Here is a 144179-nt window from a genome sequence, read left to right on the forward strand (position 1 = left end):
GCACGTTATTATCTTCTGTATGTATCTGGGTACCATGATTAACTCATTTAGACTGCTACCTCTGACAACCTTAGGTTTCAGATGGTTTAATCAGAATGGCTGTCAAAGGCAGGAAAGGTGTTAATCTAATGTTAAGTGCTAACATAGAGGTTTTGCATGTTTTCAAACTTTTAAATCACAGGTCTTCAACTTTGAAAAGCTCACAGGCAACTTGAAACTATGTAACATACAAACAGTGACTGATACGTTTGTATGAAAATACTGTTTAACATCTATGATGCTTTACAAATGAAGACAGTCTTTTCATACATATTAAATACCAAACTGCACTTCTCCATTTTTTTTTTTTACTTTTCCATTTAAATGTATGTGACGAGTGTTTTTAAAAAGTGTCTATTACTTCATTTAAAGGTAGAGCTGATCAACGGTGGATAAGAAACCTCAGCTTACCCAATCTCACAGGGTAACTCAGGAAAAATGAAAAATGCTGCCACTATCAGGTAGACAATCTCCTATTGTCCCTGCTTATGTTACCTTTTAAAAAACAAATCACTAGACATATACAGCTCTAACTGCTCATCCTGTGGTGCCCTGTTCCAATTCGGGTGTTTCTGACTCCCGCCTGTCAGAAGCACTATACTAAACAAGCTGATTCTTGAATCAGGCAACCCAGAGCTCTAACTTCACCTGTTATTAGAAGTAGCCGAGTCACTGGGAAGGGCCTTCTGGAAAACTTTTTAGAGGGACAAAAACAAATGATGTGTGCTTTTTTCCTTTTCTCTTCTACCTGACTAGAACATGGACATGATGCTAGAAGTGGCATAACTAGTAAAAGGATAGAGGCCACATATAAAGTATGAAAGAGCAGAAAGCTAGAAGAAATCCGGGTCCACCATGAGGGTACTGACCAGCTTTGGATCACTGATCTTCAAACTTTTCAGCATAAGAAAAAAAACTAGTCACTTGTTATTTAATCTGATTTTAGGGTCGATTTTTTTTTTACAGTTTAGTATTGATTCATAAATTCACAACATTATTTTAATATTAAAAGAAAAAACTATGTGAAGAGTGTAGCACAGTTCCTGGCATACAGGGGTGACCAGTGAATGGCTATTATTGGGAGAGATTAGTTGACTGCCAGCAGAAAACAAAAATCAAACACAGGATAAACAGTCTGGGAAGGGAGGAGAAGTGCTGAATAGAAGCTATGATAGAGCTGTTTAAAAAAAGAACTAAGATCACATTCAGAGCCAAACAATGTACAAAGAGGGTCTAACATATAAGTAGATACTAAACATAAGTGATTTCTTATCCTGTGAAAACATAAAACTGATGTCATTTAATTCACGTGAAAACCCTGATTAATGAGGAAGATGAGGCTAGAATATTATGATCAGAGGATGTTAATCTGTAATACATGGCAAAGGAAAGAAAAATTATCTGTAGTCACTTTGAAAGGAATTCACTACAGAATAGTGTGTGCATGCATGCTATATTTCTTTAGTCGTGTCTGACTCTGCAACCCTATAAACTGTAGCCCACCAGGTTCTTCTGTCCATGGGATTCTCCAGGCAAGAATACTGGAGTGAGTTGCCATTTCCTTCTCCAACAGAATAGTACTTCAAGTTAATGAACGAAAGAAGCTGTAAAGTTAAAGGAGTATTTAGCATTTTTAAAAAGACTTGAAAGTTGGGCATTAGAATAATTTACATAGGAGAATAAAAATCTGTAACGTTAACATGAAGTCACTGCTGAATGTGAATAGCAAGGGAAGATGGAGTAAAAAGAGAGGGAACAAATCAGACTACAACAACTGTATTTTCAAAATTGTAATTAGGTATTACCAAATAAAGTAATAAACTCTTAATTTAGAGTGCAAAATAAAAGCACCTTGTTATTTTCAAGGTGCAAAAGCAAGAAAATACAACATAAACTTATCCACATTTTTAAATAGTTGTCTGTGTGATGAGTAAATGTCATTTAAAAACACTTTCAATAGAAAAATGATTTATAAACCAGTTTACAGAAGATCAAAAAAAAAATCAATGTTTAACACCAACTTTAACTATAAATAACTAAAAAGAGAACTGTCCTCTCTTCTGTTTTTGGTTCAACATTTATGTCTTCTGCTCTTTGCCTTTTGGAGAAAACATTGCATTGTAAGGCTGCCGTCTTTTTGGACGAGGACAAGGATCAAGGTCTTCTTTAATATAACCTTAAAAATAAATCACAAATTTAGAAGACTATATTTGCAACATATATATCCAGTCAACGTCTGTCTGTCATGCCTTTTAAGTTCACATGGTTTTTGTACTAAAAATAACAGCAGACATTTATCAAGTATGCTGTATACAACATTGTCTGGGATAACTCACAGTCCTCTGCAGTAGCTTCCACTACGCCTATTTCACAGCTGAGCTTATGGAGACCCAGGGAAGTCCAGTAACTTGCTCAAGTTCCTAGAGCTGGGAAGGAAGTGAGTGGGGACTCTGCCAAAATCTGACTCTAGAACTGGGGCTCTTAAGCACTTTCCTATTCTTCCTCCCATTGGGTGCAAATGGGGACAAGTGTTAAACATGATCTTTCGATTATTAGGACAAATTTCGGTGCTAATCAAGAAGACTTTTTTTCAGTAGCTATTAGATAAGATGAAATGGTCCCTATACTCTTCAGACTATTTGATTCTCCCAAGGGTGTCTCCTCCATGATGTAGTTTTCAGGGAGGTTTGTGTCTGCCATATCCTGAGACCATATCAGGGGTATAAACACAGGCTCTATCCAGACTAATTCTATCTGATGAGCAAGCAGAGACATCATGTCAAAGAGGACCTGCTAATAGGGAAAGTGGAAGTATGGTAACAGCTGTAATAGACTTTGCATCTTTTGCAAAAGCTTCTTATGGCTAAAAAATCTGCAGCTTTAAAGCTGCATATGTTCTTCAGTTCTATTAAATGTAAGTGCTGTATTTGAAGGAGTGAGTTGTATGTTAACAGTTTCCCAAACAAGTTGTTTTTACTCAAATATGGTTTATAAATAACTAGCATTCTTGATAAGTAAAGTTTTAACATCTAAATTCACAGCAGCCTCTTAAAAAAAAAGATGCTTTTCAACAATGTAACTTTGGCAACTTTTGTAAAGTTACTTTGAGGGAAGATAAAGGGAGGAGGGAGGTGGGAGGGGGGTTCAGGAGGGGGAACTCAGGTACACCCAGGGCTGATTCATGTCAATGTATGGCAAAACCAACCAATATAATATTGTAAAATAATTAGCCTCCAGTAAAAATAAAATAAAGTTACAATCTTAAAAAAATAAATAAATAAAAGCCATTTCGATGACTAGACAGAAGAGAAATTACTTTCTGAAATTTGAATGATAAAAAAAGCAGGGAAACACATACACAATTCATCAACATGCTTGTAAACAATGATTCCAATGAAGTTATTTGAAGAGTTAAACGTAAGCCTTTTATCTTTAGGAAACTGTATTTGTGCCACAAAACTGGCTCTCAACTTACAGCAGAAGGTAGAGAACCATGAAGAAAAAGTTTAATGTTTAGACTTGGGTATATATATTATACACAGTATTTTTTTTTAAAAGTTCCAAAATGTCATAAGCTATACTCTCACCTCTCTCCATACAAGTTTGAGTAGAAGGAAAACCAACTTCCCAGAAATTCTCTGGTGTGTTGGGTGGAATGTAGCGAAATCGGTGTCTTGAGCAGGAAGCCAACTTCTTTTCTCTTTCTTCTGCTGGAAAATCTGCATAATACTGATAATAAAACTGGTTAGGTTTTCCACTGAGGAATAATAAATGGAGTGTTACTGGTTAAAAACCAGAAGCTAAACAAACTACTATTCAGCATGCTAAGGAAAATGAATTCTTATGGATAATATTAGTAAGTTATACCATCTACCAGTAAATTACTACCTAAAAATCACTGATAATAATTAGTGATCTGTGAAATGTTTGCTCCACAAAGAAGAGGGCTTGTATCACAGTGTAAGGCAACATACTGTTTCCTTCATCAACAGTATTACAACTAAAAAAAAAAAGCCAGCTGAACTTTACAGTGAGTGTGCTCAGTGGTATAGTTGATTTACATACATACAATTAATTTTTCTCAGACCAGTAACAAAAAAGCCAAGGCCTGTGCTCTGAACAGCACATTTCTCAACTGTTATTTGGATATAGTGTGTGTTTTGAAGTAATTTTCTTTTCACTACAATTTTTAAAAATAAAAGTTTAGCTTTGAAGGCTGTAGGCTTCATGACTTTGCCCTTTTAAACTAGATCTTTAATTAGGATCAAAGGCATATTATTTTTTGCAACGGTGACCATAAAGAACCTAAACTTCATGCAAAGAAAGATAAAACTTATATGTGAAAACTATACAGATCTTCAAGCTCTAGATCCAAAGAAAACAAAGCAATGGTGTAAAGTTTGATAAAACACAGATGACTGGATCACACAATCCAGCTAATTCTATTTTACTCTTGAGGAACTGAAAATCAAAGTGATATTTTACCAAAGGTATCACCTATTGAAAGTGGCAGACTAGGATCAGAATTTTTTTTTGAAGTGAGGGTTTTTAATACATTTTTCTTTCACACAGACAAAACAACAGGAGGTGAGGGTGGCTGTAACGCAGCGAACAGGTGGGAGAGTGCTAGATGAAGTCAGAGAGGAAGTGGGGTGCGAGTTTGCTGTCCTTGATAAGGGCTTTGATTTCATTTTGTAGAGAAGACAACATTTAAGGGCTCTGGGTAGAAGACTGACATGATTTAACTTTTATTCTAAGAAGATCATTTGGAAGAAGAGACTATTTATTACTGTGTTAAAGATACAATCAATAGGACTTGCTGATAGATCCATTACTGAGATATAAGAGATGAAAGAAGATACCTAAAAGATCTCTGGTTTAAACAACTAGGAGAATGGACACATAGAATGCTCAGAGGTAAAGTCTGAGAACTGGAGTTAGAAAGTGTATGCTCGCTTTATGATGTGAAATTTGAGGTGACTATTACACAGCTACATGTGTATTGCATGTTCACTGAATATTTCACATGGAATATGAAATAGGCAATATTTCAGAACTGTAAGCAGACAGACAGTATTTAGATACATGTGACTGGCACTTTCACTCCTGGTCATGAAGGAATAACAGGGAACAGATTTACCCTCTATCTTAAAAAACTAAAAAAAAAGAAAGGAATAAAATGCATGAAACAATGTTTTCAGAGACTGGATAATAGCACAAAAAAATGATTTCTGAGAAGGAAAGTAAATTAAGAGTTTCCAGTGAAAGAGTTTTTTTCTAATTGGTAATTTTAGTTCAGTTATAACTAAAAACTGGAGGTTCAGTTAGTACAGATCACATTCCTTAGTTAAGAAATCATGATATATTCAATTTATATTATGAAAACTCATGATACATTGATACTCAAGATATACTTGCCTGTTATCTCCAAACTGCTTTCCAAATTAGTGATCTCAATTTACACTCTGTTAGTTTATGAGAGCATTTGACTCACCAAATGCTTACCTGCACTGTAACCTATTCACACATAACTTTAATGTGCTTGTGTGTGCGTGTATGTGTGTGCATGCACACAAAATCACTTCAGTCATGCGTGACTGTGTGTGATCCTACGGACTGCAGCCCGCTAGGCTCCTCTGTCCATGGGATTTTCTCGCTATAGTTTTTAAAAAGAAAATTTAAGGGGGAAATAAATACATTGCTGGAAACAAGTATCCAACAGCTAAAGGACAGCAAGAGAAGAAACAAAAACAGCAAGTTTTGGAAAAACAGAGAACCTGCCTAGGACTCTCCAGTAAGAGGACAATTAGTATAATCTACTTCAAGATACCCACCTAGTCCAAGACACCCAAAGTAAAAAAGGGAAATGCAGGTGGGTTCTAAGGATGGAGTAGAATCTGTTCATTGTATTTTTAGAAAGGAAAATGCTTATCAGAAAAAAAAAAAGAGCTTATGGTTGTACTGGTTATTTAGAAAAAAACAAGTATGAGTATACCTCATTTCCTAAGAGTGCTGGTGTTTAAGTAAAAAATATTACAGCAAAGTGTCTGACTGAAATATTGAAATTTTCCCTAACAGTATATACATTAAAGTCTCCACTATAACACAAAGGGAAAAAATTAAAAGAAATACAAATAAATATAGAAAAAACAAATGGCATAAATGTCTCAAGCTGGAAGTAAGAACTAGTACTGAGGCTCTACATTCACTTAAAGAGAATCTAGTGATGGACAGGGAGGCCTGGCGTGCTGTGATTCATGGGGTCGCGGAGAGTCGGACACGACTGAGCGACTGAACTGAACTGAACTGAACTGAAGAGAAATGGAGGGCTTTCCTTTTCATCCGTTTCTCTCTCTCAGGTCCCAGCCAGTCTGTATACCCTATGTACTTATTCTGTTATTCTTGGCTCAAACTTGTTTCTAGATACAAATATGGTTTATATCTATGATTTTTAAATCATGCACATGAAATCATAACTTCAAAAAAACCCCAAATGACAGTGCTTACATTTCTACTTACAATTTCACATTCCTTACATGTGTGTCCAAGCAATTTTCTTCTCTCTTCTTTTTTCCGAACCACCTCAATATGAGGGAAATTTTGTAATTCAGTCTCTCTGGGGAAAAAATAAATTTATCTGTTACTATGGAGACCTTTGGTTAACATTTTAAATTAGCAAACGTGAGCATCCAGAGGAAAAATAATCCCCATTCATTCATTTTATTTGAAATGCTTCCTCAGTATGTGAGAGACAAAAGCATTTCTTCATTCTCTCTTCACTAAAATATTAAGTGCCTACTACATATCAGGTATTTTACAGATACTTTTCTCTAACTGAAAAAGATAACTATTACTTCCTATTTTTGCCTCTGGCTGGCTGAAATTAGTTATTAGGTTGTATGGTAAAATATAAAAAACCTAATTAAAAAGGAATGTTGTATTATTACACTCAGTAACTGGTATTCAATAACATAACTGAGAGAGACTACTGCCTCTGTTAACTCAGTTTCTAGTACTATGAAACCATGTATCAGGGCTAACCTGCTTCTCCCCAAAGAACAGATTCATTTGTCTGCATGTAATTTGCTATTTTCTCTAACAATTTCTTTTGTTGCTTCTGTCCACTTTAAATTCTTCAAAATATTAGGCACCACTATCATTTGTGCTTGGGTGGCTCAGATGGTAAACAATCTGCCTGTAGTGCAGGGTACCCAGGTTTGATCCCTGGGGTCTGAAAGAGTCCCCAGAGAAGGGAATGGCTACCCACTCCAATATTATTGCCATGGAGAATTCCATGGACAGAGGAACCTCGTGGGCTACAGTCCATGGAGTTGCAAAGAGTTGGACTGAGTGACTAACACTTTCACTTTAAATGGATCAGATCCTACTGTGAACCTCTGGAAACCTAGGAAGGGTCAAAGCTACTGAGGTATTATGGATTAATGAGGTATGCAGTACTTTGGTCAGAAAAAGCAATCAGGAATCTTTATTAATATACTTGTATCCTGCTTTAAGAAGCCCAATATAGAAAACTCCAAACTTATAAGTAAGCGAAGACTTATGTAACATCATAATTTGTTTATAACAGAAACAACCCCAGTGAATTTAAACAGTCTGATCCAAAAAACCTGATATTTTAAAATGACATGTGGGTACCACATCTACTCTTTTAAGGTATTTTGATAGTCGGCAGTGCTGTTCTTCAAAGGAAACCTTTAAATGCTCTATTTCAAAAAGTGTAAGATTCTAGGTCCTTACTGTGCTTAAATCCAACAACTCTCAATTATGGATCCACAGTGAACTTAAAAAGGAAGACTAAGAAAGAAGAGAGAAAACAATATTGCTACGACTATATTTTCTTCCAAACAGTTTCTGGACTCTAAGTTTATACAGAATTTAGTCATGTCCTTTGCTCAGAATCTCATCTGTTTCTGTTTAAATTTTTTTTAAGATTAAAAAATTCTCCTAAAATAACTCTGAAGCACAAACCTAAGGTTTGCCACCTAGTTAGTGAGTGAAAGTCACTTAGTCGTGTCCGACTCTTTGCAACCCCATGGACTATACACAGTCCATGGAATTCTCCAGGCCAGAATTCTGGAGTGGGTGGACATTCCCTTCTCCAGGGGATCTTCCCAACCAGGAACCGAACCCAGGTCTCCCACATTGCAGGCGGATTCTTTACTAGCTGAGTCACCAGGGAAGCCCAAATTACAGTATTCAACAAATTCCTGAAGTTCAAATAAAGTTCACAATAAAATAGGATAAGAATAAAGTATGCTATAATAAAGCAGAAAAAATAACTCACCACCATCCAAAAAAGAATGTGATGGTAAAAAAAAAAAAACTTATTTAAAAAATTTGTCATTTTTTATACCCAAGTTCCATTTTTGTTATGGTCGGAAGGTAAATGATATGCATTCTATTTTAACCAAAGTAGCAATTTTCACCAGAGAAGGCAATGGCACCCCACTCCAGTACTCTTGCTTGGAAAATCCCATGGACGGAGGAGCCTGGTAGGCTATAGTCCATGGGGTCTCAAAGAGTCAGACATGAGTGAGCGACTTCACTTTCACTTTTCACTTTCATGCATTGGAGAAGGAAATGGCAACCACTCCAGTGTTCTTGCCTGGAGAATCCCAGGGATGGGGGAGCCTGGTGGGCTGCCGTCTATAGGGTCACACAGAGTCAGACACGACTGAAGAGACTTAGCAGCAGCAGTAGCAGCAGCAATTTTCACGGTTCAGAGATGCTCTGACAAAGATAGTTCTGTTGTACTTCCAATCATATTGCTGGTATTAACCAAGGCCAACATACCTTTCATCACCTTTAAAATATGGCTCCACAAATGCTTTCTGTTTGACTTTATCTTGTTTATCACCAGGAGCTATAAACAAAACAAGCATACCACAAACTTAATGTAGAACTTACTTAAAAGTAATTTGGTTTTTTTTTTTGGGGAAAAAAAAAGACATACTCCAAAACATCTATTTTTATTGGATTTCATACTCTAGGCCCTAGGCAATTAGTTTAAGTTCTCTGTAATGAACTATTTCCTTTCTTTTTCGTCTGCCTAATAAGGAGAGAGTGCTGATTATCTCACCTCAGAATTACTGAAGAGATAAAAATCATAACCACAAAAGTATTTTAGACTTTAAAAGAACTACTCAGATGTCTGTTATCATTTGGCACCAAATGACAGTAACAAGATAGGTTTTAATCTGTACACTTATTAGTACTGTTGATTTTTATAATGTGACTTTAAGGTAGTTGATAAATAGGAAATAAAAAGATTTAAAAATTTTATTAGGAAACTGGTGACAGAATAAGAATGAAAGCCCATGGACCTGAATTTCAAGTTGTCTAGACTCAAATAGCTATCATCTGTTCTAATTATGAAAATTTATTGAGTACTGTGCTAATGTAGAACAGGAGAGGCCAGGTCTCCTATCCTCATGGAATTTACACTGCAGTGAGGGAAACAGACATTAAGCAAGCAGACAGCTAAGGCTACCTGAATATCTCAGGTAATAACTGATGATTAAAGAGAAGTCAGTCATGACAAGAGTACAAATGGTGAATGTTCTAGGTAAAGGTCCTCAAGGGCAAAAAGTTTGGTATATTATATGACATAAAAAGAAGACAATGTGATTAATTTGCCAAAAAAGGAAAGTGTTGAAAAAGACGGGGGCAGGGTTAGATGTTGGGTGGGCAGATACCAGACCATGATGGGCCTTGGGAGCCAAGAGAAGGAGTTTGAATTTTAAGTGCACTGGGAAGCCACTGAAGACTTTAAAACCATCTACTTTATTGAGGCATAATTTACATATACTGATTTTAAGTGCACTAAGATGAATTTTGACTAGTGTATATTCCAGTGTAACTGCTACCCAAATCAAGATAGTGAACATGTCTATGCAAGTTACCTATTCTGTTGTCTCTCACACACAAGAACATTCTCTTATGTTTCTTCCCTCCCCTACAGTCACTCATTTAATTTCTATCACTGTAGCTTAGTTATGTCTGTTTTAGAACTTCCTATCAATGAGATGATATACCATATAGTCTTCTCCATCTTTTGCATTTGTCTAGCTCAACAAATTCTGGAGACTAATCCATGTTGCTGAGTCTAGTAGTTACCTCCTTTTCATTGTGAAGTAGTATAAACATGTTTTCATTTTTTGTGGGTATATACCAAGCAGTGGAATTGCTAGGTCACAACACAGGTATATGCTTCAGTTCAGTTCAGTTCAGTCGCTCAGTCGTGTCCGACTCTCCGCGACCCCATGAATCACAGCACGCCAGGCCTCCCTGTCCATCACCAACTCCCGGAGTACACTCAAACTCATGTCCACAGAGTCGGTGATGCCATCCAGCCATCTCATTCTCCGTCGTCCCCTTCTCCTCGCGCCCCCAACCCTTCCCAGCATCAGAGACTTTTCCAGTGAGTCAACTCGTCGCATGAGGTGGCCAAAGTATTGGAGTTTCAGCTTTAGCATCAGTCCTTCCAATGAACATCCAGGATTGATCTCCTTTAGAATGGACTGGTTGGATCTCCTTGCAGTATAAGGGACTCTCAAGAGTCTTCTCCAACACCACAGTTCAAAAGCATCGATTCTTCGGCGATCAGCTTTCTTCACAGTCCAACTCTCACATCCATACATGACCACGGGAAAAACCATTGCCTTGACTAGACGGACCTTGGTTGGCAAAGTAATGTCTCTGCTTTTTAATATATTATCAAGGTTGGTCATAACTTTCCTTCCAAGGAGCAAGCGTCTTTTAATTTCATGGCTGCAATCAGCATCTGCAGTGATTTTGGAGACCAAAAAAACAAAGTCTGACACTGTTTCCACTGTTTTTCCATCTATTTCCCATGAAGTGATGGGACCAGATGCCATGATCTTTGTTTTCTGAATGTTGAGCTTCAAGCCAACCTTTTCACTCTCCTCTTTCACTTTCATCAAGAGGCTTTTGAGTTCCTCTTCACTTTCTGCCATAAGGGTAGTGTCATCTGCATATCTGAGGTTATTGATATTTCTCCCAGCAATCTTGATTCCAGCTTGTGCTTCTTCCAGCGCAGCGTTCCTCATGATGTACTCTGCATATAAGTTAAATAAGCAGGGTGACAATATACAACCTTGACGTACACCTTTTCCTATTTGGAACCAGTCTGTTGTTCCATGTCCAGTTCTAACTGTTGCTTCCTGACCTGCATACAGGTTTCTCAAGAGGCAGGTCAGGTGGTCTGGGATTCCCATCTCTTTCAGAATGTTCCACAGTTTATTGTGATCCACACAGTCAAACGCTTTGGCATAGTCAATGAAGCAGAAATAGATGTTTTTCTGAAACTCTCTTGCTTTCTCCATGATCCAGCGGATGTTGGCAATTTGATCTCTGGTGCCTCTGCCTTTTCTAAAATCTGCTTGAACATCTGGGAGTTCACGGTTCACATACTGCTGAAGCCTGGCTTGGAGAATTTTGAGCATGACTTTACTAGTGTGTGAGATGAGTGCAATTGTGCGGTAGTTTGAGCATTCTTTGGCATTGCCTTTCTTTGGGATTGGAATGAAGACTGACCTCTTCCAGTCCTGTGGCCACTGCTGAGTTTTCCAAATCTGCTGGCATACTGAGTGCAGCACTTTCACAGCATCATCTTTCAAGACTTGAAATAGCTCAACTGGAATTCCATCACCTCCACTAGCTTTGTTCGTAGTGATGCTTTCTAAGGCCCACTTGACTTCACATTCCAAGATGTCTGGCTCTAGGTCAGTGATCACATTATCGTGACTATCTTGGTCGTGAAGATCTTTTTTGTACAGTTCTTCTGTGTATTCCTGCCACCTCTTCTTAATATCTTCTGCTTCTGTTAGGTCCATACCATTTCTGTCCTTTATCGAGCCCATCTTTGCATGAAATGTTCCCTTGGAATCTCTAATTTTCTTGAAGAGGTCTCTTGTTTTTCCTATTCTGTTGTTTTCCTCTATTTCTTAAGTATAAGTATATGTATAAGTATAAGTATAAGTATATGCTTAACTATTCTGTTGTTTTCCTCTATTTCTTAAGTATAAGTATATGTATAAGTATAAGTATATGCTTAACTTTACAAAAAACTGACTGACCTCAATAAAGCTGTTTAAAAAGCCCCCTGCTGAACTGGTTTCCAAAGTATAACCAATTTTCTACTCCATCAGCAATGTGAGAGTTCCAAATGCTCTTCACCGTTGCTAGAGATACATGTTATCCAACCATTTCTGTGGGTGTGAAATATTGTCACCATCCCTGATGTTCAAGAGCACTGACCAGCTTTTCATGTGCTTACTGGCCATTCAAATATCTTCTTTTCATTGAAGCATAACCCTCTGAACTATTTTTGGTAACTCTTCTATTAATCTGAAATTATCTTTAAAAAAAAAAAACTGAAAAAAAAATTTATTCAATAAACATCAAGTTTTAATTGTTAAGATACCTCATTCAGTTCAGTTCAGTCGCTCAATCGTGTCCGACTCTCCGCGACCCCATGAATTACAGCATGCCAGGCCTCCCTGTCCATCACCAACTCCCGGAGTACACTCAAACTCATGTCCACAGAGTCGGTGATGCCATCCAGCCATCTCATTCTCCGTCGTCCCCTTCTCCTCCCGCCCCCAACCTTTCCCAGCATCAGAGTCTTTTCCAGTGAGTCAACTCGTCACATGAGGTGGCCAAAGTATTGCAGTTTCAGCTTTAGCATCAGTCCCTCCAATGAACATCCAGGATTGATCTCCTTTAGAATGGACTGGTTGGATCTCCTTGCCGTAGGCCTCCGTTAATAAGACTGATAACTTACTTTACTAAACTCAGTGTAATGGAAAAAAACCACAATCTGAAAGAAAATTGCCTTACCGTTTGGTTTTTTTGTAGTAGTTGACAATTCCTTCTCTTCATCTGCTACCTGGGGGAAGCTCTCCGCCAAACAGGACTCATATTCTTCATGTGTCGTGCGATCAAACATATCTTCCAAGCTATCATTCATCTTTCTTTCTCCATCTATGTGAAAGAGCACTGGCTTAGGCCACAAATAAGTGTTTTGCTTTCTAGGTAGACTAATATACAGAAACTTGTAAGAACTGCCGCAAAATAATTTAGATGTGTATTAGGCAAGAATAAACCCCAAGTCTGGTTAATTACTGTACATTTACAAAGGTTTTTAATGTTATGCCTTCAACTGTCCTTTATTTATGTGATGAGAATGCTGGTTTTTTGTTACTGTTATTATAAATGTTAAAACATCTTTTTCTATCAGCTCATGTATCATCTTTTTCTATCAGCTCATGATCATCTATCATCTTTTTCTATCAGCTCATAGTAAACCAAAAGGAACTACCAAAGGAACTGTGAGGAAGAGAAAATACAGCATAATAAATGGTGAAAAATATGAATTTTAAATAAACTGTGTATACATAACTGACATAAAAATCTCTATAGAGTTTTATTTCTTTTTCTAATGTAGCAAAAAGTATTTTCTTGCATTATTATGAACACTTGGTAGTTCAGTGTTATAGAAATAATGAATTCAATTCCATATTTGATATGCAATGCTAATTTCATCTTCAGAGTATTGTTGCTGTTGTTGCTGCTGCTGCTGCTGCTAAGTCACTTCAGTCGTGTCCGACTCTGTGCGACCCCACAGACGGCAGCCCACCAGGCTCCGCCGTCCCTGGGATTCTCCAGGCAAGAACACCGGAGTTCCCATTTCCTTCTCCAGTGTGTGAAAGTGAAGTCACTCAGTCGTGTCCGACTAGTAGGGACCCCATGGACTGCAGCTCACCAGGCTCCTCTGTCCATGGGATTTTCTAGGCAAGAGTACTGGAGTGGCTTGCCATTGCCTTCTCCATCAGAGTATTGTTAGGTGGGCCAAAAAATTTGTTTGGGTTTTTCTGTAAGATGGTATGGAAAAACCTGAATGAACTTTTGGGCCAACCTAATACATTTGCACTGTATAATCACATTTTTTAAAATACCAGTTTACAAAAAATAGAAAGAAATTCAGATGCCTAACAACTGTGACAAAACTGGAATCTGCCAAGATTATTCTATATAATCACTACCAACCACCTCCCCCAGTGCAGATGCTCTAGCACCTCACCCTGTTTTATCTTTCTCTAGCACACAATACTTGTTTCTCCCTATTACAATGTAAATTCCATGAGAGGCAGGTACTTTTGTTTACTATTTGCTCCAGTTCCTGATATAGAATTGTGTCTCCTTAATTACTGAATGATGAAACATCTGTTCATTTTTCATTCTGAGGATCAAATTTGTAAGTAAAAATAATTCCTGTGCACTAGGCATTCTCAAAGCATTCTATATATGCTGTCAGTAAATCATAGTATGTTAATGATTTAATGATTTCTTTTTGTTGCTGACTTCTGACTGTAAAATGCTTGAGGACAGACTACATCCTTTATTGATATATAAGGATATATATCATAACATCTACTAAGTTGAACACAGATATAAAAAATTTTTTTGAGTTGAATATTAGCAGTACCATTTAATGGTCGGTTTCATCTTTAAGTTTATATTTCATCAGTTCTAAGTATGAAAAAGATCTACCTTATGGGTAAAATGGGCGACTGTTTTTTCCTAAGTATGGGCTCAACAATATCTCCTATCCCACCTGCTGTTCTTATAAATGTGACAGTGGCACTCCTCCTACTGAGCAACTACTGAGTCCAGATCATAAAAATGCTGTGCACTTCTACCTAGCTCTTTGGGGATGCTTACTCTGGAAACCTAGTCTCTGTGTGGTAAGGAAGCTCAAACTAGCCCACATGGAAAGACTATATGGTGAAACCCTGAGACTGAATGATGAGAGAGGAGCCAAGAGTCTCCCATCTGTCTAGTCCTCTGCTGTTCCAGCTCCAGCCACCATCTGTATGAGACCCTGAGACAGAACCACCCAGTCCAGCCCTTCCTGAATTCCTGAGGCATAGAAACTATGAAAGACAAAAAAAAAAAAATCGTCATTGTTCTAATCCTCTGATTTACTGGAGTGACTCACTGTGCAGCAACAGTATTCACTATGCCTTATTTAGCCAAAATTATCTCCACTCATTAGTTTAAGTTCTAATTTTACCTCCATAAGTTACTTGTTTCAAATATATTTGGGAAGCTATCATCTTCTTAGATTAACTAGATAAATCAGAAGCCAAAGCTGCCATACTTTAGTTTTGCCCTTTTCTACAAAACTGAGGAAAATATCAGGAACTGGTACCAGGAACAAAATAATCTTAAAAGCAAAGTCATCTTCTTAAGAAGAAAGTTATGTAAGTGTCATTCACTATAAAAAGACAATAAATCACTGTTAAGGTTTTCCTTTTAATAACTACTGTCCTTTTCACTGTAGGCAGCCAGCTATTTGATTGTATGGATAGTTATTCATTACTAAAGAAAAAAGAATTAAGGGAAAGGCTGTTAAAATTTTCTCTCACTTACTGCATTTACTGCAGTGAGAAATAAGGTGTTTTATAAGAAGCAAGAACAAGACCTGGGACTCTGAGCAGGTAGACTGGAGAATACTCAGCAGAATACAGGAAATGCACACACAGTCTGAGTGTCCTCAGTTTCTAACAGAGGAGCTTTGGAAAATGCCTTTGCTTTTAGCCTTGCACCCTGATGTGGCAGGTCCTAACTCTTCAACACGTGAGGGTGATGAATGACAACTATTCACAGTCTAGTTGACCTCGTGTCACATGCCTCTAGTCAGAAACATTGCTAAGGTGGTGCCAACCCAAATCCTTCCACCGTTGCCACCTCTCTCAGAAAATCAAGACTTTAGATGAAGAATTATCAGTTTCTTACTACAAAGGGCTGTAGACCCCTAGTTGAGCCAAATCTCCTTTTCTATCAAAAAAGAAAATGGCAGAGTCACTCATCATATACACCATTAGTCTGAGTTTACTGCTCATTTGCAAATCTGTACTAATACTTTTCAAAAGAGTCGGACAAGACTTAGCAACTGAACAACAACAACCAATACTTCTCAGTAGAATCCCCCCTTTTTCTCTTTATCAAATTGCTTTGGAAAGTAATCTTAAACAGGACTCTCAAGATTCCCTTTACACCTTTTATGAAAAAATTATCTTAACAAGGGATCAGGAAACTTTTTCTTAAAGGGTCAGGCAGTAAATACTTTAGGCCTGTGGGGCCATAAGGTCTCTGCAGAAACTACTCAATTCTGCTGCCATGTCACACAAGCAGCCGACGGCAATAAATTAAACAAGTGAGTGAGGCTGGGTTCCAGTAAAAGTTTACTGAAAAAACTGGCTGCTGGTTGAAGTTTGCTGACCTCTGGACACAACTTGAATTCTTTTGGAAATAAAAATTATTTTTACTCAAGTTTTTTTTTTTGCTGAAATATGAAAACTAAGCTTTACACTAAAGAGAAGCCTACTATTAGTAGAACGGGGGAAAAATGGTTTATGGTGAAAAGGTTATTTATGCTCTTCAGTGCAATGGTATGACTATAAACTTCCTTCCACTTTGTATCAAAATTAAAAAACAAAAACAAAAAAACAAATCTTACTTGGACTCTCTTCTCCCTTCTGCTCTTGCTTCTTCAGTTTTAATAGCATGGTTTCACTAACCAACGTACAGTCCATGTCCACTGTCTCTCCTGCTAATCTTGACTGACTGCCATCCTGAATAAATATTTAAAAATGCAAAATTTTAACTGTTATCCCTTTACGACCTTATAGTTACTTTTTGGGGGGGTGGTGGTAAAAATATACATAACGTAAATGTTACCATTTTAACCATTTTTTAAGTGTACACTTACACTTTAGTAGCATTAAGTAATATTTACTTTTACCCAAAGGAATATAGATATATTATATTTTACAGGCATTTAAACCTAATGTATTAGCTTTGATATACAAGTATCATCTCTCAGGTCCAGGAAAAGGACTGCTGCCAAGGAAGAGAGAACTATATATTACCAAAATCCCTGGAGCTTCCTTTCTTCCCTAATCTGCTTCACAGAAATGAACATCAATGTACACTGAAAAGTTCGTAAGTCCAATCTGACTTCTTGATGGCTATGGATTACTCTAGCAACTGTTAAATATTTTATTAATATGCTACCATGTGCAAGAGAATTCTCAAACTATGTAGAACCTAAATACAAGCCAAAAAAGTAATTTCTGCTATGAATTTTAACTAAAAAGAAAATACACCGCATTTAAAGAAACAGCCAACTAGGAAAAATGAAATTTTTTTCTTGAAGGTATGTTAACTTAATCAATGCATACGATAGACTATTTTGATAAAAAATAGAATTATTTAATATGTAATTAGCATTTGACATTATTTTAAAACTATATATTTCAGCAAACGTCTCTAAAAAGTCAGAAAGTATTATTACCCTTTCAAAAATACCATAAAATTGGAAAATAAATGTTATTACTTTGTAGTTTTCTGAATAAACATATGAAGGTTTTAAGAGGTGTGTGGCGATCTCAAGGTCACAGAATAAATCAGGGGAGCAGGGTGACTAACAATACACTAGAATGGCTGCATGTGCTCTGCTTCTACTTTCTAACTTACCTTTGCATCATCTACAGTAACATCCATTTTATACTGAGAAAGGTCTGCTCCTGGATCTATACTCCACTGGATATTTTCAAAGGATCCATCTTAGATAAGGAGAAAAAAATACACAATTAAAAACAGATTTTTAAAGTTCTCATCACTTTAAAACATTATAGGACTCATAGAATGAGAAAAATATTTCCAAATCATGTGTCTAATAAAGGACTTGCACTGAGGATACATAAAGAACTCTTACAACTTAATAATAAGACAATTACTCCAACTGAGAATAAGCAAAGGACCTGAATAGACAATTCTTCAAAGAAAATGAAAATGGCCAGTAAGCACATGAAAAGAAGCTCAACATCATTAGCCATCAAAGAAAAGGCAAGCCAAAAGCACAGTCGAGACATGTTAATAACTTCACACCCATAGGATGGCTAGAATCAAAAAGACGAACAATGAAAACAAGTGTTGGTGAGAATATGGAGAAACAGGAACTCTAACATGCTGCTGGTGGGCATATAAACTGATGTAGCTCCTTTGGAAAAAGAAGTTAGCGTGCACGTGCTGTGCTTAGTTGTTCAGTCCTATCTGACTCTTTGCAACCCTGTGAACTGTAGTCTACCAGACTCCTCTGTCCATGGGGATTCTCCAGGCAAAAATACTTGAATGGGTTGCCATGCCCTCCTCCAGGGCATCTTCCTAACCCAGGGCTTGAACCCAGGTCTCCCACATTGCAGGCAGATTCTCTACTGTTGGAGCCACCAGGGAAGCCCCAGAGTTAGCATGTGGCCCACCAATTCTACTTCTAGGTATAACTCAAGAAAAATGAAACTTACATCCACACAAAATTGTATATCAATGTTCAACCAGCATTACTTGTAACAGTGAAAAAACTGAAATAGTGAAAGAAGTCATGAAATATCATATATTGTACAATTCCATTTATATGAATACTTCAGAATATGCAAATCTATAGCGACAGAAAGTAGATTAAGTGGCTGCTTAGGACTGGGGAAGACGAGCAAAATGGAGGGTGACTGCTAGCAGATACTGTTCTTTGTATGGTGATGAGTACAGTGATGGTGACACAATTTTGACTATATCAAAACCACCGAATTGTACACTTTAATGATTGATTTTTATTTCAATAAAAAAAAAATTTAAGTTAAAACTGTAACACTGGAGGAGGTTTCAATGTACGTTAATATACATGACAACTACATAAGGTACAGTTATAGAGCAAAAAGTGGTACAGTATTAACTCAAAGTAGATTGTGAAAGGTTAAGTAAGTATACCACAATCCCTAGAGCAACCATGGAAAAAATAAAAATAAAAACAAAAAGATTTTTAAAAAAAATCAGGAATAAGAGTTAAAAAAATGTTTTCATATAGAGACTGAAACCCTCACTGGAAGAATTACTAAAGAATGAGCTTCAGGAAAAAAGGAAAATAAAAGCAGATGAAGGAATAAGTTTCCAGTAAGGAATAAATACTGCATATGAAGTATAGAAATATTTGGGGGCTAAAAAAACCAAAAAGACTTTAAAACACGGCAAAATTATGAAAGGGCAAACAATGTTTTCGAACAAGAAATTAAAAAACCCATACAAATTTGTATGTACAAATAGTTAAGAGATATATATATATGTGTAAATACAAAAAAAGGACTGGCTATCTATACGGGGAGGAACAAGGTTTGGATGATAAATTTCTACTTTTTATATTTTAAAAATCTGTATAGTTTAAATTTTTAAAGCTTTCTTTTTGTAAAGAAAATAAGAAACAACTACATGAAAGAATTAAATCTATAAAATCACCTATAAAAGTAGGTATTAAAGATGTCAATTTATTTTTTCAAAAAGTAGAAGAGAAGGAAAATTTTAAGGTGAAACCGGTAAGAATTGTACTATAAACACAGAAACACACGGGGATAAACTATTTTTTCCAGAAACAATGAAATCTATCCAAAGAATGTAAATAATAAAATTACAATACCCAATATAAATTCATTAAAGAGAGAGTGGAAATGCTATTTATAGTTTGCATACCTTGGTTGTTTTGTAGAGATTTTGTTTTAGCAATTCTGCATGGATTTAACTGAAGAACTGATGCAACTTCACATGCTCCACGGACTGATCTGGTTTTTATCTTTATAGGTTCATGAGAACCAGCACCCTAAAACAGAAAAAATTATTAGCAGCTAGGAAAAATCACAAACTGCCATTTTAATCAAAATCCTTGAATACTGAACACATACCTTTGTGTCATCAAAAAGATTCTCTGTCTCCAAACTTTCACGTGGACGAAGAGGAATTTTAAATACTGGGTTTTCTTCCTTTATTTGTAACAGTGTTTTATTATCTGGAGATTTACTCAAGGACTGGAAAAGGGACTCCTGTAAACAGGGCTCTTCTGGGGAGTCTTTGGTTAGCCCACAGCTCCCACTCAAGGCCTTGCGGCTTGAGGAAGAATCCCTTGGAATGGGCTTCAGAGCTTCATAGAGAGTCACTTGCCTAAATCTGATTTTAGAGTTCTCACTTCCTTGGCTTTTCTCTTGACGTTGGATAGCTGAAAATCGATCAGACAGATCCAGAGGTTTATCCATCACATAGTCTCCATTCATGGAAGAATGACTATCCAGTGGAAAAGGAAAAGCATTTTCTTTATCAAAGGAGGCTTGGGGGCAGATTACTTCATCTTCACTTTCTTCCTCAATTTTCTTCCTTTTGGTTCTGCCTCCGAGTGACTTCAGGGGTACCACATGTTTATCAGTATCTTTAATGTGATCAATACTATCCTGCTCACTTAGAGGTTCACTTGTATTTTTATTTATAAGCATCTGCTTATTAGAAGATGACTGATTAGGGATCTTGTTCACTTCAGTCCCAAGAAGATGATGTGTAATAAGGGCTCCGTCTTCAGACTTTGATCTAGGTTTCTCTGGTCCAGAAGCAGAAGTATTGCTGAGGGACACTGTTTTCAGATGGATTTTTTTCCCAGTCTCTAAAAGAGAAGGGGACAAACTTGTATTCAAACCTAAACTACTTTTCACGTTAGAGGTAGCTCCAAATACAGGAGATGATACCCGAGTAGTCAATTCTTCTTGAAGAGGAGTCTTTGAATCTGAAAACCTAAAAAAATAAAGAGTGGTAAAACTTTTTTTCCAGTTAAAGAAACAGGGTAAAATTTAAAAGATAAGCATAATGAGAAAACTTTTGCTAATACAGAATTATTAACAGTAAGGTTTTATCCACATATTAGAAGCAGATCATTGACCAAAATTTAAGAAATGATACAGTTGCTGGCTTCTCCTTATTTGGCTGACAGAAAGCAGAGGGAAATGATTCAGCAAACCTATCTCAATAACCATGATATTCCTATCTATAAATATTTTTCCAAAGTAACTTAAATAAATTCACTATATAAGAAAATATTTGAACAAATCCCAAATTCTTTTGTTGTTATGAAATCTTATCAAGAGTAACTCCAAGAAACAAAATTCTTATACTACAGAATAGAACATAACTCATGACCCAGCCTGCCTGTAGCAGAGGAGACAGCTGGGGGAGTAGAAAGATCATTAGGGTGAAGTTTGAAGAAGTGGAATGGCTAAGAGCTCCGACTCTTACTTAATAGATGTGCGTGCAGGCTAAGTCTCTTCAGGCATGTCCGGTTCTTTGTGACCCTATGGACTGTAGCCCACCAGGCTCCTTTGTCCATGGGACTCTCCAGGGAAGAATACTGAATACTGGAGTGGGTTGCCATGCCCTTCTCCAGGGAAAAATCTTCCTGACTTAGGGATTAAACCCATATCTCTTACATCTCCTGCAATAGCAGGCAGGTTCTTTATAACTAACATCACCCGGAAAGCCCACTTAATAGTTGTGTGGTCTTAAAAAGACATTTAACTTCTGTGGGGTTGCATTTTTGTTGACTGTAAAATATGGGGGTAATAAAACCTACTTTAATGACAGTATAATGACAATTAAATGTGATGTATGTATTTAAAAAAGAAGCAAGATGCTACATAAATATAGTATTGTTAGTTAATGGATGTTCTAAAATTAGTAAAAGCAACAGTGTATCCCAATCTTGAACGCTCATGGGAGCTAATGATGGATTTCATACAACATTCAGTTTTAGAAAATACAAATCCAGGAGGGATGACTGGATCCTAAAAAGAGATGAGGCTGGGATCTCTGAAGCACTGCTTGATAGAAGTACAGAAAGAACCTGATAGTAACATCCCGATCTCTACAGTAACGCAAAAAGCCCTCAACAGGTCATAAACTGGGAGAAATATTTTTTTTAATAAAAATTAATATAACCAGAATAACAAGCTGAGGGAGAGAAATAGTTTAAATCTGTGGAACTTGCTGCAACGGAATTTCATTAACAGTTTATAAGTTTTTACCAAAGTGCCCCAAATTACCTTAAATTATCTTCACTATTTCTTCTACATTCCTCAAAAGCTTGTTTTTTGTGATCTCCTTCCAGACAGCGGTAGAGCTCATCACCAAGAGGGCTCTGAGGACCTCGCGATTCCTTCAATAATAAAATATAAAGTACATAAATACAATGGAGGATTATTCTTAAAAAGGAATGAAATACTGATACATGTTGTGATGCAGATGAACTCGAAAACAGGCTAAGTGAAAGATGCCAGACCCAAGAGACATGTATAATTCCATTTAAATAAGTTATCCAGAATACGTAAATTCTTAAGGACAGAAAGCAGACTGACAGTTGCTAATTCTAAAAAACCAGATTAGTTAAATGAGAGGAAGGGAACAGAGATGATTATTTATACTTACAGGAGATGAATTTAAAAGGACCTTTAAAGAGCAGTGCTTCCCCAACTTTTGCATACACACAGATCAACTGAGGGTACTATGAAAATATAAGTTCTCTTTCAGTACGTCTGCTGCTGCTGCTAAGTCACTTCAGTCGTGTCCGACTCTGTGTGACCCCATAGAAGGCAGCCCACCAGGCTCCCCCGTCCCTGGGATTCTCCAGGCAAGAACACTGGAGTGGGTTGCCATTTCCTTCTCCAATGCATGAAAGTGAAAAGTGAAAGTTAAGTCGCTCAGTCATGTCTGACTCGTAGTGACCCCATGGACTGCAGCCTACCAGGATCCTACGTCCATGGGATTTTCTAGGCAAGAGTACTAGAGTGGCTTGCCACTGCCTTCTCCGTCAGTACATCTGGGCTGGGTTTAAGATTTTCTATGTCTCACAAACTTCCAGGGATGAAGATGCTGTTGGCCTGTGGATCACACTTTGAGCAGCAAATCTTTAGAGATCAGTTCCCTCAATAGATTTGGTGTCTAAACTACTGACATGCCAAATTTATTGGTAGGAGGGGATTTAAAAAAGTTAAAACATGTTTAGACTTCAAAGGGTAAAAACTAACCACCATCACTTGAAGTCAGTTTTAAAACTAGAAAGAACCCCACCCCCTCATACACAAAATTTCAAATGTAGTCAAGTCAATTCAATTTTGGAAATTCAACAGCAAGAAAACTTTATAAGAGCCTATATACATTTACTGACTAAAGCAAAGGGATATGTTTCAAAGCTGTATCAAAATGAAGCTTCCTTAAGATTGACAAATTCAAAGCTTCCATTTTTTAGAGATTGGTTAAGAAAAATAGTAAATGTATCTGATATAAGGAAGCACTAAATAATGAAAAGAAAATCATGGGGTCAATTTCTGACTCAATCCCTAAGGATGTGACTTAACTGGATTGGCATTTGTAAGGACAAAGATGAATTAAAGCATCTGTAGTAGACCCAAGAATTTAGTCTGTTTTCCAAATCAAAGCCCAGTTTAAAGGATGTCAAAAAGATCCAATAAATTCTGAACTCAATCTAAAGGTTTAAATCTTCTCTTTAAGTTGGAACAGGGTAGGGAGGAGAGGGGACAGGGAAGAGGTTTGGCTAAACCCTCTACCTTTTTTTTCATTATTTAACTTTTTATTGGAGTATAGCCGATTAACAACGTTGTAATTGTTTCAGATGGAGAGCAAAGGGAGCCATATACATACACATGTATCCATTCTCCCCCAAACTCCCCTCCCATCCAGGTTGCCACATAACACTGAGCAGAGTTCCCTATTCAGTTCAGTTCAGTTCAGTCGCGTCCGACTCTTTGCGACCCCATGAATCACAGCACGCCAGGCCTCCCTGTCCATCACCAACTCCCGGAGTTCACTCAAACTCACGTCCATAGAGTCGGTGATGACATCCAGCCATCTCATTCTCTGTCGTCCCCTTCTCCTCCCGCCCCCAATCCTTCCCAGCATCAGTCTTTTCCAGTGAGTCAATTAAGCCATCTAAATTCTGACTCAACCCATAACCTATATCCCAAGAATTCTAAAGACTTGATAGAGTTTTCTGCAACTGCCTGGAGTGAACAGGCCTTTTCTAGTGACATCAATTTTGTTCTAGGCCTTTATCTAATAATCTTTGGATAAAAAATTTTTTCTCTTGCTGACCTCAAAGGACCCTAATTCATATTTATTACCAAACTAAACAATTACTTACAGATTCTTCTTGAACACAAAGTCCAAGTGTTTCAGCAACTACTGTAGCTAAATTATCAGGAGGATAACTGCTTTTTCCATGTGGTTCTAAGTTTAAGGAAAAAAACACAATTATACAATTGTAGAAACTAGCCATATGAAAACATACAAGAAAGCAAAGAAAAAGCTCAAAGGACCATTTTACAAAATGGCACTAAACAATTTTAAAAATTCTGTTTTATAAAGCCCAAAATATCTACTATAAATTGCAATATGTTGCAGGCTTATTGCCACTGAAAAAATTATCATTAAAAATAATTAAATGGGGGCGGCGGTAGTGAGACCAGAGCTGCGTTCCAGCCCCCTTTTCCCTCCATGGTTTCTCTCCACTCTCGCGAGTAACTTGGCTCCGGGGGCTCCGCTCGCCTGCCCGCACGCCGCCCGCCGCCCAGGACCGCGCCGTCGGCTTCTGCCTCTGCCTCGAGCCGACCCCTTCCGACGGCCCTCGCTGCGCAGGTTGGGACGCCTCTCCCCCCTCTGCCCCCGCCGCGGAAAGTTAAGTTTGAAGAGGGGGGAAGAGAGAGAAACATGGACATGAAGAGGAGGATCCACCTGGAGCTGAGGAACCGGACCCCGGCAGCTGTTCGAGAACTTGTCCTGGACAATTGCAAATCAAATGATGGGAAAATTGAGGGCTTAACAGCTGAATTTGTGAACTTAGAGTTCCTCAGTTTAATAAATGTAGGCTTGATTTCAGTTTTAAATCTTCCCAAACTACCTAAATTGAAAAAGCTTGAGCTCAGTGACAAGACAATCTGTGGAGGTCTGGATATGTTAGCAGAAAAACTTCCAAATCTTACACATCTAAACTTAAGTGGAAGTAAACTGAAAGATATCAGCACCCTGGAACCTTTGAAAAAGTTGGAATGTCTGAAGAGCCTGGATCTGTTTAACTGTGAGGTTACTAACCTGAATGACTACCAAGAGAGTGTCTTCAAGCTCCTGCCCCAGCTGACCTATCTGGATGGCTATGACCGAGAGGATCGTGAAGCCCCAGATTCAGATGCCGAGGTGGATGGTGTGGATGAAGAAGAGGATGATGAAGAAGGAGAAGATGAGGATAAGGAGGAGGATGAAGATGGTGAGGAAGAAGAATTTGATGATGAAGAGGATGACGATGAAGACGAAGATGTAGAAGGGGAGGAAGATGAAGATGAAGTCAGTGGGGAGGAAGAAGAATTTGGACATGATGGAGAAGTTGATGAAGATGAGGATGAAGACGAAGATGAGGATGAAGAAGAGGAAGAAAGCGGGAAAGTGAGAAGAGGAAGAGAGAAACAGATGATGAAGGAGGAGATGATTAATAAGACCCCAATAACCTGCAAAAAAAGAACTGTTCAGTGTTGGTTGGACTGCTGACATGGATTTGGTAGCTGTTTTTTTTTTTAAGGGAAAAAAAAAAAAAGGTAGCTGTGATACAAACCCCAGGACACCCACCCACCCAAAGAGCCAAAGAATAGTTCCTGTGACATTCCACCTTCCTCCATTTAGTCCCTCTTGGAAATCCACCACCGAGCTTGGGGACTTCACCCCAACAAAATTGTAAGCGTTGTTAGGTTTTTGTGTAAGACTTGCTGTAGCGTGGATAGCTGTGATTGGTGAGTCAACTGTCCGTGGCTACCAGTTACACCAAGATTGTAACAGCATTTTTACTTTCTGTACAACAAAGAAGCTTTGTAAATAAAATCTTAACATTTAAAAAAAAATAATTAAATGGATTTCTTGTGCTATGTTAAAATTCCACGGAGAAAGTAATTGGAGGGAGGAAAAAAGTCTAGATGGGAGTGACAATACAATACAGTTGAGAATCACTCCTTTCCATGATGGACAGCCTTGTGTCTAAGTATTGGAACTACTTCTCCCATCATCATTCACCTGCTTGGCAATCTCACCCAGTCTCATGGCTTCAGATCTCTCCTACATGCTAACAACCTCTATCCTAGACTCATCTATATTCACATTCACCTACCTATCAAAATCTTTACCTGAATGTCTACTCAGTATCTGAAACAATATATTTCCAAAAACAAACTCCTGATTTCTAACCACCCCTCAGCTCCATCCTGCAACCCTCAGCTCCATCCTGCAAACCTCCAGCTACCAGTCTCTTTCCTCTTAGAGTTTCCCAAAACAATCTCCTATTCACTCACTCTGCCCTGCCCACAAAGGGCTCCTTAATGTTCTTCAAACAAATCAAAGAGCACCCTCACCTCAAGGCCTCTGTGCCCACTCATGTCTCCACCTGGGATGCCCTTTGCCCTGAAATCCACATGACTCACCTGCTTCCCTCAGTCTCTGCTCAAATGTTACTTTTTTTAAGGTAAGACTTTCTAAAATCTCTTCTTACCGTGCTTTATTTTTCTTTAGAGCTCCTGCTTCATCTAACATATATTTACTTTCTTTCTCCCCCAACAAGATTGTAAGCTCTATGAAGTTAAACATTTTGTTTAGTGCCTGGTATACAGTAGGCACTCAAATATTTGTTGAATGAATGAGTAAACCACAGTAAAGCCTTATTTACATAAAATTACTAACAATTTGTATTAAAATGGATAAGGCTTCTCAGTCCACTGAATTTTCCAGGCAAGAATATTGGAGTGGGGGAGCCATTCCCCTCTCCAGGAGATCTTCTTGACCCAGGGATCAAACCTGGGTCTCCTGCACTGTTGGCAGATTCTTTACCATCTAAGCCACCAAGGAAGCCCACGGATATTAATATGAACTAATAACAGGATACACTACTTTCCAACATGAAAAAGACTATTAAGTAATACAAACAAAATTATATGGAAAATATTTTAAAATATTGTCTAAATTCACATGGTTGGCCACTCTTGCCCACCAATTTATAATCTTAGTATCTTGCTTACTAGCCATTGGAGCTTGACTCTGATCACAAGTGTCAGCCACTAGAATTTCACTTTCCTTAGGTTTATGTTGTGGATGAGCTGAAGACTTTGGTACTTTTCTCAATTCTAAGGGAAAAAAACAGGAGAGATTACAAATAAACAAACAATCATGATAAAATTAACATGCCAATACAAATCTATCTTTAAATGCACTGGAAGTCTATTTTACTGACATAACTTTAACAGTCTAATAAAGCGGTTATTCCTTTAGTTTCACTAAGAAAAAAAGTTGGAAGATAAGACAGTGGGGGAGAAGAGGACTGGAACAGATAAACTTCTTCTGACCTAAGCCTTCTAGAGTTGTAATATTTTAAGGTGACCCTTTCCTTGTGGAAATCAGTGGGTTCACCTGCAATAAATACTGCATCATATCGCTTTTCAGTCTTTATTTCAGAGTTTTCATTTTCTGGAAGGAAATCTGAAACATGCTTTATCCGAAATCATTCCACTATTTAAGGATTTAATTCAAAGAAAACCAAAAGAAGGAAAAAGTAAAGGGGAATAGATTTTTACTAATTATAATTGGAAATTATCATTAAAAAGCACTCAATGGCAACCTACTCCAGTATTCTTGCCCAGAGAATTCCATGGACAGAGGAGCCTGGTGGGCTACAGCCCATGGAGCCACAAAGAGTCGGACACAACTGAGTGGTTAACACACACACCCACATTTTAAAATAAACAAGCATGGATGTTAGAAAAAGAAAAGGAATAACTAGTCACTAAATTAGTTTTAAAATAATTTGTATGGCTCAAAAGTGATATTTTAAAACCAAAATTTCATAGTCCAAGTAAAAATGATCAGAACAAGATTAAAACTGACAAGGTTTTAAACAGTTACAAGTTATTCTCGTACAACAAAGAGATAAACCAAGAGCATTTGTATAAGATGACTTTCCTGAAAAAGAAAACTGCTGAGATTTGTTTTTCTGGATATTCTTTTAAGATAGATTTAAACATGATCTAAACTATGCTGATGCTTATCTGAGGTTATTCATGTCCTATAGGATACCAGACTAAAAGGCCCACAAATGTTCATTCTAGATCCAAGATGTTACATTTTACTTTAGCTCCTAATTACATATAAGATTTTTAACAATTCTTTTGTTTTCCACTAGATGGTGATGCAAGCTCATATAAAATGGGGAAAAACTATCAATTTTCCAATATCAAAAATTAAGAATACTATTTTTTTAAAATAAAATTGTCAACAATTTATCTGTATTATAAAAATATCTCTAGGACTAGATATACTCCTTCCTCTCAAATGCTTTCCTTGTTACAAACAGTTTAGGTTAAAGACGGAAGTTCTAAATACTGATTTACTTTTAGATCAATATTAAAAGGGATGAGCACTGTGACATACCACAAGATAAATTTCAGGACTACATGAAAATGTAGTTTCAAAGCTTTTACCAGAAATGGTGCCTGGAATTAAGAAATATGCCACTGATAAGCCACAAACTAGAAAAATATAAAAACCATTTCCTGATTTACCACCAAGTGCTACACATTAGAAAAATTAAAAATAGCTAGTTAAAGCCTTGGTGGGAGTAGCTATGGATAATACTTCCAAAGTACAAAAATTTAGAGGCAGAAGATCTATATTTGAATTTTGACTCATCCAATTGACAGGCTATTTAACTCCTCTTAGGAACAAATCTTTTCTCATCTATAAAACGAAGGTGCTAGAAGCCACCCCACAAACCTGTTCTGAGAATTAAAATACAGTAATGTATTCAAATCACTCAGCATAATAACCAGCATATAGGAGGTGGGACTCAATGTTAGCCTACCTTCCTCTTTCACTGTATCCCACTCAGATAAACACATAGGGATATTTTTTAAATAAAAAGGAAAAAACATTTACATTTGTAAAATGTTTACATATTCAGATGAGCAGATCATGTCTATATATAACACAGGCAGAAGATACCTTCCCAGTTACTTCACTGATGGAAGTTAAGGTTATAGTTGTAATGTACGTTGCCCTGAACAGTGACTATCTTCCTAACAATAGATGAAAACTATTTTTTTTTTTTTTACAGAACTAGGTAACTAAGCTACAACTCTAATCCTCACCATGTGCACAGCCAGAGCGCTCCAGTTTAGCATGTGTTTGCTCTATATATCGGACACGGAGGTTCTCCTTTCTTCGTAGACGATTAGTGCCAGAAAATGAAAAGGTTGTTATTGGTGAATCTGGAATAACATCTTCCTCAGATTCAAGATCAGTTGCTTTATGTGGTTGATCATTCCTAGAGGCAAATAAGGACAATTAAAAGAAAATTAGTTCAATAAATATTTATTAAAACATCTACCATATGGTATGAGTTATAGCAGAATACACTCAGGAAGATCCCCTGAAGGAGGAAATGGCACCCCACTCCAGTATCCTTGCCTAGAGAATCCCATGGACAGAGGAGCCTGGTGGGCTGCAGTCCACAGGACTGCAAAAGAGCAGGACATGAAGACTGAGTGAATAAACAACAGCAGCCAAACACGGGTATGAAGTTGGAAGAGAAATAATTCCTTGCATCTAAAATTCCTAAATACAAGGATCAGAGATATACTCAAATGACTAGAATAACAGGTGGAAAATATTATTGTGAGAGGTGAAGTAGAAAGTGTAGTTGGTGGTACTTTAGGCGAAAATTAAATGAATTTTAAACGGCAGAGAAAATACACAGAGGATCCTTCAAGTTTGAGAAAGGCAACCTGTGTACTCGTGTTAGAGAGGGACATGCTAGAACTACATGAAGGAGAGCCTCGAGTTAAGTATGCACATCATTCAGAAAGCAAGAGGAAAGGAATTAAGGTTTTAGAGATGGCAGTAATGTGACAATCTAGCAGCAGGACTGTGAAAGATTGGCTGGGACAGAAAGAAAGGAGGCAGTGGCTGTAACAGTCTAGGCAGGAGCATCTGGAGGTTTGAGCTGGAATTCTGAAGATAGGTATGGAAAGGAAGGGACCAGTGTTAAACATTGTGACAATAGAATCAGTAAGTTTTCATTTCAGTTCAGTTTAGTCCCTCAGTCGTGTCCGACTCTTTGCAACCCCACGACTGCAGCACGCCAGGCCTCAATGTCCATCACCAACTCCTGGAGTCTACCCAAACTCACATCCATTGAGTCGGTGATGCCATCCAACCATCTCATCCTCTGTCATCCCCTTCTCCGCCTGCCCTCAATCTTTCCCAGCATCACATCTTTTCAAAGGAGTCAGCTCTCCGCATCAGGTGGCCAAAGTATTGGAGTTTCAGCTTCAACATCAATCCTTCCAATGAACACCCAGGACTGATCTCCTTTAGGATGGACTGGTTGGATCTCCTTGCAGTCCAAGGGACTCTCAAGAGTCTTCTCCAGCACCACAGTTCAAAAGCATCAAGTCTTCAGCACTCAGCTCTCTTCATAGTCCAACTCTCACATCCATACATGACTACTGGAAAAACCATAGCCTTGACTAGATGGACCTTTGTTGGCAAAGTTATGTCTCTGCTTTTTAATATGCTGTCTAGGTTGTCTAGGTCATAACTTTCCTTCCAAGGAGTAAATGCCTTTTAATTTCATGGCTGCAGTCACTATCTGCAGTGATTTTGGAGCTCAAAAAAATAAAGTCAGCCACTGTTTCCCCATCTGTTTGCCAGGAAGTGATGGGACCAGATGCCATGATCTTAGTTTTCTGAATGTTGAACTTTAAGCCAACTTTTTCACTCTCCTCTTTCACTTTCATCAAGAGGCTCTTTAGTTCTCCTTCACTTTCTGCCATAAGTGTGTTGTCATCTGCACATCTGAGGTTATTGATATTTCTCCCGGCAATCTTGATTCCAGCTTGGGCTTCTTCCAGCCCAGCATTCCTCATGATGTACTCTGCATATAAGTTAAATAAGCAGGGTGACAATATACAGCCTTGACGTACTCCTTTTCCTATTTAGAACCAGTCTGTTGTTCCATGTCCAGTTCTAACTGTTGCTTCCTGACCTGCATACATCAATAAGATTGGCAAATGACAAATTCAGTGTCTTAAATAATATGAGGCTGTATACTGTCACTCTGCTTATTTAACGAATATGCAGAGTACATCATGAGAAATGCTGGACTGGATGAAGCACAAGCTGGAATCAAGATTGCCGGGAGAAGTATCAACAACCTCAGATATGCAAATGACACCACACTTATGGCAGAAAGCGAAGGAGAACTAAAGAGCTTCTTGATGAAAGTGAAAGAGGAGAGTGAAAAAGTTGGCTTAAAACTCAACACTCAAAAAACTAAGACCATGGCATCTGGTCGCATCACTTCATGGAAAATAGATGGGGGAAACAATGGAAACAGTGACAGACTTCACTTTTTTTTGGACTCCAAAATCACTGCAGATGATGACTAGAGCCATGAAATTAAAAGACATTTGCTCCTTGTAAGAAAAGTTATGACCAACCTAGGCAGCATATTAAAAAGAAGAGATATTACTTTGCCAACAAAGGTCCATCTAGTCAAAGCTGTGGTTTTTCCAGTAGTCATGTATGGATGTGAGAGTTGGACTACAAAAAAAGCTGAGTGCTGAAGAACTGATGCTTTTGAACTGTGGTGTTGGAGAAGACTCTTGAGAGTCCCTTGGACTGCAAGGAAATCCAACCAGTCCATCCTAAAGGAAAACAGTACTGAATATTCATTGAAAGCTCAAACTCCAATATTTTGGCTACCAGATGAGAAGAACTGACTCATTTGAAAAGACCCTGATTCCTGGAAAGATTGAAGGTGGGAGGAGAAGGGAATGACAGAGGATGAGATGTTTGGATGGCATCACTGACTCAATGGACATAAGTTTGAGTAAGCTCTGGGAGTTGGTGATGGACAGGGAGGCCTGGTGTGCTGCAGTCGACGGAGTTGCAAAGAGTTGGACATGACTGAGTGACTGAACTGAACTGAAGTAATACGAACACCAATAGCACCAATGTTAGTTGCAGGTTTGCAATGGCAGGCACTCTTCAAAGTGCTACATGTATCAGTTTAAGCATAAGGTATTATTCTCAATTTACAAAGGGAAAAATTAAGATATAGAGATTAAGTGACTTACTAAAAGTAAGTAACAGAAACAGGATCTAAATCCTGGCAGCCAGACTCCCAAAGAGAATACTGTTATCCTTGGTATAGACCATGGGACTAATGACTGACTACAAGTAGGACTCAAACAGTTCCATTAAAACAAGTCATACTATGTCACTCTTCTGATTAAAACCTGCCACATCTTCCCACTTAACTGAAAACACAAGCCAAAGTCCTTACAATGATTGATTTATCTCCCTCCCCTTATTACCTATCAGACCCCTTTCAAATTATATTCTTCTACTCCAGCCACCCTCGCTTCCCCGAGGCTCCTCAGACACACCAAGCACATTCCTACTTTATGTTCTTTGCTCCAGCTGTCCCATCTGCTTGGAATGCTCACCCCCAGATATCACAAGACTAATTACCTCATCTTTTCCAAGTGTTTAAGGAAAACCCCCTTCCCACACCCTAGTACTCCCGTTCCTTATTATTATTCCACTGTTACTTTATCCATAGCAGTAACTGCTTTCTAACCGAGTACATAATTGATTTGTCTACTGGCCAATTGATTTGTCATTGACCAGAATTGTGAGCTCCAAAAGGCTAAGGCTCTTTTTGGCTCACTGATACATCACGAGTATCTCCAACAGTGGGTACCTGGTACATGCTCAATAAGTATTTGTTGAATGAATGAATATGGAAGATTCCCGATTCCACTAGAAAAATAAATTCATGCTGATCTAGGCATACGTTCTTGCCCAATTCAATTCAAGACTGAAGGTACATAAAGATTGGGTTATGAATGATTTGTGGGTATTGAGTAAAATAAATTCATTTTAACTGACTTTCTCATGTCAAACCATTTTTTACCTTATCTGCCAACAATTTTTATTAATCTGTCAGGCATTTAAGTTTTACATGACAAAACCAGTCTTTTCTAATATAGCCCTATCAATTTGTACAACTATGTATTTCTAAAGAATGAGATTTTTATAAACTATGATCAACATATTTTTTAATTGAGATTAATTTTTCCTAACAGATTTATATCTTAATTTTCTAGATAATATCAGTATTATTGTGGTCTATAATCCTATGCTCCATTTCAAGGAAAATCTTTAGAGCTAATATCTACCTACAATTACCATTTTATTCTGGAAAAAACAAGGTAAGCTAAAGTCATATGAGAAACTCTTACAAATTAATGGAGTGTGAAATCTATCTGACTTTGCTTTAACTAATCACATCACAGGCTACCTGCCTATTAGTCATAAAAATTCAACCTGAAACATGAATGAGTCACAAGAAGAAATTGATTTCCTGGCAGTCAGTCTAGAAGTAGCTGGGATCAAAAGGGAACCCCCCCAAAAAAAACCAGCTTTAACTAGAGGTGTCTAAACTGAGTAAACAAGTGCTGGCTTTGTCCTCCTTTGTCCTTTGTCATAAAAGAAAAAGGGAAAAATACAGCTTTCCATGTCTTACCTAAATTTCTTCTTTAAAGCATTTTGTCTCATTCTGATTTTCTGAGAAAAGTTAAAAGTTTATGCTACACCTTTTGGTTAATTAGGGATTGAACACAGGTCTCCTGTATTGTAGGAGAATTCTTTACCATCTGAGCCACACGTACTAGTCATGTTGGGTAAGTTAGTTAACCTTTCTGAGTCTCAGTTACCTCATCTATTAAAGTAGACACAGTACTGTACTTTCCTACCTAATTTTTCTGGAAAAGGTGAAAGAAATGATATGTGTAAAAACATAATGAAATGCCCAGAAAATAGTAATCAACATTGCACTTATTTTACAATGAAGACTCCTTTGATGTAAGGTTTCCGCAACAACTACTACAAAGTCATGACTCTAAAGTCCTGTATTTTTATATTTTTATACCACCACAAAAAGCCTACAAGTAGAGGATAGGGGAAGACTTTGACTTGAAGGTTCTAGTTAGCAGTAAACCCAGTACGGTCAAAATATACCTATCTTGACCACATTAATATTAGGGCTTCCCAGGTGGGTCAGTGGTGAAGAATCTGCCTTTCAATGCAGGAAATGTAGGAGATGCGGGTTTGATCTCTACATCAGGAAGATCCCCTAGAGGAGGAAAACGCAACCCACTCCAGCATTCTTGTCTGGGTTTGATCTCTACATCAGGAAGATCCCCTAGAGGAGGAAAAAGCAACCCACTCCAGCATTCTTGTCTGGAGAATCCCATAGGCAGAGGAGCCTGGTAGGCTACAGTCCATGGGATTGCAGAGTTGGACATGACTGAACAACTAAGCATGCAAGCACATACAATGTAAGTAAAAAGATACAGAAAAATGGAGTGGGCAGTACTACTCTACTGGTCAGACTATACCTAGAGGATTGACTTAATTAAAATATTGACAAACTGAAACATTAAAGAGAAATAATTTGAAGAGTCTTCAAGTAATATCTCATGAGGAATAGTTAATGAACAGAAAATATTTACTCTGCATATTTACCTACTTATGATGAAGACTCAGGAAGGCCCCATACCTATCTTTAATGCACAGAAAGGGCCATCAAGTAGGAGGGGTAAACTTGTTCCAGATGGTCCCAGAAGTTAAAATCAGAATCAACAAGTAGCACTCCGTACAGTGATCTCTACACAGACTTCCAACTTTCTAACAGTATCATCTCACTAAAGTTAAATACACTTGGGAGACAGTGAACCTATATAAAAGGTATTTAAACAATGGCGATTTAAATTATACAAGGAATTCAGTTTAAAGGAGAACACTGAGGGAATTTCCCTGGCCCAGTGATTAGGACTCTGCACTTTCAATGCCGAGGGTGAGGGTTAAAAAAAAAAAAAAAGATGACTCCTTTGACTTTCACTCACCCAGGACATTTATTTCCCAAAACAAAGTGAGTCATGTCCTCAAAACTTACTTAATTACTTTCTTTCTGTGACTGGTGCAGTTGAGTATATATTTTTAACTTCATAACAGCAAAACTTTTTCTGAATAATCTACTATAGTGTCACTGGACAACTGTGCTACCTTAAAAGGTATCTGTAACATCTAACGTATATTAGGTCAATCAGAATTACCTCATTTAGCAAGAAAAAGTATAAATAAAATAATGCTTTTTTTAAAGTTCAGAGAAAATTCAGACAAGATAATACTTGCTTTTTTTCTGATTGAAAGCAAAAGAGAATATGTTTGAGGAGAATAAGCTGGCTTCTGTGAACAACTGTATTAAATTTCAGGAAAGAACTGAAAGACACAACAGATTATCCCCTATACTGTCCTGAGGGAGGCATGCACTACATAAAAGATACATGCCCTAAGCTCACTGATATGATTGGGGTGACCTTTACTTCACAGAACATAAATTAATGTAGGTCAACCACCACTCATCTGAAATCTCTGAACCAGATGCAATTCAGAACTCAAGTTTTTTTTTTTAAATGAAGGGTAATATAGAGAAAATACAGTTTGTTACAAAACACTTTCAGTGGAGGCTGAGGTATCACCCTGCAGTCAAGCACACTGATATTATCACAGTAAAGCACAGGAATGCTCACAGGAAGTGGGACAAATAAGGAAGACGATCATAAAAACTGGGCTTTCCCTAGTGGCTCAATGGTAAAGAATCTGCCTGCCAATGCAGGAGATGTGGGTTTGATCCCTGGGTCAGGAAGATCCCCTGGAGAAGGAAATGGAAACCCACTCCTGTATTCTTCCCTGCTAAATCCCAAGGATAGAGAAGCCTGGTGGGCTACATTTCATGGGTCACAAAGAGTTAGATGCGTCTTAGCAACTGAACAACAATAATAAAAAGTATCTTGTCAGGTGAGGTGAGGATATGTTGTAATGTTTCAAAAAAACCATTTGAGGCTTTGGAATCATATAGAAATGATTGTGAATTTGTGTTCTAGCCTCACTTCAATATTCAGCGTAAGTAAAATCAGGAAGTGCTGATGGCTTCATACACATTTGTTTAATAACCTCAGTCTGGTCCCAAATCCTTCTTTCCTCATTTGTTATCCCCCTTCAAAATTCTCCTTGGCTACCAATAATCAGTGGACTGCTAACATGGCAGAAATATCAAAATCTTCTTGGACACCAACTACTTAAAAAAGCAATGATATGATAAAGATGCTAATTCCACTTGTGAGATGTGTTTATACGTAAGACAATAACTGATGCAAAATCATGTTATGCCTACACAGTTTAGCAAAGTTTTTGCAGATGTTCACTTAAATTCAACAGTCTTTAAAAACCTTGGAAACCATTAAAACTATCCTGAATTGTAACTCTTAAAAGATATTACATAAACTTGACATAAATGGGAACTAAGAACTGGCCATATCTCTTGCTCTGTATCAGACTGGACCCAGAAAAACAGATTCTTTCTTTGAGACACTGTCAAATAATGGAGAGAACAGAGTCTTCGAAGTCAGAAGATGGGGTTTTGAGTGATGTCTCGTTATCTACTAGTTGTGAGACCACAGCAAGTTATTTGACTTCTGTAAGATGTGGATTCTTGTCCATAAAGTAGAGATAGTAAAACTACCTTGAAGAATCACAGTGAGGATTAGAAATAATAAACACAGAACACCAAGAAGAGTAACTGGTATACAGGATAAAAGTGATTATTTTTATTAACAAAAAATGGGGGAGAAGGGGAGAGGGAAAGGAGGAAGTTCTCCAGGCCTGAGAAATGTATAAGAGGAAATAATCATTCATATTACTTTTACTAAGTTTCTAGGACAGAGCTGGAAAGGTGGTAACAAAACTCAAGTATTTATTTAGAACAAAATGCTTTAAATTTAAATGTTTTGATAATTTATACATTCACATGTATACTCTTATACTTTATACTCTTTAGAGTATATACTCTTTAAAGTATATACTTTATACTCTTCTAAGAGTATAAGATACGAAATGCATACAGTGTCTTCATATTTACTTCCAATACAGTGATTTTCCTTGTATTTTCAACTGCAGAATACTTTATAATTTATAAAAAAGAAATCTTTGATTCTTAATATACCTTTACAGTTTGCATAGCTAAGTAAAATGAAGAAAGAGAAGGTAGGGGAAAATACTTAATTTTCGCCACAATTAAAAAATACTTACTCAATTTTCTGCTGCAGCTGTTCAGAAAGCTTTTTATTTTCTTCCTGTAGAGTGTTCTTTTCATTCACTTAAATATAATGTGAAAAGAAAGCATAAATTATAGCTATATTAGGATGCATGTCAGGCTCTTTCAATTGTGTCCACAGTCATGGAGAAATTAGGATCTCAAACTCTAAGTCATACGTTAGTCAGGGTTAATGCTACTATTCAAAACTAATTTGTTACTAGGCAGTGATTACTACACCTCACACTGTGCCAGTTTCACATAAATGATTAACTGATAATTTTATGTAATGCTTGTGGGCCAAAAAGAAAGAGGACCTCATGTACTGGGCAGTATAGTTTAATTATTCATACTGAGGACAAGAAAGCATTCCATCTGGTTACTCAGTCCTACTGATTTCAAATACCATTTTAGTGAGTCATTTATCTCAAAATAAATCTAATCATAAAATATAAAAGTGAATATCAGTGAAATTTTTTAATAACAGAAGCACACTTAAGTAGATTTCCTTTCTTAGTCATACTCTATGTTGTATGAATAATTATGGTATCAGTAACTGAATATACCACTGAAGTAGCATCTCATGTTTGACTCTACCTTGACTAAATTTTCCTAGCCATCCTTATTTATAAAGCAAAAACTCAGTTTGGGGCTATAATTCCTATGGCTGCCAGAACAAAATTTTTATTAATCCTTGATATTATGTCACTGATTAAGCATGTGTTTTACTAGGAGGGATATATCAAAGAGATCAAGTCAGAATAAGTATAATTAACCTCTAATAAAGAAAGTTAATCACACTCCAAAAATCTGTTAATAATTTAGTGGTTTACAGATCTCAACATATTTTTTTTACATTGAGTAAATAAAAATTTGTTGACTATATACAGTATGTGAGGGCTACTAAACTGCCTCCTTTGGAGGATCGGGAAAAAAACTCCACAAAAACCTTAAGATATGACAGTGACCTAAAGGAAAGTATAGTCTAATAAGACACAAGATATTATGTAAACTTTTTTTTTTTAACTGCTGAAAGTAACAAAGGTGTTAAGAGAAGCACAGATAAAATACTAAATGAAATTCCAAGGAAAAAAAGGTTTACTTTGGGCTGTTGAGAAAATCAGGAAAGGATTTGAGAGGACAACTGAGCCAGACACAGAAAGTGACATCCAAGAGACTCCCACACCGCTGCCACAATCACCAACAAAAACAAACTGTGAGATCCAAGCAGAGTGAGCAAGCAGTTGTTGGTATCAGCATTGATAGAGGAACTGAACTCAAAATTTCCAGTTCAAGCCTGAACTCCTGGAATGGAGCCAGAGTGATCCTAATTCAATGACCACTAGTCAGTAGCAAATGACTCATATATAGATTCCCAAGTATTTCAGGTAACAGCATTATCTTACATAATAATGAAATGTTTAAAGATTTAAAAGATGGAAGGCCTTGAACTAACATGATAGAAGTGATTACAAAAAGAGAGTAGGCAGACAAGACTGAGGTAATCAGTATCAATAAAATAATTAATATAACTGACACACTAAATACATAAAATTCCATGTGTCTATTATGCTCTAAACAGAGAAAGCCCCACTCATCTACAAAGCAAAATGAAACATAACATACACAACACCTCATTTGTCACCACTGTAGGTAACTAATATATAAGATCTAATTCTGAAAACTGGAAATTAAAGAGAAAATATTAAGATATATCACGCCTTTCAAGTAGGAACTACACCCTACTGTAATTAATAGCCCTAACTGATGAGGGAGAATTCTTGTTTACAGAAGAATGCCAGCTGATAAATTTAAGAAGAATAACAAATGGAAAATTATCATTTTGTAATCTGTAATTAAATAATTGATTCAGGCCAGAATCACCAATGGATACTAAAATTATTAAAGAAAGATTGAGGGAGAATTGTATTTTTGCAAGATTTCAAAATATCACACATCCATCCTTCCAACTCAGACTACGTGGTACCAGGGGAAGATTCAACTGTATAATGGAGAAATCTAACAATCAACCCCCAAAGGGTGGAAGAACCTGACAATACCTATATCCTGATAGGATGCAATATAAAGTAGACAATTTTACCTATGAAGTACAGTTGTCAAAAAGGTTTAATCTGGACCTATCAAGCTTTCAGATCCAATTTCTATTTTATAGGAAATAAAGAAACAAGGTAAAGAAAATGATGAGGATTATTCAGAGGGTGGTGTAATTTTAGGAAAACAGTCCTACTTCTTCAAGAAGTCAATGTCATAAATGAAAATGTAATAGTTTTCTACTCACTGATAACCTTATATTCCTAAATAAATGCATGCATACAAGTATTCATACACACCACAAAATCTATGCGTCTAAACCTGCCTCTTGAGAAACCTGTATACAGCTCAGGAAGCAACAGTTAGAACTGGACATGGAACAACAGACTGGTTCCAAATATGAAAAGGAGTAGGTCAAGGCTGTATATTGTCACCCTGTTTATTTAACTTACACGCAGAGTACATCATGAGAAATCCTGGGCTGGAAGAAGCACAAGCTGGAATCAAGATTGCCGGGAGAAATATCAATAACCTCAGATGTGCAGATGACAACACACTTATGGCAGAAAGCGGAGGAGAACTAAAGAGCCTCTTGATGAAAGTGAAAGAGGAGAGTGAAAAAGTTGGCTTAAAGCTCAACATTCAGAAAACTAAGATCATGGCATCTGGTCCCATCACTTTATGGCAAACAGATGGGGAAACAGTGGCTGACTTTATTTTTTGGGCTTCAAAATCACTGCAGATGGTGACTGCGGCCATGAAATTAAAAGACACTTACTCCTTGGAAAGACAGTTATGACCAACCTAGACAGCATATTAAAAAGCAGAGACATAACTTTGCCAACAAAGGTCTGTCTAGTCAAGGCTATGGTTTTTCCAGTAGTCATGTATGGATGTGAGAATTGGACTATAAGGAAAGTTGAGCACCGAAGAATCGATGCTTTTGAACTGTGGTGCTGGAGAAGACTCTTGAGAGTCCCTTGGACTGAAAGGAGATCCAACCAATCTATCCTAAAGGAGATCAGTCCTGGGTGTTCACTGGAAGGACTGATGTTGAAACTGAAACTCCAATACTTTGGCCACCGGATGCGAAGAGCTGACTCATTTGAAAAGACCCTGATGCTGGGAAAGATTGAGGGCAGGAGGAGAAGGGGATGACAGAGGATGAGATGGTTGGATGGCATCACCGACTCAATGGACATGAGTTCAGGTAAACTCCGGGAGTTGGTGATGGACAGGGAGGCCTGGCGTGCTGCAGTTCATGAGGTCACAAAGAGTCAGACACGACTGAGTGACTGAACTGAACTACATAAACATGTAAAGATTTCTTACAGTCCAAAACAACATATGTCAGAACAAGAATATTTTGGAGATAATCCTATTAAAATTAAAAAAAGAAGAGAGAGGAGGGGTTAAGTGAGGGACAGAGGTAAACAAAAGATAGATAAACTAGGACCTGGAAAGAGTCGGACACGACTGAGCGACTGAACTGAACTGAACAGTAGTTATCTCTGGAAGCAAAAAAAACAAAACTATGTTTTTTCTATCTCATTTTATAATAATGAGCATATATTCATATATTCTGCTTAAGTAACCAAAGGACAGCAATATAATTAATAGTTTTTTCTTTATTTTTTTATAAAGTCAATATATGGAATTAGTTTGGAAAGGAAGATAAACGGTAAGAAAATTCTACATGAAATGGGTAAGTAGACTAATATGAAAATTATGCACTTGTAACAGTGTGTAAAAAATAGTGAAAATCAGGAAAGTATACATCTTTGTAGAATTTTACATTGTCTGCTTAGTGTCTATACTTACTAAATATAAATAATCAAATTACATGAAATAAAACCAAAGAAGCAAATATAGATATATCCAAAGAAAATATGCTTCTTGTCTTACAGCTGGTAAGACTTTAAGGCCAACATGGACAGTATTTGTACAACCTTTGCTGCTGCTGCTGCTAAGTCACTTCAGTCATGTCCGACTCTGTGTGACCCCATAGACGGCAGCCCACCAGGCTCCCCCTTCCCTGGGATTCTCCAGGCAAGAACACTGGAGTGGGTTGCCATTTCCTTCTCCAATGTGTGAAAGTGAAAAGTGAAGTCGCTCAGTTGTATCCGACCCTTAGTGACCCCACGGACTGCAGCCTACCAGGCTCCTCCATCCATGGGATTTTCTAGGCAAGAGTACTGGAGTGGCTTGCCATTGCCTTTCTACACCCTCAAAAAATTCCATGGACAGAGGAGTCTGGTGAGCTACAGTCCATGGGATCACAAAACAACAAACTATCTATACCCTATTTCTTACTAAAATATGCATGAGATCAAATCTATAAAAAGGGAAAAAAATGACATCTGACCTTGTGTCTAAATGAAGAAAACATGTAAACAACCCATCTGGTTGTAACCAATTTAATAATAGGTGTTTAACAATAGCATACTATGTTTTAAATACTTAGTAAGGGAAGAAAGGAAACTCACTAAGCTCGGTGATAAGTTTAAGATTCTGCTGACGAATATTTTCAAACTCTTGTTGCTTCTTCCGCATATGTTCTTCAGTTACTGCACAGCGATCACATAATCCTGCTCTTAATCTATGAAACAAAAACAAAGTGTTTTTAGAGTAGAACTAAAATGTTCTCATCAAAAAATAAACATAAAAAATATGTGAGGTGATGGATGTATTAATTCACCAGATGGTAGGGATCCTTTCACAATGTATACATTTATCAAATCACCATGATAAACATTTTAAAAAAATGTATCAATTATGCCTCAATTAAACTGAAATAAAAAACATGTTTCAACTACTAAAAAAATACTGCTCCATATAATCTCAGGATTTTTATACTTTAGGAATAATTAAAGAATTGACTTGGAAAATACAGAGAAAATTAATTAGTTTATAATGCCTTTCTCATATTCCCATATAGGCTGAAATCATGCTGTATCATTTTCTACAGGCTGCAATTCTGAGTGCAATTCTATAAAAATCTGCTAATTTTAAACTCTATTCGAGGGAAACTTATTTATTGAAAAAAACTGACCTTGTTTTTTATTAGACTCCCAAAATTGAACCCAGTCCAGTACCAATGGACTGGATGCAAAGTTGCATCTGCTTTGCCTAGCACAGCATATCACACATAATGAGTGTTCCACAATTTTTTTAGTTGAATGAATACTAAAGGTCAAAGAATACAAAGTTTAAAAAAAAATTATGTTCTTTCAGTTAAAAAAAAAAAGACTCCAGGAAGCAACCGAGATGTCCATCAGCAGATGAATGGATAAGAAAGCTGTGGTACATATATACAATGGAGTACTACTCAGCCATTAAAAAGAATACATTTGGATCAGTTCTAATGAGGTGGCTGAAACTGGAGCCTATTATACAGAGTGAAGTAAGCCAGAAAGAAAAACACCAACACTGTATAATAACGCATATATATGGAATTTAGAAAGATGGTAACAATAACCCTGTATGCGGGACAGCAAAAGAGACACAGATGTATAGAACAGTCTTTTGGACTCTGTGGGAGAGGGCGAGGGTGGGATGATTTGGGAGAATGGCATTGAAACATGTATATTATCATATGTGAAACGAACTGCCAGTCCAGGTTCAATGCACGATACAGGATGCTCGGGGCTGGTGCACTGGGATGACCCAGAGGGATGGGATGGGGAGGGAGGTGGGAGGGGGGTTCAGGATGGGGAACACATGTACATCTGAGGTGGATTCATGTCAGTGTATGGCAAAACCAATACAATATTGTAAAGTAATTAGCCTCCAATTAAAATAAATAAATTTATATTAAAAATAAATAAATAAAGACTCCAGTGTTAGATTACAAAATAGATTTTACTAATTATTTTGAGGGCTGAAGGGAAGAGGGAATACATACATGAAAGGGTGGGTGATGAAAAGAAAGGTGTTTTCCAAAATGTTTCTAATAGTTATCTCATAAATACCAATAATACAGAAGATTTTCTTCTTAGTATTTTGCTTATTTTTCAAAATTTCTCTAATTTCATTATTTATATAACCAGGAAAAAATATGATTGAAAAAAAAGACACATATCCCACTTTAGGAATTTAGCAAATATAAGTTCTACATAATAATTTTAACTCAATAACTTAATAAGATACTAAGTATACACAAATGTCTATGGAAGTAATAGCAAGGTAGGACATGCCATGAATTTTGAAACAAGGAGATAAAAACATGAAAACTATACAACCGAAACAAAAGGAACCTAGAGATTTTTATGTAAAAGTAAAACTCATATCAACAAGTGTTGATATGGATATAAAAAATAAAGATTAGAGATCATAGGTTGCATTAATAGGACTAAAATGTCTAGAAGAAAGGATAAAGAACTGGGCATCATGGTTTAATTGGAGTAGATTCTAAGACAGGAATTAGGACAATCAAGATCTAAGAAAAGATGACAAAGTGAACATCTGCATCTATTATGGCTTCCTCCCCAAATCCCACAAAGCTACCGTAAAGATATATATATATATACACACACACACACAAACATATATATTTTTAAAGACACAAGACTATGAAGACGGAAAGTGGGAAAGAAAGCAAGCAAACAAATTGAAAGCAATGAGCTGGTAGACAAACAGAAACTAACCTGAGAATGCTGAATCCTAAGTCAGTACTGGGAAAAGTCTAGAACTCTGGTTCAAAATGGTAGCCACAAGGCACACGAAGCTATTTCAACTTAAATAAATTATACTAATAAAAGAGAAGATAAAAACAGAGGATTAGGTCCTCTAGTTGTTATCCTGTACTTAACAGCTGCTGCTACTGTTGTTCTTGCTATTTGCCTTTAAAATTCCAAAGGAAAATAAAGTTCTCTCTAAACTATTCCAAACCAAGACATTATTAAACTGTTACAAGAAGAAACTTAATTTTAACTATTAAAAAAAATACTTCACATTTCATATTTCTCTTTCAACATCTATTCAAATTAATAGCTTGGGCTTCATGTAATAACATTCAAACAGTTCTGATTGTAGGTAAATAATTTATTCACTTTAAACTATTAAACTCGAGAACTATTAAATCTAGAGGCCAAAAAGAGCACTGACATTGAAAGGTCAGTGAAAAACACTGAAGGAGCTAAGTGGCATTAATCAATTCTAACGAAGTATTTTTTAAACATCACCCTACCATTTTCCTTACTGTTTCCAAGAATTCAACTCTGATATATTAAAATGTCATAAGATATCATGGAACACAACCTCTTGAAAACCTTAGTTTCCAAGCTTAAAAATGTCACTGGTATAGGCAGTTATAAAATGAAGCAATATTCCCCAGCTTGTTTATTACTTCTAGTTTTCTCCAGTTTACGGCCACTTTTAATATTAAAGTATCTGTAAAGAGTCAACTCCTGATTGTTCACTGATCCTAGCTTGAATTTAAATAAATGTGAGAAAATAGGATAGTTCCTATTTCCATCAGTAGGATTCCACTTCTTTCCTCTTGTCTGTCTACCTTTAACTGCTGCTTCAGAGAAAGAAAAAACAGCCTCAATTTCACAGGAGAATGCAATTTCAGTAGCTATAAGCAGGTTAAAAGGGAAAGAAGAATAATTCTACTTTAACAGCCGAAAAGCATTAGGCATTCTGAGTTATATTCCAGCTTGTTCATAGAGATGAAGAAATAAAAGCGTTCACTTTGCAGTAAAACTTACCATATAAACAAGTACGTTCAATTGTTTGCTATACCCTAAAAAGACTTCCTCAGATTTATTCATTTTCATTCAAAAGGGTTTCACGAAACACTAAGCAAAGGAGGAAAGGAAAGATATAAGCATCTGAATGAAGAGTTCCAAAGAATAGCAAGGAGAGATAAGAAAGCCTTCCTCAGCAATCAATGCAAAGAAATAGAGGAAAACAACAGAATAGGAAAAACAAGGGATCTTTTCAAGAAAATTAGAGATATCAAGGGAACATTTCATGCAAAGATGGGCTCGATAAAGGACAGAAATGGTATGGACCTAACAGAAGCAGAAGATATTAAGAAGAGGTGGCAAGAATACACAGAAGAACTGTACAAAAAGATCTTCACGACGAAGATAATCACAATGGCGTGATCACTCACCTGGAACCAGACATCTTGGAATGTGAAGTCAAGTGGGCCTTAGAGAGCATCACTACGAACAAAGCTAGTGGAGGTGATGGAATTCCAGTTGAGCTATTTCAAATCTTGAAAGATGATGCTATGAAAGTGCTGTACTTAATATGCCAGCAAATTTGGAAAACTCAGCAATGGCCACAGGACTGGAAAAGGTCAGTCTTCATTCCAATCCCAAAGAAAGGGAATGCCAAAGAATGCTCAAACTACCGCACGATTGCACTCATTTCACATGCTAGTAAAGTCATGCTCAAAATTCTCCAAGCTAGGCCTCAGCAGTATGTGAACCGTGAACTTCCAGATGTTCAAGCAGGTTTTAGAAAAGGCAGAGGCACCAGAGATCAAATTGCCAACATCCGCTGGATCATGGAGAAAGCAAGAGAGTTCCAGAAAAACATCTATTTCTGCTTCATTGACTATGCCAAAGCCTTTGACTGTGTGGATCACAATAAAGTGTGGAACATTCTGAAAAAGATGGGACTACCAGACCACCTGACCTGCCTCTTGAGAAACCTGTATGCAGGTCAGGAAGCAAGTTAGAACTGGACATGGAACAACAGACTGGTTCCAAATAGGAAAAGGAATACGTCAAGGTTGTATATTGTCACCCTGATTATTTAACTTATATGCAGAGTACATCATGAGGAACGCTGGGCTGGAAGAAGCACAAGCTGGAATCAAGATTGCTGGGAGAAATATCAATAACCTCAGATATGCAGATGACACCACCCTTATGGCAGAAAGTGAAGAGGAACTCAAAGGCCTCTTGATGAAAGTGAAAAGGAGAGTGAAAAGGTTGGCTTGAAGCTCAACATTCAGAAAACGAAGATCATGGCATCTGGTCCCATCACTTCATGGGAAACAGACAGGGAAACAGTGGAAACAGTGTCAGACTTTATTTTTTTGGGCTCCAAAATCACTGCGGATGCTGACTGAAGCCATGAAATTAAAAGACACTTACTCCTTGGAAGGAAAGTTATGACCAACCTAGATAGCACATGAAAAAGCAGAGACATTACTTTGCCAACCAAGGTCTGTCTAGTCAAGGCTATGGTTTTTCCCGTGGTCATGTATGGATGTGAGAGTTGGACTGTGAAGAAAGCTGATCACCGAAGAATTGATGCTTTTGAATTGTGGTGCTGGAGAAGACTCTTGAGAGTCCCTTGGACTGCAAGGAAATCCAACCAGTCCATTCTAGAGAAGATCAATCCTGGGTGTTCATTGGAAGGACTGATGCTTAAGCTGAAGCTCCAATACTTTGGCCACCTCATGTGACGAGTTGACTCACTGGAAAAGAGTGTGATGCTGGGAGGGATTGGGGGTAGGAGGAGACGGGGACGACAGAGAATGAGATGGCTGGATGGCATCACCGACTCTGTGGACATGAGTTTGAGTGAACTCCGGGAGTTGGTGATGGACAGGGAGGCCTGGCGTGCTGTGGTTCATGGGATTGCAAAGAGTCGGACATGACTGAGCGACTGAACTAACTAACTAAACACCTATAATGAGTACTGTCCGTGCTAAAATACAACAGTGACCAAGATAATGTCACTTCTTTTAAAGGGTTTACAGTCTACTAGAAGAAGACAGGCAATAATAAGTATTTAAAATAAAGCATGACCAGGTGGCACAGCAGTAAAGAATCCACCTGTCAATGCAAGAGACGCAAGAGATGTGGGTTCAATTCCTAAGTCAGGATGACCCCCTGGTGCAGGAAATGGCAACATACTCCAGTATTCTTGCCTAGAAAACCACAGGAGCCTGGTGGGCTACAGTTCATGGTGTCACACCGAACTGGACACGACTGAGCAGACACACGCCTACATAGGATTCACATTAAAGTGGAAATACAGGATACTATGAAAGCACACAGCAGAACTAAACCTAGTCTAGGAAGTCAGGGAAGGTCTCCTAGAGAATACATTTAAATTCAAATCTATGAGTAAGAAGACTCAGCAAGACAAAAGAAGACATTTGGTTCAGTATTTGAGAACTAGAGAACCACAAATCCTCCGATTATGAGTACCGATTTTCCCTTTTAACAACAGTTGAAACATAAGTTTCCTATGACTGCCAAAAGAGCTTTTAAAGATATAAAATCTATCAGACAACTATGGTTTAACTGCTTAGTTCAGATTTTTTTAAAAATGCCTTCTATCTACTTCTTTAGTACAGTGACTCTTCCTTAGATTAAGAGAAATACTTTTCTTCCGTGAAGGAAAGTATATAAATTTAATATAATAACAGTAGTAGTAAAACACAAACAAGCAAGCCACATTAAATTAGAACATTTTATTATCTAATTTATCTTTATTGCATTAATTCCTTTCATCTAAACATCTCCTCATGTTTTCACAATATTAGGCTAAGAAGTAAGAATCATTTCATCTTATGAAGAGTAAACAGCAAGTTGCAGAATTACCACTAAGAAATTTTAATGAAATACATGTTATTTTTTAGAGGTCTCAGAAAAACTTGCTCTAGACTATCATTCATTCTTACATATAACATAAAATTAAAGTAAAATTTTAAGTAAGTAGAACTTTACTAAATGGTACCTACTTTGACATTTAAAGGTAGCATTTAATTAGTAGCAATTTAAAAGGAAAATAACCAAAAACAAACCAACCTTCCAATAAAACAAGACTATGATAATAGGCAATGTTGAAGAAGTAATATTTCAGAGTACCTGTTTTAGTAACTTGATAGCAAACATAAATACTCAGATAATCAGTTAAGTTGTAATTTATTTATACAACATTTATAAAATTAAGACAACACATATCAAACCATAGAAATCGGGAAGTTTGGGGATCAAATTTAACCTAATTATTCATTAGCTATGTGATCTTGGGAAAGTTTAACTCTTTGTCAGCATTGTTTCCTCATTTGTAAAACTGATTTATCATCTACCTCACAGGGTTAAGGTGAAGATCAAGTGCTGGATACCTGGATATAACATCAGCCCTCAAACCTATCAGATCCTACATTTAAAAAATAATGGTCAGATATAGATCATTCTGTTTCATTAAATGAAACTTCATAAAATGAGGGACAAACCTTAAAGTAATCCCAGAAGGAAATTTTAGAGTTGAAGAAAGGAGAGAAAAAGCTGTGAATAAAGGAATGGGCTACCCTCCTTGTCCCTCCCCCAAATTAACACTATGTAGTGGAGAATCCCAGGGATGGGGGAGCCTGGTGGGCTGCCGTCTATGGGGTCGCACAGAGTCGGACACGACTGAAGCGACTTAGCAGCAGCAGCAGCAGTGAATTTTAGGCTCACCTGCCTAAAAATGTAACAGTGAACAGAATGAAAGGCAACGAGAACATGTGGAATAAGAAACAGTGGAGAAGTGTAACACCCACATGAAATCAGTTACCACAACCAATAAATAGAGAAGAATCATTTTTAAAAACTGCAGAATAAAAATGGTAATTTTAACAATTAAATGTATTCACTAAATAAAGGACAGTAATTTAGAAAATACTTCTACGGGAAAGGGGCACTCATCCACTGTCATTTCTTCTCAGAACGAGCCCGGAGAAGAACAACTCGCTTAAGAAAAGAAGCACAAGATGCAAAGAATAACAGAACAGCAAAAACTTTAAATCACAAAGTGAAGAAATGTTCTGAATATGTTACAAAGGAATATCCTCAAAAGCTAAAATGGAAGATGACTATAGCTTAGGGATGAAATGTATTAAGCCAATTCAAGCAAAACATAATGAAAACTTTATCTTGTGATTTTTTCTTTAGTGTACTAACCTTGAGCCCTAAGCAATTTGTGAATGATCAACTAAACAGAAAGAGTGCTGGAAATAAATACAATCGGTCTTTGAGTGTGGCAACCACAAAAACATATCTCCTATTGTAGGAAGTAAAATCACTGGCTCCAACTGTTGTGCTCTGAAATCCTTCACCTGTTCAGACAGGTGACCACACCAAGCATCTCAGTCAGAAGCCAGCCAATGAATGAGCAGAGCAGAACCTCCCACTGGCCTTGTCAAACCTTTCCTAAAATACAATGCAGCCTAAGACCTTCCTTTTTCCCTTTTTTTTTCAAAAGGGTTAGATGTATGGATATTTGACAGGTCTGTGGTATACCTAGAGGGATGGTATTATTCCTAGCCCATAGAGCAACACCTAGAACATGGTACAGGGCTCAACTATTTATTGTTAAATTTAATTAAGGCTACAGTGTGAAATTGGAATTCAAATTCGTATTTCTGATTCTAAAGCATATGGAGCTTTATATATTCCAGAACAGGCTGCTTATTTCAGTAAGTGTACATCCACAGTGATAGTAGTCGTGGATAACAGAGAACTCAACTTCAGTTTGCCTGCATACGGAGGAATATCAGATTATTCCACCAGTAAAGGCACAGCAGCAAAATTAAACCACCAGCCCTCTTGTAACATATACAGAAATAATAATAAAGGAAAAATATTAACTATAAATAAAGCAAGAAGAGACACTGTTGGTTGTAAGTAGTTCAAGGTCCTAAAAAGCACTTACAGTTCAGACAAGGGAAAACAGCAAAATCTGTCTTTTCTAATGTAGTGTTAACTTCATAGAAGTGGGAAAAAACAAAGTTAATAGGTGGAGGTGAACAGCATTATCTTGGGAATTCTCAGTAAAAAGAATCCCTGGAATGCCTGAAAGTGGAGAAATATGCAAGGAAGAAAAGAGAATGGCAGGACAGGAGTTAGGACAGAACTGTGAAGCAGTTGCCACCTATTCAGAAGTAAAAATGGAATTAAATTATCAAATGCGTTAGAACACTGATAACCTTGAGCTTGTCCTACATCAAACACCAGATAAAGAAACATCATTTAAAGGATAAACTGATGTGGTTGCTATAATTAATGAAAAAACAAACCTGTAAGAGAATATCCTTAATTTCATAAGCTATTTATCCAAAGTTGACCTAAAGTTGGAAAAAAGATCACTTTAATTAAGCCCCAGAACTGATTACAAATGAACACCAATGCATATTCTCTATTGGAGGGAAACCACCTCTTACTCAAGAGGACCCAAAGAACCAGACTCACCGATCTTCTAACACTTTAATGGTTTCATGAAGGACTTTCTGTTGCTCTCTCAGCTGTTGATTTTTGGTGAAGAATTCTTCTAGTCTTTGTGCATCTCTGAAAGTCAAGCAGTAAGTTGTTTTTTTCCTTTTTAAGGGAAAAACACTCTTAACAAGGCTATTCTGTCATTAAGAACTCCAAAGCATGATCTCACCATTTACATATTATGAATCTGTTGTATCAAAACAAACACAAAAGGTGAGATTTGACTATTTTGTTAATCAGAGATCAAATTATACTAGAATTTGCTCTGCAGTATTTTATTTTCTATAGAAGTATCTTCCTAAGCACCAGGTATTCATTACACAATGCTGGAACACAGTGAATTCTGATGCCACCACTGACTCAACATGGTCAAAATAGCTATTAAACTGTACACTTACTGCTTATTTTTATTATTTTATATACATTTATCAGAGAAAGAAATGGCAACCCACTCCAGTATTCTTGCCTGGAAAATCCCACGGATGGAGGAGCCTGGTAGGCTACAGTCCATGGGGTTGCAAAGAGTTGGACACGACTGAGCGACTTCACTTCACTTCATCAACATAAATAGCAGGTAACTCTACTCATATTGCTTCTATTCCAACTATGAGGGATTTATACTTTGTGTTTTTACAAAGTTTTGTGTTGCTTAAACTTTTACCTGGTATTACTTTTAAGCCAGGGTATGCAAACCAACCCTATTCTGATGTCTCCTAGGTTTGAATCTCAGCTGCCAGGTACCAACTGTGTGACCTGGTGCAAGTAACCTAAACTCTCTGTGCCCCCCAAAATGTGGATACATTAGTATCTACCTCATAAGGCGTTTGCAAGGACTAAGTAAGTACTAATGAATATAAAGCATGCAGAACAGTGCTGGCAAATAGTAAGCTCTATTTAAGTATTTACCATTTTGATTATGGCCAGGAAAGAACAGAGACATCTGAAATGTTCTTCTGGTAGAGTATCTAGTTAAGGCTGTGCCATATTTTACCCCTCTGTCATTACATTTCAGGAAAAAAAACCCACATATATAAAATATGCATTTATTTTATGAAAACCCATTAGAAACTGAATTGGGATTCTCTGTGTGATGTGGAAGCTGAAAATACAAGATAACAGAGTGGTTCAAACACCTTCCCCAAGACCTCTCAAGGGTCAAAAACATCAAATCAAATAAAGGTGGCAAAAAAGGAGATGTCCATATGATGGTATCAAAATTGCTAATGAATGTAGTATGAGCAAAAAACAGGTGAGCAAAACAACTAAGTCAAAATGTCAGATACCAATGAGGGTATGTCTTAAATATTGGTTGAATATTTGATACTGAATGACAAACTAATACAGCTAAGAGTGGTCTCCTGCTATACAACAAACATTGTTCTGGTAACATATGTATAGAAACTAAATTTTGGAAGCAACAGCTGAAACTAGTAATTAAAAAACTTCCAATACTTCTTGAAAATATATTTAATTCAGAAGCAGCACTAGGTTTTCACTGATCCTATTTTGGAAGCATTCAACAAAAATTCAACAGTCAACATTTCTACATGTACAATTTTATACATGAATTTGTGTAAAAGAGAAGCATTAGCTATGTACAGAGACAACTTAACATCAGAACACAGGCATAAAGCAATTACATGATAGACAAATATAGTATAGTTATTGATTTTTTTCTAACTGCTTCTTCCAGGTGGGAATTCCTAAGGACTGAGATATTTTACAAATATAGCTGTTCTAACAACATGGAGACCAGAGATCTTATTACTGTACCATGGTGGTCTATTGTAAAATATACTTGGAAAGGGGGGTTATGGTAACACAGGCAAATCCAAGTTCCTGGTCCCACAAAGCAATGACCTAGTCTTCTGAAAAATGAAGCATCCTTTTACTTCTCTGATTACTCACAGGGATTTACTTACTTACTCATGCTTCCAAAATGTGTAACCCCAAGCTACCTAAGGTAGGCAAGGCACAGAGTAATCACAACATATATTAAAAGGCTGCTAAGAAGATCAAATGACTGTGCACCATACACTGAAGTAAAGCATAGATTTAGAAATGTTATAGGTGACTTTTGAGAAAGTAATATTCAACAGTCATTTACAAATTAAAGGTTTTTCATGTGGTTGTTTGGTTACACATGTGGAGAAACACCTCTTGTATAAAAAAAATATCCTCACTAATAAGATACACATCCTGAAATTTAGATGTTTAAAATGACATCTTTAAAGTAGGAACATGCTGACTTTCAACATGCAAAGTATTTAAAAGTACCACTAATTAAGAAGAATCATAAAATTATTCTTAAAAAAAAAACTTTTAAAAATGTATGATTTCATATATCTGTATCTAAGCCATCTTTCAAACATCACTTTCTAGTTGTAATGGAAAACTTCACAATTTCCGATTTCAGATTTTAATAGAAAAAATAGTGAGGCGGTTGGTAATTCCAGATTCAGGAATATGAAAGAAGTGAGACCTACTAGTATATATACTGTAAAGCAAGTACAATATTATTAGTCACAATGATGTTAAATTTTGTTGTGAATAATAATATTCTACTAGGCCATCTGTTTCAGATTTCTGAATGTAGAAGTTCTAAAAAACCATGAGTAAAATCTGCTCCTGACTTAGAAAATCAGATCTGATTCTGGGGTTAATAACCAAAACAATTCAGGGGAACTGCTGGGAATTTCAAGCTAGTTAAAAGGGGGTCTCAGAATATCCATTTAGTTTTCATTTCTTATGAGTTAGAAATCCCACAATTATTCTGCTCCCCATCTTGGAGTATCTTAAATTCCAGGTATTAACCATAGGTGAGAAAAAAATGCCGTTAACAAATCAAAATGATATATAGATCAGTTTCCATCTTAATAAGTATAAGGAAAAAGATTATATATATATTAAAATTATATTAAAATATAAATATATTCAAGTAATACCTAAGAATATACTCTTATTATTTATAATTATTGATAAATTATTATTCTTTTTCCTTTAGAATTTTGAGTAACTTGCTGTCAACTATACAAGGTTCACACTAAGTAGGTCAAATAGGACATCAATATCAATTACCTTATAAATAAGACACCAGTATTATATATACTGATACTTACAAAATTCGTTCCTTTTTCAGTTTGGTTACTTTCACTTGTAAACCTGAAAAAGAAAAACAAAAAAAACCCACCGTATTTTATTTATACATTTTATCACTTCTAAAGCAGTTAATCTAAGTTTCTTTATGCCTCTAATGCTTCACTATTAAATCACTTGATTCTGGCCTCTGAACAGTGAGCCAAGTCCCATTAGTTTGAAGAATATACTTCCCTTACTCACACCCTTAAGTCACAAAATATCTGCAACATTGTTGCTCCGAGTCTATTGTATGACAGCCAAATAGAATGAAATTTTCTCTACCTAAAGTTACTTCCTAATAGCATGAGCAAGCATATAATTAGATGTTCACTATGAATGAAGGTTTATGTTCTGGCATAGCCTATGTATTTTGCTAACAGCAATACTGCTTATATAGGCTCAAATCTTCTGGGATTAAAACAGATTGTGTCAGGAAGTCCTGGACTAGGAACACAACTGCTGACAAGGTACTTAACAAAAGGCACCACTGTATCTAGTTCAAGATATGCATTACATGTGTTATATGTATTTTTAATTTTGAGTCAGATAACAAAATATAAAACTACTCCCTATGCTACTGTGCTGTGTTCAGTCGTGTCTGACTCTTTGCCATCTCATGGACTGTAGCCTGCCAGGCTCCTCTGTCCAAGGGACTTTCCAGGCAAGATACTGGAGCAGGTTGCCATTTCCTACTCCAGGGGATCTTCCTGACCCAGGGATGGAACCACATCTCTTGCGTCTCCTGTACTGCAGATGGACTCTTTACCACTGAGCCACACAGGAAGCCTATACAAGATGTTATTACCACTGGGATAAACTGGGTAAAGAGTATACATACAGTGTGAATCTATAATAAGTTCAAAATAAAGAAAATTTATGGAAAAGTATTGAGAGAGTTGGAACACTGTGAAAATGTAAAGCATTATAATAAAAGGAAAAATTTGTTAATGTTAAAAATAAAAACTGGTATGATCTTTTGATTTTCAAGAAGTCTTTTCCATCTGTTCAGTTAGTTCCCTAGCTGGGGAAGATTATTTCTTTTTCAGGTGATGATGACAACTCAGAAGACCTTTAAAGTACTTAATAAAGCATTAACTCATTTTTGAAGAATTAAGAAAAGAACTTGTGACCCTACTAGGCCAAAGACTAGAGTCAGCAGTTTTCCATTCTCTTCTACCCTCCCCAAAGTGTGTGAAAATTTAATTTTGGCTGACTTCTAAAACTCAGGTCTGCCTTTAGAAGTGAAAAGGAGCACCCAAGATGAAATGGATTATTGCTATGAACCATTTTAAGAAAAGGAACAATGAGATATAAAATCCTTAAAAACTTCAAAAGAAAATTCTTGGGAAACATGGAAAGACTACTCTTTTATCTTGTAAGCGTTCAACACCTGCGAGGCATTTGTTCTGTCATGCAGACTAGCCCTGAAGCAGGTTTATGTTTGTATGTGTATGTATGTGTGTTTAAATTTTAGCATTTGCTATTCATCAAGTCAATTAGGCATCCACAATTAGAACCCCTATAAAGTGTGCTTTAATCCTGCTCCACACCCATCGGAAGGAATGAGGCTATACGACAATGCAGCTCCTGTATGAACAGGCAGTCTGTTCAAAAAAGTATTTGGGATTGTTAACACTGGAAACCTGAGATACCCAATGAGAAAACAGTGCTCAAAAGACCAAAAGCACTGTACACCCAACACCACGTGTACATGAACTTTGGACAAAATGAAACAATTAAGGGCCCACATGTGTACTCACATAACAGAAGAAACAAATTTAAGAATTCAGAAATAAGACAAGAATTCAACTTGTCATAAACAAAATCATTGCTATGTTAATTTATACTCATTTTCATTCGCTACCCAGAACAAATCATTTATGTATATACTGTCACTGTAAAACAAATTATTTACAGTTTTGAATGATAAATTGTAAGTCTAATAACATTTTTCTTGACAAATAGTGGCTTTACATATAGCTTAAATAACTAAACTTCTACCAAAAACATTACTATTAGTATTCGGTAACTGCCTAATCAATTTTAACTCCAAAGTAAAGACATTTGTCTTTATAAAATGCAGCCACTTTTAAGGTGGGTTTAGTTTACTTTTAAGATTTAATTATATCAAAATGGGTAAATTAACTTTTTGTAGATTTTATTGAATTTATGTTAATACAAATGGAAAATAATACATGTGACAGTTAATGACAGTATTCTTTTTTAAACTGAATTATAGTTGATGTACAATATTATGTTCTTTGTTGTTGTTACAGGTGTATAATTAGTGATTCCCAATTTTTAAAGATTATACTCCATTTATAGTTACTATAAAATATTGGCTGTATTTCATGTGTTGTACAGTATACACGTGTAGCTTATTTTATACCTAATAGTTTATACCTCTTAATCCCTTATCTTAATTTGACCCCCACTTACTTCTCCCCACTGGTAACCACTAATTTGTTCTTTATATCTGTGGGTCTGCATCTTTTTTTGTAATATTCATTCGTTTAATTTCTTAGATTCCACATAGAAGTGATACCATACAGTATTTGCTTTCCCGTCTGATTTCTTTCACTTGGCGTAATACCCTCTAAGCACATCAAATTTACTGCAAATGGCAACGTTTCATTCTTTTCATGGCTGAGCAATATTCCACTGTGTGTGTGTGTGTGTGTGTGTGTATTTACACACATCTTTATCCATTCATCTGTTGATGGATACTTACATTGTTTCCGTATCTTGGCAATGGTAAATAACACTGGTGTGTATTTACCTTTTCAAATCAGTGTTTTTATTTTCAAATATATACCCAGGAGTGAAATGTCTGGGTCATATGGTAGTTCTACTTTCAGATTTTTGAGACACCTTCATACTGTTTTCCACCGTAGCTGCACTGATTTATATTCCCACTGACAGTGTATAACAGCTCCCTTTTCTCTACGTCCTCACCAACACTTGTTATTTGTGTTCTTTATAATAAGTCATTCTGACATGTATGTAGTGATGTCTCATTGCCCTTTTGATTTGCATTTTCCTGATGACTAACTTTTCATAATAATGAACAGGACACTGATGTTATGGACCAAAATTACTTGTCATTCCTTTCACTGCTAATCTGTGTAGTCTTAATATGAATTTTATCTTTTTGGAATTTTTGATGAAACATGGGAAAATAAATGGAGCAATCCAAAAGTGAATCAAGACATATTTATCCTGTCATATTAGAGCCTCCGTACTTTCCGTTTCTTCAAAGGGGTCCAATTCTGTCCTCACAAATCTGCCTCACTTTCTATGAAGCTGATTACCATATTTACCAGATATAGAAAATATTATGAGATGTTGATGACAGAATGTAGCATGGACAAAAAACTATTATTAAAATGGTAGCACTCTGAAAAATATTCTAAATTCCATCTTATAACTTGTGCTTTTAAAATAATAAACCAGATACTGACAGGGATTTTAAAACATAAAAAAAAAAACCAACCCCAAAACCCCCTTCATTCAAATGAATTCAAATGTATTTAAGTTTGTATGCATATCTAAGAAAAACTATGTAACTCAAGTATTACATTAATAACTTTTCCATTTTTTTTAACCTGGACATGAAGGTTTAGAAGTAATGAGTCAATTTTGATTCCTGTATATACTTCAAAACCTGCAAAGTCTGGACAAGTCCATGTTTGATGTCTTTCAAGTGGCCTCTTACACTGGTTTCTCCAAATGGATCCTCTACTTTCAAACAAAAAAAAATAAAGTATCCTTCAGGCATGTCTTTGATGTTATAATAAGAGTCACAGGACCTGATTTACACAGAACTATGTGGAACACACTGACAAGGGACTGTCAAGAGTCTTCCTTGCAGCAAATCTGCCAGGACCCAGCAAAATATTTTTAAATAACACATGTGTGCTTAGTCACTCAGTTGCGTCCGACTCTTTGTGACCCCATGGACTGCAGCCCACCAGGGTCCTCTGTCCATGGGATTCTCCAGGCAAGAATACTGGAGTGGGGTGCCATGTCCTTTTCCAGGGGATCTTCCTAACCCAGGGATCGAACCCAGGTCTCCCACATTGCAGGTGGATTCTTTGCTGTCTGAGACACCAGGGAAGCCCAAATACTAATTTTTTAAAAATAGTGCTAGATCATTTAAAATCTTTAAGAATCCATAAGTAATTTTGAAATTGGTAAAAGCTGCCTAATCAATAAATTAAAATGTGCCAGAAGTTATCTTCTCTCATCTCAAACATATATCCAATGTTAGATATGTTTGATATATCATGTATATCAAATGATTCATAAAGTACAGATATCAATAGAGTTTCCGGAAGAACCTGAAACACCAAGAAACATGAAGAAATCTAACAAATATTTTATCCCTGTTATGAGCCTAAAAAATAAAACTGTCCCAGTTTTAAATGGGTATGTATAAAAATTCTAAAATGGTGATTATATGCCATATGAAAAACAAGCAGTTTGGTTAATAATAACAGCAAAAATAAGTCACACATAAAACAGTATGTACATGGATCACAACAATACAATAAGCTACATGCATTTCTCTTAAAACTAGAAAAGAATAGACAACTTTCATTCTTATAAAATGATGCTTTTACAGTATCACTGAAAAATAGAAAATTTAAAGTAAATGGGTAGTAAAGTTTTTCAGTGTTTCAGAGACAAAAATTTTTGATATTTTCATATCTTATGGAAAATTTTTTTGGCCATGCCACATGCTTGTGGAATCTTAGTTCCCTGACCAGGGACTAAACCCAGGCCACGGCAGTGAAAGCTCTCAGTCTCAACCATTGGACTGCCAAGGAACTCTCTTATGGGATTTTGAAAACTTATGTTCAAGAAAATGCTCCACTGATGCAGATATAAACTATGCAATTCATTCAGATACCATTTACTAATTTCTTACTACGTGCCAAGCACTTTTACCTATGGAAATGCAAGTAGAAAGATGAGTAAGATATGGACTCTGTATGATAAAATTTTAATGATCTTAAAAAGCAGTTATAAAACAGAAAGTCATTATTTGAAGGATAAAGAATTTAACCTTATGCTTGAAGATGGCAGAATGCTGATTCTCTTTCAAACGTTTAATAAAAACTCAAGTATGTTTGGTCCTATTTAAATCATTTGGAGATATTATGTTTGTTTTACCTCCAGGTCACAAAGAATAAGCTTTTACATAGTGTATTGCTCCTATAATAGTTTAAACTTCAAGTTGTTCCTACAGATAAACTTGCAAGGTGGGGTCAGAGTATTATAAATCAAGAGGAAGATAAGGCTGCTCTTCAACAGAAGTTGGGAGATGTTATTATTCCTTTGCAGATTTAAAAGCTCATGCAGCTGATTACATTGTTAATATCAGTGTAACCAAGACAGACTGTCTTGTATTTGGCTTATTTTTGTTATCACTTCATTATATAATTATACTGTATTAGCATTTCCTAAAGAGAAATGAATACAATGCTCCCCAAACCCACTGTATCTTCTTCACAGTTATACTGTCAGCAACTGCTATGATTCCCAGTATATAATTCAGTAACTATTCACTGAATGAATAGCAAGTCAGTACTAAAATTCAGAATCCTTCCTCAATGTTTCACACTATATTTTCTGGGGGAAAATCGTGTAGTCAAGTGAAGAGTAGAATTAATGTAAAATACTCATATTTGTCCCTGGACATATGACCACAAGCATAGTCACATTAAAATCACATCTTTATCATTAACAACAAATTTGAATTTCTAAATTTTTAAATACTTGAAGTCAATAACATGTCTCAGATATAAACAGCTCCTATCAATTGATAGGGAAAAGGCCAATAACCCAATAATCAGGTATATAAACAGTTCTTGAAATGCAAACCACCCTCAAACATAAGCAAAGATGCTTAATTTCACTCATAAGGGAAGTATAAATTAAAACTACACTTTTCAGTAGATATGTTAATAAAATACAACATGGAGATATGTTTTAGATACAGAGTAGAAAAAACTAACTATAAACAGACATTTTAGGTAACTGGGTAAAGTTGAACATGACCACCTATTAGGTATGAGATTACATTAAAGAATTTATTTAGTGTGATAATGGTATTTTCTGGTTTAAAAAGATTCCTGGAATATACTGAAATGTTTATATATGAAATTATGTCAGAAACTTCATAATAATTGAGTGGAAGAGGGATAAAGATGCAAACGGAATATGAGAAAAGACTGGCCATGTTGGCTGAAGCTAAGTGATGGGTAAGTAGGAGTTCTTTATACAATTTTCTTTATTTCTGTAAGTGGGTAATATTTCCTAAAATTAGTCTTAAACTTCAAATTAAAAAAAAAATAGAAAACAACACAAAAGGTAATAAAAAGTGGTTACCTTTAGTGTGTGGGGAGGAGAGGGATAAATTTTTACTGTTTATTTTGTACTTTGACAATTTTAGAAAAAAAGTTTAAATAATAATAAAAAGTACAATAAAACAATAATAACTCCACTGATACCTGAACTTCTAAATGAACACTAATGTACCTAGACTACATCAGCAATCCTAATATGCTGAAAGAGAGCTTTAAAGGAAACACAGATCAGAATAATTTATCAAAGAATGAGCATAACAGAGAAGTATGGAAGTGAAGTGGGAGATGTACTGAAACAGCAACCTTTCATAATAAAGAGTTTTTAATGTTTATCTCAGCCACGAATTTAAAAACTACAATTAAGAAATAGTTTCAGTAAAGTTGTAGGATACAAAGTCAACACACAAAAATCAATGGTGTTTCTTTGTATTAACAATGAGCAACCCGAAAAGGGAATCAAGAAAATCTCATTTACAGTAGCATCCAAAAGCATCCAATACAAAATTAAGGAATAAGCTTAACAACCAAGGAGATGAGACTTGTATGATGAAAACTACAAAACATTGCTGGAGGAAATTTTAAAAAGGTAAGATATCTCATGTTCATGGAACGGAAGACTTAACATTGTTAAGATGTCAAGGCTACTCAATGTGATCTACAGATACAATGTAATCTGTATTGAAATCCCAATGATATCTTTTGCAGAACTAGAAAAATCTGTCCTAAAATTCCTATGAAATCTCAAGGGACTCCAAATAACCACAACACTCTTGAAAAAGAACAAGGTTGGACACCACATATTTCTTGACTTCAAAATAAAAAGCTACAATAATCAGAACAATGTGGTACTGGCATAAGGATAGACATATAGACCAATTAGAATAGAGCCCAGAAATAAACTCTGGCAGATATGATGAAATGGTTTTTGAGAAGGGTTCCAAGACCATTCAAAGAGGAAAGGACAGTCTTTTCAACATGTGGTACTGGGCAAGTGAAATATTCACAAGCAAAAGAACGAAGCTAGACTCTTACATTACACTAAATACAAACTTGAACTCAAATGGATCAAGGACCTAGACATAAAAGCTAAAACTGTAAAACTCTTAGAAGAAAACACAAGGGAAAAGCTTAATGGCAATGGATTTGGCAATGATTTCTTGGAACAAAAAAGGACTATCGGCAACAAATGAAAAAAGTAGATAATTTAGACTCTACCAAAATTTAAAACTTCTATGCATCAAAGGACACAATTGACCTTGAAGAAGACTCACAGAATGGCAGAAAATACTTGCAAATCATGTATCAGATAAGAGGTTAATATCTAAAATATACAAAGAACTTCTACAACTCAACTACAACAAAAACCAATCTGATTAAAAAATAGGCAAAGAATTTGAACACACATTTCTTCAAAGATACATAAATAGCCAATAAACAGGAAAAGATAATACAGCCAATAAGCATGAAAAGATAACATTACTAATCATTAGGGAAATAAAAAGAGTATGGAGTTTTCTTAAAAAATTAAAAAAAGAGTTATAGCAGGAGAAAACTAATTTGAAAAGATACATACATCCCAATGTTCACAGCAGCACTATTTACAATACTCAAGATACGGAAGCATCTAGTGTTCACTGACAGATGAATGGTTAAAGAAGATGTGGTGCAGATATACAATGGAATAAAAGTTACAAAAAAGAATGAAACAGTGCCATTTGCAGCAACGTGGATGGACCTAGAGAGTATCACATTAAGTGAAACAAGTCAGAGAAAGACAAATATCATATCACTTATACAGAGAATCTAAAAAAAATGATACAAAACAGAAAAAGAGTCACAGACACAAATAACAACCTTATGATTACCAAAGGGGATGGATGGGGTGAGATAAATTAACAGTTCAGGATTAACATATACACATTACTATACATACTATAAACAGGTAAACAACACAGACCTACTGTATAGCACAGGTGACTGACATTTTGTAACAAACTATAATGGGAAAGAATCTGAAAAAGAATACATATTTACGTATAACTGAATCACTGTGCTGTACACTTAAAACCAACACAATTGTAAATTAAATATACTTCAATTAAAAAAAGAAAAAGCTATGTGACTTACAAAGCACTGTATCAGCAAACCTATGGTGGCAACACGTAATCAAGAAATACATGTAAAACAAAGCATTTCCACACAAGGAGAAATGTATTAAAGTCACAGAACCAGATAGGTATACGAAGGGGACGACAGAGAATGAGATGGCTCCATGGCATCACCGACTCGATGGACACGAGTTTGAGTGAACTCGGGGAGTTGGTGATGGACAGGGAGGCCTGGCGTGCTGTGATTTATGGGGTCGCAAAGAGTCGGACACAACTGAGCGACTAAACTGAACTGAAGGTTTAATATCAAACTTGAGATCAGCTTTCATAGTACATTTTAACAATCACATATAATATTTATATACTTATCCAACCACAACAGCTCAATCGTCTGTATGCTCACTACATTTCATATAAATGTTTTAGATCTTATTACATTGTAATTATCTGCTCATATGACTTTATCTCTACCAAAATGCAGGCTCTCTGAAGGCAAACTGCTATTTATTTTTGGATCACAGGGCTTGGTGGCAAACCCAAGCACTTAGAAACAAATTCTCAAGGTTTGTTGAACTTAAGAAGTATATAAAAAAATCCTGTAAATAAATTCACAGAAGAAAATTAAGTGTAGCGGTTATATAACTTGGCTGAGATCACAGAGCGTGTAGATAAATGAAATCAGAATTCAAATCCAGATCTTCAGTCAACAATTTCTATGCCCCTTCCACCACACCACACACATTACAAGTAACTACAAGTTGTGCAACAGCTACATCCTGTGGTAGTTGTCTGTAGTCAAAAAGCAGCAACTCAACCATAAATATGAATCCCCCAAAATTAGAACAGTAAAGGTCCCTTAAGAAGGAGATCTTTGAACTGTCACACAGACTAGTTATTACTACTATGTCTCAGCAGAACCATGCTATAGGTATTTAAGAAAAAAATTACCTTGTACTTCCTTATCATGACACTCCTTCAGTTTTGTCCAAAGATCCTTGAAATCATTAGATACATCTGCAGAACTAGGGCTTCCACAACTGCTTCCTGAGAGGTTCATCTTGCTTAATATGCTCCAGGCTTCTACTGGTTAATGTTTCCTGACCTTTTCTGTTACATTATATACATCTGAAGTTGCCCTTAGCCAGCTGAAATACCTGAAACAACAGATTACAACATAAATGAATTCTACATTTATTTTATGTAATTTGAAATCAGCATGACTTCAAGCCCAGCCAGCTATACTCAAGTTTTCCTTCTTAACCTATGATCAATCACTTTAGAATTTGAGGAGGTAGAAGTGAGGAAAAAAAGATGATTATGGGGAGAAAAGTCTCAATTTCAGTTATCTGGCCTTAAGTCATACAAATTTTTTTCAGGTGAATTTTTTCTTATTCTGCCAAAAAGGAAGCAATTACCTACATTGTGTTATGTTGACAGGACTCTTACATAGAGAGGTTTGTAATCATTCATGGTCAGAACCAATTCACCATTCTTAAAGAATTTATTGCTTTTAAACTTCTGAGCTGATATGGAATACAACATTTTCAACCAAAAACTGAAAAGCATTCTGAAATATTCTTGACTTAGGCATTCACATCTAGACACACACACACACTGTAAAAGAGCAAGAAAGATGACTGACATAACACAAGTATCTGAACAGCTTTTTCATAAGAGAAATCTGTGAGCAAGAAACACACAGCAAAGATCTATGGATACAGAAACAACTCATAATAAAGCAACTAGGGAAGTTATTTTGTGCCTCTCAGAGTAAAGGTGAATGATTAAGTTTATTATTTGTGTAACCCCTGAAGGAAGCAAGAGGCTAATAGGAAGTTCAAGTGAATTAATAAATATTTTAATATGTGTTCTTAAACTGAAACCATTAACTAGTTACTACTAAAAAAAATTAAATGATTAATAAGTCTACTAAACCTCACATTGGGCTCCTTAGCCAATGCCTTACCATTGCCAACAATTGCCCAAATAGATGTAAGTGTCTCTTGCTAACTATTTCTTGAGGTCTTTGATGAAGAGGCTAAGATAAGCAATGGCCATTTCCAAAGGGAGCAATATATGTGCAGAGTCACTTGGTAAACTATAAAGCACTAAAGAAATAAAAATACATTTATTAAGCCTTTCCAAAATTGTGACTACACTTTTTGAAGATGGTGAAAACTGAACAAGTACTAGATTTTAGATGTTAGGAAGTTAATTTTTTGATTTTCTTGTATATGATAATAAAATAATCATGTTGAAAAGAAAGCCCTTTCTTTATCTATTAAAGTGATAAATACTGTGGTCTCTATAGGTAAACTGAAGGTTCACTGAGACTTGCGTTAAAATACTCTAGTGAAAATAAATAAATGTTAGGTGGACAGATAAATCAAGAAGGGTTGAACTATCACAATTATTGAAGCTGGGCAACCAGATAGGTATATGAAGGTTTCATAATTCTAGTGTTTCTCTCAGTCAGTTCAGTCCAGTCGCTCAGTCGTGTCCGACTCTCTGCGACCCCATGAATCACAACACGCCAGGCCTCCCTGTCCATCACCAACTCCCGGAGTTCACTCAACTCGTGTCCATTGAGTCGGTGATGCCATCCAGCCATCTCATTCTCTGTCGTCTTAGTGTGTATTATATTATCATTTACATAATGTACATCTAATTATTATATATATTATTACTATAATATAGTAATGCATTACTGTATTATTTATATAATAAAGTTTTTTAAAGTGGGTGCATTGAATTAATACAGCTTTATCTTCAAAGAGGACTGTTCTAAAAGATAAAGCAATGGGTCTCTTCTACCGTCAATAAAAGCCACCATTTATTAAGTGTTCAGTATATACCATGGAGTGTGCCATTTTCTATTCTCTTTTAATCGTCAGAGCAACTGCATAAAACAGCCACTATTACTGATTTCATTTTAGAGTTGAAGAAAGCAGGCTTAAGAGATTAAATGACCTGCCCAAGGTCACACTATGAGGCAACATCACGGCTGGAACTCAAGTTGTGATGTCAGTGAACTCCAAAATACTTCTAAGAAGCTCCTCCCCCCCAAAGTAAGTTAATAACTTCTTTTTTTTTTAAATTATTTTTATTTGGCTGCGCTGGGTCTTAGATGCAGTATGTGGGATCTAGTTCCCTGGTCAAGGATCGAACCCGGGCCCCCTGCACTGGGAGCCACCGGACCACCAGAGAAATCCCAATTACTTCTATTAATCAAAAATTTCAAAGCAATATCTGTTACTTTAATGAACAATTTAAAATTGTATATTTTAGTATTAAATGGTTTAAAGCCAATAGTGTAAAATAAACTTCCTTTACTAAATATATCTATCTTCAGAGATAGTAAAAAGGTTGTTTTTTTTTTCCCCCGCACATAACAATGTATCAATACTAAACTTGCAAAGTCTGGATCACAAAACCCTCTCCACTCTAGTTTGCAAGCTTAGCACTTATTGCTGGCAGCTCTTTTGATATTGAACCGTTATTTATTGGCACGACGCTGCCCTTCAATTTCTCAGAAACGTGCATCTTTCCTCTCAAGTTGCATTCTGGGCTGAAAGGTCGGCAATCATTTAACACATTTCTACGCATCCTGCTGAGTGTAAATCATAAACCACCACACTGAACGTGCTCAAGAGATTTCTTTCCTGTCACACCAGGCATATGCTTACACAGGTGAGGTAAGAGCGGCGCCTAGGGTCACACAAGGGTTCCGAACACACTGAACAGAGACTCTGAGTCGTCCTCTCGCGGGCAGAGCAGAGGTCCAGAGGCTCCCATCCCAGCACCCTCAGCAGTCAGCCGCTTCTCCCGCGGCCTCATTGAAGCGACCCACAGGACTGGCGCCGAGACCGCGCGGGGCGACCCCGGGCGCAGGTCGACGCATGCGCGGGGCGGGCTCGGCGCCGGCAGCCAAGCTCTCAGCTGGTGAGGAGACCCAGGAACTGCACCGAGCGGTACCCCGTGAGCGCTCAGGCCCACCTCCCGCTGAGTTTAGGCCTGCCCCAGCCCGCTCCTCGACTCAGACCGAGGACCAAGCAGCCATCCTCACCCCCGGGCCAAACGCCTTCGGTCAGCCCGCCGCTGCGGACCGGAAGTAGTCGCTAGGACCCAGCGCTCTGGTTCGGGGGAAAGCGATTCCTTCTACTCACAGCTTACAAGACGGCCTCGAGAGTCTCCAAAGCCCCCAGCTGGGAAGCAGGCACGCTCTGAGACTGGAAAGTCCGAGACGGCCGTTTGCTTTTCTCCTCGCTCCCTGACTAACCTACCAAACTGGCGGCGGCCAAGCCGCCCCCTCGGGGCAGCCCGCGCTTTCCCGGGCTGGGGGCGGGCCCGAGGGCTGCCAACCCCGCGCGCCCCGCCCGGGCCCCGCGTGACGTCACGCAACGTCGCGTGGGAGTTCCCGCGACGTCACGCCCCTTCCTCCTCCTCCCGCGGCGGTGTGAGGCGTCGCTCCCAGGGGAGGAGCGGGTCGGCGCGCAGTCCCACCACGGTGGGCGGTGACTGGCGAGGAGGGGCGCCGCCTCCGAGCGGTCCGAAGGGGCTTCGAGAGCTGCCGGGCGCCACAGCGATTTTGAGATACCCCGAAGAAAGCTCAGGCTGTTGAGACTGCGGAGCTTCGAGTTCTCCTGAGGCGTTTTCAGATGTGTCGGACTTAAGCCCGTTTCTGGGGAGGCATGTTTGAGTGGCCTGTACCAGATGGAAAGTTAAAGATAATTGAGGAGTTAAGGGACACGTATCAGTCTAACGTCGCTCTCCGCCACATAGGTCTTACCGACAGTCTAGTGATGCGACGTGACAGGACTGGCTGGCGAGGCCGTGTAGCAAAATAAACGCTGTGTATATTGTGCTCAGGTTCAAGACGGTTTCTGACGAACCTGGAATGAGACGGAATCAGAAGTTCCGCGTTGTTTATTGGAACAACATGCTGTTAGATAATCTTTTTAGGTCGACGTTTTCTGTCGGTGCTTGTTTGTAAACATTGAAATTGTTAGTATGTTTTCCTATTTATTTTGGTTTCCAAAAGAAGAATTTTTAGTATCAGAAATTCTGTAAATGTGAATAAAATAAACAGAATAGACAAGAATTACAATATCTTTTAAAATAGTTAAATATTTTAATACTTATAAGACCTGGGAGGAAGACAGAGGATAACATCATAAACTTTAAAAAATTAAGTTAAAAAAAAAGGTTGTATTTAGGAAATCATAGATATAAAATGTAAAGGTAATTTTCCCATTCTTTCCCGGTCTTAAGGGATGAGTATCGCAGCTTACTCCTTGCGAGTGAGCATAACGGGACGATTCTGTACCATGCTAGCAAATGCTGTTGGGGCTGCTGAACATTCATTACCCTGTTAAAGCATCTCTCATTCACTTCCAAATTTTATCTTGTTTTAATCTTTTTTATTAGATCCTCTTACAGCACCCTGTACTACTGACACTTACTACAGTTTTCATTATTTAATTCTGTCTCTCCACTAGACTCTTAACCTTTCTAAGATGAAAACCACATCCTGTTCACTTTTTTTTTATCACCAGAAACTAACTCAGTACCTGCCAGAGAGGCCATCTCCGTGTAAATATGAATGAATTGGGCATCCGTTGAGGGATTCCTGTTTTTATTTAAGCAGAGAGTATCTTTGAATCCATTCAAAATTCTTAGATTCTCATTGTGGAATTTTAGGATAATCATTTTAACGAAACTGGGCATACTCTAGATCTTTGCCTCCAATAAGGAGCTTTAGAGCTTCCCTGGTGGCTCAGATGGTAAAGCGTCTACCCACAATGTGGGAGACCCGGGTTCGATCCCTGGGTTGGGAAGAGCTCCTGGAGAAGGAAATGGCAACTCACTCCAGTACTCTTGCCTGGAGAATCCCACGGACGTAGGAGCCTGATAAGCTACAGTCCATGGGGTCGCAATGAGTCGGACACGACTGAGTGGCTTAAGCTAAGGAGCTTTTTAAAACTCACATGGTGGAATAAATTACGAAATCCTGAAGATCTCTTAGAAAACTTCTTTAACAGGGAAGCAGATATTTGAACTCTTTGTAATATTTGCATTTCACAAATGTTGTGGCTTAGAACAGTGCTTTCCAAGCTTACTGGGTACCTGGGAAATGAAAATTCGTATTACCTATCAGACTGCTTCCACCCAGAGCAACAGAAATTAGGATTCTAGCGACCTCACGCCCAGCACTGCCCCCTTGAGGTCTGGGAGTTTTACGTCCTGGACTGTGAAGAAAGCTGATCGCCGAAGAATTGATGCTTTTGAACTGTGGTGTTGGAGAAGACTCTTGAGAGTCCCTTGGACTGCAAGGAGATCCAACCAGTCCATTCTAAGGGAGATCGATCCTGGGTGTTCATTGGAAGGACTGATGCTAAAGCTGAAACTGCAATACTTTGGCCACCTCATGCGACGAGTTGACTCACTGGAAAAGACTCATGCTGGGAAGGGTTGGGGGCGGGAGGAGAAGGGGACGACCGAGAATGAGATGGCTGGATGGCATCACCGACTCTGTGGACATGAGTTTGAGTGAACTCCGGGAGTTGGTGATGGACAGGGAGGCCTGGGGTGCTGTGATTCATGGGGTCGCGGAGAGTCGGACACGACTGAGCGACTGAACTGAACTGAACTGAACTTAGCATCAGTCCCTCCAATGAACATCCAGGATTGATCTCCTTTAGAATGGACTGGTTGGATCTCCTTGCAGTATAAGGGACTCTCAAGAGTCTTCTCCAACACCACAGTTCAAAAGCATCGATTCTTCGGCGATCAGCTTTCTTCACAGTCCAACTCTCACATCCATACATGACCACGGGAAAAACCATTGCCTTGACTAGACGGACCTTGGTCGGCAAAGTAATGTCTCTGCTTTTTAATATACTATCAAGGTTGGTCATAACTTTCCTTCCAAGGAGCAAGCGTCTTTTAATTTCATGGCTGCAATCATGTGGCTAGGGGCTACCATATTGGACAGCCCAAGACTATCATATATAATGAACAAATGAGGTTCCATGGTTTACCTGATGAATCAGGATGGAGCTGATTCATAGTCTATTTCTGCTATTTGTGCTGGCTATGTCCCATCTCTTCTCCCTCTCTATACATCATGTTCTCCTCTCTTCCCAGCATACTGAGGCCTGTATTCCCCAGGCAAAAAATTTAGTAATTAAACCCATTATGGCAGGGGCTGGCCCGGATGACTGCCACAGCAAACTCCGCAGCTCATGGGTCCTGGGTTCCCTGCCTTGGGACCTGGGGATAAGTTTGGCTACGGACAGGGAAAAAAAAATAAATGAATAAATAAACCCATTATGATTGTTTACAATAAAGTTTGGCACTTCTAATGTGAACACACATACTAGGGTGAGCTGTATCCCTACAGTCAGAACTATTTTAAGAGCAAAACAAAGGAGATAATAAGACACAGAGAGATAAAAATAATGAGTTAAGTATAATAAGAGAGATAAGAGGGGAGAGAAGTATTAACATAATAGAAAATTATGTTAACTGTCAAAATTTATGTCAACCTAAATGAACACTTGATTTAATTTTTAAAAAGTTGTTTACAGTAATTATTAAGTGTTGTTTGGGGGTAGGGGTATACATCAATTAGTGATCTTGCCCCAAGTGCCAAAATGTTTTATGATTTGAATGGATGGTGCCAAGATTCCAGTTAGGTTGAGCAGTTTTATAATTGTTTTAAAGATATATTTAACATTCATGGAGGATGTCAGTATCACAGTTTTTATTTTGATAGTCTTAGGTGGTCATTAAAGTGCTTATAACAGACATTAAAGATTATACATTGCTTTCTAATTAGAAAAATTAGCTTCATTAGTCTAGCCAACTTCCAACTTTATTTTGATAAAGAAGCTTTATTTATTTAGATTATCACTATGGCTACATAGAGCATCTTCATTTCCCATTATAAGCTATTAAAGTTGTTTGTGTTTTTTTTGTTTGTTTGTGTTTTTAAGTACTTAGCTACTTCATTTCACATCAGCAATAGGTAAAGTTTTATTAGATACATAATTTTCCCAATTTCGGACCTATCTCTTTATACTTAATAGTCTTATACAGTACACCATGTGCTTGCCTGTTGGCATAGGTTTAAATGATGGTGGGCTGATCAAGAATGTTTATGATCTGGTATTGCAAAGTAATTTATTGTCAATAGAAAGGGGCGTCTTTTTCTTCCAGATCATCTGTTTTTATATAGTGGCTACTTGGGCAATATTTTATATCTCTGCATACGGATTTTTAAGCCCAGAAATTTTGTTGGATAGGCCTTAGACCCTTTTTGTAACACTGACATTTGTAAGAACCTCAGACCTCAACTGCTACAGAGATGATAAAATAATTTAAGAGTGATCACTAAGACTGTAGGGTGATCTGTAGAGATCAAAATACAAATGGATTGTATTTTCGAAAACTTGAAAAACTAACATTTTAATTCAGCAGATGTCGTTCTATACAATATTGCCCTGTGTGTGTGTGTGTGTGTGTGTGTACACACACATATATGTATAATGTATATACATGTATTTATGAAAAGTTTATGATGATAAAAATACAAATATATATATATAACATATATATGTATAATGCTACCACAATGGCAGCTGTGGGAACAATATTTATTTACAGTCGTGTAAGTGGAAAATAATATGAACTGTAGGAACAAATCACTGACACTTGGAGTCTATTAATTAAAACATTCCTTGATAGGTTCACAAGAGCAAGCACATTTAATAGTCATTGCTTTGTCCACTTAAAAATATAATGATTTACATCTTAAATAATGGTTTTTCCATCAGTAAACTGGTGAATCTATTCACGGATGGCAAATAGTTGTGACCTTTAATGTATTCATGCCTCACAAATTACAGATATGTCTTCAAACACACTGGCTGACTCCCCCCTCCATATTCTTCCTATTCTAACTATGTTTGAGAAAAATAGACTTTTTAAAAAATAATGACTTTTTCCTTTCCTAATCCATGTGTTAGGTTAAGGAAGCTTTGATTGTTACCATTCCAAAATGTTTTATGTTAAAAATTCAGCTCTTAGAGACTTTCAGTTTTAGCCAATACTTTTCAATTTTACTTAAGTTATAATCTGAACTATTATAAATGAGAAGTGAAATTAAATTCTGTTTTAATTCACTTCTCACCCTTTAGGACAATTTGTTTTTGCAGGCTATTTAGGATAGATAGAATTCCTCTTCCCAAATCTAGTTCACTTCTTATATACAATGCTCATATGCCTGGCTTACCATCAACAGTTCTGGTTAATGTCTATTCTTCTGGCTTAGCTATTAACAGGGCTCCCATTTACTCTAAAAAATATCCTGGTTTGAGTGATAAGTCAAATGGTCAGAGGTTTAGGGAATTTGAAATATAGCATAATAAAAAAGGGAAGATTCAAATGACCCTTTGTTGGCAGGAATATTTCCTTCTCAACTATATACAGATCTATCTAAACTTGTTTTAAAGAATATTGTGATATAGATAATGTAAGCCATAAAAGAATTACACTTTTAGATTTATTGATAGTACTTTGAAATTCCCATTAGTTGAGAAGTGGTTTATTCTGTTAGAAAATGGATTTAAGAAAAGTTTATGATGATAAAAATTCAAAGTACTGTTCCTACTTATCTTCTCTTTTGAACCTAAAAATAATTATATCATAAAGGTAGAACAGGTGCAGTTTTCATCTTTTCAGAGAAGTTGATAAATTAGGTGGCGTGACTAGCACTATATGTACAAACTGGCAGATAAGTTGACCCAAGATTCCAAACCGAGTTTTTTGGACTCGAGTCCTGCATCTATGATCTTTTCAGCACACTGTGCTGTTTTTGAATAATAGACTTTATATGAAGCTTATTCTATGCTTTTCTGTTTTTAATTTAGAAAATATTTTTGAGAAAATGACCAAATAAAGTTTCTGAAAAATTATTCAGAAATGCTAATTTACAGCTCCAGTGCATTTTTCTATTTACTTCAGAAAGATTTACATTATACGACTTTACTAAAAGGACTTTTAGATTTGAGCAATTTAAGTCTCATTGAGAAAAAGGAAAGTAAATGGGGTTCTCTTGGTCAGGGTTGGAGTGAAGCACTTTTATCTCAGTTTTTAGACTGTTTTGCAAAAACAATTTTATTTCTTGGTAACTTTGGCACATGTGTTCTTTCACTTGGCCTACAATAGACATGGACATTTGAAAGAGGAATATAAATTGATTTCTAATGGAATTAGTGAAAGTGTTTATTCTAGATTTCCTAGCTAGATTTTTCGTGTAGTAAGATTTTTCAATCTGTTTGAAAACTAAATAGATTGAAGGGACTTGAATTATGTTGTAACCTCAGAAGGGACAGAGTAGGACGTGCTCCAAAAAGCCGTAACCTTGTTCTACAGTCATTGGTGGCATATGGCCATATTCCCAGCCTGTGGTGCTGTGCGAGTCCTGAGCTGAGAGGTAACCAGGATTTGTGCTCTCGCCCTGCCTTGGGTTATTTGTATGTTTCCTAGTCAAGTCTTACTTCCTCAACTGGAAAATTAGAATACTCATCCTTACTGTGTCCAAAAGTTAGTTAGTGTTAGTCGCTCAGTTGTACCCGAAAGGGTTGTTATAAAACTGAGATATTATTTGTGAAACTTCTTAGAGGACACATCACAGAAGTTTGAAGCAGCTTGCCTATTGGGAACAGAGTGGTAGAAGGCTTTCTAGGCAGAAGGCATGTGCAAATGTTCTGCTATGGGAAATAGCTGTGAGTTCTGGAAACTGTAAGTGTACCGTAATGTAGTTATGTGGGCTTCCCAGGTGACGCTAGTGGTAAAGAACTTGCCTGCCAATGCCAGATATATGAGGGACATAAGTTTGATCCCTGGGTTGGGAAGATACCCTGGAGGAAGACATGGCAACCCACTCCAGTATTCTTGCCTGGAGAATCCCCCCGACAGAGGAGCCGGGTGGGCTATGTCCACAGGGTCACAAAGAGTCGGACCTGACTGAAACAACTTAGCACGCATGGGTGCAATGTATTTGTATAGGTTGATAGTGGGGAATCAGCAGCAGCTCCACCTAATTTTTTGAATGAATTATAATTTTTAATTATAATCCTCTTTAAAGCAAGTAATTTAACCTATCTGTGCCTCAGTTGTTTATCAAGGATATGAAGATAATAATATATACCTTTGATATTTCACAGGATTGTTAAAGACTGAATGGCTATATGTGTTGTGCTGTGCTTCAGCCATGTCCAACTTTTGAAGACCCCATGGACTATAGCCTGCCAGGCTCCTCTGTCCATGGGGATTCTCCAGGCAACAATACTGGAGTGGGTTGCCATGCCTTCCTCCAAGGGATTTTCCCAACCCAGGGATCGAACCCAGGTCTCCCACACGGCAGACTCTTTACTGACTGAGCCATCAGGGAAGCCTGAATGGTTGTATATATGTATTTAAATAGTATAAGAAGCTGTTAATAATAGATAAATTTAAGAGCTATAGCTAATTGAAAAGATATTTCCAATTGCTGCTGCTGCTAGTCGCTTCAGTCGTGTCCGACTCTGTGCGACCCCATAGACAGCAGCCCACCAGGCTCCCGCATCACTGGGATTCTCCAGGTAAGAACACTGGAGTGGGTTGCCATTTCCTTCTCCAATGCATGAAAGTGAAAAGTGAAAGTGAAGTTGCTCAGTCGTATCTGACCCTTAGTGACCCCATGGACTGCAATGTTGTGTAATTGTAGTGAAATTGTTGCGTTGGTATGCAAATTGTGAGAGATTTATAACTATCAGTTCAGTTCAGTCACTCAGTCGTGTCCGACTCTTTGCGACCCCATGAATCACAGCACCTGTGTCCATCACCTCCCTGTCCATCACCAGCTCCCGGAGTTCACTCAAACTCATGTCCATTGAGTCGGTGATGCTATCTATAGAAGGGATTAAATAATAATTTGTTAAGTGGTATTACATATCTTACTTGATTCAAATGATTAAGTTTAAATAAGTCAGGGAGTTATTATATTATTATTTCTGTTATATTCTAGATGTTAAAGTGTTAGTCACTCGGTCGTGACCGACTCTTTGAGACCACATGGACTGTAGCCCACCAGACTCTTCTGTCCATGGAATTCTCCAGGCAAGAATACTGAAACGAGTAGCCATTCTCTTCTCTGCTGCTGCTGCTGCTGCTAAGTCACTTCAGTCGTGTCCGACTCTGTGTGACCCCACAGACGGAAGCCCACCAGGCTCCCCCGTCCCTGGGATTCTCCAGGCAAGAACACTGGAGTGGGTTGCCATTTCCCTCTCCAATGTGAAAGTGAAAAGTGAAAGTGAAGTCGCTCAGTCGTGTCCGACCCTTAGCGACCCCACGGACTGCAGCCTACCAGGCTCCTCCATCCATGGGATTTTCTAGGCAAGAGTACTGGAGTGGCTTGCCATTGCCTTCTCCGATTCTCTTCTCTAGGGGGTTTTTAAGAACTACCCAACTGCAGAATTGTAAGGAAAGGGGAAACTAATTTATTCATTTATTTAAGAAATTGATTGTTGTAAGGAATCATTTATTTAACAGAGATTTATGATCTATTCAACTTCTTGGGAAAGGGAACATTGGTATCAAGTTGATTGTGATCTGAGCTAATTTAGTGAAGATCTGAGTATGTTTGATAACTCCTTTTGAAAATAGTATCTGTTATTATTGGACTTTGTTCAGCAGTTTATGTTCCCACTTTTTCTTATTTCAATGCCTTCTTCAGTCTAGTTTTCCTTTTTCAGTTCATTAGCTAATTTAACCACTTTCTAAGAATGTTATTTTTTAAAAATTCAGATAATTATTCTATTCTGACATAGTTCAAATTAAAGAAGATATTATTTTAATCAGATTTCTTTTTCAATTGTACCTATTTCTTCCTCGTTTTCTCTAAGCTAAGTTTCTATCATTATGCAGACAAATGTGGTATTTACTCAATTAGAGCACATAAGTAGCCATTCAGTTTTCTATTTTTAATCAACTTGATTAGAGCCTTCATCCAGCATATTCTTCAGAGCCATGCTCCAGGATCACATTAAATGTTATAATGAATTAGTTCTTGTAACCAGACCCTATTGGAAATAGTCCAAGACAAACTTGTAGTATTCAAAATTCTGTGTTTTACTATAGTGATAAGTGTTATTTGAGGATGCAAGGTAGTCAATCTGTTTTTGCTTACGGTTTTACCAATGTGGACTTAAACAATAAAGTCTTCAGATCAATGCTGGACATAAAAGTATTTATAGAGTACATACTAATTGTTCCTTCTGTAACTGTTTGGCTCTTTAAAAACTGGCAGCCAAATTCAGGAAATGAAGTTTATTAGAAAATACCTTTCTCACAGAAGATCAAGTTTCCGTGCATCTCAGGTTTTGTGGGAATGGATCAAATACATCAGACAAAAATAAGCTAAAGTTCCTCACTTTCCATTTGAAATTGCTATACTCATTTCTCAAACAATCCATTTTAGTTGTACAGTGTATTAGTTAAACATATATTGTTAAACTAATGAAAAAATAGTTTTACCATATTTATTCTGTAATGTAGCTGGACTCCTCTTGGGCCCAGGATGCGCCAGTCATTGCAGTGCCCACCAGTTTCCTGTCAGGTCAAACCTGACAGCCCTCATCTGACTTCTGGTTTTAATAGTGTTAACATGTGGTTTGTTGTGGTACCAAAGGAACTGCTGAGAATTTAATTTACACTAATGTGTTTAATTTACACTTACTGGTGGAACTAGAATGACATGTCATTCATCTTAGCAAGTAAAACTGTGGGAAAAGAGGTTGGTATTGTTGTGCTGAAATGGACTGAACAGCTTTTCTTGCTGAATGGCCTATTGCCAGTTTCCAGGTCCGGGGTTCAGGTTCCTGGTCAATAGTCAGGTTCCAGTGGTTGGTTCTATATTATAGTTAAAAGACAGTATACTTGTTCCTGAGCAAGGAACATTTATCTCTTTTAACTTTCGTCAAACGAGTTCTTGGACAGTGACTAGAGCAGAAGATAAGGGCTCACTGAACTTCTATGTAGATGGATATTTACCACTCAGTACTTATTTGGGGTGCTTCCTGGTGGTGCTGTGGTAAAGAATCCACCTGCCATTGCAGGAGATGCAAGAGATGGACGTTCGATCCTTAGGTGGGGAAGATCCCCTGGAGAAAGAATTGGCAACCCACTTTGTTATTCTTACCTGGGAAATCCCATGAACAGAGGAGCCTGATGGGCTACAGTCCATGGGGTCGCAAAGAGTTGGACACAGTTGAGGGCTGAGCACACATGCACACTTACTATATGACTGAAAATTGATCACAATATTAATATTTTTAAAAATGCAAATAATCCTTTTATCTCAGAGTGCATTTCATCTACTTTCAGTTAGGAGACCTCCAAATGTAGACTTGTATGGATGGTCCTTGACTTAAGATGATTTGACTTCATTATTTTTTTTTATTGGAGGCAAATTACTTTACATTAATATATTGGTTGGTTTTGCCATACATTGACACCAATCTGCCCCAGGATGATTTGACTTTAATAATGTTTTTGACTTTACAATGGTGTGAAAGCCATATGCATTCAGTATAAACCATAATTTTAATTCTGAATTTTGATCTTTTCCTGGGCTAGCAATATGCAGCATGATGTTGTGTCATGATGCTGGGCAGCTGCCTTGAGCTGCAGCTCCCATTCAACCATGTAATCACAAGGGTAAACAGTCAGTGGCCTTAAACCATTCCATAACCAGACCAACATACTGTTTTTCTCTTTCAGTACAGTAGTCAAAAAATTATTTAAGATATTCAACACTATTATAAAGTAGGCTTTGTGGTAGATGGTTTTGCACACCTGTAGGCTATTTTAAGTATTCTGAGCATATTCAAGGTAGACTAGGCTAAGCAATGATGTGTAGCAGGTTAAGTGTATTAAATGCGTTCAAAAATTTTTTTAAAAATTATTTTCTGGCCACACAATGTAGCATGAAGGATCTTTGTTCCCCAACCAGGAATTGAACTTGTGTAGTGGAAGCAGGGTCTCAACCACTGGACTGCCAGGGAAGTCCTAAACACATTTTTGACTTGTGATATTTTCAGTTTACAGTGGATTCATGGAGACTTAAGTTGACGAATCATCATAAGTTGAGGAAAATCCATATATGTTAAATGTAAATTTTTTCCTCATCACGGAACTCTGTAATATTGCTCTATGTCTATGAATATTATACTGCAAGCTACAGAAAGTTATCAATCATTATTTCTTAATGTTATTTGAAGTTATCAAAACCTTATTTCTTAATGTTTCAAGATTCATTTATTCATTTCAAGAAATTCATTCGGTTTAAAATATTTTCATGTTGGAAGTGTTTCTCACTCCTAATTTAAATCATTGTAGAGACAGACTCAGAACCTTCAAGAGAATAGACTTACGAGATAGAACTTTGAAAAAAAAATTTCCATATAAGCTGTATTTCCACTTTGTCAATAATATATAATTTCTAAGTTAATAGTTTTCTGATTATTTTTAAAACTATATGTCTTTAACATAATGAGCTGTACCATTCTTTAATTCCCAGTTAGTTTTTGATGCATAGCAAGTTTGGTTTTTAGTCCTGTAGTATTCAAATTAGCTATTTATAGAGAAAAATTTAAAAATTACATGTGTGCTTTTCAATTGTTTATAGTAATATCCACTTTGAATGTATGAAAATTAAATGGAAATTAAATGCTAATTTAATGAATAATCATATAAGGTTAAATTGCTTATGGATGTAATAGTTTTAGTAAGAATGTATAGTCAGTGGGCTAAATTGGTGAAGTGGTTTTTTTGTTTTTAGGTATACACATGAGTTGTTCAGTTTAATGCATTTACCATGGATATAAATTCAAATTATATTGTTCCCATAAAGCTTATTTGTATAGCAGCTAAACATCTTTCAGGAAGTTAAAATTGATTGCAAAGGTCCAGTAAGATCAGTTTGTGTTATAAAGTGGATCTATTTGTTGACTTTAATATCAAGCCATAATCTCTTTCCTGTTCCTTCTTCACACATTGGAAGATGTGTCAGTTGACCCAACTTCCATTAGATAAGCTTTTTATCATACTATTCTGAACTCCCTTCTGACTAATGAAATGAGATATCTCATTAGTGAACTTTGTTCATTGGCTCCATTTCCTCAGTTTATCAATCTGTGGCTAATTTAATATTATTTTTAGAACATGTTGAATCCTATTGTATCTTCTTACATCCAATTTTGGACACACTCTTCCTATCATTATCTACTATCAAGGGAATGCAATATAATTTCATATTAACCTACAGTAAATTAATTCATCAGATAATCTTTTGGAGGAAAAAACATACTCTATAGTCCTGGAGAAATAATTCAGTCAGTAGTAGAAAGCACAGTCCTTAGAGCACACACAAGTCCTTGGCCAACTAATCTGATGTCATGTGAAATGATATATATAAATAGATGTAAAATGCCTTTGAAGAACAGATACTAGGTATGAGTAAGGCATAATTTGCACTATCTTTGTCACATCCTTCCTTTGGTAGAGATGACTGAATTTTAAAAAATTATCCAAGCCTTTTAATCACATCGGTATATTGCTCTCAAAGGAGAAGGCAATGGCACCCCACTCCAGTACTCTTGCCTGGAAAATCCCATGGACGGAGGAGCCTGGAAGGCTGCAGTCCATGGGGTCGCTGAGGGTCAGACACGACTGAGCGACTTCACTTTCACTTTTCACTTTCATGCAATGGATAAGGAAATGGCAACCCACTCCAGTGTTTTTGCCTGGAGAATCCCGGGGATGGGGGAGCCTGGTGGGCTTCCGTCTATGGGGTCACACAGAGTCGGACACGACTGAAGTGACTTAGCAAGCAATTGGTCTCAAAATACATTTAACAAAGGTGTCTTTGAAATGATTCTTTAATTGGGTTCAATTATATGGGTTTCTAATTTTTCTAATTTAACAAGATTAAAATATTAAATCTTAATGCTTGCCAAGATTGCTGATTAAATTTTATCTCTGACAAAAATGTATATTCTAAGTTAAAGCTTTGACTTCTCTTACTCAAGCTATTTGTTGAAATTGATTATATATTCTATTAAAAATGTGGGAAGAATATTGACTGCTATACCTACTATGTTCTAGGAATTGTCCTAGGTATTTGCATACAATATCTCATTTGATTCTTCCAACTACTCTTACAGAATGATTTCCATTTCCTTCATTTACAGATGGAGAAAAGAGAACTCAGCATTAAATAATTCCCAAGGATAAACTAGTTTGTAGTAGAGTGAATATTCAAATCCATCCCAATTTGGGCCAAAAACCCATATGTTTTTCAATATACTACCTTTTCTCTTGAGTATCAAGATAAGAAACAAATTATTTTCCAGAGTCCACTTGGACTGAACTAAATTTACCAAATTTAGAAACATCCCCTTGGTAAGATTTTACCTGTGAAAAGATAAAGAGCTTAGGAGAATTAACTTTTAGCTTGAAGAATCAGAATTGAAAAGCCTTTTTTCTCAAGCTTTCTGTGGTCCTATTACCTCTGAATTCCTCAAGTTAAAAACACTTAAAGCATTTTTGAGTGCTGTGTACAAAGCGCTGTATTAAGATAGTGCCCTTTATATAACAGGTTCTTATCCCCTCTAAGATGGGTTTTGAGTCCTGTAATCCTGGTCTTCATCTACGTTTTGAAATGTTTTTGTCAGTTCTAACCAAATTTTAGAAGTACAATCTTCTTAGGCAAATTCTAAACTGTATCCATGTAAGAATGACTAAAACAATACAAAAATACATATATACTTACACACATACTAAGAAAACAGTTGAGACAGTATAAAGTAATAATAAGTTAAAAAATGACAGCAGTATCCACAAATAATCTGGATAAAGATGGAGTAATGTGAGATACTCATCAGTTTGATACAACATTTTGTGATGGCCTTATGAGATTAGGGTTTGAAGAGGTAGTCATCTTCCTTACCAACGGCAATCCCATAAATTTGGCCACTATACCAAAAAAAGTTCAGGGCAATAATTAAATAGACTAAAATAAAAAAGCAAAGAGTTTCTTGGTTCAGCAGATAATCCTTAACATAACTTATACAATTTTACCTTTTTAGGAATCTTTTAGAACACAGAGTAGATTTTATGTAGCATTCAGAAGAATCAATGTAGAGGGGTGAAAAAATATTAGTCTGGGCTGATATCAGGAAGCTGGGGTGGTCTAGTACCACCTCTCCCCTTAGACTGTGTGATTCAGCTACATTTTGGGGCTTTTCATTCAACTAAAAAGTGAATTCATCAGTCATTAAAGAGTCCTTCTAGCTGAGAAATATCATGGTTCTAAGGGCTTTTGATAGGAAACCCATGAATACATTCAGGAAAGAAGGTTATAGGTGTTAAGAAAGCTAGCATGGTTGACAAGAAGAGTCATTGTGTGAGACTGTGTGGCTAGCAATAAAGATAAAGGAATGCATCCCCAGCTAGACTTAGAGAGTAAAAAGGTTATTAAATGACTAGAACAGTTTTTGACCTAGGCCCTCAGATAATGCAGGGCTATATAGAATATATATGCATACACAGATTCCTAATTTGATTGATAAATCTGTATATCCTTAATTTTAATCAAAGTATCACAATGTATCAGTATTTTAAAGGAATCAATTTATGGAAAATATATAAAAGTCATATTGAATAGGAAATCTTATATTTGAAACTAAAAATTCCATTAAGTGAAAACTGCAGACTCCCTCTCCAAAATGTAGCATTAGACTTGAAATTTTACCCACAAATTTTATGTGAAATATATATCTAGTTCCTAAATAGCTTTGCTCAAAACCATAAACATAAAAAATGCCTACTAAATAAGCTGGAATCCCAAATTAAGTCTATCTTTAAAGAATAAGCTCTGTATTATAAATATAGTAAGATTTAAAAATTTTAAGTTACTAGGTATAATATATTTACCAGAAACAGTGTAAGTATACACTATTGATGTACATCTATATTTAGCCTGAAAACTAATTTAAAAGAGAAAAATTCAATCAACTGAAATTTTTGATCCATATTTTCTTCAAAAATTGTCATACTACAGTTTATGCTGAATAAAATTAATTTTTTGCTTTGCTGAATCAGCACATTCCTTTTGCAGATTCAACATTACATAGCTTTTCATAAATTCAGCTGAATATCAGAAGCTTTATGCAGAATTGCCTTGGAGTAGGCAAGCATCTAAAAGGTTTCCCAGCAAAAACTGAATCTCATCTGAACATTTACTCACTTAAAAAAATAAATTCTTTATTATCATCCTGAAGAAACTATTATAGCCTTTGAATTTGAAAATAATGACAAAGTGAAGACTCTAAAGGGACAATGAAAAGAATGCATCAGTTTTGCTCAGTTCAAGGTGACTCATATGATGATCTGCAGATAGTCTTTGAAAGGAAAGTATTTAGTATAAATCTATTTTTAAAAGTAATTTTTAATTCCATGATAAAGTTCATATGTCAGCTGTTATATTAACATTCAGTTCAGTCTAATACTAATAACTAAGGAGTAGGTTTGTATGCCAACATAAACCTAAAGGGATTGGTAACTTTCATTTTAAATGACGCAAATTACTAAAATAAATTAATTGGATCTATGAAAAAGAGAGGTAAAATAATTATTTTAAAATATAAACTAAAAGAAGATCCAAATATTCTTTAACCTAAAAAGGTTTTCAGACCTAATAGGCATGACAAAACCTGTCTTCATTCCTTTCTATTCAGCTCAGCAAGTGCTTTTGAGCTCCAATAGTTAATCAGTTACCAGATTCCACAATCTTTGTTTTTCGCACTCCTCACTTCTTGCTGTGAATTGTTCTTTTAATGTGCTGAGGATCACCAAGAAAAATAGCACTGTTTTTTTTTTAATGCCTTAAAAAGGCAGTTATTTTATCCACAATTAGATTTGCCATATAAAATGTTACCATATAGCAACAGCCTGTAAAACATAATAGTATATTATCAAAGGAGTAGATGGCTTAAGATGAATCATTACATTAATAGGTGAAATATATTTAGCAAAATTATTCAACCCAGCTTTCTTAATGACCATAGCCATGCATGACTTACCAAAAAAGTACAGAAAAGTATATTATATGCCAAGTAACCTTTATTCAAACAAATCAATGAAAATATATGTATGCAAGTACTATAAAACAATGTTTAAGCAAATTTATATAAAAGATACAATGCAGGTATTACCATGTTAAAAAGATATCATCTTAAACTTAATTTCTTAACCTTCTAAAAGTGCATAGAAAATTGAGAAAGATAAAAAAATATATTAACTTACCCTTCAATTTATTTAGAAAACTTCTGCTCTTGGTTAAAAGCAGGTGTTTCACTGCGGACTTTCCCTGAAGCTATGAACTTACACAGTAATCAGTGGGAGACACCTCTCTGGACCATGCTAGAGTTTGCTAGACACCACTGCTGTGTGGAAGAGTTCTGCTGCATCTAAGCTATATAAGGTGTGCAATGGATAACCTAATATGCCTTTCATTTAACTGGCTGGGCAGGTTTCTACCGTCTGTGGAACATGGAATCAAACCAGAATATGTTGGCACAACAGGCCAGTCAGACCGGTTCTTCTGTAGATCCAGAACCCGTCCAACCAGTCTGCATCAAAGGCTAGCCCAACAAGCTGCAGCGGCTCAGCTCTGCTAAGCTTGTACAGGTGAGTTATCCCCACCTCCCGTCAACTCCCAACATACTGCTCAGAATGTTGTAGCCTGCAGCAAAATAATTCAGAGTTCCAGTGGGAGGGGAAGATCTGTGTCAGGTACAGCAAGAGTCCATTGTTACAAACCTCTCGTTGTAGATAACTTGAGTATATCTCATCCTCAGAGGTAGGTAATCCTTTTTAAAAATTTACTTCAAGGCTCTTCAGACTAAAGCCTCTAGAAAGAGATTACAATGAAGAAGAATCCATAATGCCTGACCTGTCCACCAGTCCACTTGGTCTAATTCAGCCTTGAGGGGGTGTTTATATTCCCCACGAGGGCAGTGGCTCTGAGAGTCTGAAGGAAACATTTCTAGAGGGAGGAAAACAAGATGTGGGTGGACCAAACATTTGCTTGGGGGTGTTATCTTCCTTGTACTCAAAGATCCTCATACCATTCCAGTCTAAAATTGGAAAAAGTCCTATTCTACATACTAGGACAACTTAGAGAGGTTTTACTTTGGATAGTCAACAGCTGAATGCAAATTCTTGGTAACTACTATGTGCCAGACTGTGCCAGGTACAGGGTTACAACAGTCAAAAAAGGACAAATTTGGTAAGAGATGGGGAAAATGTCCAGGTTCCCATTTAAGCTTGTCTATTAGTCTTTTGGATGAAGGAAGTGAGCAACACTAACTTCCAAGATCACAAGATCACATGTTTTTAAACTTTTCATGGACTTCCCCAGTGGCTCAGTGGTAAATCTGCTTGCAGTGCAGGAGATGCGGGTTCAATCCGTGGGTCAAGAAGATCCCCTAGAAAAGGAAATGGCAATCAACTCTAATATTCTTGCCAGGAAAATTTCATGGATAGAGGAGCCTGGCAGGCTACAGTCCATGGGGTCACAAAGAATCAGACACAACTTAGTGACTAAACAATAACAACATTACCAGTCAACAATGTGATAGTTTCAGGTGGACAGCAGTGTGACTCAGCCATACATATACATGTATCCATTCTCCCCCAAACTCCCCTCCCATCCAAGCTGCCACAGAATGTTGAGCAGAATTCCCTGCCCCATACAGTAGGTCTTTGTTAGTTATCCATTTAAAATACAGCAGTGTGTACATGTCCATCCCAAACTCCCTAGCTATCCTATCCCCTCACTCTTCCACCCTGGTAACTGTAAGTTTGTTCTGAGTCTGTTTTTATTTTGTAATTAAGTTCATTTGTACATGAGATCACGTTTTGACAGAAATTAGTTTGTATTAAGGGAGAACATGTGAGATTTGTTCTTACTCTTTCATAATACCTGCATATTTAGAAACAGTCTTTCCTATCTACTGATGGAGTGATTCTACAACATTCCTGCTAAACTATAATCTGAAGATTATACTGGACCTTACCACCACTTACTTACTTACCTCTTCTCTGGTGGCTCAGACAGTAAAGAATCTGCCTGTGATGCAGGAGACCTGGGTGTGATTCCTGGGTTGGGAAGATCCCCTGGAGAAGGGAATGGCAACCTACTCTAGTATTCTCGCCTGGAGAATCCCGTGGACAGAGGATCCTGGCAGGCTACAGCCCATGGGGTTGCAAAGAATGGGACACGACTGAGCAACTAACACTTACTTACACCTCCAGGGATTCTGATGAGTAGAGATTTACCAAAGTACTTACAGTGATCCTGCTGCAGTTGTTGTAGAGACATAGGCTCAGCCTCCATTGCTCAGCTTCTTTATATTGTTGTACCTAATTAAATAGACTAGATATTAATCACAAGTTGCCATATTCATCTTTATATTTCTGGTGTCTAGCACAGATGCTTAGAAGGTGTTTAATAAATGCTTGTTGAGTAAATATGTACTCAGGGGCAACATTGCTAGATCCTAGGGGGAATCACAATTAGTGTTATGTGAATCAAGCTGCATTAAGTAGAATAATTAGAATAATTGAGATAGGAACAAAGAAAAGGGAGCCAGTGTGACTGAGTATGGGAAAGACTTCACAAAGGAGATTGGTTTAGAGACTTTCCTTTTTAATCATGACCAAAGATTGCTATCTGCAGAATAACCAAAGGTTGAAGGAACAATAAAAAGAATGCCTTTGATATAGCAACAAAAGTTGTAGATACCTGAGTACACCATGACCTCAAAACTTAGTAATAAGGTTATTTTCTGTTGCAGGGGTCAGCAAATTTTTCCATAAAGGATTAGAGATGAAATATTTTGGGGTTTGTGGGACAGATTGTGTCTGTTTTAGCTATTCAAATCTAACATTGTAGGTCAAAAGCAGATATAAAGGGTAGTCAATGAATGAGGATGGCTGTGTTCCAATAAAATGTTATAAACAAACAGCAGGCTGGATCTGACCCCTGCTCTGGAGTGTAACTTGTGAAAATTAGCAAGATTGCATAATTGTTTAGGAAAATAGGCTTGTAAGTCAAAAAGACTTGGATTCCATCCCAATTCTTTTCCATATTAGCTTTGTCACCTAAACCAGGAAACTCTTTTACTTATAATATGTGAATGAAAGTGGCAGTAACTAGCCCTTAGGGTCACTGTGAAATTGAAATAATATAATTCATGTGAGGCTTTATCCAGAAATTTAGGACACTGTGTGTGAGTGCACATGTGCGTGCTCAGTCATGTCCAACTCTTTGTTGCTTAGTATACAGTGAGGGTCCAATAAAAGTCGGCTAAAGTCGGCTTAAAAATAAGACTGGTTAGACATGGTAGTTGAACATGGATGTTTATTTCCATTATTTCATAAAATTTTATAAAATGATAGTAAAGAATCAAAACAGCATGAACTCAGACTTCCCTGGTGGTGCAGTGGATAAGTATCTTCCAGCCAATGCAGGGGACACAGGTTTGAGCCCTGGTATGGGAAGATTCCACATGCCACAGAGAAACTAAGCGTAGGCACCTCAACTACTGAGCCCTTATACTGCAACTACTGAAGCCCTCACGCCTAGAACCTGTGCTCCACAACAAGAGAAGCCACCGCAATGAGAAGCCTGCACGCTGCAGTGAAGAGTAGCCCCTGCTCTCCTCAACTAGAGAAATCCTGTGCAAATATCCCAACAAAAAAGACCCAGTGCAGTAAAACAAACAAAAAACCACACATAGAAAAGCAGCATGAACTCTTAAGGATCAAGAAGAATGAGAGAAGTAACAGGAAAGAAGTGTCCATAAATTTTGAAAGAAGGAATGAAGATGAGTGGTCATTGATACAGCAGAATAGAGAAAGAGGAATTCTGCTTGCAATAATAAAAGCAAGACTGTCTCCTCTGCAAAGTCTTGGAAACCTTCAGGAATTGGAGGTACGGGTACTTCTAAACAGTTTTGGGGTATAGGTGGGGGGGACGCTCAAAATGGAGGATTAGTTGAAAACATAAAGAGCAGTTTCCTCCCTAGATCCCTTCCCCAACCTGAAGCCTGGAGACTGCCCCTCTTCAACCTTGATGAACAATAGGTGGCATTTGTTGAATCATGCTGGAAGAGATTGTCTCAGGTTGGTTTTGGACTTGAGAATAGCAGACAGAGCTGAGGGTGAATGGTAATGAGATTGTATCTGTTTCCTATGGCTGCTGTAACAAACTGCCAGAAATTTTGTGGTTTAAATGGACCCAAATTTATTATCATACAATGCTGGGGGTTGGAAGCCCACAATGGGTCTCACTGGGCTGAAGTCAGCAGGATTGACATTCTAGGGTATAGTGAGTCAGCGAGGTTGAGTACTTTTCTGGAGGCTCCAGGGGAGAATCTGTTTTCTTGTCTTCTCCAACTCTAAAGGCTGCCTGTGCTTTTGGTTCATGGCCTTTTTCTATCTTCAAAGTTAGCAATGGCCAGTCCAGTCTTTCTTACATTGCATCATTCTGACATTTCTTCTGCTGCCTTCCTCTTTCATATTTAAATCCGATTGTTTATTCTGGTGTAATCTCCCTATTTTAAGGTAAACTGATTATCAATCTTAATTTTATCTGCAATCTTAATTCTCCTCTACTGTGTGATAGAACACATTCACAGGTTCCAGGATGAGGATGTGGACATCTTTGAGAGACCATTTTTCTGCCTCCCTTAGAGATTAGGTCAAAGTTTCTCTATTGAGTGGTAAGATGCTCAGGTCCATTCCTCTGCTTGGCTTCTGAATGCTGAGGGCCAGGTTCATGTTCCTCACTCCGAAAGCAGAAAACTGGAGAATTTCCCTCCAAAAATCAAAACTCTCATCACCCTAAGTCAGGGGTTATTAACCAGGGGCGATCTTGCCCCCAGGTGCCATCTGGCAATATCGGGAGAAATTTGTTATTGTCAACAACAGGGGAAGTAGGGGAAGTGTATGGTACTGGCATCTATCAGATGGGGGCCAGGGATGCTACTATACATCTTTCAATGCACCGGATAGCATATCCTCCACCTCCCTCACTACCTCCTCACATGATTATCTGATCCAAAATGTCAGTGGTGCCAAAGGTGAGAAACTCTACTCTAATGTTAAGCCTACCAGTCAGCACCACCCTAATATAAACAAGTAAGTCCCGCCTTGGCACACAAATTTGCAAATCAGCATTTTTGTGCCTCATTCTAAGATATACAGAATATCTAACATGAAGGAGACAAAAAGAAACCTGTAGATAAAAAGAGCTTACAGAAAATAGTCAATGTAGGGAATAGAATAGTAATAATTTTAAGTATCTACTATATTAATTTCTTCAAAGAAATAAGAGGAGATATTGATTATATGAAATAAGAACAGAATCTTATCTAAAAGTAGAACTTCTGGAGGGTAAGAAAGAGATATTGGATGACCTAGAGGAGTCAGTTGATGGGGGTGGGAGGGAGGCTCACGGAGGAGGGGATATATAAACATATAGCTGGCTCACATTGTTGTACAACAGAAACGAACACAACATCGTAAAGCAATTATGATCCAATTAAAAAAATAATAGACTGCTAAAAAAGAGAGAGATATTGGAAAGTAAAAATATGATGGCAGAAATTAAGTCAACATGAGTTGGAAGATACAGTTAAGGAAATCTACCAGAAAGTAAAATTAAGAAAGTACTGAAAGATGTGTCACAAAATAAGAATAAATCGGAAAAGATGAAAACATGGAATCTGGAAGTAGCTCCATTTCTTCTCTTTGCCTGCAGTTCAACATGGCCAACCACCAGTTCTAAGACCACAGCACACCAGTAAGTTTGAAGTGTGAAGATTCCATGGCTTTTACTTCAAATTCACATTGCCTATGATTGAGGGAAGAAAAGGGAAGGGGGCCAGAGGGAGGGAGAAGAGGGAGAAGAGAGAAAGAGATCTGAGGATTAGTGTTTGGTTATAGATTTAAATGTAAAAGATTTCCTTAAATGCAAGTAGTCACTTACTTTACAGTTGACGAAGGGTTAATATTCACAGATCATAAAATGAGGAAAGCAGATGAACTGGTACAAGCACAAACCTGCACCTGCAGAAAAAGTTTGCACAAACATTCAGATCTGCCAATATTCATAAGTAAAGATTTGCAACATACTATCCAACAGCTAGTAAAACCTGATCACAGTGAAATTAAGAGCATGTTTTACCTGTATACGGCCCAGTCAGGAAACCCGATTTTGAAACTTGCCTCAATTGTCCTTAGCGTATGGAAACATGGGTTAGTTATTTATTTCACATCCTGAGCCTCAATTGCTTCATTTATTAAAATAGCAAGTTTGATTGGATATATTCTAGATATCTATTAAACTCAACACTTTTATTCTAAAATTCTTTGGGGCAAGTGAACAATTCAAAAAATGTGAGAGCAAAAGCAAGATAGACCAATCAAGGAGACATTTTACAGAAGAGAAATTTAAAAATGCAATTTAATTTTAGGATATATTTTCCAAAGGTTTTCACTGAAATATGTATTCATGTAGAAGTGATTTACTAGAAGTGTGCTCCAATATGAAACTAGTTAGGGAGACAGGAAGGCAGGACCAGAAAGGAGAATAAGAAAAGCTAGGGTATGATTTCAGCATCAGCCTGGTCCCAGGGAATTCTGGAGCATAAATTGTAAAGAAAGAGTTTATCTCACCTGGAGGCAAAGGAACAGGCTTTCATACCCTTGAACCAGTCACTGGGTCCTGGCTGCTCCAGAAATTTGTAGACTTCCAGGCACTTTCATTTCTCCACTAGAAGTGGTTCTAGTAACCTGAGAATATTCCTTTGAAGAAGGTTGTAGGTGCTATAACATTAAAAGTGAAGGATTATGATTTCTGCTTCCAACCAAGATGGAGTTATAGGAATCAGATTTACCCTTCAGTTCAGTTCAGTTCAGTTCAGTCGCTCAGTCGTGTCTGATTGTTTGCAACCCCATGAATTACAGCACGCCAGGCATCCCTGTCCATCACCAACTCCTGGAGTTCACTCCTTACCACCTTAAAAAAAAAAAAAAAGAAGAAGTAAAATGTATAAAACAATGGTTTTTCAAGACATTGTACATCAGTCAACAGAGAACAGCTGTCTCTAGAGAGAGAGTAAACAAATGAGTCCCACAATCACTCCAGCTCAAAGAATAACTCAAAAGGGAACTTATAAAATCATAAAGCAAATGAAAATGGAAACATAGAACACCAAAATTTACAGGATGTGGCAAAAGGAGTTCTACGGGGGAAGTTAATAGGGACGAACACTTATATTAAGGGAAAAGAAAAGGCTCAAATAAAACAACCTAACTTTATTTATTAAGGAACTATAAAAAGCCCAAAGTTAACAAAAGGAAGAAAATAACAAATATCAAAGCAGGAATAAAGAAAATAGAAACTAAAAGGGCAAAATGTAAAAGATCAATGAAACTAAGAGCTGTTTTTTCTAAAGATTAAAAAAAATTGACCGACCCTTAGCTAGACTAAGAAAAGAAGAGACCACTCAAAGTCAGAAATGAAAAAGGAAACATTAAAACTAACAAATACTAAGGATCATTAAGAAACTATTATGGGACTTCCTGGTGGTCCAGTGGTTAAGAATCCACCTTGCAATTCAGGGTACGCTGGTTTGATCCCTGGTCTGGGAAGATCCCACATTCCCTGGAGAAGGAAGGAAATGGCAACCCACTCCAGTATTCTTGCCTTTAGAATCCCATGGACAGAGGAGCGTGGCCTGCTGCAGTCCATTGGGTCACAAAGAGTCGACCACGACTTAGTAACTGAATAACAACAAAGTATCAGTCCTCCAACTTTGTTCTCCTTTGATGTTGTATTGGGACTATAAATTTTTCATAATAATAACTAATATTTTAGGATGTTTGTCACTTCTAAGCAATTTTTATATAGTGACTCAGTAATTATCGTAAAGCATTTTAACTTAGTCATTATTTGGAGTGCCTCACTGGTGGCTCAGATAGTAAAGAATCTGCCTGCAATGCAGGAGACCTGGGTTTGATACCTGGATCGGGACGATCCCCTGGAGAAGGGAATGGCAACCAACTCCAATATTCTTACCTGGGAAATCCCATAGATAGAGGAACCTGGCAGGCTACAGTCCACAGGGTCACAAAGAGTCGGACACAACAGAACCGATTTAGCATGCAAGCATGTTGCTTAGAGTGAGGAAACAGAGAAATTTTGGCAGCTTATCGCTAGAACGCATGTGTTTAATCGTTACAATTTACTGCCTTAGAGGTGAACTAGATTTTGGTCCTCAAATTGATTTTTCTATTATTTAGCTACTTTTATTTATATTTGTTATTGTTAAGGAGATAATTACTTTTAAAGTTCCTTTCAATAACATAACTTCTTTTTTCTTTTTTTCTGCCACTCAGTGAGTAGGAAAGAAAGGTTGTATATTCACCCGCTTCCAAAAAAAAGAAAAGTCTCCTCTACTGTTTATATGCTACTTATCCTGTGTTAGTATTTCTCAAACGTATTTGACCTCAGAATACTTTTTTTTTATAGCATACTGTCATACTTGTTCACCTCCTACCCACCACCATGTGAAGTAGTCTGTGGGACACTAGTTTGGAAAAACTAGACAGCACTATTACTCATTGTATTGCTGTAATATCAAATATTCTCCCTGGAATAGCAGCAGGCATGATTTAAATCTCCCATGATTACCTACCTGGTTTTGCTGTTTATTTTTCATGGCTCTAAGATTTTACAAATCTTAGTTAAAATTCTTTTGTTATACGTGAAACTAACTAGAGATACTTTAAGCCAAAAAAATGCAGAGGTTTATTTTGAGGTTGTAAAGGTATCCTAAGAAGAATAATGTATGTATGGATGTGAGATTTGGACTGTGAAGAAAGCTGATCGCCGAAGAATCGATGCTTTTGAACTGTGGTGTTGGAGAAGACTCTTGAGAGTCCCTTATACTGCAAGGAGATCCAACCAGTCCATTCTAAAGGAGATCAATCCTGGGTGTTCATTGGAGGGACTGATGCTAAAGCTGAAACTGCAATACTTTGGCCACCTCATGCGACGAGTTGACTCACTGGAAAAGACTCTGATGCTGGGAAAGGTTGGGGGCGGGAGGAGAAGGGGACGACGGAGAATGAGATGGCTGGATGGCATCACCGACTCTGTGGACATGAGTTTGAGTGTACTCCGGGAGTTGGTGATGGACAGGGAGGCCTGGCGTGCTGTGATTCATGGGGTCGCGGAGAGTCGGACACGACTGAGCGACTGAACTGAACTGAACTGAACTGAAGAAGAATAAAGAAACGTAGGTATTTCAAAAGCAGGGAGTCAGTCTGGTCAAATGAGGAATTTGAACCAGGAAATAGAAAGCCTCATGACTCTCATTTTCTCCCGCTTTGGAGCACATGATCTTTCATTTCTTCACTTATCTGCTTCATTTTTCTTTCTTCGCAGATCCAAATGTCAGCTAGAGTATCCCAGGATCTGAGATTTAGATACTGTTGGCATGAACCACATTCCATATCACTGGAGACTCTGGAGGCCTCCGTGTGATTTCTACAGATTTCTGAGTGAGGGGCAGTGAGATAAGGGGCTGGGGAATGTCAGACTGATGCTCTCCTGGTGACCGCTGGCTCTGGGCCCCTGTTTCTACATGTCAGAGACTCTGTTGAAGACTGAGGGGCTTACATCACAGCAATATCATCAGTACTGTTTGCTGAGAACACCTACCTTGAACCACTCCTGCATAAATTTCTTTTGGCCCTTCACTCACCATAGTCCTTCCACTTCAAACTTCCCCTGCTGAATTCTTTCTCCGTCTCTTTTCAGGAGGGAGTAATTTTTTCTGATGTCAGGCCAAGTCGCTTTACCATTTCCTTTGTTTCTGTCTCTTCTGATACTGATGCCCTCAGGGTTATTTATTTGTTTGGCTGTGTCGGGTCCCAGTTGCAGCCGACACATTGAGTCATGCAGGATCTTTGGTTGTGGACTGTCTAGTTGAGGCGCCTGGGTTCAGTAGTGTGATGTGTGGGCTTAGTTGCTCTGGGGGCACATAGCATCTTAGTGCCTCAACCAGGGATCCCCTACACTGCAAGGTGGATTCTTAACCAATGGACCACCAGGAGAGTTCCAGGGTTTTATGCTCTGTCCTAAGCAACTCAAACAAAGACACATCCCTTTATGGTTTTATTAGTTTGCTCAGATGAGATGGTGAGAGAGCATCACCGACTCAATGGGCATGAATCTGAGAAAACTCCAGGAGATAGTGAAGGACAGGGAAGCCTGGTGGGCTAAAGTCCATGGGGTCTCAAAGAGTTGGATACAGCTTAGTGACTGAACAACAAAGGCTGCCATAATAGATAGCACAGACTAGGTGAGTTAAAAAACAGACATTTCTATTCTCAGTCTGTAGGTTAGAACTCTAAAATCAAGGTGTTAGCAGGCTTGGTTTCTTCTGGGGGCCATAAGGGAAGAATCTGTTCCAGGACTCTCTCCTTTGCTTGTAGGTGGATATCTTCTCCCCACACCTTCCTTTTGCATGTATCTGTTTCCATATTTTGTGGTTTTATGAAGACACCCATCATATTGGATTAGGGCCCACCCTAATGACTTCATTTTCACTTAACTGCTTTTTTAAAGATCTGTCTCCAAATACAGTTACATTTTGAGGTACAGAGAATTATGATTTCAACACACAAATTTGAGCAGGGGTGGGGGACTCATAAATCAGCTCATAGCACTGGTATTTGTCTCTAAAACAGTATAAGTTCTACTTTTGTTACTTTTGCTTCTAAGTGTTTATTGGGGGGGGGGGCAAAAGTCCTGCCTATAGGAAGTCAGTTTAAACAACAGATTTATCTGATTGAAATTGGGTTCCAATTCCAAATCCCGAGGATCAGATTGACAGAATTGAGATTATGAACATATCCACCCATGATCAGTCAGCATTGACCAGCATGAGATTATTTGGTACAAATTAGGCTGATGGGGCCCATCGTGGTTGACCAGAGACCATTTCCAGTGAAGTGAGAATAGTTAGGAGCTGGTCAGTCTCCATAAGCATTATCTACCATTAAACCAGTCAATCCTAAAGGAAATCAACCCTGGATATTCATGGGAAGGACTGATGTTGAAGCTGCAATACTTTAGCCACCTGATGCGAAGAGCCGACTCATTGGAAAAGACTATGATGCTGGGGAAGATTGAAGGCAAGGGAGACTTCCCTGGTGGTTCAAAATCTGCCTTCCAATGCAGGGGGGTATGGGTTCTATCTCTGGTTGGTAAGCTAAGATTTCACACGCCTTGCAGCCAAAAAAACCAAAACACAGAACAGAAGCAATATTGCAATACATTCAATAAAGTCTTACAAATTAAAAAAACACAAGATATAAGAGATGTGAAAACCTCGCCTACCCGAATGACTGTGGTTTGTGGCAAAGACTGAAGGCCAAAGGAGAAGGAGGTGGCAGAGGATAAAATGGTTCGATAGCATCATGGACTTAATGGACGTGAATTTGAACAAACTCCAGGAGACAGTGGAGGAGAGAGGAACCTGGTGTGCTTCTGTCCACGGGGTTGCAAAGAGTCAGACATGATTTAGAGACTGAACAACAACAAAACCATTAAAAACCAGCATAAATAGTGTAAATTAAAATGTACTTAGAATTGAAAAGGGCAATATTGTGTACGTTCCAATTTTTATGACTAAAACTAACTTAAATAATAGAATAAACCCTTGAGAATTTATTAGTGAGAACATTTTATGATTGATCAACACTTAAAACAGAAAGAATGTGAACTGGGTATTTTATGTCTGTATTTAATGTTGATGTAATTGGTGTACTTAAACTTCTAATGTGAAGTCATGGAACTACAAAGCAAATGAACTTATGGCTAAATATTGCAACTTGCTTTGTGCAAAATTACCTAAGTACTACATAGGTGCTAATGACTTCTCCAACTTGAGGAGACATGCAATGAAAATTGCATCACTCTGGTTCTAAATGCTGCTGTAAGCAGTGATTTTTTTTTTCCACCCATAGTTTTTTCCCTTTAAATTGCTACCTTGTGCCAAATTAAGAGATATGAATTTGCAAATAGCTTCACTTTACGTGCCAGCAGTAATTACTAGACTCACCAAGGAAAGGTAACCTCAGCCACCTTCATAAAAGTTCATATACCATTTTTTTTTTTACTTTATGCCTGTGTAGTTTTTGCTGTGACACATATTAGAAAGAGATTTCCAACGTCTGAGAGTATAATGACCAAGTGTCTTTAGTGCCAGAGAAGTTATAATTAGCTTGAAAACATGGCTGGAGGTAACATTTTCTAAGTAGCACCATGCTTTTATTTCTGGCTTAGAAGGCAGTGGCAAACTTCTCTCTTCCTGCCATTCCAGGTCTTTCCTCCTTGGCATTAGAGTGTAGTTGTTAGGAATCTGGGCTTCAAAATGAGAAAGGCTTGGGTTCAAATCCCTGTTCAACCCTGTGTTAGTTTTTAAATTCTTAGGTAAATTACTGGGCTTCTGAGATTAGTCACATCATCCATGAAGAGGGATAATAAGATTATTAAAAGGATTAAATGGGATATTTGCAATGTGTTTAGCAAGAGTCTGGCATGAGGTCAATGTTTTAAAAGTAGTAGCAAGAGTTACAAATAATGCTAATTATTATTTTCAGTGCTAGACCTGGGGAAACAAAGATGCATGAAGCACAGTCCCTGTCTTGAAGGAACACAGACCAACAGAGTTTGAGGCTCTGAAAATGTATCTTTATATAGGGAAGGCGTTTGGTACTTGAGAGTTGGTTCTTGGTTTTTCCATTAAGGCTACATGATTACTTTTAAAAGCACCTGTAAATAAAGTTTATTCTTATCTTTGGATTTTAAGAACCTTATCCCAAGAGCAAATTATTGTAAATGACTCATTAGAACTATAGGTGTTGTCCTTCTTGGCCTGGTTCTGTGATCTGTCCCAGCGACACAGACTGCCAGGCTCTTTACTAGGTACCAGGGAGAGGATGGCCAGGTGGGTATCAAAATAATGAACCATATAAACCTAGAAGATTGGCTCTGGCCCCAGCTTTTGAAGTTGAGCTAGAATGTGAGAAGGAAACTCAGGCAACCTATCCAGAATTGAGGCAAAGACAAACAGGTGTCAGATTGTTCAGTTGGTACCCAAGGCCAGACTTCCTCCAGGCCCCTTGTGGGAAGAGGGAATAGAGAAACAGGAAATCACGGGATCTTGCTGAGACTGAAGCTCCAATACTTCTGCCACCTGAGGTGAAGAGCTGACTCATTGGAGAGGACCCTGATCTGGGAAAGACTGAAGGCAGGAGAAGGGGATGACATTGGTTGGAGCACCAACTCAATGGACATGAGTTTGAACAAACTCGGGGAGATGGTGAAGGACAGGGTGTGCTGCAATCCATGGGGTCACAAAGAGTCGGACGTGACTGAGCAACTCAACAACAACAAAGGATTTTTGAAGGCTTCTAATGAATCTAATGTGGGAGTAGGGTAGGGTAAGAGAGGAGGAGAGAACAGTGCTAGCACAGTGGTCTCTGAACCTTTCTGATTGTTGATCTTTGTTGTTGTTCAGCCACTGAGTTGCCTGACTCTTTGCGACCGCATAGATTGCAGGACGCCAGACTTCCCTGTCCTTTACCATCTCCCAGAGCCTGCTCAAGTTCATGGCCATCGAGTCAGTGAGGCCATCCAACCATCTCATCCTCTGTTGCCCCCTTCTCCTCTTGCCTTCAATTTTTTCCACCATCAGAGTCTTTATTTATTCATAAATTATATACATGTAGCTGTATTACTAGTAAAATCTCAGTGCATAATAAAATTCATTGTTAATGATAATTGGAATTATTTAAATAATTGAAGAAGTAATTTAAAAATGATTTTGGCTGGCTTATTACCAGATTTGATTATACTGTTTCTGTTTTAAAATGAAGGTAGGCTGATGAAGAAGAGACTTACCTGCTTCCTTGTTTGGTTTTGTGTTTGCTTTGTTAGTGTTGTCTTCATTTTGCCTTTCCTTTGCCCTTCAGTTCAGTTCAGTCGCTCAGTCGTGTCCGACTCTCCGCGACCCCATGAATCACAGCACGCAGGCATCCCTGTCCATCACCAACTCCCGGAGTTCACCCAAACTCATGTCCATCGAGTCGGTGATGCCATCCAGCCATCTCATTCTCTGTCGTCCTCGTCTCCTCCCGCCCCCAACCTTTCCCAGCATCAGAGTCTTTTCCAGTGAGTCAACTCGTCGCATGAGGTGGCCAAAGTATTGCAGTTTCAGCTTTAGCATCAGTCCTTCCAATGAACACCCAGGATCGATCTCCTCTAGAATGGACTGGTTGGATCTCCTTGCAGTATAAGGGACTCTCAAGAGTCTTCTCCAACACCACAGTTCAAAAGCATCAATTCTTCGGCGATCAGCTTTCTTCACAGTCCAACTCTCACATCCATACATGACCACGGGAAAAACCATAGCCTTGACTAGACAGACCTTTGTTGGCAAAGTAATGTCTCTGCTTTTTAATATACTATCAAGGTTGGTCATAACTTTCCTTCCAAGGAGTGAGTGTCTTTTAATTTCATGGCTGCAATCAGCATCCGCAGTGATTTTGGAGCCCCCAAAAATAAAGTCTGACACTGTTTCCACTGTTTCCCCATCTATTTCCCATGAAGTGATGGGACCAGATGCCATGATCTTTGTTTTCTGAATGTTGAGCTTCAAGCCAACCTTTTCACTCTCCTCTTTCACTTTCATCAAGAGGCTTTTGAGTTCCTCTTCACTTTCTGCCATAAGGATAGTGTCATCTGCATATCTGAGGTTATTGATATTTCTCCCAGAAATCTTGATTTCTGCTTGTGCTTCCTCCAGCCCAGCGTTCCTCATGATGTACTCTGCATATAAGTTAAATAAGCAAGGTGACAATATACAGCCTTGACGTACTCCTTTTCCTATTTGGAACCAGTCTGTTGTTCCATGTCCAGTTCTGACTGTTGCTTCCTGACCTGCATACAGGTTTCTCAAGAGGCAGGTCAGGTGGTCTGGTATTCCCATCTCTTTCAGAATGTTCCACAGTTTATTGTGATCGACACAGTCAAAGGCTTTGGCATAGTCAATGAAGCAGAAATAGATGTTTTTCTGGAACTCTCCTGCTTTCTCCATGATCCAGCGGATGTTGGCATTTGATCTCTGATGCCTCTGCCTTTTCTAAAACCTGCTTGAACATCTGGGAGTTCACGGTTCACATATTGCTGAAGCCTGGCTTGGAGAATTTTGAGCATGACTTTACTAGCGTGTGAGATGAATGCAATTGTGCAGTAGTTTGAGTATTCTTTGGCATTCCCTTTCTTTGGGATTGGAATGAAGACTGACCTTTTCCAGTCCTGTGGCCATTGCTGAGTTTTCCAAATTTGCTCGCATATTGAGTGTAGTACTTTCACAGCATCCTCTTTCAAGATTTGAAATAGCTCAACTGGAATTCCATCACCTCCACCAGCTTTGTTCGTAGTGATGCTTTCTAAGGCCCGCTTGACCTCACATTCCAAGATGTCTGGCTCTAGGTCAGTGATCATGTTATTATGACTATCTTGCTTGTGAAGAGCTTTTTTGTACAGTTCTTCTGTGTATTCTTGCCACCTCTTCTTAATATCTTCTGCTTCTGTTAGGTCCATACCATTTCTGTCCTTTATCGAGCCCATCTTTGCATGAAATGTTCCCTTGGAATCTCTAATTTTCTTGAGATCTCTTGTTTTTCCTATTCTGTTGTTTTCCTCTATTTCTTTGCATTGATCGCTGAGGAAGGCTTTCTTATCTCTCCTTGCTATTCTTTGGAACTCTGCATTCAGATGCTTATATCTTTCCTTTTCTCCTTTGCTTTTCGCTTCTCTTCTTTTCACAGCTATTTGTAAGGCCTCCTCAGACAGCCATTTTGCTTTTTTGCATTTCTTTTCCATGGGGATGGTCTTGGTCCCTGTCTCCTGTACAATGTCACGAACCTCCGTCCAGAGTTCATCAGGCAATCTATCAATCAGATCTAGTCCCTTAAATCTATTTCTCACTTCCACTGTATAATCATAAGGGATTTGATTGAGGTCATATCTGAATGGTCTAGTGGTTTTCCCTACTTTCTTCAATTTAAGTCTGAATTTGGCAATAAGGAGTTCACGATCTGAGCCACAGTCAGCTCTTGGTCTTGTTTTTGCTAACTGTACAAGCTTCTCCATCTTTGGCTGCAAAGAATATAATCAATCTGATTTCGGTGTTGACCATCTGGTGATGTCCATGTGTAGAGTCTTCTCTTGTGTTGTTGGAAGAGGGTGTTTGCTATGACCAGTGTGTTCTCTTGACAAAACTCTATTAGCCTTTGCCCTGCTTCATTCCGTGCTCCAAGGCCAAATTTGCCTGTTACTCCAGGTGTTTCTTGTCTTCCTACTTATGCATTCCAGTCCCCTATGATGAAAAGGACATCTTTTTTGGGTGTTAGTTCTAAAAGGTCTTGTAGCTCTTCATAGACCCGTTCAACTTCGACTTCTTCAGCGTTACTGGTTGGGATATAGGCCTGGATTACTGTAATATTGAATGGTTTGCCTTGGAAATGAACAGAAATCATTCTGTCGTTTTTAAGATTGCATCCAAGTACTGCATTTCGAACTCTTTTGTTGACCATGATGGCTACTCCATTTTTTCTAAGGGATTCCTGCCCACAGTAGTAGTAGATAATATGGTCATCCGAGTTAAATTCACCCATTCCAGTCCATTTTAATTCACTGATTCCTAGAATGTCTATGTTCACTCTTGCCATCTCCTGTTTGACCACTACCAATTTGCCTTGATTCATGGACCTAACATTCCAGGTTCCTATGCAATATTGCTCTTTACAGCACCGGACCTTGCTTCTATCACCAGTCACATCCACAACTGGGTATTGGTTTTGCTTTTGCTCCATCCCTTTATTCCTTCTAGAGTTATTTCTCCACTGATCCTTTGCCCTTAAAAGCCATCATTTGAGGGTTATGTTTAGTAATCCATAAATGCACTTAATTAGGCACGTATAGATGGAAATATGGAGAAGACAATGGCAACCCACTCCAGTACTCTTGCCTGGAAAATCCCATGGACGGAGGGGCCTGGTAGGCTGCAGTCCATGGGGTCATGAAGAGTCGGACACGACCGAGCGACTTCACTTTCTCTTTTCACTTTCATGCATTGGAGAAGGAAATGGCAACCCACTCCAGTGTTCTTGCCTGGAGAATCCCAGGGACGGGGGAGCCTGGTGGGCTGCCATCTCTGGGGTCGCACAGAGTTGGACACGACTGAAGCAACTTAGCAGCAGCAGCAGAGAAGTAACACTCTCCTTTTTATAAAGGAGAAGAGAGACTGATGTGTAAGGGCTGCAGAGAATAAGAGAAGGAGTAGAGCTTGAAAAGATATGGCAATTACTAGAGGGAGTGAGTTTTGGGAGAAATAGATTAATAAAGGATCTTTTCAAGGGGGTTTTTTATGTGAAATTTGTGTGGCCTGTCCTTCATATCTCCTGATCTTTTACTCTGGTTATACAGTTTTTACTAAGAAGCTGCATTCCTTAAAATTTCTTTGTTCTTTTCCTTTTTTCTCCTTAAAATTTCTTAATGATAGAGTACATACAACACTATACGCTCAAAACGCTTTTCCTTGCTACTTGCCTGTCCAAATCTTGTCCAGCTCAATATCCACCTTGTGTTTACCCAGCTAAACATATATTTAACATGTAACCCAGCAGACACACTCCTGGCATTTATCCCAGAGAAATGAAAGCTTTTGTTCACACAAAAAACTTTACATAAATGTTCACAGTGGCTTTATCTGTAAGAGCTCCAACCAATCAAAATGTCCTACAGTAGGTGATGAGTTAGCAAATGGTGGTGTATCCATACCAGGGAATACTACCTAGCAATAAAAAAGAATGAATTATTGACACATACAATAGCTTGGATGGATTTCAAGTGCATTATGCTGAGTGAAAAAACATCAGTCTTAAAAGGCCACATACTATAGAATTTCAGCGGTATAAAATTCTGGAAATGACAAAATTGTGAGACAGAGATAACAAATTAGTGGTTTAGGGATGGTGGGAGAGGGGTAGCACAAGACACTTATTTGTGGGTGATGGTTCAGTTATTAACGTGGTGATGGCCCTATGAATATATATGTGATCAAATGTACACACAAGAATATATACATGAGACAATGTCACTATCTTGATTTTGAGATTTCCTGGTTTGGGGAAACTATATACAGTTAGTTACTAGGGGATGCCCTGGAGGCTAAGAGAGTAAAGAATTTGCCTGAAATGCAAGAGACCAGGGTTCAGTCCCTGGGTTGGGAAGATCCCCGGGAGAAGGGAGTGGCTACCCACTCCAGTATTCTTGCCTGGAGAATTCCATGGACAGAGGACCCTGGCAGGCTATAGTTCATGGGGTTGCAAAGAGTCAGACACAACTGAGCAACTAACACATCCAGTTACTAAGATGAAACTATCGGAGGGAATTGAGTGGAGGGTAGATGATACTTCTATGTTCTACCTTTGCAACTTTTCGTGAGTCTGTGATTGTTTAAAAGAACGCCAAAGATAGTTTAGATTAGACCCTCATCAGCATGTCTCTAGTCTTTCCGTGCCCCTGGAAAAAGCAGCAGAAGGCTGTCACAGAGCACACCAGAAATGTTTTAAATTTACCTTGTGAATTTTTTCTTTGACTTTAATATTACATAAAGTTGTGTTATTTAATTGACAAATGTTTGTGGGTCTCCTGGATATCTTATTATAGTTAGTTTCTAATTTAATTGTGTAAGATTTTAAACTTTTGAAAAATGTTGAGGATATATTTATAGCCTACTGTATATCTTACCTTGAGCTTCCCTGGTGGCTCAGATGGTAAAGCGTCTGCCTACAATGCAGGAGACCCGGGTTCGATCCCTGGGTTGGGCAGATCTCCTGGAGAAGGAAATGGCAACCCACTCCAGTATTCTTGCCTGGAGAATCCCATGGACAGAGGAGCCTGGTAGGCTACAGTCTGTGGGGTCGCAGAGTTGGACATGACTAAGTGACTTCACTTTCACTTTCATATATCTTACCTTACTGTACTTTCCATGTACTCTTGAGTAAAATGTGCATTCTGTAGTTATTGACTAGAGTGTTTATCAACATTAAGTCAATATGATTTATCAGTTACTTCCTTTTGTGTTTTTTGTCTACTTGTCTAATCAGTTACTGAGAGAAGGTTATTAAAAAAGTCCAACACTGTGGATTTGTCTATTTCTTAAAAATTTTTTTGTTAATTTCTGTTAATTTTTGTTAATGAATTTTGAAGCTCTCAGTAGGTATGTGCTTATTTAGATTGATAGGTCTTCCTAACAAATTGTCCTTTTATTTTGGCTGCACCACATGGCTTGTGAAATCTTAGTTCCTTGACCAGTGATTAAACCTGGGCCCTTAGTGGTGAGAGCAGAGTCCTGACCACCGGACAGCCAGGAAAGTCCCCCTGAACTGTCCTTTTATCATCAGGAAATTTCCCACTTTATCCCTTGGAACAGTCTTTGAATCTTACTTTGTTTAACATTAATATAGCTATACCAGCTTTCTTATATTTCCTATTTGCATAGCATATATTTTTCTATTCTTACACTTTCAACCACTTTGTGTATTTACATCATTTTTATATTTGTTCTTCTCAGTGTATAATTTCTATTGATTTGTCTTTATGTTCACTGACTCTTTCAATTGTCATGTCCACTTTGCTGTTACACTCCTTTTGTGAACTTTTTATTTAATCCATTAAAAAATAATAGCTTTATTGAGAAATAATTCACAAAATGCAATTCACTCATTTAAAGTGTACAATTCAATGGATTTTAATTTTGTTTATTTATTTATATTTGACTGCGCTGGGCCTTCGTTGCTTTGCACAGGCTTTTTCTAGTTGCGGCTAGAGTGGGCTGCGCTTCATTGTGGTGCACAGGCTTCTCACTGTGATGGCTTCTCTGGTTACAGAAAATAGTCTGTAGGTGTGTGGGCTTCAGTAGTTGCAGCCCCGGGCCTAGCTGCTCCGAGGCACGTGGAATCTTTCAGGACCAGGAATCAAACCTGTGTCCCCTACATTGCCAGGCAGATTCTTATCCATTGTGCACCAGGGAAGTCTCTCAATCGATTTTAGATATGACACCAAAACTATGTGCATCAATCACCACAATCATTTTTGAAACCTCAAAAAGAAGTCCTGTATCCTTTAACTATCACCCCTAGCACCCCTCCCCCTAAGGCCTAGACCGTTAAGTTACTTTCTGTCTCTATGGATTTGCCTGTTCTGGACATTTCACATAAATTGAAACACAAAATGGTTTTTTGTTTCTTTTTTTAAGGTCGGACCATAGTGCAGTGTTTATCAGAACTTCATTCCTCTATATTGCCAAATAATATTCCAGTATACAAATATCATGGCATCTGTTCCCATCCCTTCATGGGAAATAGATGGAAAAACAGTGGAAACAGTGTCAGACTTTATTTTTTTGGGCTCCAAAATCACTGCAGATGCTGATTGCAGCCATGAAATTAAAAGACGCTTGCTCCTTGGAAGGAAAGTTATGACCAACCTTGATAGTATATTAAAAAGCAGAGACATTACTTTGCCAACCAAGGTCCATCTAGTCAAGGCAATGGTTTTTCCCGTGGTCATGTATGGATGTGAGAGTTGGACTGTGAAGAAAGCTGATCGCTGAAGAATCGATGCTTTTGAACTGTGGTGTTGGAGAAGACTCTTGAGAGTCCCTTATACTGCAAGGAGATCCAACCAGTCCATTCTAAAGGAGATCAATCCTGGATGTTCATTGGAGGGACTGATGCTAAAGCTGAAACTGCAATACTTTGGCCACCTCATGCGACGAGTTGACTCACTGGAAAAGACTCTGATGCTGGGAAAGGTTGGGGGCGGGAGGAGAAGGGGACGACGGAGAATGAGATGGCTGGATGGCATCACCGACTCTGTGGACATGAGTTTGAGTGTACTCCGGGAGTTGGTGATGGACAGGGAGGCCTGGCGTGCTGTGATTCATGGGGTCGCGGAGAGTCGGACACGACTGAGCGACTGAACTGAACTGATACAAATATACCACATTTTGTGTGCTCATTTGTTTGCTGATGGACATTTGAATTGTTTCTACCTTTTGGCTATTAAGAATATATTGCTAAAACATTTGTGGACAAGTTTTTGGTGAATATATATTTTCATTTCTATTGTGTAGAAACCTAGGAGTGGAATTACTAGGTCATATGCTAACTCTATGTTTACCCTTTTGAGGAAGTATGTTTTCCAAGGCAGGTACATTATAGTAGCATGGGAGGGTTCAGATTTCTCCACATTCTCACCAACACTTGTAGTAATTATTTGACTTTTTGATTCAAGTCATCCTAGTGGATGTGTAGTGATATCTCATTGTGGTTTTGATTTCCATTTGCCTGATGGCTAACGACATTGAGCATCTTTTTAAATGCTTCTTGGTTTTTCGTTTATCTTCTGTTCTGATCCTTGCCCATTTTTTACTTGGGATATTTGTCATTACTATTGAGTTGTAAGACATTTATATATTCTAGATATAAATCCTTTATCAGATACATGATTTGTACAGGTAACTATTCTCAATATTCTGTACTTACACAGGAAAAGAATAGATGGATGTATATGAATAACTGAATCACTTTGCTCTACACCTGAAACTAATGCAGAGCTGTAAATCAACCATATTCCAACATAAAATAAAAAACTTTAAAAGTGATATGTGGTTCATAAATCCTATACTTTGCTGTTCTGCAGATGATCTTTTTATTTTCTTAATAGGGTCCTTTGAAGCACAAACATTTTTTATTTTTTATTATTCCTAGTTTGTCTAATATTTTGTTGCTCATGATTTTGGTGCCATGTCTAAAAATAGATTTTATTTTTTTATAGCTTACGTTTTCTTCTAAGATTTATTATATATTCACATATTAAGTCCATATTCCCTTTGAATATATTTTCCTCTACATCACTGAATATGTTTATAATAGCTTCTGAAAATCTTCATTAAATCCAACACCTAGACCATCTCAAAATTGAGTTATATTAAAAAAAATTGATTTATATTGACTGTTTAGTTTTGTTCTTGTCTATAGGCCACATTCTCTTGTTTGTTCTTTTACTCAAGGCCTTACAAGTTTAAAGATCCAGGTATTGGCTGGACTATCTGTTCATCCAGAGCTGAGATCCTTTTTCAAGCTCATATGGCTGTGGCAGAATTCAGTCTCTTGTGGTTGTATGACTGAAATCCCCATTTCCTTGCTTGCTGTCCAAGTATCTCATGGAAGTGAAATCATAGAGCATTTGTCCTTTTGTGACTGGCTCTTTTCACTTGGTGTAATGCCTCCAAAGTTCATCCATGTTGTAGCATATTGCAGAATTTCCTTCCTCTTTTAGGTTGAATAGCATTCCATTGTACACTTATCCACTTTTGCTTACCTCTTCATCTGTCAGTGGACATTTGGATTGCTTCTGTGTCTTAGCATGAATAATACTGCTATGAATTTGTTCACAGTACTCTCTTATAATCTTTTTTATTTCTGTGGAATTGGTAATAATATCCTCATTTTCATTTCTCATTTTATTAATTGAATTTTAGTCTATCTAGCTAAAAGATTGTCAGTCATGTTGATTGTTCTGAAGAACCAACTTCAAGTTTCATTGATTTCCTGTATTGTGTTTCTAGTCTCGATTTTATTTATATTTGCTCTAATCTTTATTATTTTGTTCATTCTTCTAGCTTTGGATTTAGTTTGTTTTTTTTCTAGTTCAGTAAGTTGTAAACAGGTTGTTGATTAGAGACCTCTCTTGTTTTTATTAAAAAAATTTTTGACATCAAGTTGAGACTTAGACATCCATCACATTTCTTTCTAGACAGTCCTCTGCAAGTATTATTCAGTGAGTGAGGTTAACTCTAGCAAGTTATTTTTCTCATAGTATTAGCAATTCTATACTTGATGAGAACTTGGCAGAGGTTTGTTGATTAGATTTAAGTTTTTTCATTCAGCAAATATTTTATTGAGCATCTTTTGTGAACCATGTACTGCTATTTTTTTTTAATTGGAGTATAATTGACATATAACATTATATGACCTTCAGGTATACAATATGGTGATTTGATATTTGTATATATTGCAAAATGATCGCCATAATGTCTAGTTAACATCCATCATCATATATAGTAACAGATCATTTTTAAAAATGTTATCAACTGTCACAGATCAGGTGGACCCCAACTGGTCCTTCTCTTGCCTGGTGTCAGTTGAGCCAATTGAACAAGACCAGGTTTGGCAAAGCAGAGCAGAAGCTTTATTCATTGATCAAGGAATGGAGAAGGGAGAGCTAATGCTCTAAAGACCCCTTTCTCCCAGAAGGGAGAAAAGTGGGGAATTTTATGGGGTAAAAGGCAGATGTGTCGTAAGAAATTGAGGGAGAGAGTAGAGATTTCCAGAAATAGCTGGGCCACGTGCAGTCCCTCAGGCTCCCTTGCATATGGTACTAATGTGCAAGGAAGATATTGAGCCTAGCAAGATACAGGGCCTTGGGCAGAGATCTTAGCATGGTAATGAAGCAAAGGCAACTTTTGGACATTTCTAGGATTCCTCTGCACTGAGGCTGCTCTTGCAAGTTAGGCTAGAACTGGTTCGGGGCAGTTGACTGTGTTTCCTTTAGAGTTGTAATTGAAACACATCTTTGACAAATATCAGGTGGTTTGGAACAAGAATAGGACTAGGTTAAAACAGAGATCTTTCAGTACCATGGGACATGTATCGGTGACAGAAGAACATTGAGCGATGTACTTCAGTCAGAAGAAAATTGAATGCAGAAGAAAAGAGTGAAATAAATTGGTAAACTTTTATAAGTGCTAACCATAAAAATATAATACTAAGAATACTCCTGTATGATAGTTGGCTCTCCATTTTTACAGATGGAGAAAGGAAGGGAGGAGTGGTGAAGTATCAAACTTGCATGAAGTCACACAGCATGAAGACTAGAGCCCAGAAGAACACTCCTTTGTTCAGAAATAGCATGAGATCTAAAAAACAATGCTAGCAATCTGTGTTCAGTCTTTGAGTTAAGTTGTGACTCAGAGGTTCTTGTGTCTATGAGCTCCAGAATGTATAAGACAAATTCACTCAGGTGTTATCCTTTGAATTAAGCAGATCATGGAGCAAGAAGAGCCACTAGGACTTCTCCGGTGATCCAGTGGTTAAGAATCTGCCTGCCATTGTAGGGGACACAGGTTTGATCCCTGGTCTGGGAAGATTCCATATGCTTCCGGGCGATTAAACTCCGTGCATTACAGCTGTTGAGCTGCGTGCCACAGCTACTGAGGCCCGCATGCCCTGTAGCTCGTGCTTTGCAACAAGCAAAGCCACCACAGTGAGAAGTTGCCACTCGCCGCAATGAAAGTCTGCAAGCAGCAGCGAAGACCCAGCGCAGCCAGGAAAAAATAATAATAAATTTAAAAAAGACTCACTCAAGATAAATTGTGAAAGCTTATCTTACTTGAAATCACAATCGTGTAGAATGATTCTTTTAGTCACTTAGCATGATTAATAAACTTGCAGAAATACGGAATAACTGATGGCAATATGACCATATTAAGAAACCAAAGGCAGAGAGAAAAACCAGACTGAATCAACAAAATTACTGTATTAATAAAATTAGTAATAGCAAAACGTAAGAGTTCCTCTGTATTTGGGGATAAATTCTAGACAATAAACACATATGAAGTATTTTTAAGAAAACATCACCTGATTTGTTCTTTAACCAGGCTTACAAGCTGCAATGTAATCTTTGAAAATTACAGGTAATTACAAGAAGGCACCTTAAACCTCAGTTAATCACAGTTGTTTCAAAAATATGTCCCTTCTCTTAACAAAGCAGTAACCCAGCCAAAGCTTGGATAAACTGGCATTTCCCTAGATCACATGTTTCATTCCTAAACACAATGCTCCTTGTGTTTCTTTCAGGTGTCCACACTTTCTCTGAAGAATGGATCCCCCCTTCGAAAGCTTGAGCATTATCTGCTCTTTGTTTGAAAATAAATGCATTGTTCGTGTGTGGACTAGTAGCGCAGGTGTTTTACCTCTCTTTTTCCAGCCAGGCTGATTCTTAAGCCTCTCATGAAATCAGTGAAGTTAAATCTCTGACATCCACTTCTCATTGCCATTTCTCGTTATGGCCGTAAGATAAGCCCCACATACAACCAGCTTGTCTTTCATTCCATTATATTTACATTTTTATTATCTCTGAAATTGCCGACGTTCCACGTCTTTCTCAGTTCTTGAAGGCTAATTCCAGGACAAGGCCAAAGTTCTCATCAAGCATTAGCATTCTGGGTTGCTTTCGTTTTTTTCTAAACTTCCAACTGCTGCCTAATAATACTGTGTTTGCTCCTATCACTGGAAAGCACTATCTGAAAGCTTTGCATGAAATTAAACTCCCTGAGGTGTAACCAAACTGAATGAAACCACAGAAGCGTGTACTGAAACAACTCTTTTTCCTGAGCAGGGCATGTGAAACACTGACATTCTTAACACAGTGAAGACTGGGATCAAATGGCAGGTAACTGATTCTGTCTTCTGAAGTATGAGGTTTCAAACCCTCATTTTATTTTCAAACAATCACTTTCATGTTATTCCTTGGAGAATGAGGATGGTATGCATATCAGATCACTGGGCAAGCTATAGCTGAGAAGGAGAAAAGGAGGACAGGACTACTTAAAGACTTCATCCCTTCAGTGCAAAAGACAGTAACTGATATTGCTAATCAAAGTTTCTATTTTCTAGCTGTGTAATTTGAAGGTTCAAGCAGTTTCTTACTCTCATTCATATCTCTAGATTTTTTTTGCATAATCCCCCTTTTCTGTCATTTACCGAGGTGTACTTCAGTAAAGTTGTATATTGTCACCCTACTTATTTAACTTATACGTAGAGTACATCATGAGGAACGCTGGGCTGGAAGAAGCACCAGCTAGAATCAAAATTGCCGGGAGAAATATCAATAACCTCAGATATGCAGATGACACCACCCTTATGGCAGAAAGTGAAGAGGAACTAAAAAGCCTCTTGATAAAAGTCAAAGAGGAGAGTGAAAAGTTTGGCTTGAAGCTCAACATTCAGAAAACGAAGATCATGGCATCTGGTCCCATCACTTCATGGGAAATAGATGGGGAAACAGTGGAAACAGTGTCAGACTTTATTTTTTTGGGCTCCAAAATCACCGTGGATGCTGATTGCAGCCACGAAATTAAAAGACGCTTACTCCTTGGAAAGAAAGTTATGACCAACCTAGATAGCATATTAAAAAGCAGAGACATTACTTTGCCAACCAAGGTCCGTCTAGTCAAGGCTATGGTTTTTCCCGTGGTCATGTATGGATGTGAGAGTTGGACTGTGAAGAAAGCTGATCGCTGAAGAATTGATGATTTTGAACTGTGGTGCTGGAGAAGACTCTTGAGAGTCCCTTGAACTGCAGGGATACCCAACCAGTACATTCTAGAGGAGATCGATCCTGGGTGTTCATTGGAAGGACTGATGCTAAAGCTGAAACTGCAAAACTTTGGCCACCTCATGTGACAAGTTGACTCACTGTAAAAGAGTCTGATGCTAGGAGGGATTGGGGATGGGAGGAGACGAGGACGACAGAGAATGAGATGGCTGTATGACATCAGCGACTCTGTGGACATGAGTTTGAGTGAACTCCGGGAGTTGGTGATGGACAGGGAGGCCTGGCGTGCTGTGATTCATGGGGTCGCAAAGAGTCGGACACGACTAAGCGACTGAACTGAACTGAACTGAACTTCAGTAAATACAGGGTGTATTTTACGATTTCATTATTCCCTATTCCTTTCACGTCTAAAGGTATAAAAATTTCATCTTCCATTGTAAATGTTAGAAACTCTATATAAAAATAGTGAATAATCAGCTAGCCTCTTTACTCTGATTCCAGTGTTTTTAATACAAAGTACTCAATTCTTTGCTGGTTAAAAAGAGGACTGTACCACAGTGGGGGATATGTATTATTGCCTCTTTGTTCAATTTACCAAATGTAACTGATCTGAACTTAATTGTGAAACACATTATTCTGTTGTGTCTGTAGACTTTCTCTATGATGCTGCAACTTCAATTTAAAAAATAAGTGCACATATCTTCAGTTGTGTGAAAAAGCTGTTTTTGGAGGAATTAACAATTTCTAAATCAGTTTTAGTTGAAATTTTAGGATTGATAATCCTGTAGCTTTTAGACCAGAGTTTGGTATTCATGTTACTACTAGCAGTCCTCTGTAACATGGTGGCTACAGTGTTGACATGGACTATAGAATGGAACCTACATGCAAGCAGAATTTCTCTTTTTATAGTTGTGCTTGAGCAAAGGTTCCTGATTTCTGCTTGAGCTGACTGATTTAAAAACTCCTATTTAATATCCGCTAAGTAAAGTTTTACATACTAGATACATTGGGAATAGCACTCTGAACTCCTTGAGATAGAAAAAGGTAAAGTCTATTTTTCCAATATCCTGGGGTTAATATTTGAATATATAATTTACACAAACTGTCTAAAGAATTTTACTTAGACTGTAAACACTACTAGTAAATTGACTCAGCGATTACTTTTTCCTTTTCAACTTCATTGAGGAAAAATTTATGCACAATATGTACAATTTGTCTTGTGTCCCCATTCACTGTGTTTATGTAACCATTTATGTATGTTAGTAGTGACTCATGCATATTTATATAGTTTGGGATTATAGTCCAACATGGGTTATTTATTTTGGTGCTCAAATAGTTCCAGCTTTGACCTCTTTCAGGTTGGTTCCTGTGTTGCTTTGACGTTCCCCAGTCTTTTGTTTTTTGTCAGCTTCCTTACTTTCTGTTACTACAAGGTACTCCAGACTTCTCTTTTATTTTCTTTTCCTGCTTCCACTGTAGAAGTAACCATTTTCCCAAGGATCCCTAGTTCCTTTTATTGGAAAATGGTATTTGGAAACCAAGAAGTGGGTTTGCATTCGCTCTTTGCTGCTGAAGTGTGATTGTTTCCCGGTCCTCTTAATAGACTGAGCTGGGTAATATATTAATATGTATGCATACTAACCCATGTATGCACATACACTTGTAATTGGTCTGTATCTATCTCTCTGTATATAAATTAATTGAAACATGAGTTCCTACTGATGTCTCAGACTCTGATCCAGCACCACAGGGTTCATTCCATCCTTCCCTTCTTGTTTATCTGCCTCTTTCATCTCCGACAGTGAGAAACCTGGCTCATCCACATTCTGTTCGCTTAGTTGTTCAACTTCAGTATACATGTAAAGAGGCTGCTATCAACATCTTAAATGCGGTTCTGTGCCTAAGAATTTATACTACCATATATTCACACTGGTATGCAAACATATATAGACAAAAACTCTTCAATGGAGCATTTAATTCTCCCTTTTTCTGTCTATTCCTTTTCTTTTAAACTGCATTAAATTATCTCTGATTAAAAAAAAACCACCTTTTAAATTGTGGACATTTTCAAATATATACAATAGTAGAGAGAAAAATATTCTGAATCCTATGTTATCAAAGTTCAACTCTAACAATTTTTTGCATTTTGCTGTTTTCACTTATTTCTTATTCTTTTAGAATGCATTTTATTGCAAATATCAGATATCATGTTATCTCATTTATAAATAATTCAGTAAGCATCTCCAACAGATTGTTTACACTAAATCATAACCAAAATGCCATGATCATACATAAGAATTAACAGTTCCTATATATGGTATCACCGACTCTGTGGACATGAGTTTGAGTGTACTCCGGGAGTTGGTGATGGATAGGGAGGCCTGGCGTGCTGTGATTCATGGGGTCGCGGACAGTCGGACACGACTGAGCGACCGAACTGAACTGAACTGAACTGAATATATGGTACCCGACCTATGGTCATATTTTCCAATTCTGTGAAAAGTGTCTTTTTAAACAGTTTCTTTGTTTGAATCAGAATCTGTGGTAGACAGAATACTGCTCTTTTATTCCCACCTGCCCCATCAAATGTCCACATCCTAAACCCCAGAACCTGTGTTACATGGCAGTAGGGGCTTTGTAGATATGATTAACTTAAGAATCTTGAGAACATTACCCTGGATTATCTGGGTGCTCAGTGTAATCACAGGGTCCTTATTGAGAGAGGTAAGAGGTCAGAGTCACAGAAGGGGATGATGGCAGAAGTAAATGTTGGGGTGATGTCATCGCTGGAAGGGGATCACTGAGCAGAGAATGTAGACAGCCCTCAGAAGCTAGAAAAGGCAAAGTACTGGTTCTCTGCTGAAGTCTTCAGAAGGAACACAGTCCCAACACTGATTTTTTACCATGAGAGGCCCATGTTTGGCCTTCTGACCTTCAGAAGATAATAAATGTATAAGATAATTGGTTGTTGTTATTGTTCAGTCGCTAAATCATGTCCAACTCTTTTGTGACACTATGGACTGTAGCCTGCTAGACACCTCTGTCCATGGGATTTCCCAAGCAAGAATACTGGAGTGGGTTGCCATTTCCTTCTCCAGGGGATCTTCCTGACCCAGGGATTGAAACTGCATCTCCTGCATTGGCAGGCAAATTCTTTACCACTGAGTCACCTGGGAAGCCCAATCTAATCAGTTTGTGTTGTTTTAAAAACACTAAATTTCTGTTAATTTGTTACAGCAGCAGTAGGAAAACAAGATCCAAAGTCTATATATTGTGTCAGGTGGTTATATTTCCCAAGTTTCTTTTAATCTGTAATCGTCCTACTTCTTTGTCTTTTCTGATTAGTCGGACAACTGGTTCATTCCTCCATAGAATCTTCTGCATTTGGCACATTTTTACCTCCTGGTGTCATTTAACTTGTTCTTCTATACCCTGCACTTCCTAAACACTGGTATTAAGTTATAGAGACTTGTTTATAATCAGGTTTGACTTGGGCAGGGGCAGGATGTTTCTTGGATGGTGTCTTTTGCTTCCTATTACGTCTCATCAGGAGATAACTAACAATTGTCCCATTGTTAGTGCTGCTTGCCTGATCCACCCACTGGAAAACTCCCATTAGCTTTTAACCTAGGGTTTAGGCTAGCACCCGTTGATGGTTGTTGCTTACATCCATTATTTCACTAGGGTTCCAAAATGGTGATGGATTAGCTGGACTTCTGTAAAGAAAAGCTTTCCCTTATCAATTTTCTGGTTCTCTAAAATAGAATTTATGTATGGAAGCAGGGTAAGTGCTTGGTTCTTTCCTTTTATTCATGTTTTTTTTCAAATAATAAGTTTGTGTGCCTTAGCAAACCTCTAATGGTAACAAATGATATTTTTAAAATTAGTTTAATTATGAAATGATGGATTTATATGTATTTGTTGGACTTTAATTGGTTGGAGACAATATTAGTTTTTCACGCTCAAAATGTCCTTTGTCCAGTGAAAACTCTTCAGAATGACTCCTTTTCCTTTTGATGCTGTACAATAAAGTACAGAGAAATTCTGTTCCCATGCCCTTTCATTACTAAAGAATGTATATCTGTCCTGAGCCAATTCCAGTATGCACTGCTGCTGCTGCTGCTGCTAAGTCACTTTAGTCGTGTCCGACTCTGTGCGACCCCATAGACGGAAGCCCACCAGGCTCCCCCGTCCCTGGGATTCTCCAGGCAAGAACACTGGAGTGGGTTGCCATTTCCTTCTCCAATGTGTGAAAGTGAAAAGTGAAAGTGAAGTCGCTCAGTCGTGTCCGACCCTTAGCGACCCCACGGACTGCAGCCTACCAGGCTCCTCCATCCATGGGATTTTCTAGGCAATAATACTGGAGTGGGTTGCCATTGCCTTCTCCGCCAATATGCACTAATTCATGCTATTTTAATTTTTTATGCAATCTGATGAGTGGATGAGCTCAGATTAAAAAATTTTTAAAGCATGTTTATTATAATAAGAATTTGGTTTAATACTGCAGCTTTCAATAAAGCTTGACCTGTATTGCGAAACAAACAAACAAACCCTGTCCATCCCCAGAATATCTTTTATATTTGTTCATAGTTTGTGTTAGTCACTCAGTTGTGTCCTACTCTTTGCGACCACATGGACTATAGCCCACCAGGCTCCTCTGTCCATGGGATTCTCCAGGCAAAAATGCTGGAGTGGGTAGCCACTCCAGGGGATCTTCCCCACCCAGTGACTGAACTCGGGTCTCCTGTTCTTTACCGTCTGAGCCACCTCAGATGATAAAGAATCTGCCTGCAATTTTGGGAGACCCGGGTTTGATTCCTGAGTCAGGAAGAGTCAGGACACGACTGAGCAGTATAACACTTTCCTCCTTAGTTTAGCGTTTCATTAATTCATGTTGAAAATGAAAGCAAGTGTGTGTATATTTCAGTATTCTTTCCTTTTACATAAAAGTTAACATATATAGTATATACAGTGATTTGCACCTTGTTTTTAATTTACTGATATTTTCTGGAGATCTCTACATAAAGATATAAAGAGAGATGCCTCATTCTTTTTCACAGCTAGTTCCATATTGATTAATATTTATTTTGCTTCTGAAAGTGAAAGTGAAATTTGCTCAGTCCTGTCCAACTCTTTGTGACCCATGGACTATACAGTCCATGGAATTCTCCAGGCCGGAATTCTCCAGGCCGGAATTCTCCAGGCCAGAATTCTGGAGTGGGTAGCCTTTCCCTTCTCCAGGGGATCTTCTCAACCCAAGGATCGAGCCCAGGTCTTCCGCATTGCGGGCAGATTCTTTACCAGCTGAGCCACAAGGGAAGTCCAAGAATACTGGAGGGGGTTACCTATCCCTTCTCCAGTGGATCTTCCCAACCTAGGAGTTGAAGCAGGGTCTCCTGCATTACAGGCGGATTCTTTACCAACTGAGCTTTAAGAGAAACCCTATATTGTTTCTAGTCTTTGGGAAAGAACAAGAGAATCATTCCTGTGTATACTTGCTGTGGTATTTTAGGATCCTTAGGACCCTAGCTTCTCCTTTTATCAGTGAGTTCTGGTTCTGAGAACCGGCTCAGATATTAGAACCAACCAAGGGGTTGTATCTTTTTAATGGTGTAGTCACTGTAGTTAGTCTCTTGTTTCATCCATCTTTGATTTCTTTTCATCATTGAGATTAAGCAATACTTTTCTTGCCTGCCCATTTATCTAGCCCCAAGTGTACTGTGCCCTATTAAAATATTATATATTTCTGTGGTTCAGACCTCCCCCCACCTGCCAACTTCCACAATGAACTTGCTGTTCCTTATGATAACTGTGTCCACCTTGCTTCTACTAACTTAGCTTCATCAGTTGGCCTCTGTAATTTGGGGGCCTGGCTTAAAACTCAATATTCAAAAAACTAAGATCATGGCATCCAGTCCCATCACTTCATGGTAAATAGATGGGGAAACAGTGACAGACTTTATTTTTGGGGTCTCCAAAATCAGATGGTAACTGCAACCATGAAATTAAAAGATGCTTGCTCCTTGGAAGAAAAGCTATGACCAACCTAAATAGCGTATTAAAAAGCAGAGACATTACTTTGCTGACAAAGGTCTGTCTAGTCAAAGCTATGGTTTTTCTAGTAGTCATGCATGTATGTGAGTTGGACCCTAAAGAAAGCTGAGTGCTGAAGAATTGATGCTTTTGAACTGTGGTGTTGGAGAAGACTCTTGAGAGTCCTTTGGACTGCAAGGGGATAAAACCAGTCAATTGTAAAGGAAATCAGTCCTGAATGTTCATTGGTAGGACTGATGCTGAAGCTCCAGTACTTTGGCCACCTGATGTGAAGAACTGACTCATTGGAAAAGACCCTGATGCTGGGAAAGATTGAAGGCAGGAGGAGAAGGGGATGACAGAAGATGAGATGGTTGGATGGCATCACTGACTCTATGGACATGAGTCTGAGCAAGCTCTGGGAGTTAGTGATGGCAAGAGAAGCCTGGCATCCTGCAGTCCATGGGGTCACAAATTTGGACATGACTGAGTGACTGAACTGAACTGAACTCAGCATCCCTTTTGCCATCATTAGGACTAGTTCTGTAACACTGTCTCTTCTACTCTCAGCTTTAGCCTATAGAGGATAGTCAACCCTGGTGCTTCACGCATCAACTTTGGAAAAGAAGTTCCCCTCTGGGCTCTCACATGGAACATATTTAGCTCTGAGTTTCTGGTTTTGCATGATATATTCATTCTGGCCTGACTATTTCTTTGAGTATTTCAGGCACCTCTTACAACATGCTCCAAGACAGTTCTGACATTTCCACTTCACTTAATGTAGGCCATTGATTTTCCTGCCTCTAAGAGTTATCCTGTCAGCATGGTGGCATTGTCTCCTGAGTTTTTGCCAAGCTGCTAAAACAGCCCCTAGGACAAATGGACATGGGGCAGTCTGTTTCCACCGATCCATTCCTTCAGAATTCAATCCTACACATGATTTCCTGGCTCCTACTGATATACTGCAAGGAGATCCAACCAGTCCATTCTAAAGGAGATCAATCCTGGATGTTCATTGGAGGGACTGATGCTAAAGCTGAAACTGCAGTACTTTGGCCACCTCATGCGACGAGTTGACTCACTGGAAAAGACTCTGCTGCTGGGAAAGGTTGGGGGCGGGAGGAGAAGGGGACGACGGAGAATGAGATGGCTGGATGGCATCACCGACTCTGTGGATATGAGTTTGAGTGTACTCTGGGAGTTGGTGATGGACAGGGAGGCCTGGCGTGCTGTGATTCATGGGGTCGCGGAGAGTCGGACACGACTGAGCGACTGAACTGAAATGATACATAGTGGCTAGGTCTTCTGACTCCTTCAGCTTATAGTTCCCCACCTCTTTTGCAGGCCTGGCACTTCCTTTTCTGGGTTATACTGAGGCTTGACCTTAGTTATTGGTGATGGTTATGAGGAAAAGAGGGGTTTGATCTTGGGAGAAGAGGTTGGGAGGGCATGCCTTGTCTCCAAGCAAGGGTGGTGGGGTAGAAGGCTAGCTTTTCACTGAAAGGACTAGACCGTTTATGTAGACTCAGAAGCTAGATCTATATATACCACTACACAAAATCTCCAAGATACATTAAATGAAAAAACAATTTGCAAATTAATGTACAGAGTTTGGTTTCATTTATATACAAATAATATTTATATTTGTATTTTTGAATTTTTGTAGAAAAATGCCTGGAAGACTACAAAAGAAAAACATTCTGGGAAATGTGATTAGGCACTGAAGCAGGTATATTAATCAGGGTTATCCAAAGAAACAGAACCAATAGAAGAATAAATATGTATATTTGGTATAAGGAATTTACCCAGGTGATCATGGAGGCTGTTTTTTTTTGGCCACCCTCATGCTCAGTTGCATCCAACTCTTTGTGACCCCTACAAAAACTATCTATTCTCCTAAAATTCAAGTGTGTGCACCATCGCAGGGGGCCACAGTATAGGATGCCCTGTGGAGCTCCCAGCTAAATGACTCCAGGATCCCCTAAAGGGGGTGTGGTCCAGCAACTAGGGTTTTGATTTAAATAACTGAGCTAAATCTAATCTGTTTCTGACATCTCTTCAGCTTCTCCCCAGGTCAAGTTGAAAGAAAACTGTGCACATCTTCCAGATTTTTAGAATCCCACACAAAATAAACGAAGAAATGCTGTGCCTATTGAGTAGATAACTAAAACTAGTGTTAAGCCTCTGAGGGAATAAATGACTTGTCATGCTTTTGAGAACTTTTCAGTTTTCATTTAAAATAGATGTTTTGAGATCTCTGTTGGAAATAGATGCACGCTTTCTACTATCAAACAGATTAAACCCTTAAAGTATTTCCAAGTAGGTCATTCATTACTCTGACATACTCTTCTTTGTTTACTTATTACAGGGTAAGATTTGACTTTTATATCCTATTTCTGCTTTGATCGGAAGGAGTCCATAGTCTTTATTTAGTTTTTTCAGGTTTTCTGTCCCATTGTCTTTAGCACAATCCCTTTGTTGACTCTTAATGAAAACACAGTAAAGACCAGTAATGGCCAAGCCTGTGTTACAACTGATATACAACTGACCGTGCACTTCAGCCTATATTTTGTTACAAGTCTTGATTGAGTATGTCACTCACCAAAAACCTAATAATGATTTCTTATAGTCAGGAAATTTGTAAGCATCTGTCACAGATTTAGCATTGAAGCTGTCAATTTCCTAGATTTTCCTTTCCAAAGAGCACCCTAGGCTCTTGAACACAGGTATGAAGAAAAATCAAGGATCTTTATTGCTCTGCCCATCAACACCCTCTTTGCAGGCACCAATTATGATTGACGAGAGGTAGTCTAGACTGGTCATTGTCTGAAGTTTGAGGACTTTAAAGGGGCTGTTTGGGAGGTATATTGAAAATATTTCAAGCTTCTGTTTGCTTGCACCAAGGCAACAAAATAAATCTTTTAGTGTTCATGCAAAACAAAACAAACAAGAAAGCAAACCGAAGAACTACCATCAGAGGCAGTTGCTTTCTTGACAGCAGACAAGTCTGTTGTCTTCAAACCTGCTTCCATTGTTCCTGTACTGGATATCTTCCAACTGCACTCTCCACCCTTCTCTATGCTGCCTTCTGTCCAAAGAGGTTGACCTGTTTAGATGAAATCAATGGTTTTACAAGTGTGGCCTGAGGAACAGCAGCTTCAGTACTACCTGGGAACTTATGAGAAATGCAGATTTTCGGGCCTCACACAGACCTGTTGAATCAGAAACTCTGGGTGGACCTACCAACCTGTTTTAACAAGCTATGCCTACTGGTCATTACGATGCATGCTAAGGTTGAAGAACCACTGGACTACCTGTGAAGCTATCTTATCCTGGGGCCTCTTATTGAGCTTGGTCCATGGGGTGTACCAGCAGGAAATCTGAGGAGGAGGGAGGGTGAGCTCTGGGCATTTATTTTCCCAGTTCTATTCCTGTGACTGAATGTGTGTCCCTGCAAAATTTATTTGTTGAAAGCTAAATCCTCAACGTGTGAGTATCTGGAGGTGGGCCCTTTGGGGGTGATTAGGTCATGATGGTGAAGTCCCCAGAATGGAATTAGTGCTGTCATAAAAGTGACCCCAGGAGCCCTCTGGCTCTCTCTGCCATGTGAGGATACAGTGATAAGACAGCCCTCTGTGAACCAGCCCTCCTCACTGGACACCCAATCTGCCGGCACCTTGATTTTGTACTTTCAGCTTCCAGAACTGTGAGAAATAAATGTTTGGTTTTGATAAGCTACCCAGCCTATGATATTTTGCTGTAGCCATCCAAACTGAGACAAGAGGTGTTACAGTGTCTTTGCTGTATGCAGTCATGAGAAATCAAAATGCTAATGTCTTCAGGTCATTGCCTTCTCTCACCTGTTCCACCTCAGCTCCTTTGCTTCCCATTATTAAAGCTGGTTTCAATGTTGATTAACTGATTTCAGGTGGAGGAATTCTAAGACTCATAAAACAGTTTAACAGTTGGGGACCATGGATTAAACATTAAAACCCATTTTGAATAGTCTGACCCCAAATACCATTAAACTCAATGATCAAATAATGATTATTATCTAATTTGTAAAATATGTAGAAATGTTTTAATTTCCTTATCACAAACGTCTATGTTGCCTCTTCCTTAATAGAATGACTATGAACTTTGCATTGGTATTAAGACATCATAAAATGATGTCTATCACCTGAATTGATGAAAAATTTAGCAAAAGAATGTGAATGGGTCTTCGCGGTGAGTTTGGCTCAATGTGTGTGTGAACGGCGCATCACAGAGGGCCCTGCACTCAAAAGGTCTTTGGGGTCATTGTTCAGTTGCCAAGTTGTGTCTGACCCTTTTGAGACCCTGGGGACTGTAGCCTCCCAGTTTCCTCTGTCCTTGGGATTTCCAAGACAAGAATACTGGAGTGGGTTGCCATTTCCTTCTCCCGAGGATCTTCCTGACGCAGGGATCAAAGCTGTCTCCTGCATTGGCGGGTGGATTCTTTACCACTGAGCCACCTGGGAAACCCTCAAAAGGTCTTGTGCTTGACTTAATGCTCTGTTGTAAAATTTTAAGAATTTTTGAAACAATGGATCCACATTTTCATTTTGCAATAGATTTGATAAATTATAAAGTTGGCGCTTGCCCAGCATATTCATATTTGTTCAAGATGACCAAGTAAGTATGAACACTATAAAAAATGGGATCTGATTGTTAGTGTTATTATAACTATTAATAATAGCTTTATTTGTATTGTTTTCTAGATGAAAGGTGCTAAATCCCAGGTCTTACAGTATTAAACAAATATGTCCCTCTCAAAGACTGAAATATAGTATCATCTGTATCACCATTTCTAATCAAATGTAATAAATAAGGAAACAAATTAGATCCAGTATGCAAAACCTTCAAAATTATATTGGAAACGTTGAGAGGTTAACTTCAGGTGCTAATATGAATAGCTTTTCTAATTTTATCAGGCAACCAAACTCTAAAGACTGACTCAAAACTAGAGACCTAAAGTGAAAAATATTTTTCTTTGGAAAGTTTTTACTTGAGAACAAACAGGAGATGTCCTTTGTAGCACATCAGTAGGTAAATATCGTCTCATGTATGCATGTTAAGTTGCTTCAGTTGTGTCTGATTCTTTGTGACCCTACAGATTATAGCCCACCAGGCTCACTGTCCATGGGATTCCCCAGGCAAGAATACTGGAAGTGGGTTGCCATGCCCATCTCCAGGGGGTCTTCCTGATCCAGGGATTGAACTCAGGTCTCCTGTACCTCCTGCACTGCAGGTGGTTTCTTTACTACTGAGCTACCAGGGAAGCCCAAACATGTAAATAGTAACAAAAGTCATAGGCTGTCTTCCCTGAATAACCTGAAAGTGTTGCTAGAAGTAGAAATATATTGGGTTTGAAGGAAAACTTTTTCTACAGGGTTGAGACTTGACTTTGGAATTAGAAGTAATTTCTAGTGAAAAATTTATTTCCTGAAGGATTAAATGTCTAATATTTGACATAAGGGTGACTCAGAATGTCACTATTTCCATTTTCAGCATTCACTGCACAAATCTTAGCAAAGGCTGCATGTGCCAGTTGACAGTCTTTTCCCAACTGGGTGAAGAAGCAGGGTATTCAGTGATGGTTTGCATTGCAAGCTCTGTCGCTATCTTTACTCTGACCAGTCCTAGTGAACAGGGCATAATATATGGTTGGATCCATTCAAATACCCAGAATCCTGCCATGGCAAGTAAAGCAGTCTCACTACCTGAAGCAGCTGGAAGCTGAAGGAATGTTCAGGCTTGCAGGGACAGATACTCTGGAGGCTTACTGTGCGTGGGTAGAGTTGTAAGGACTCTCCTGCTGGTGCCTGGTTACATCATCTAGAATTAAATGCCGAATTGTTCATCTTTCAGAACTTTCTTACACCTAGAATCTTGCTCCTTGTATTCCTTGACTGAACACTCCAACAGGAAATCTGTAATATTCAAACTTAGCATCTAGTTTTCTCATTGGGTAAACCACTCAACTAATGTTGTGAATTAAAAAGAAAATCAGAGTAAATGATATCATTCCTTTCTTATAAATCACTTCAGTGGACACTTTAGAGGGGTGGGGTTTTGGAGAGTACAGAGACTGTGATGAGATGGGCTTAGGGTATGCCCTTAGAGAAGATTTTCTGTCATTTACTAGACTTTAAAAGGTCTTGCTGTCGGTAGCTACCAGTGTGCCTTAGCAGAAATTCATATCTACATCACAGAATTTATTAGTATCAAATTTCATGTTGTCCTGACACATGGGCCTTTGAGAAACTAAACAAACCACTAATGAAAATTTTGCAAAATGGAAGAGTTTAAAGACAAAATACACATAACTGTTTGGACCCAATTTCTCCGCCCCTCTCTTTTAAAAGGGACTGAGAAGTTATGTATATTGGATTCCATAGAGTAAAGTCCCTAGAATAAAATTGTTGGTTTGCATTCTAACAACTCAATGATTTGCAATTCAGTTCAGTTCAGTCGCTCATTCGTGTCCGACTCTTTGCGACCCCATGAATCACAGCACGCCAGGCCTCCCTGTCCATCACCAACTCCTGGATTTGCAATTAGATTGTTCAAAAGAGGAATAAGTCTATAATCCAAATTATTTATCATTATAAACAGTGCTGATTTTTCCTTTAGCAATCTAATTATATAAGAGATACTGAATTTGTGAGACATACATGTAATTTTCAGGAAAAATACCAGATTTCATGGAGAGAGTATTTATTTACACCAGTTATATACTACAGTCCTCCCTCGGTATCTGAGGGAGATTGGTTCTAGGACCCTTCAGTTCAGTTCAGTTGCTCAGTTGTGTCCGACTCTCCGCGACCCCATGAATCACAGCACGCCAGGCCTCCCTGTCCATCACCAACTCCCGGAGTTCACTCAAACTCATGTCCACAGAGTCAGTGATGCCATCCAGCCATCTCATTCTCTGTCGTCCCCTTCTCCTCCCGCCCCCAACCTTTCCCAGCATCAGAGTCTTTTCCAGTGAGTCAACTCGTCGCATGAGGTGGCCAAAGAATTGCAGTTTCAGCTTTAGCATCACTCCTTCCAATGAACACCCAGGATTGATCTCCTCTAGAATGGACTGGTTGGATCTCCTTGCAGTCCAAGGGACTCTCAAGAGTCTTCTCCAACACCACAGTTCAAAATCATCAATTCTTCGGCGATCAGCTTTCTTCACAGTCCAACTCTCACATCCATACATGACCACGGGAAAAACCATAGCCTTGACTAGACAGACCTTTGTTGGCAAAGTAATGTCTCTGCTTTTTAATATACTATCAAGATTGGTCATAACTTTCCTTCCAAGGAGTAAGCGTCTTTTAATTTCATGGCTGCAATCAGCATCTGCAGTGATTTTGGAGCCCAAAAAAACAAAGTCTGACACTGTTTCCACTGTTTTTTCCATATATTTCCCATGAAGTGATGGGACCAGATGCCATGATCTTTGTTTTCTGAATGTTGAGCTTCAAACCAACCTTTTCACTCTCCTCTTTCACTTTCATCCCAGATGTTCAAGCAGGTTTTAGAAAAGGCAGAGGCACCAGAGATCAAATTGCCAACATCTGCTGGATCATGGAGAAAGCAAGAGAGTTCCAGAAAAACATCTATTTCTGCTTCATTGACTAGGACCCTTATGAATAGCCAAATCCATGGATCTCAAGTCCCTTATATAAAATGGCCAGTATAGTTGGTTCTCCATATCCTCAGATGACAAACCCAAGGATACAGAGGCCAACTCTTCCTAAGATTAGCAGAAGACACCTTCCTCTGCTCAAGATGGAGAACAGAACACTCTCTTTCTATTCAATCTCCTGGCTGAAACAACTAAGAAATAACAAAGTCTCTGAGAATGTAGTTTTCAGACAATGACCATCAGGTAGTGAGGCACAGTGATCCCTGAGAGAAGGAAACAAATGAAGAAAGTCCTGAGAAGGCAAGTAGACCACATGAAGATCGAGGTGGAGATCACAGTGATGTATCTGTGGCCAAGAAATGCCAAAAATTGCTGGAGTCACCAGGAGGGAGGAGAGAAGCAAAGGACTGTTTCTCCCTCAGACTCCCCAGAGGAAATAAACTATGCCAACATCTTGATTTTGGACTTCTGGCCTCCTGAACTATAAAAGAACAGATTTTTGTTGTTTTAAGCCCCAGTTTGTGGGAATGAGTCTTGGGAAACATGCACACAGGTAGAAAAAAAGCCTGAAAAAAAGTCAGCAGTGATTCAGCAAACAGGGAAAATTTAAGCAGTTTCATATATTATGTGCTTGGAGTCTCCAAAGAAGAGGAATGAGAGGAAGGAATAAAAAAATAATAACTGAGAATAATAAACCTAGAGATTCAAGAAGGTCAACAAATTATAAGCACAAGAAAATATTAAACCAGTGATAAAAATACTAAAGTCATCCAGTAAGAAAAAAGACACATATGTCCAGAAGAAAAAAGGTATTCTTTATTGACATAAAGACTCTGATTGGATCCCTGGGTCAGGAAGATCCCCTGGAGAAGGGAATGTCAACCCGCTCCACTATTCTTGCCTGGAGAATTCCACAGATAGAGGAGCCTGACAGGCTACAGTCCATGGGGTCGCAAAGAGTCAGACACAATTGAGCAACTAAGCAAACACAATGGACATAATGAATGTCAGTGACATTTTATGTCCTTATGACAATGACAAAAGATTTCTAATTGGAACAATGCAAGCCAGAACATAGTGGAGCAGCAGAAAAAAAAAGAAACTGTCAACTTATAATTCTATACCAAGTGAAAATATTCTCCCGAAATGAAAGCAAAATATATTTCAGATAAATAAAAGTTGAAATAATTAATCACTAACAGACCTACATTTTAGGAAATGTTAAAGAGAAAATATTGACTGGAAATCTGAATTTACACAAAGGAATGAGGAACACTGGAAATGGTAAATATTTGAGTAAATATAGAAGACATTTTTTTATTATTAGAAAATCTCTTTAAGAAATAACTGACTGTTTAAAGTGGACATCAGTTCAGTTCAGTTCAGTTGCTCAGTTGTGTCTGACTCTTCGACTCCATGGACTGCAGCACACCAGGCTAACAAGTCCATCACCAACTCCTAGAACTTGCTCAAACTCATGTCCATCAAATCGGTGATGCCATCCAACCATCTCAGCCTCTGTCATCCCCTTCTCCTCCTGCCTTCAATCTTTCCCAGCATCAGGGTCTTTTCCAGTGAGCCAGTTCTTTGCATCAGGTGGCCAAAGTATTGGAGCTTCAACTTCAGCATCAGTCCTACCAATGAATATTCAGGACTGATTTCCTTTAGCATTGACTGGTTTAGTCTCCTTGCAGTCCAAATATGTTATTAAATGTAATGTTATTTAAATCAGACATAATAAGAACATATTGTGGGCATAACCTATATATATATATATATAACATATAACATATGCAGAAATAAAATGTATGAAAACAATAGGACAAAAACCAGGAGAAGAGAAATAGAAGTATATTGTTGTCACATACTAATATGAAGTGGCATCACTGACTCGATGGACATGAGTTTGAGTGAACTCTGGGAGTTGGTGATGGACAGGGAGGCCTGGCGTGCTGTGATTCATGGGGTTGCAAAGAGTCAGACACGACTGAGTGACTGAACTGAACTGAACTGAATATGAAGTGATATAATATTACTTGATGGTAGACTTTTCCTAAAGGAAATCAACCCTGTATATTCATTGGAAGGACTGATGCTGAAGCTAAAGTTCCAATACTTTGGTTACCTAATGCGAAGAGCCAACTCATTGGAAAAGACTCTGAGGCTGGGAAAGATTGAAGGCAAAAGGAGAATTGGGCAGTAGAAGATGAGATGATTGGATAGCATCACCAACTCAATGGACATGAATTTGAGCAAACTCCGGAAGATAGTCAAGGGCAGGGAAGCCTGGCATGCTGCAGTCCATGGGGTTGCAGAGTCAGATGTGACTTGGTGATTAAACAACAACAATAGACTGTGATAAGTAAATCCTAAAATAACCATCTACACACATGCACACAGACACATGAACAAAGAGTTATAACTAATGCAACATCAAGGAGATAAAATGTAATCATAAAACTCATCCCCCAAATTATAAAAGGCAGAAAAAGATGAGTAAGGGTACAAAGAGCAGGTAGGCCAAGTAAAAATAAAACAAGACAATAAAGTTAAATGCAATCAATTTAGTAGTGTTATTAAATGTGAATGGTCCATAAGAAGTCTTCTTTAGATATAAAGACACAAAAAAGGTTAAAAATGAAAGAATGAAAAAGCTATACTATACTAACACTATTTAAAAGTGACATGTGGTTTCTATAATAGTATCAAAAAAAGTAGATCTCAGAGAAAAGAATATCACCAGGGATAAAGAGGGTCATTTCAAAAAGTTAAGAGGGAAAATTATCAAGGGGACATAACAATCCTAAATGTTCACATGCCTAACAACAGACTTAGAAACACATGAAGCAAAAACGGATAGAACTGATTAATGGATACATTGTCTACTTTCCTATCTAACTCAGATACAGCACACACCTATTTCCCAGATTATTTCCTCTGGAATTATTGTGTCCTCCTAAAAGCCTTCCTAAATCTGAAATATTCTTCTTCTCAGGGTGGAATAAAAGTCCTTTGTAAAGATATTCTGACTATAGTCAGGCAAGCCTTGTACTTAATATATTCCCTCACTTTTACACCAAGCAAGATCACACCTAACAATCTTAGTGAATTGTTGTCTGGGCAAGTTTCCATTCTAAAGAAATCAGCTCTCTTAGGGTCTTTCTATTTTGAAATATCTGAGGCTATGGAGACATTGCAGAAAGGAGCTAATTTAAATGAATTTAATGTGCATGATAGATTAAACTGCTGGAAAGACCTCTTATATCCTTCAACTCCTTTAACTAGGACTCATTTTTGCTACTAACCCGACAAGTTTTCTTTGTTAGATTCAAGAGGTTACTATTAAAGTACAAAGAACTTTTCTCAATGGAAGAATTTATTCGGGGATGATGTGTCCCTTCTGTGGGTCTCTGAAATTCTTACCTTAGACAGAAATTCAGTTAAATAGTGTTTATATGCCACTTTATATTATCAAAGAGTAATTGGTGTTTTCCTTAGAATCCTGGCCAAATTCCAACTCTGATAAATACATTCTACTTCCCGAAATTTCCCCTGCAATTGCAAATGGATTCTGTATCCGTAATTACCTGTCCCAACTTGTTACTTGGTATTGAAGTTCACCTATTAAGTAGCTACTGCTTTTGGCCTTATAGGCTTGTACCTTTTGGGATTAGAAGAAAAGATCCTGGTAAACTTGGTAAACAAGTATGTGTGTCTGAGAGTATGAATGACTGTAATGGTTTTAGAAGTTAAATTTATCATCTAATAATAAAAAATTGAAGACTTCCAGAGAGAGAAACATAGTCATTCCAGAACCTTGACGCCTTTCCTTTGCTCAGTAAACTTTTATTAAAGGAAGTTTGTATGTTTGAGGCATTGTTCCAGATATTGTTGGGGATTCAAAGATGAAGTAGATAATAGTTCTGGCCTTCAAGGAATATACAGTCTAGTAGAGCCCGCCAGGCCCCTCTGTCCATGGAATTCTCCAGGCAAGAATATTGGAGTGGATAGCCAATCCTTTCTCCAGGAGATCTTCCTGACCCAGTGGTCGAACCTGGGTCTCCTGCACTGAAGGTGGATTTTTTACTGATTGAGCCACCAGGGAAGCCAGTAAGTGCTCAAGGAACATTAGTTATTGTGGATTTCTAAATGTGACATTTGGGTCAGCTGCCATGGGAATGTTGTACTCAGTCACTCAGTCATGTCTGACTCTTTATGATCCCATAGTCTGCCAGGCTCCTCTGTCCGTGGCATTTTCCAGGCAAGAATATTGGAGTTTGCCGTTTCCTTTTCCTGGGGATCTTTCTAACTCAGAGATCAAACCCGCATCTCATGTGTGCCCTAGCACTGGCAGGCAGATTCCTTACCACTAGCACCACTTGGGAAACCCCAGGATTTGAACCTGGGTCTCCTGTTTTACAGACAGATTCTTTTTCATCTGAGCCACCAGAGAAGCCCTATGGAAATGTTATTGCCATTGAAGTATTGGGTCGTTCATATAAATTCAGATATCTTGACTCTCTAGGTAACAGAACCGTGGGTGGACAGCTCACTTATCCCATAAACACCAAGATTACAGGCGGATTCCACGCCCAAGTGCCTAGCAGGCTCTAAATCTTTCATTTACTAGTTCTAAGATAAAGATCATAAAAGGAGGAAAAGGAATTGGGACCTTCCTATTCTCACTCCATCATCTAACTTAAAATCCTGAGTAGTGTTAGGAACTGGGGTTTGGAAATTCAGACCTTTAAAGTTGTTACAACAGAAGAAAATAAAAACTTTACTGTTTGACATTGGCACATATTCCAAAGTCCCTCCCTGTTTAACAAGCTTTAAGCTTTCATATGAGACATGAGACACTTAAGGGAAAAAGTATTGCCACAAGGCTAATGATGACAACAACTGCCAGCACACCTTCCATCAAAAGCAAGTGAAGACTTGAAACAAATCTGAGCTCCGGTTTGGTTTAGAAGCATCACTGTGACATGCCTGTGCGGGCAGAGGCTCAGAATGCATTCCTTAACACTAGAACTCTAAGACGCGCTGGGTGCCAGAAGCCCAGTGGTAATAAGAGAGCAATTGTGAGGCTTCGTTCAGATGGTGTTCCTTCACTGTGGGCGTGCTGGCTCTGAAAGTTTGGTGCAGGGATCCACAAGAAAGAATGGGCCAATTCCTTTCCTTCATCAGGGGTTCAGTTCAGTTCAGTCGCTCAGTCGTGTCCGACTCTTTGCGACCCCATGAATCACAGCACGCCAGGTCTCCCTGTCCATCACCAACTCCCGGAGTTCACTCAAACTCATGTCCATCAAGGCGGTGATGCCATCCAGCCATCTCATTCTCAGTCATCCCCGTCTCCTCCTACCCCCAATCCCTCCTAGCATCAGACTCTTTTCCAGTGAGTCAACTCGTCGCATGAGGTGGCCAAAGTATTGGAGTTTCAGCTTTAGCATAAGTCCTTCCAATGAACACCCAGGATTGATCTCCTTTAGAATGGACTGGTTGGATTTCCTTGCAGTCCAAGGGACTCTCAAGAGTCTTCTCCAGCACCACAGTTCAAAAGCATCAATTCTTCGGCGATCAGCTTTCTTCACAGTCTAACTCTCACATCCATACATGACCACGGGAAAAACCATAGCCTTGACTAGATGGACCTTGATTGGCAAAGTAATGTCTCTGCTTTTTAATATGCTATCTAGGCTGGTCATAACTTTCCTTCCAAGGAGCAAGCGTCCTTGAATTTCATGGCTGCAATCAGCATCCACAGTGATTTTGGAGCCCCCAAAAATAAAGTCTGACTCTGTTTCCACTGTTTCCCCATCTATTTCCCTTGAAGCGATGAGACCAGATGTCATGAAATTTGTTTTCTGAATGTTGAGCTTCAAGCCAACCTTTTCACTCTCCTCTTTCACTTCCATCAAGAGGCCTTTGAGTTCCTCTTCACTTTCTGCCATAAGGGTGGTGTCATCTGCATATCTGAGGTTATTAATATTTCTCCCAGCAATCTGATTCCAGCTTTTGCTTCTTCCAGCCCAGCGTTCCTCATGATGTACTCTGCATATAAGTTAAATAAGCAGGGTGACAATATACAATCTTGACGTACTCCTTTTCCTATTTGGAACCAATCTGTTGTTCCATGTCCAGTTCTAACTGTTGCTTCCTGACCTGCATACAGGTTTCTCAAGAGGCAGGTCAGGTGGTCTGGTATTCCCACATCTTTCAGAATTTTCCACAGTTTATTGTGATCCACACAGTCAAAAGCTTTGGCATAGTCAATGAAGCAGAAATAGATGTTTTTCTGGAACTCTCTTGCTTTCTCCATGATCCAGCAGATGTTGGCAATTTGATCTCTGGTGCCTCTGCCTTTTCTAAAACCAGCTTGAACATCTGGAAGTTCACGATTCACATATTGCTGAAGCCTGGCTTGGAGAATTTTGGGCATGACTTTACTAGCATGTGAGATGAGTGCAATTGTGTGGTAGTTTGAGCATTCTTTGGCATTGCCTTTCTTTGGGATTGGAATGAAGACTGACCTTTTCCAGTCCTGTGGCCACTGCTGAGTTTTCCAAATTTGCTGGCATATTGAGTGAAGCACTTTCACAGCATCATCTTTCAGGATTTGAAATAGCTCAACTGGAATTCCATCACCTCCACTAGCTTTGTTTGTTGTGATGCTCTCTAAGGCCCACTTGACTTCACATTCCAAGATGTCTGGTTCCAGGTGAGTGATCACACCATCGTGATTATCTTCGTCGTGAAGATCTTTTTTGTACAGTTCTTCTGTGTATTCTTGCCACCTCTTCTTAATATCTTCTGCTTCTGTTAGGTCCATACCATTTCTGTCCTTTATCGAGCCCATCTTTCCATGAAATGTTCCCTTGATATCTCTAATTTTCTTGAAAAGATCTCTTGTTTTTCCTATTCTGTTTTTTTCCTCTATTTCATCAGGGGTTACAGTTCAGCTAATCTTATTCCTTTATCCTTTATCCTTCAGACGACTGTTGAGTGCCCATTATATTCAAAGGTGTTGGTGATTAATGCACATAGTATATTTAGATTAATGACATAGTATATTTAGAACTGGCAGTAAATTATAAACTTTATATTATATTCTTTGTGCAATTTGGAGAAAATCCACTGGAATACTTTAAAATGAATCAGTCAACAGATATACATAATATGATTACACAGTAATGAACTTGATTCATTATATTGAGGATTTATAAGGTAGAACACCATTCTAGGTTCTGAGGAAATCCTAAAAATAAAATGACTGGACTCTAATAAGTAGAGTTGGTAGAGGAGCAGATGTCTTCACTAGCTCCACAAAGAGGAATCTGTGTATTTTTCTTTTTCTTGAGAATCACTCTGCTTATAAACAGATGGCCCCTTTAACTCTTACCTCCTACCTGTGTATCAGGTGCCTAGGTCATTCTAAAAACTCTAAATTGGTAATTGTGATCTCAACCTTCATAGCTATTTGTGGGCTTTCCATGTTCATTCTTGCTGTGACCACTTTCCTACTTTCAATTTGAGTGACGTGGAAGTCTGTCTTCCCCCTTTCAGCATTTTAAAAAGATTATAGTTCTGTAAACATCTACTGGAGTATGCAACATGTATTTAGTGTCTCCATTTCAAAGTATATTTGTTTTTCACATGTGGAATGAGAAAGAGCTTTGGGAAAAGTTTGTACAAATTCTTTTTAAAATTTGTGCTATCCATCAAAGTTTAATTGGATAAGGAATGCCATACTAAGTCAAAATGTGCTGCATTTCTAACTTCTAAAATTATAGAAACAGAGGTTTTTATTAAACTATCATCATCAGGTTAATACGCTAAGATGGAATCATAAATTTTGTTCTGTTACCTGGAAATCCAGTTATATTCATTTGCAGCCACTCTTTTCCTACTGTATATTCTTTCTTTTCTTAAAATTTATTTGGCTGTACTGGGTCTTAATTGTGGCATGTAGCATCTTTGATCTTCATTGCAGTATGTCGGTTCTTTAGTTGTGGCCTGTGAGGTCTAGTTCTCTGACCAGAGATTGAACTCATGTCTCCTACATTGGGAGTGAAGAAACTTAGTCACTGGACCACTAGGGAAGTCCCCTTACCATGTATTCTGAAGACAGTAGGTAAACAGTCAACTTCTCACTTCTAGCCAATTGCATTGTCCCTTGAGAGATATGAAATCTACTTCTACCAGCTCTCTCTGCATGGTCTATCTTCTTGTGTCTTTAATGACCAGGCTTATAACCCATATTCCTTTCTATCTTTGGCAACTCCATCTGCCAGGCATTATACCTATCCCTATAGCATATATCAACAAAGATGTGGTTTCTGCTCTCAGATAGTTAGCACTCTGTATATAAGACATATACTTTTCGGGAGAAGTAGCTACTGCCTATGCTTCTTCCATGGAATTATCATTTTTTTTGGAAAGACTATAGAGGTATTAAGATTTAATAAGCATTGTATGCATGTGTGAAAGTCACTCAGTCTTGTCTGACTCTTTCCGACCCCATGAACTGTAGCCCTGCCAGGCTCCTCTGTTCATGGTATTCTCTGTGGGTAGCCATTCCCTTCTCCAGGGATCTTCCTGACCCAGGGATCGAACCTGGGTCTCCTGCATTGCAGGTAGATTCTTTACTATCTGAGCGAAGCCCTTAATGAGCATTCAGTTGCTCAAAAAGCTAGGCACATAAAAAGAGAAATATCTTTAAATGATTCAGCATCATGGAGTGATTAAAAATATTAGGTGGTGGCACAAAATTCTTTGAAACATAGTTCTTTATTTGTGTCTCTGGCCATTTAACTGGTTAGTCTGTAGCACGTTTGGACCTTTTATATTGTTGCTAGTGCATTAAATGGCACAATTACATGGTCCAGCCACGCAGGGAGGCATTCAAGTTGCTGTCAAGTCAAGCAAAAAGATACTCTATTATTTTATTCTCCTAAATACTAATTTTGTCTTTATATAATTGAATGAGTGTGTTGTAGTGTTTCAGACTTCCCAGGTGGCACTAGTGGTAAAGAACTTGCCTGCCAATGCAGGAAACATAAGAGATGTGGGTTTGATCCCTGGGTTGGGAAGATCCCCTGGGGGAGGGCATGTCAATCCACTTCAGTATTCTTGTCTGGAGAATCCCATGGGCAGAGGAGCCTGGTGGGCTATAGTCCATAGGGTTGCAAAGGGTCAGACACAGCTGAAGCACAGCTCAGCATGCATGTATTGTAATGTTTCAACCTGGTGAAATAGAAAACAGCAGGAGGTAGTGGAGACAACATTGGCAAAAGAAAATTAAAAAAAAAAAAATCAGTAAGAATGCTTCTGATGTCTGAAAGCAAAATAGTACCTCTAGTGGGTCTGTGGCAACAAACTTCACATGTGATTGAACTAGATTATTTATGATTAGGCAAATGGAAAAAACAATTATGAGTTTACTGGAAGCAGTACTGCACTTTTAATCCTTTGAAAAACTTTAAGAACAGAACTCTGAGAGAGAACACAGCCCAAGTTGATTATTGGTAATTGGGTAGACCAGAACTGAACACCAAGAAAATCTCAAACACAGCTTTTTTCACATATGCTGAAAGAAGTCAGAGTATACCCTTGTTAAAAATTTTTAAAAATTTTGTTGTGGTAAAAACACTTAACATGAGATCTACCCTGTTAAGAAAATTTTAGTGTATAATACATGATTATTGACTATAGGTACAGTGTGGGTGTGCTAAGTCGCTTCAGTCCTGTCTGACTCTTTGCGACCCTATGGACTGTAGCCCCCCAGGCTCCTCTGTCCATGGGATTCTCTAGGCAAGAACACTGGAATGGGTTGCCATTTCCTCCTCCAGGGGATCTTCCCAGCCCAGGGATCGTACTCGAGTCTCTTGCTGCTGCTAAGTCACCTCAGTCGTGTGCAACTCTGTGCGACCCCAAAGACGGCAGCCCACCAGGCTCCCCCGTCCCTGGGATTCTCCAGGCAAGAACACTGGAGTGGGTTGCCATTTCCCTCTCCAATGCATGACAGTGAAAAGTGAAAGTGAAGTCACTCAGTTGTGTCCGACCCTCAGCGACCCCATGGACTGCAGCCTCAGTTCAGTTCAATTCAGTCGCTCAGTCGTGTCCGACTCTTGGCGACCCCATGAGTCACAGCACGCCATATTGGCAGACGGGTTCTTTACCACTAGCGCCACCTGGGGGACCTCATGGGTACAGTGGTGTTCTGCAAACCGTTAGATTTTGTCTTGCGTAACAGACATCTTTACGCCTGTTGAATAACTCCCCATTACTTCCTGAAGTCAGCCCCTGGAAACTGGCATTCCATTCTTTGACTCTATGAATTTGGGAATTTCTATACGTTCAAATAAGTGAAATCCTACAGTATTTGTATTTCTCTGCCTGGCTTATTTCACTTAGCACAATGTCCTCGGGGTTCAGTCATGTTACGCATTGCAAAATCTCCTTCTTTTTGAAGATTGACTAGTATTCCATGGTCTGTATAACCACATTTTCTTTACTGTTCGTGTGTTGATCCGTATTTAGGTTGTTTCCTCTACCTGACAACTATGAAAAATGCTGCAGTAATGTGGGAGGACTAATAACTCTCTGAGATCTGGATTCTATTTTTGCGTGGAACAAGTATCCAGAAGTGAGACTGCTGGATCATATGGTAGATCTATTTTTTTAAATTATTTATTTATTTATTTTTGATTGCATGGGGTCTTCGTTGCTGCGTGTGGGCTTTCTCTAGCCGCCTACTCTGTGGTGGGGCACAGGCTCTAGGTTCACAGGCTTAGCAGTTGCAGTGCATGGGCTCAGTAGCTGCGGCATGTGGGCTGTAGCCCGTGCAGTCTCAGCCGTTGTGGCGTACGGGCTTAGTTGCCCTGCAGCATGTGGAATCTTCTCGGACCAGGGATCACACCTGTGTCCCTTGCATCGGCAGGCAGATTCTTATCTACTGTATACCAGGGAAGTCCAGTAGGTCTATTTTAATTTTTTGAGGAAACACCATACCTCTTTTCTGTAGTGGCTATACCATTTTGCATTCCTACCAACAGTACATAAGGGATCCAATTTTTCCATGTCCTCATCAATACAAGTCTTTTTTTTTTAATAGCCACATTCTGACACAGGTGAGGTGACATCTCATTGTGGTTATGATTTACATTTCCTTGATGATTAGTGATGTTGAGCATTCTTCATATAATAGTTAGCCATTGGCATGTCTCCTTTGAAGAATTCTATTCAGTTCATTGGGCTTCTCTAGTGGTTGAGTAAATCTGCCTGCCAATGTAGGAGATGCAGGCTTGATCCCTGGGTCATGAAGATCCTCTGGAGAAGGAAATGGCAACCTGCTCCAGTGTTCTTCTCTGGGAAATCCCATGGACAGAGGGCTACAGTTCATAGGGTTGCAAAGAGTCAGACATGACTTAGCAACTACATAGCAACAACAACAACTATTAGGTTATCCTTGCAATTTCATGTCCATGTAGAAAATTGAGTTAATATGTTGAGTTAGCATGATACTCAAGCAGGAGGACTTAAATGCCATATTAGAATTTTTTCTTACCTATAACAGATTCTCTTTGGGTATCCATTTTATCATAAAAACTCCCGTAAGTTAACAACTTGCTTTTTGTCTCCCTAGGCTAAATTTTAGCGATTAATGAACAAATAAACATCTTTATGTTATGCCACAAAACTGGCCCATTTGTTAAAAAAATAAAACAGGCCAGATGTTTTGACATTTTAGATTGATCAATTTAAAAATAGATGAAATGTAGGAATGATTGATTTTATGTTTCTGGGTGCTATCAGTGGTAGTTTATAGAGTATTTTACTCTATTAAATTTAGTCCTTTTTCTCTTTTCCTTACTGTTAGAATGGCCTTTTAGCTGATCTTGATGACTCCAACTTAGTCCATTCAAACTATCATCCACACTGTCATTCAAGAATCTCTCAAATTTTTCTAATTCGATTATGCTACTCTCCCACTTAAAGGCTCCTCGGTGGTTTTCTATTACATACAGACAGTTCATATTCTTAAGCTGGCCTTAGGACTTCAACAGCTGGTCCTGTCTACCTTACCCATCTGACTTCCTCTCACATCTTTGCTCACACTCTGTACCCGATCGGGGTTGCCACCTTTCTCTGAATAAAAAATATTCTTCCAGGTCTTCATATTTTGTGCATCTTGTTTTATTAGCCTCTAGTATCCATTCCCTACCCCACTCCCTGCACCCATACCTATGGAATTTATATCTTCAAATTCCAAATTAGATGTTGCCTTCTTCATGAGTTAAGTGCACCAATGCCCCTCTCCTGCCATGTTATATATCATTATAGTAATTTGCACAAGTACTTGTCAACAGTTAGTGGAAGTATTTGGGTTGGACAAAAGTTTGTTTGGGTTTTCTGTATGATCTTATGCAAAAACCTGAATGAATTTTCTGACCAACCCCATATTTGTTTACTGATCTGTTTTACTCAATAGAACGTGAACTCCTTGAAGAGAGGAGGCTGTTCATTTCCATATCTCAAAGCCAAGCCCAGGGCCTGACATAATAAACACTCAGGCAGCGTTTGCAGGATGAAGGATTGATTGCTTAAGAGAGTTAATGCATTTTAGTGGTTTATCACTTATTCATAGGAGTGGGCACATACCCTGGAGAATCTGGTACATTTATAATTTCATAAATCATCTGTTATAATGAAGTGAGTGCCTGAAAAAAGTTATGAAACTCTTGTGGCTCAGCTTTTTCCTTCTCATTCACAGACTCAGTTCAGAGCCTCCAGAGGGCATTGGAAGGAAATTATGATTGTGATTGTTAAGTATTCCACTTAAAATTGATAAGCATGACCAAGTGTTCGACATACACAAAGTTAAATTTGGTTTAAAGCTCAAGGAATTCAAGCCCTCAAAATATTTTAGAGTTTTCTTCTCATAAATAGCCCAATAAATTCCATCATTTGCATATCATGCGTGCGAAGTCACTTCAGTCATGTCCAACTCTTTGTGACCCTATGGACTGGAGACTGCCAGGTTCTCTGTCTATGGGATTTTCTAGGCAAGAATACTGGAGTGGGTTGCCATTCCATTCTCCAGGGGATCTTCCCGACCCAGGGATAGAACCCAGGTCTTCTGCATTGGCAGGTGGGTTCTTGACCAATAGCACTACCAGGGAAGCATATTATAAAAGTGCCTATATTAGGGCTTTACCCAAACTAGGTGTTCAATAAATACTTGTTAATGAATTATTTGCTTCTTTCTGTAGCAAAATTACTGTAGCAAATGACACCTATGCATATGTTCCCTGTGTATATGTGTGTGAACTTGATCCTGTAGCTCTTAGAATCATAAGATTATTAGACCTAGCATCTTTCAGCTCAATTTGTCAAACATCCTTAGGTTGTAGATGAAGAAATGGGGGTCTGGAAAAATGAACTTAATACTTGAGTTGAACCACGTGAAACTGCTCTTTTAGTAGGTCCAAAATGGACAGTTTCAATTGTTGCAACCTAAAAAGTAGTGTACTTTCAGTGTCAGTGAACAGAACTTTCTTTGAGGGTGATAAGAAGTGAGGGTATTAAGTGAAAATGGAACATCAAGTGGGTTAACTTCCAAGCTGTAGAAGAGAAATTATCTTTGCCCCAAGTTAGTTACACATGATCAAAAACACATTGGGATTATATGGTAAAAGGTAATGGTTTGTCCTGAATGTCAGGTTGGAAATCTTATAAAGAAATAATTCACCTATATATATATTTAAAGCTCCTGAGCTATACAAATTTCCTTGCTGAGTGTTTTAAAAATGAGATTTAAAAACTTTTGACCAAGTTTAACTGGTGGAGCTGTAAGTTATATTTCTTTATTTTAGGTAAGATCTAGACCTTTCAGGGAATATAAATCCTTTGAGAAATTTTGGTCCTTTGAAAGAAAGTGAGGATTATTTTGTTGACTCTGTCCTGCCTTCATGGGAAGCTAGGCTTACCATGGGACTGCGTTTTATTTTCAGAGTGAGCTTTCAACAGGAAGCATTGTGCTCATGCATGCATGAGAGGAGAGGAATGTGCCCTGAGATAATGATATTTTAACCTAAGAGTGAGGTTTGGATCTGAGATGTCTTTGGGAAATTTCTTTATGGTGTTTTTTTTTTCCCTTGACATAGGTGATTTCATTGGCACTTTTCTTCATAAACACATACAGTTCAACCCAAGCCATTCTCTGAACCGCTTTCTCCTTTTCTATCGTTTCTGTTAGAGGAAATGTGATGTTGGGCTTGGGGCCAGAGAGAATGTTCATGTGCTTCGAGTATTCAGAGATTTTTAATCTTAGCATTTGGGCCTGTGAAGAACTGTAGGTTAAAAGGGAATGTGGATGCCGTTTCCTAGACAACTAAAGCAAATGTGTTGTGTTCGCTTTATTTTTAGATTAGATAATTATTTCGGCTCTTACCTTTACCTCAAATGTTCAGGTAATTATCTCTGTTTTCTGTTTTGCTTTGTGTCTACTGAAAAAAAAATCAATGAGAAATGGTTTAAAATATTGGTTACATGTTTCTGATTTTCTTAATGAACATCTTTAGATTTACTGGATAGGTATCCAGTTAATTTCATAGGCAGTTCAAATAAAAGTTTCATTATATAGTAAAATATATCTGTATTTGCAAATATATTTATATTTGCCTGCAAATATAGCCTTATGTTTATATATCTGTATTTGCACAATCTTTAAATTCTATGATAGCAGGAATCGTCTGTTTTTTTCGCTGTCAGATCCCCAGCTAGTACTCTGCCAGGCTCAATATACATATCTATTGTATAATTGAATGGAAAGAAAGATATTTAACCTGAGCTCTGAAAGACATAGTAATCTAAACTTACAGAAGTTAACCTAATGAAGTATTCAAATATGGAGATTAGAGAAAATATAAAAATTGTTATTCAGACATGAAGCAGAGTCCAGGAAGGCAAGTATCTGTGGGAGGATTGAACCCCAATTCTTATTCTTCAAAATCTGTGTGTCCTTGAGTCTTAGAATCTGAAGGAAGCTCTAGAAGTTATCAGAGCTATTCCTTATTTCATAAAAGGTCATCTAGCCTTCAGCTGATGACCAGTTATGCTATAGTGACTGGGTACTCACTAGTTAAGAAACAGAGCATCTTTTTATGGGAAAATTCTGATGCTAGGAAGCTTTTTCTTTCTTTTTTTTTTTTGCATCAGAATTTTTCTATTATTTCCATACATTGGCCCTAGTTCTGCTTTGTGGAACCACATGTGATATACCTGATGGTGGACCAATGAGACTCGAATTAAGGGTATATACTTTATGTCAGCACTAATCTAGATTTACAGTATTTTGAGGCAAAAGCCCAGACTAGATAATAAGCCTCCCCAGTTCTTACTATTAATACATGGTAGCTGGAGTTAGCCTGCTTAGCACCACCTAGTGTTCTTATCTCTTACATTGTCTATGGGGATAAATTGTTCACACCTGGCTTGGAGAGCAATTTGGCTCTATGTATGAAATTGTACCATTTTGCCCAGAAATTCCACGTTTTGTAAATAATTACAAAGTTGTACAAAGATAGATGAAAAAAGATGTTTATAGATGATCTGAGATGCCCATTATAAAAATTTTAAAACATGTTAAATGTTCATCAATAGGAGATAGGTGAATAGCTTGGATACATTCATTCAGTGGAAATGAATCATGAAAAAGAATGAGATATAGCTGCATGTGTGGTTGAAAGATGTTCATTATATATTATAAAGTAAAAAAAAAAGCAAGTATCACGAAAGTATGTATGACATGCTGTCATTTTGTAAAATAATAGGTTATATAATAATACATCAGTGTGAATATATCAGTGAAAAATTTGAGAGATTATACACCAAGGTTTTAACACTTAATCTCTAAGTAACATCATTACAATGGACTCAACTTTTTACTTAATGTATTTTTGTAATCTTTGAACATTTTAAAATCAATATTTTAAAACTACTATTGTAATCATAAAAGAAAAAAGGCATTTTAAAATGTCACCCGGAAGAATTATAGATTGTTAGGACTGGGAGAGACCTTAGTAGATAGAGTCTTTAGAATTAATCTAATTGAATATCCTAATTTTACATATAATAAACTGACTCCTACAAATGTAAATGAGTTACCAAAACTCCCCAACACATTTAGTAGCAAATCCATTTTTAGAACACAGGTCTAGTACTCTTTGAATTATACTACACTGTCTTCTAAAAAGCAGTACAGATTTTTAGAAAAATAAAATATGAGAGTATTTACTTATAAATGTCTCCATTTTTCTTCTTTTTAAAAAAGTGGCTCTTCACTAAATAATATAAAGGTATAACAACTTTACAAATTGTGATAGGTTATTTTTAAACATCTTGAAATTTACTTTAGAGATGATTAACACCAAGGTTCTCATTTTCAGAAGAGAAAATTAAAGTCAAGCGATTTGTGGAAGATTCTGCAGTGTATTAGTAGTAGAGCTGAAACTTAGACCCTGGTCTTGGAATTCTTAGTCAATACTTCTTTGTCACATTGTTTCCTACAAGTTGATGTGCATTTATTAAACATCCATCATGGTGCTAGGTTTGGCTGCCAAAGATATGCTAAGTGCAGTCCACACCCTTGCAAAATAAAATAAAATGTGCCAATAAAATGTTCATTATAGAGACTTCAGCATAGACAAGATCAATTAAGCTGAGAAAGCCTAATGAACTAAACCTCAAAGTTTGATCAAATTCTTTGTCTTTAAATTAAAAATTATGCATATGAGAACTTTTTTTTTTTTTGCTGTTTTTGCTCAGATGCTGAGTCGTGTCTGACTCTTTGTAACCCCATGAACTGAAGCATGCCAGGCTCCCCTGTCCTTAACTGTCTCCCAGAGTTTGCTCAAACCCGTGTCCATTGAGGTGGTGATGCTATCTAACCATCTCATCCTCTGCCGCTCCCTTCTCCTGCCTTCAATCTTTCCAAGCATCAGGTTTTTTCCAGTGAGTTGGCTCTTTGCATCAGGTGGCCAGAGTACTGGAGCTTCAGCTTCAGCATCAGTCCTTCCAGTGAATATTCAGGATTGATTTCCTTTAGAATTGACTTGTCTGAGCTCTTTGCAGTCCAAGGGACTCTCAAGAGTCTTCTTCAGCACCACAATATAAAAGCATCAATTCTTTGGTGCTCGGCCTTTTTTATCATCCAGCTCGCACATCCACACATAACTACTGGAAAAACCATAGCTTTGACTGCACAGACCTTTGTTGGCAAAGTGGTGTCTCTGCTTTTTAATATGCTATCTAGGTTAGTCATAGTTTTCCATCCAATGAGCAAGTATCTTTCAATTTTGTGGCTACAGTCACCATTCACAGTGACTTCGGAGTCCAAGAGAATAAAATCTGTCACTACTTCCACTTTTCCCCTTTCTACTTGCCATGAAGTGATGGGGCTGGATGCCAGAATCTTAGTTGCTTTAATGTCAAGTTTCAGGTCAGCTTTTCACTCTCCTCTTTCACCCTCATCAAGAGACTCTTTAGTTACTCTTAACTTTCTGTTGTTAGAGTGGTATCTCCCACATATCTGAGGTTGTTGATATTTCTCCTGGCAATCTTGATTCTAGCTTGTGATTTCTCCAACTCAGCATTTTGCAAGATGTATTCTGCATATAAGTTAAATAAGCAAGGTGACAATATACAGCTTTGTCATACTTTTCCCCCTTAAACAAACTGAGGATTTCAAGGCCTTCCATACAAATATATAAAGCATCGTAACCTTCTCAAAGGGAGGGGTTATTATACCCATTAGGAAATGTAGACAGAAAGACTCTGAATGACTTGTTCATTAATCACCAAGGATAAGAATAACTCTAGGATCCCCTAGTTTTGGGTGATTCCCAGAAAAACCACACCTTTCATGGATCCAAATTAACTTTGGACCATTCTTAAAATCCTGGACTTATCTGGAAAGTGGATGGACCACTGCACTTTATTTTAGATTAAATCAACCACAAACCTGACAGAACCTGGTTCATCTGAGCCGAGTCCACCAAACTATGGCTTCTAATCCAAGTTTACTCCACCAGAAGTGGGAACCCATTTATTATTTTCTAGGTGAGGTTGCATGCATCAAGAGCCACGCCAATAACAGATGAATGGAAACCACAAAATTAAAGGTACTGTTGGCACCAAGATCCAAACTAAAAGTGCTGATCCAGGAATGACAATCTCTAAACATTTTCAGACAAGTTAGGAACACAAGTAGGACCAGCTCCGGGCAGATCCCATTTGTGTGACTGGCACTGAGAGTACAATGCATATTTACTTTGGCGCTGAGGCTGAGACTTCCTCTTTGTGCTCTGGCTATGTTGTATGCAAATTTTAAGATACAAAGCCATTTTTGTTCCAGGTTTGTTTTCTTAACCATCTTCAGACTCTAGCAGGTTACCTTTATTGTAGTAAAAATAAAGAAATAAGTCTCTGATCACCTTGTGATTCTGTGTCTTTTAAGACATTGCCAGTGGAAATGCAGATCCTTTTGCTCAGACTTTCAGGGTGTGCTAGTTCAGGTCCACTAAGAAATAGATTAGGGACTTCCCTGGTGGCTCAGATGGTAAAGAATCTGCCTGCAATGCAGGAGACCTGGGTTCAATCCCTGAGGCGGAAAGATTCCCCTAGAGAAGGGAATGGCAAACCACTCAGTCTTGCCATGGACAGAGGAGCCTGGTGGGCTACGGTGCAGAGGGTCACAAAGAGTCAGACACAACTGAGCAAATAACACACATACACACACAAGAGAAACAGATATACTGTGAAAACAAGAAAGTCAGGGAAGGTCTTCAGATCATGAAGAAGAGAGGAAAGGACAAAAGAGGCATCTGAGACTGCAGTGCAAAGACAAGAAATATTTGGCCAATTCGATGAGGCATCCTGGAATTGCAGTCTTCTAGAATAGGCCTGTCTCAGTACTTCTGCTGTATTCCAGCACTGGCTGAGATTAGTCCATGGGGAGTGTGGCCTTGGGGAAAATGTAGTGATGGGTTCAGAGAGACAGGATCTGAAGCCATTAGTGAACTATGCTCCCACAGCAAGAGTCCTAAGAGAGTGTTTTCATGACTGCCACAGTCTAACCCTCATGCCACACAGATCAACTTTACATTAGTCTGAGGGGCAGCTTCCCTTGGGTACTTCTTTCTGAGGGGAAAATTAGAAGAGGGTTAGTGGTACCATGGAGAAGGCAATGGCAAGCCACTCCAGTACTCTTGCCTAGAAAATCCCACGGATGGAGGAGGCTGGTAGGCTGCAGTCCGTGGGGTCGCTAAGGGTTGGACACGACTGAGCGACTTTACTTTCACACATTGGAGAAGGAAATGGCAACCCACTCCAGTGTTCTTGCCTGGAGAATCCCAGGGACGGGGGAGCCTGGTGGGCTGCCGTCAGTGGGGTCACACAGAGTTGGACACGACTGAAGTGACTTAGCAGCAGCAGTGGTACCATGTCTGGCACAATAGCCATGATCAAAGATACTCTTTGACTGAGTTTGGCCTATAGTCATTCTCCAAGATGGCTTTTGCAAGGGCTAGACTTGTGAATTATATAAAGATATGATGATAGCCATGTTCTTTGCTGGGCTTCCCCAGTGACTCAGCAGGCAAAGAATCTGCCTGCCTATGCAGGAGACACAGGAGACTCGGGTTTGATCCCTGGGTTGGGAAGATCCCCTGAAGAAGGAAATGGCAACCCACTCCAGTATTCTTGCCTAGAAAATCCCATGGATAGAGGAGCCTGGAAGGCTATAGTCCATGGGGTCGCAAAGAATCGGACACAACTAAGTGACTAAGCACATGAATATTCCAATGTTCTTTGCCTCCTTTAGGTCATTAATGGCAAAACTCATCTCTGAAATCATCTCCAGGCTTCAGTGTTGTTGGTATCTTACCATCCTGGCTGTGAGAAAGGATAGTTTCAGAGATTTCCACTTGGCTTTCCCCACTACGAGAGCTCTTACCCCATAGGTCAAAGGCTCAATGTAGGTTACTCCAGTGGGTCTCATAGGAATCAATACAGTATATACTTTCTTCAGTATTTAGTCAAGGAGTTCTAGATCTGAAAATTTGCTCAGATCTGTGACCTGAGCAAACGACTGTGACTTTTTATAGGTATTGATGCTGGCTTCTTTCTTTCTCATTCTTGCCTTTTTTCCTTTTAAGATGTTGAGTAGTACACTTGCTGGCTGCCCTTCTGTTTTGTTCCTAGGGCAACTGTGCTCAAGTAGTTATCTCCACAACTCCCTGTGGGTCAGACCTCTTGGCTGCTCTCATCTTGCAGGTCATTATGGTAATTGCAGCTTCCTGACTTCTGGCAGTTTAACGCTGTCGCTTGGCCTCTGTATTTTGGGGACTGTTACCATCTCATGAACATTAATGAACTCACCTCTGTGCCGGACTCTCCAACCATTCCCCATGGGCTACAGAGGAGCCACCTCCAAATTTCTTAGTGATTCTGTTTCCCTCTCAGCGAATTCCTAATGGTTGTGGGAAAGATACGTCTTCTGGGTCCTCGTGTGGAACAAGCCCTCTGGGAGGCCTTCTGGCCTTACTTTATGTGTGCATCTAGCAGGCCCACTTTCAGGATCAGGGCAAGAGTGAGAAAAGGGACCCTGCTCCTGCAATACCCCAAGAGTGAGTCACTCCTTAAATTTTGCCCCCGTAACCTCTCTTGCCTCACCCTCATCTCGGTCAAGTACACTTCCCTTAGCCTCTTAACTTTTCCCTCTAGCATCTGTCAGAGCAACTCAGACATTTCTGCTTTGCTGAATGTTGGCCATTGCTGCCATCAAACTTCTCAGAGCCAATCTAGCTGCGTGTTTTTCCTCTACTTTGGAATCCTTGCCAGGTTTTAAATCTTATATCCAAGAAAAAGTGCCTTTACGTCCATGGATTCTTCCTTACCCAATCCAGTCTTATACTCCAGCCCCTTTCATCAAGGACTCTTAAAATCCAGTTCCATGGTCACTCCCCTGGCAGCTGCTTGTATGTGCTAGCTAACTCTTGCAACCTCTTTGGTGTAGAATAAGATAAAACCTCTTTTATCAGGCCAGGTAGGTCCTTAGCTGGGTAGCCAAGAGTGGAGGAGAGGATGAATCCTGAGGGGGACCATTTGTTTCCTTGTCAGGACAGGCCTCTGTAGCATTTTTCAACACAATTGGAAGTTCTTCCTCTGATGAGGCATGGGTTGGTCATCTCTGTAAACTCTGAGGGTTTAGCAGGATCTTCATAGTCAACACCTTTGGAGCATCCATCCAAGTGTGGTGGTGGGTGGTTTAGTCACCAAGTCATGTCTGACTCTTGTGAACCCATGGACTGTAACCTTCTAGGCTCCTCTGTCCATAGGATTTTCCAGGTAGGAATACTGAAGTGAGTTGCCATTTATTTCTCCAGGGGATCTTCCTGACCAAGGAATCAAACCTGAGTCTCCTGCATTGCAGATAGATTCTTTACCAACTGAGTCACCAGGGAAGCCCAAGTGTTCCCACCCCATTTTTTTGGGTCCCAGTTTTCCCTAGCGAGCACCTTACTTTAGGA

The 144179-nt window shown here is 38.2% G+C and overlaps 1 protein-coding gene, 1 non-coding gene and 1 pseudogene across 5 annotated transcripts; 2 read left to right on the forward strand and 1 right to left on the reverse strand.

Moving 5' to 3' along the window:
• Positions 1 to 1814: 1814 nt before the first annotated feature.
• RBBP8 (RB binding protein 8, endonuclease) lies at positions 1815 to 82760 on the reverse strand. Of its 4 annotated transcripts, XM_055417105.2 has the most exons (20): positions 82580 to 82760; positions 66957 to 67059; positions 63116 to 63321; positions 53670 to 53712; positions 50527 to 50622; positions 41806 to 41918; positions 37264 to 37330; positions 29193 to 29368; positions 27072 to 27176; positions 24164 to 24249; positions 22050 to 22162; positions 19875 to 20748; positions 19666 to 19792; positions 17626 to 17714; positions 16607 to 16721; positions 12922 to 13065; positions 8854 to 8923; positions 6559 to 6655; positions 3627 to 3768; positions 1815 to 2215 (listed from the first exon to the last, which is right to left on the reverse strand). In XM_055417105.2, the coding sequence occupies exons 3-20, from the start codon at positions 63222 to 63224 to the stop codon at positions 2118 to 2120; spliced, it is 2664 nt and encodes an 887-aa protein (XP_055273080.2). In that variant the 5' UTR covers positions 63225 to 63321; positions 66957 to 67059; positions 82580 to 82760; the 3' UTR covers positions 1815 to 2117. The 4 variants fall into 4 exon arrangements, with proteins under 4 accessions (XP_055273080.2, XP_055273079.2, XP_055273077.2 ...); XM_055417104.2 differs by lacking the exons at positions 66957 to 67059; positions 82580 to 82760 and adding an exon at positions 66234 to 66584; XM_055417102.2 differs by lacking the exons at positions 66957 to 67059; positions 82580 to 82760 and adding an exon at positions 66334 to 66583.
• Positions 24663 to 25832, forward strand: LOC129549734 (acidic leucine-rich nuclear phosphoprotein 32 family member D-like; annotated as a pseudogene).
• On the forward strand, positions 69333 to 69467 carry LOC129549949 (small nucleolar RNA SNORA5). The gene has a single exon (XR_008684750.1). It is a non-coding gene; the product is annotated as a small nucleolar RNA SNORA5 (small nucleolar RNA).
• Positions 82761 to 144179: the final 61419 nt, after the last annotated feature.

This window comes from Moschus berezovskii, chromosome 28, assembly GCF_049115385.1.
Source record: "Moschus berezovskii isolate FMDL1 chromosome 28, NW_MosBer_1.0, whole genome shotgun sequence".
Classification (NCBI taxonomy): domain Eukaryota; kingdom Metazoa; phylum Chordata; class Mammalia; order Artiodactyla; family Moschidae; genus Moschus; species Moschus berezovskii.

Coding starts and splice junctions, on each gene's coding strand:
- RBBP8 (XM_055417105.2), bottom strand. CDS start 63,224: ATGAACCTCTCAGGAAGCAGTTGTGGAAGCCCTAGTTCTGCAGATGTA. Junction 29,369..37,263: donor CAGCTGCAGCAGAAAATTGA/GTAAGTATTTTT, acceptor ATTTGCCTCTAG/GAATGATCAACCACATAAAG. Junction 17,715..19,665: donor ATCTCTACAAAACAACCAAG/GTATGCAAACTA, acceptor TCCTTATCTAAG/ATGGATCCTTTGAAAATATC.